General features: G+C 40.8%; 1 protein-coding gene across 3 annotated transcripts; it reads right to left on the bottom strand.

Annotated features, from left to right (window-relative positions):
- Window positions 1–9,955: 9,955 nt before the first annotated feature.
- Window positions 9,956–109,922, bottom strand: syt9b (synaptotagmin IXb). 3 transcript variants are annotated; one of them, XR_011963753.1, is made up of 7 exons: window positions 107,478–108,642; window positions 74,912–75,263; window positions 71,149–71,692; window positions 31,747–31,867; window positions 30,084–30,255; window positions 26,542–26,666; window positions 9,956–10,705 (listed from the first exon to the last, which is right to left on the bottom strand). XR_011963753.1 is itself a non-coding variant. In XM_072592547.1 (7 exons), exons 1-7 carry the CDS (start codon window positions 109,671–109,673, stop codon window positions 10,637–10,639), a joined length of 1,461 nt encoding a protein of 486 aa, XP_072448648.1. In that variant the 5' UTR covers window positions 109,674–109,922; the 3' UTR covers window positions 9,956–10,636. The 3 variants fall into 3 exon arrangements, 2 of the variants coding, with proteins under 2 accessions (XP_072448648.1, XP_072448647.1); XM_072592547.1 differs by lacking the exon at window positions 107,478–108,642 and adding an exon at window positions 109,601–109,922 and having other exon boundaries at window positions 26,542–26,671; XM_072592546.1 differs by having other exon boundaries at window positions 26,542–26,671.
- Window positions 109,923–144,179: the final 34,257 nt, after the last annotated feature.

Below are 144,179 nucleotides of genomic sequence, written 5' to 3' on the forward strand. Positions count from 1 at the left end.
TCAGTGAACTGTTCCCTAGATTTAGATTCGGTCTCCCCAAAGCAGAGAAGACCACATCGGGAGCACCTAATGCAGTAAACTAGTTTAGGAGAGAGGCAGGTGAACCTCTGTCTCACCTGGAAGGAATGTTTGTGGCCCTGGATGGAGGTGAGGGAGGTGGTGTACTGGCAGGTTTTGTATCTTTTCTGCTTGCAGGGAAAGCTACCTTGGGGTCGGGGGTTTGGTGGGGAGAGTGGTGCAAACCAAGGGCTGTTGAATGGAATGGTCCTTGGTAGAAGTCTTTAGACAGTTTCCAGATGGACGTTTACTACAAGCACACAGACTTTCCCAACTGCCTGGACTACACCTCCTCCCAGCCAGCATCCTGCAAGAACGGTGGCACAGTGGTTAGCACTGCAGCCTCACAGTGCCAGGGACCCAGGTTCAATTCCCACCTCGGGCAACTGTCTGTGTGGAGTTTGCACGTTCTCCCCGTGTCTGCATGGGTTTCCTTCGGGTGCTCCGGTTTCCTCCCACAATCCAAAGATGTGCAGGTTAGGTGAATTGGCCATGCTAAATTGCCTGTAGTGTTAGGTGCATTAGGCAGGGGTAAATATAGGGGAATGGTTCTGGGTGGGTTGGCCTTCGGAGGGTTGGTGTGGTCTTATTGGGCCGAAGGGCCTGTTTCCACACTGTATGTAATCTAAAAAAAAACCTCCATCCCATTGTCCCAATTCCTCTGCATCTGCTCGGACCGCACCAACTCCATTCCCCATTCCACTGCTCTAAATTCCGTCCCCAAATGCAATAAAGACAGAGTCCCTTTGTCCTCATCTACCACCCCACCAGTATCAGTATGCAACGTATCATCCTTAAACACTCCTGCCAACTCAACTAGACCCTACCACCAGGAACATCTTCCCCTCCCCACCCCTCTCTGCCTTCTGCAAGGACCATTCCCTTTGACAGTCCTTGGTTTGTGCCACTCTCCCCACCAACCCCCCTGAACCACCAGGTACCTTCCCCTGCAACCTGCTGGTATGCCACTCCCTTCACCTCCATCCAGAGGACCAACACAGTCCTTCGAGGTGAGACAGAGGTTCACCTGCCTCTCTTCCAACCTAGTTTACTGCATCAGGAGCTTCCGATATGGTCTTCTCTACATCAGGGAGACTAAATGTAAACTTAGAGAACAGTTCACTGAGGATCTCAGCTGGGCCCGCAGGAGCCGACCAGACCTCCCAGTCACTGCCCATTTTAATTCCCTTTCCCACTTCCTTTCCGACATGACCATCCTTGGCCTCCTCCATTGCCACAATGAACCAAACCACAAATTGGAGGAACAATAGACAATAGGTGCAGGAGTAGGCCATTCTGCCCTTCGAGCCTGCATCACCATTCAATATGATCATGGCTGATCATCCTTAATCAGTATCCTGTTCCTGCCTTATCTCCATAACCCTTGATTCCATAATCCTTGAGAGCTTTATCCAACTCTTTCTTAAAATGAATCCAGAGACTGGGCCTCCACTGCCCTCTGGAGCAGAGCATTCCACACAGCCACCACTCTCTGGGTGAAGAAGTTTCTCCTCATCTCTGTCCTAAATGGTCTACTCTGTAGTTTTAAGCTGTGTCCTCTGGTTCGGCACTCACCCATCAGTGGAAACATGTTTCCTGCTTCCAGACTGTCCAATCCTTTCATAATCTTATATGTCTCAATCAGATCCCCTCTCAGTCTTCTAAACTCAAGGGTATACAAGCCCAGTCACTCCAGTCTTTCAGTGTAAGGTAATTCTGCCATTCCAGGAATTGACCTTATGAACCTACGCTGTACTCCCTCAATAGCCAGAATGTCTTTCTTCAAATTTGGAGACCAGAACTGCACACAGTACTCAAGGTGTGGTCTCACCAGGGCCCTGTACAGCTGCAGAAGAACCTCTTTGCTTCTATACTCAATCCCTCTTGTTATGAAGGTCAGTATGCTATTCGCCTTCTTCACTACCTGCTGCACCTGCATGCTTACCTTCATTGAGTGGTGTACAAGAACACCCAGATCTCTTTGTACCGCCCCTTTACCTAAATTGATTCCATTTAAGTAGTAATCTGCCTTCCTGTTCTTGCCACCATAGTGGATAACCATACATTTATCCACATTAAACTGCATCTGCCATGCATCTGACCACTAACATAACTTGTCCAGGTCACCCTGTAATCTCCTAACATCCTTATCACATTTCACCCTGCCACCCAGCTTAGTATCATCAGCAAATTTGCTAATGTTATTGCTAATACCATCTTCTATATCATTAACATATATTGTAAAAAGCTGCGGTCCCAGTACTGATCCCTGTGGTACCCCACTGGTCACTGCCTGCCATTCCAAAATGGAGCCGTTTATCACTACTTTTTGTTTCCTATCAGCCAACCAACTTTCAATCCAAGTTAGTACTTTGCCCCCAGTACCATGTGCCCTAATTTTGCTCACTAACCTCCTATGTGGGACTTTATCAAAAACTTTCTGAAAGTCCAGGTACACTATATCTACTGGATCTCCCTCGTTCATCTTCAGAGTTACATCCTCAAAAAATTCCAAAAGATTAGTCAAGCATGATTTCCCCTTCATAAATCCATGCTGACTCTGTCCTATCCTGTTACTACTATCCAGATGTGTCCTAATTTCATCCTTTATAATAGACTCCAGCATCTTTCCCACCACTGAGGTCAGACTAACTGGTCTATAATTTCCTGCTTTCTCTCTCCCACCTTTCTTGAAAAGTGGTACAACATTAGCCACCCTCCAATCCACAGAAACTGATCCCAAATCTATCAAACTCTGGAAAATGATCATCAATGCATCCATGATTTCTCGAGCCACCTCCTTCAGTACCCTGGGATGTAGACCATCAGGCTTCGGGGACTTATCAACCTTCAGACCGAACAGTTTCTCCAACACCAAATCCTGGCAAATATAAATTACCTTAAGTTCAGGTCCTTCAGCCACTGTTACCTCAGGGAGATTGCTTGTGTCTTCCCCAGTGAACACAGATCTGAAGTACCAATTCAATTCTTCTGCCATTTCTTTGTTCCCTGTAATATATTCCCCTGTTTCTGTCTTCAAGGGCCCAATTTTAGTCTTACCCATTTTTTGCCTTTCACATCCCTAAAAAAGCTTTTACTATCCTCCTTTATATAATTGGCCAGTTTACCTTCGTACCTCATTTTCCCTCTGCGTATTTCCTTCTTAGTAATCCTCTGTTGTTCTTTAAAAGCTTCCCAGTCCTCCGTTTTCCCACTTATCTTTGCTATGTTATACTTTTTCTCTTTTAACTTTATATGTTTCTTAACTTCCCTCATCAGCCACGGCCACCCATGCCTCCTCCTAGGATCTTTCTTCCTTTTTGGAATGAACTGATCCTGCAAATTCTGCATTATACACAGAAATATCCGCCACTGTTCCTCCACTGTCATCCCTGCTAAGGTATTGCACCATTGAACTTTGGCCAGCTCCTCCCTCATAGCTCCGTAGTTCCCTTTATCCAACAGAAATATTGTCACTTCCGATTGTACCCTCCATCTCAAATTGCAGATTGAAGCTTATTGTATTATGATCACTACTTCCCAATGGCTCCCTCACTTCGAGGTCCCTGACCAATTCTGGTTCGTTGCACAATACCAGATCCAGAATTGCCTTCTCCCTGGTCAGCTCCAGCACCAGCTGTTCTAAGAATCCATCTCTGAGGCACTCCACAAAGTCTCTTTCTTGAGGTTCAATACCATCCTGATTCTCCCAGTCTACCTGAATGTTAAAATCCCCCATAACAACTGTAGTAACATCTTTGCAACAGGCCAATTTCAGCTCCTGATTTAACTTACATCCGACATCCAGACTACTGTTTGGGGACCTGTAGGTAACTCCCAAGAGAGTCTTTTTACCCTTAGAATTTCTCAGCTCTATCCGCACTGACTCTACATCCCCTGCTTCTAGGTCCCCCCGCGCAAGGGACAGCATATCATCTCTTACCAACATGGCCACCACACCCCCTCTGCCCGTCAGTCTGTCCTTACGATAGCACGTGTAGCCTTGAATATTCATTTCCCAGGCTTTGTTCACTTGAAGCCACGTCTTAGTTATCCCCACAATATTGTATCTGCCAATTTCCAAAAGAGCCTCAAGCTTAATTCTAATGCTTCGTGCATTCATGTGTAGTATTTTTAATTTGTTACTTTTTAAAAAAAATACTATACAACAACACTTCACTTTCCACTTGGGCAGTCTACAGCCCAGAGGACTCAATATTGAGTTCTCCAATTTCAAATAGCTTCTCTTCCCAGCCCCTTCCACTCCTCCAAACTGGATTCATTCCTCCCACTGACCAACAAGTTGTAACTTCTACCTGTTTTTGCCTATTCCCACTTCACTACCCTGTCACGATCTGCAGCTCTCCTTGCACCCACCCCAGTCCTGAAGAATGGTTACACCTGAAATGTCAACTTCTCCACTGCCTGATGTTGCCTGGTTTATTGTGTTCTTCCAGCCCTCTGCTCATCTACCTTGGATTGCAGCATCTGCATTTTTTTTTCGCTCACCAGGGTACTAGGGATAGTATTTCTGCTCTTCTTTGAAATAGTTTTGTGAAGGACAGGTCGTGCCTCACAAACCTTATTGAATTCTTTGAGAAGGTGACTAAGGAAGTGGACAAGGGTAAAGCAGTAGATGTGATGTATATGGATTTTAGCAAGGCGTTCGATAAGGTATCCCATGGTAGGCTACTGCAAAAATTACGGAGGTATGGCATTGAGGGTGCATTAGAGGTTTGGATTAGGAATTAGCTGGCTGGAAGGAGACAGAGGTTGGTAGTTGATGGTAAAGGTTCATCTTGGAGTGCAGTTACTAGCGGTGTTCCACAAGGATCTGTTTTGGGACCATTGCTGTTTTTCGTTTTTATAAATGACCTGGAGGAGGGGCTTGAAGGCTGGGTGAGCAAGTTTGCGGATGATATGAAAGTCGGTGGAGTGGTGGACAGCGAAGAAGGATGTGGCAGGTTACAGTGGGATATAGATAAGTTGCAGAGCTGGGCAGAAAGGTGGCAAGTGGAGTTCAATGTAGCTAAGTGTGAAGTCATTCACTTTGGTAGGAGTAACAAGAAGATGGATTACTGGGCTAATGGTAGGCTACTTGGTAGTGTGGATGAGCAGAGGGATCTTGGTGTCCATGTACACAGATCTCTGAAAGTTGCCACCCAGGTGAATAGTGCTGTGAAGAAGGCATATGGCGTACTGGGCTTTATTCGTAGAGGAATTGAGTTCCTGAGTCTTGAGGTCATGTTGCAGTTGTATGAGACTCTGGTGCAGCCTTATCTGGAGTATTGTGTACAGTTTTGGTCACCATACTATAGGAAGGATGTGGAGGCACTGGAACGGGTGCAGAGGAGGTTTACCAGGATGTTGCCTGGCATGGTAGGAAGATTGTATGAGGAAAGGCTGAGGCACTTGGGGCTGTTCTCATTGGAGAAAAGAAGGTTTAGGGGAGATTTGATAGAGGTTTACAAGATGATTAGGGGTTTAGATAGGGTTGACAGTGAGAACCTTTTTCCGTGTATGGAGTCAGCTGTAACTAGGGGACACAGCTTTAAATTAAGGGGAGGTTGGTATAGGACAGATGTTAGGGGTAGATTCTTTACTCAGCGGGTTGTGAGTTTATGGAATGCTCTGCCAGTATCAGTGGTGGACTCTCCCTCTTTATGGACATTCAAGCGGGCATTGGATAAGCATATGGAGGTTATTGGGCTAGTGTAGGTTAGGTAGGCTTCGGTCGGCACAACATCGAGGGCCGAAGGGCCTGTACTGCGCTGTATTTTTCTATGTTCTATGTTCTATTTTCTATGTAGTGCCAAGGCTTCTTCTATATCCACTTGAGAGGATAGACATGGTCACAGTTAACATTTCATCCCAGAGATTATAATCCCTACATTTTAGCTCTTTTGTAGTTGTATCCTGAAGTGCCAACCTTAATGTTTTTTTGCTCATGTCCTTGTATGAAACTTGAACCCAGAGAGTTGTGACTCAAGGGGAAGATACTGTGCACTGTGCCACAGCTGAATACATTGATTCATTGCCTGAAATTTACTGGCATCTAAAACAACACATTGATCTGTAAAATTTCCTGGAACTATAGTTACCTGGATCTGCCGAGTTAGAACAGTACAGGTTTCACTTAACATTGCAGACACCAATTCATCACACTGACAGTAACAACACCCAGTGTCAAAGACTATCCAATAGTACAGTTCAATCCCCAGAAATCCATCAATCTCACTTTGATGTTGATTTTTTTTCACTGGATTAGCAGTAATGGGCCATTAGCACTTCCTCCATTGAAAGCTCATACAGTTCAATGGATTATTGGCTGCATGCACATAAAACATTATCGCAAACCAGCTGATTGATCCTGGAATTCTGCATTGCTTAACTGATTTGATTGTCAACTCTTCCTGTTGATCAGTAATCATTCCTCGCTTGGTAAGAAAATTACATGATGATGCAGAAACAGATGATTGTTGTATTAAAGTTTAATTTCTTGAAACTTCTTTCCATGTGTACTGAGCCTTTTTTTTTCTTTAGTTTAGAAAAGCCCTGTTTATTCTGCTCACTGACAGCTGAATGTTCCTGACTTTTGAATCCTCTTGCTATATTGCACAGTGGGCTCTCTATCTTTTCATGCACCCACCAGAATAATCACATGGTGTCTCGAACATCATTTGCTGCTTTTATCTCGCCTAAATATATGAACATACAACCTTGCTTGTTTGGATAAAAACAGATGGTCCACTGTGATTGCACCTCACTATGATGGCTAAACCATTGTGCCTCAGTACTTGCCACCCTTCCATCATTCCACAGCTGTGGAATTATTCTAGGAATGGCAGAATATCAGAGAAAAACATTAATATGGGGAAATGTGCTCTGAAACTTTTTCTCCACCCTCCTCCCCACTCAGACAATTGAAACTAGCCCAGCATATCAGAAGGACCAAGTGTTATCTATAAAGACGCTTACCTTCAATATGATGTTATCACTTCCCCAGACAGGAAGAAGCTCTTTGGACTCTTGGAATGAGACAGAGAATCAGCACTCACCATCTATCTTTGAGCACATTCCAGAGGCTCATTACTCTCCTGGAGAAATGCACACATAGTAATGGGGAGATTGTCATGTAATGATAACAGCACTGGCCGAGCCAGCTAGAGACTCAAACTAATGCGCTGAGACACAGATTCCTATCCAAACATCGAAGCCAGTGGAAGTTAATTCAGTTAATCATTCTGGAGTATAAAATTTATATCAGTGATGGTAACTTTAACAAATATCAGTGATTGTTGCATAAACCCACCCGCATCATTAATGTCCTGCAGGCAATGAAATCTGCCGAACTGTGACTCCAGATCCACAGCAATGTGGTTGACTCTTAACTGAATCTCTGAAACCGTTCAATTTTGAGGGCAATTAGGAATGGGCACATCCTACAAAAGAATTTTTAAAAAAGCTTATTTGTAATGAGTGCGCTTTGTACAATTTCAGAACTGGGTAGTGTTTGGTTTAGTGCCAGTGAAGATGTTAGAATTTAAAGCAAAATTAAGCTGGATCAGTATTATCTCATAAGGTAGCCACGTGTGGGTAATTTGTGCGACATACTGTATTTCATCCAAAAAATACAGTACACCCAGAAGCCTTTCATCCTGTTGCATCACTATCATTTCTGATGGGCAAATAAGTGAATACTAGACATTGTGCTTGATCATATTTTCTCAAATACTCATTTGTATAGATTGCATTGGTTTATTTGTTGGTAAAATGGAAAGATAAAAAAACAGCATGGTGAGAGTTTTTTGATCGGTTTGATTTTTTACATATGTCCTGAATTTTGGGACATGTTACTTTAAGTAAACATGCAAAGCATCTCCTGCTAGATTTATTGCATGGGGTTAAGATGGTGTCACTGCAGGGTTTCTATTATCATACAGATATTTAAGATTGATCTGTGCTATTCACTTAAAGAGGCATCCAATTGGTTCTCCATTGCTCTGCTCTATTGTTATGTCCCTGCAAATGTTTCCCTTTGAAGCACTTATCTAATTCTCATGTAGATTGATACTATTGAACCACTTCCATCAATCTTTTAGTCAGAGCATCCTAGATCATAACTCCCAGCGTAAAAATTCTTTTCATCTACCTCTGGTCATTTTGCAAACTATTTTAATTTGTATCTTCTTGTTTTAGTCTTGCTGTCCATTTGTTATTTATTCATGGGAGGTAGGCATCCCTATTGCCCATTCCTAATTGCTATTGAGAAGATAATGGTGAGCTGATATCTCTAACAGCACATCCTTGGGGTGTGGAGACACGCGCTGTGCTACCAGGGAGGGAGTTCTTGGAATTTAACTCAGCAATAGTGAAGGAACGCTAAAATAATAGTCAGACTGGTGAGTGATGTGGAGCATAACTTGCAGCTGGTAGCTTCCCATGCATCTTTTGCCCTTGCTCTTCAAGGTGGCAGATGTTGCTTATTTAAAAGTTACAGGCAAAGGATCCTTGGTGATTTAATGTAATGCATCTTGGAGATGGTATACACTGCTGCCACTGTGCATCAGAGATAGAGGCAGTGAATGTTTAACCTGGTGAATGGGTCAATCACACAGGTTTCTTTGTCCTACATGGTGTTGACCTTTGTGGTGTTGAAGCTGCATTCAGCCAGACAAGTGGGGAGAATGCCATCACTCTCCTGACTTGCATCTTGTATTGCTTTGAGGAGACAGGAGATGAGTTATTCACCTCAGAGTTCCCAGAATCTGATTGGCTCATGTCATCAAAGTGAGCTGAAACTTACATCTCTTTGGTGAGATGTTGGTTTCGTTAAGTTTCAGCCGACAGCGGCAGCTCACTGGCACCTTCCCCTGGCATCCATGATGGCTAGCATTCCTCAACATCTCAGGGATGCTGTGTGGGCAGGAACAGCTTGCACCCTCCATCCATGAAAGTCAGCACTGCCACAACACCAGCCTTGCCAGCTCATTGTGGCCTGTCTCAGACTAACCTGTGTATAGTTCATAACTGCACTTTGGACCTCACTGGCACTTCATATTGCAGATTTGCTGCCAGGCTACTCGCCTTAGATCAGTCAGGGAATGCCACCACAATCAGTCAAGGGCATCATTCAATTTCAGTCCAGAGGTTGCATGGTAAGTGCAACCAGGCAGATGATTACTGGCAACAACTGGGAGCTGCCCAGAAGTCAGTCAGAGGCAGCATTCCACCTCAACTGTGCAGCTGCATGCATGTGTATAGCTGAATGTTCCTCCCTGTCGTGGTGCCATTCCATTTGTCTGCCTGGGTAGTGCTAACCTGTAGTGATGGGGCTACCAGTCCAACACTGCTGCTGGCCCTACGACTGGACCAGGGAACCTGCCTGCCATCACCAATAACTTAAGCAAGGAAATTCATTTGAAACTTCTTTATCAAGGAATTCATGAGAATGTGCAGATTGCTACAGCTGAGTTGTTGAGGTGAATGGTGTGGATGCATTTAAGGTTGAGCCAAAAAAATGCCAGGTGAAAGGACTGAAGGTCTTCTAATGAAAGGTCACAATTAAGTCTTTTTCTCTCTTTCTCAATTTGTCTCCATGCCGCCAATTTCCTGAATTTGCTGAATTTTCTGAGCGTTTTCCCTGTTCAGATCAGATTTTGATTACCCACCTCATATTGCTTTTGTACAATACATGCAAAACATATTGTAATGATGGGATGAAGCACAGAGAGAGCAGGCTGCTGTACAGCAAAAGCAACAACGTGGACCAGTTGAGCTGAATGGCCCGTTTCTGTGCTGTAAATAATTTGCAAGCGAATGAATAAAACTGAAGAACTTAGTACAACCACCTGTAAAGACGAGAAGCCAATTAAGTTTGTGTCAAAACTGTCTCTTTTATTAGGAACTGAGTTTCTTTTTACATATCGCATGTTTATAAAGAATAAATCACAGTACATTTAAATTGCCATTTGTGTTAATATTAAGAAAACAGAATCCCCCACCTCCCTAAAAATGAATATCACCAAAACCTGGATGAATGCAATAATGTGATGCCACATTTGTCTCAGGAGTAGAAATTGCACCTCTTGTTACTATAAATAAAACATGCATATCCTGTATTAAAATAATTTTGGCTTCATTTAATCAGACACGTGTTTGATGTCGCTATAATTAAGAGACAGACCAAATAATACAGTCACATATTAGGACCAATTAAATTAAAAACAGGTGTCAGAACTCATTCTGGTCATGGTGAACCTAGAACTTGTCAAAACCACAGGGCTCACAGATTGCTCAGGGAGTGATCTGGTGTCACACAAAATAATATATATATTCAATAAAATGAATGCCCAACCAGCATGCAACTGAATACAATGTCTCCATGCATGGAAAATTAAAACAGCAAGAGAGATAGAGAGCGAAAGAGAGAGAAACCAATTTTTAAATTAGGTATTTGTCACAGAACTCCCAGTTTTTCAAGTCTTTCCTGATTTCGAATCTTCAGGAATGGTTGTGATTGGGATCCTGTTAGGCTCCTCGGCATGTTGGGTTGGAGGCGTGGCAGTTTTCCTTCTTCTCAAGGAGATGGTGGTGCTTTTAGAGAGTGGTAGGATCCTTGGCTGCCAACACAAGCTTGTCTTTGCCACTGCATTATAAACACACATAGGCAAACAAAAACCTCACAAACATTAACATCAAATTAATTAAGAAAGAAAACATGCATCCAGATGCTGTGAATAGAAAATGTCAAGTTCTTCTAACTCTTCATTATTGTTTTCACCTTTAGCTCATTTGTGGTTACTGTTTCTAATAACATGGATATAAGTGGGCTAAAGATAGCAGTAACTTACATTTCTATAAAAATCATTGTGTCAATGCTTCTTAGAATCCTAAATTACAGAAAGAACCCATTCAGCCCATTTTCATCCCACTTCCCCCAGCTGTTTTCCCATAACCCTTTAATTTATCCAATTCCCTCTTGAAAGTTTCATTTGAATTTGCTTCAGTATTGTTTCAGATTGTAAGAGTTCACTGTGTCTCATGCAGTGCTCCCTAAGTACTGTATCGGGAGTATTAGCTTGGAATACATATCAGGTCTTTGGAGAGGGGCGTAAATCCAGTATATCCCCACTCAAAGACAAGAGTGTGCTCCTCATTGATACCTAGAGGTGAGATTGGAGGTCAAAGGTATGGAAGACAAACACCAGGACATAAACGGATGACTCTATTGTTTCCTCAGTACAATTTCTATGCTTATAATCTGACGTCTATAACAAGGACATAGTCATTTACCCCTGTCTCCAGAGAGGGTATTATACCATGATCAGATCCAGGTGGTATGAATTGACTCAATTCCTGTCCCCACTATCTGTATATTTTGTGAATGGTTGGTTGTGTATCGCAAATCAAAAACTTTCCAGGCAAACAGCAACAATTTGAGGGGCTAGCAGTGAGGTGAAATGTCTCAACTCTCTTTGCCAACTGACAGTCTGAGCCAAGGCCCATGCAGTGGAATTCTGTGCTAACGAAACTCAGTAAACAAACTACAATTAAGAATAATAGCTTAAGATTCAGATTACTTGCAGAAGACCACTAGGATGTAAAGCAGCATGGCACAGGCGATCGACTTAGTGCACTATTTATAAGGTCAGAATAGGGTACTGGAGATAAAGGATGGGTAGGAGTGACTAAAACCAGTGCAAAGTTGGCTTTTTAAAAACCTTCAGACCATGACAGTTATATACAATCTATAACCCTTCAAGCGTATTTGTATCTATTACAACAATGCATGACTCCCATAACGTGATATAAGGTCTTGCAAAGGCCAAAATTGAGTCTGTTTGAACTCAACACTGACTTCTAATGGCCCTGCTAAGTACAGATTACTCTCCTGTATGAATTATGTCCCTTCCTCTTCCTGCGGCTGGGGGAAATAAATAGTCTGCTTTAAATGTAAGTTGGTTTTTTCACACCTGGTCCTGCCTGCTAGTTTTAAAGGTTCATGGAGACGGAAAGACTTCTTAAGAATCCAGCCCTATGGCACTATTTATAAACCCCATAACACATATTTGCTGCATTATTAATTATCTTTGCCACCTTCAAAAATATGTGGAAAAATCCCCATTTCCTACACCTCCTTTAAAGTTAGACTGATAGACTCCTTACAGTACGGACAGAGGCCATTTATCCCATTCATTTAGCCTGCAATCTTTGGATTGTGAGAGGAAACCAGAGCATCTGTGCAGACCCATGCAGACACAGAATGTGCAAATTCCACACAGATAGTCACCCAAGACTGGAATGGAATCCAGATCCCTAGCATTGTGAGGCAACAGCGCTAACCACTGTGCCTCCCAATTAATTAATTTCATATTGCTGTTATTATTCTATATTACAGACTAGCTGTCCAGCCAACTGAGCTTACCAACTCCCAAAGTTGTACCGTTTGGCATGCATTGTTTCCTTTCATTTATCCTGCAAAAAAGATCATCTCACACTCTTGAATTGAGTTTCATCTGCTCCATAATTGTCCACTTTTTCTAGGCTGAATATGACCTCCTAAACTCAATAAATGCTTCCTTGCTGTCCATATTTCCAAAATTGTCATCTGCAAATTTAGAAATTATGCTCTGTATCCCCAAGTCCAAGACATTAATATCTACCAAAAACAGCCTGTGCTGTACTGTAGGGAATTTCCCTGGTTCCATCCATCCAGTCTGAAAAACATGCATGCAACACTCTCTAGTTTCTCTCTCTTAACAATTTTGTAGCCATGCTACTGTCATTCACGTTTTCTCATTTTCTTTTTCAATTTACAAGTTATATAAAAAGGAAATAAATGCTTGGTATTTCCGTAACATCTTTCAGAGCCACAGGAACTTAGAACTTTGCAGTTTACACTTCACCTTTATAAAGATTAGATTAGATTAGATTGCTTACAATGTGGAAACAGGGCCTTTGGCCCAACAAGTCCACATCGACCCGCCGAAGCGTATACCACCCAAACCCATACTCTTGCATTTACCCCTTCACCCAACACTATGGACAATTTAGTGTGGTCAATTCACCTAACCTGCACATTTTTGAATTGTGGGAGGAAACCGGAGCACCCAGAGGAAACCCACGCAGACACGGGGAGAATGTGCAAACTCCACACAGAGAGTCGCCTGAGGTGGGAATTGAACCCGGGTCTCTGGCGCTGTGAGGCAGCAGTGCTAACCACTGTGCCACCGTGCCGCCCACCAAAGTGGGAAACATGGCAGCTGATTTGTACACATGAGCTCCCACTAACAGCAGATAGTCAGCATCACAAAAACAGATAATTCAATATTCCAAAACATTACAATAGTCACTACATTTCAAAAGTTCTTCTTTGGTCAAGATGTCTCATAGTCATGAGCTGTTATACAAATGAATTTTTTTCTGTATTTTTAATGTGGTTAACATCACATTTGCCTACATTTGAAATTCATTTGCCACATTTTTGCCCATTCGCTTAGAGTCATAACGCTGTACAGCATGGAAACAGACCCTTTGGTCCAACTTGTCCATGCCAACCAGATATCCTAAATAAGTCTAACTGTATTTGCCAGCTTTTGGCCCATACCCCTTGAAACCCTTCCTACTCATTTACCCATCTAGATGCCCTTAACTGTTGTATTTATACCCGCCTCCACCTCCTCCTCTGACAGCTCATACTATACAGGCACAATCCTCTGTGTGAAATATTTGCTCCTCAGGACTTGATTAAATCTCCCCCCTTTCACCTTCAACATATGTCCTCTCATCCTGGACTTCCCTACCCTGGGAAAAAGATCTTGATTATTCATCCTATCCATGTTCCTCATGATTTTAGAAACCTTTATAAGTTCACCCTTCAGCCTCCGATGCTCTAGGGAAAACAACCCCAGTCTATTCAGCCTCTCACTGTAGCTCAAACCCTCCAACCCTCGCATCATCCTTATAAATATCTTCGGAACCCTTTCAGGTTTCACAATATTCTTCCTATAGCAGTTTAATCTATCAATTTCTCTGTATAATTTTACTTTACCATCTTCACTGCTTAGAATGCCACTTACCTTTGTGGCATGGGCAAATTTGTACATGTCTGAGTTGTTGATAAATATGTTGAATTATTGAGGTCCCTACTGGTAGAACAATACTATTCACATCACACCAATTAGTGTAGCTGCTCTTTATTGCTGCTCTCTGTTTTCTGCTGCTCAGCCAACTTTCTAACTGGATCAATACTTTGCCTTCAGTTATTTTGATTTCACTTTTAGAACAACATTCGCTTATGAGGGACTTTGCCAATATGTGTACCTCTGATCGATATCAATTAGAATGTCAATAAGAAACACAAATCCTTTAGACGTACAAAAGGCCTCTCACCTTGGGACTCTGGATCAGCCAGAGGTGTAAATACAGGTCAAATCAAATCCAGTGGAAACACATTACAAAAATTAAAGGGTTAATGGATGAATAATACCCTGACTGTTACCTATTGCTTTTAACACATCAGAACCCTGTGAAGTGGAAGCATGAAACTTCTGTCACCTAAGTCCCAATAGGACACTACATATTCACAGTGAAAACAACTGACGATGAGGAGGAGAAAAGAAGAAAAAAAAAGTGTCCCATTACTCATCTGCAGCATGTCAGTGGATGGAACATGGAAAAGAGAAGTTATGTAGAACTGAATAGAATCTAAAGCATAAAATCAAGCCTGTTTAAGCTGCTATTTATGTGCCATACGAACATCCTTGTGCACATAGCCAGTCCACCATCAGGAATACACTCATGTTTAAAAAAAAGTCAACATTTAGAAGCAAACATTGCTCATAGTGGATAATACTTAGAAATTGGCCAAACGTTGCCTCGCAGCATTCCACTGAACATATGAACCTTGATGTGCATGCATCAAGCAACGTCTTCAATACACAGACAATACAATAAGTACTTGTCTACAGACTAGAAATGCAAATATGCCTACAGAGTTGAGCCATTATGCCCCACGTTCCTTATGGATGTTAATTCCAGAGAACCCTATTTTTAATTTAAATAAAACTTCATATAGCCAAGATCTTCCTCTTTGAAACTCCTTTCATGTTTTAATGGACTATTCATGGAAGTTTTACTTGAGAAAGCACTAAAACCAGGATGAGATATTTTGTGAAAATCTTTGTCACCATGATGGTTGGGTTTTTATGAAATGCACTTTTCAGTTCAGAGCAGCAAAAATGAACAAGAAAGCAGGAGTTAACTGCACAGCAGAAGCTCGCTGGGAGTTGTTGGTGTGATAATTTAAGGAAAGGTGCTGGGTTCTGGCATTTGTCGTAAGTTCATTTAGAAGCATTGACTCAGCTTAAAAGGGAAGCAAGTTACCAATATTTGTAAATTTTCACATTAGAATAAACTATTAAAAATAAATAATTGAGCATTTGCCATTTTCTCCACCAACACAGGCTCAGGTCAAACCAAAGTTTAGAGATAGGTGAAATTTACAAACATAGAAATTGCTGGAGAAACCCAACAAGTCTGGCAGAATCTGTGGAGAGAGAAATAAAGTTAACATTCAAATTCAGTGACCTTTAATCAGAACTGACAATAGCTAGTAATTCTGCTGATGACAGGGTCAGAGTGGGGTGGGGAATGGTGATGGGAAGGTAGAATGGGTATTAAGTGACTAATGCACATGGAGATGGAGACAAGAGACAGAGAGAGAAAAGGGGATAGGCAAACAGCTGACTGATGATAAACCAAGAATGAAAGTTGGGTAGGGTGCTAATGAGAAGGGTGAATAGTTGAAAATGGGTTGGCTGTGCAGGGAGCAACCCTATAAGATAGGACCTAGTGAGTGAAGGGTAAGGTAGCCAAAGGGAGGAGGATGATCATGTTCTAAAACTGATAAATTCATATTAAGGGTATAGTATGCCTAGGTGGAAGATGAGGCTTTGTTCCTCCATCTTGCACTGATCCTCACTGGAGCACTGCAGCAGAAGTCTGAACAGAAATGTTGAAAGGGACACATGATGTTGTGTTGAAGTGGCAGGCAATTGAAAGCTTAAGGTCATTTTACAGATGATGTGTGACAAAGCAGTCACGTAGTCTGTATTTTGCCTCCCTAGTCTACAGGAAACCACATTGTGAGCAGTGAATACAGTAAACTAGATTGAATGAAGCGCAGGTGACTCACTACTTCATTTGGCAGATGTATCCAAGGCCTTGGATAGTGAGGAGAGACTTTGTTGCACCTTCCCCAGATTATAGCAGAAGTTGCCATGGGATGTGGGGACTTGTTGGGGGTGAAGGAGGAGTGGACAAGGGTATCCTGGATGGAACGATCCCTGTAAAGGGAGAGGGGACGAATATGTGTCCGATGATGTTATTTGTCTTAAAGCAATGGAAAGGGTGGCTTCTGATCCTTTAAATAGATACTGGTGGGGTTGAAAGTGAATGGAAGGACAGTGAGCACGGAAAGCAGGGAATTGTTCAGACATAGCTGAGGGCCATGTCAATCATGGCATTGGGAATCCTCAGCTGGGGAAAAAGGTGGCCATTTCTGAGGGAACCTGATGGAGGATGTTTAATCAGAACAGATGTGAGGGGGACAAGGAAACTGGGTGAAGCATAGTGCGAAGATATATAGTCAAGGTAACTGTGGGAGTCAATGGACTTGTAATGGATATCGGCGGCCACCTAACCCCGAAAATGGAAACAAGATGCTGAAGAAGGGAAGAGAGTTAGAGCACAGATGCTCCACACTTCATATCAGTCCTGATGAAGAATCATCTAGACTCAAAAGGTTAGCTTGTTCTCGCTCCATGGATGCTGCCTGAACCACTGTGATCTCCAGCATTTGTCGTTTTCAGATAAGAGAGAAGCCAGAGACAGATCAAGTGGAGGTGAGAGCAGGGTGGAAATTGGAAGCAAAATTCTTCTAATACAAGTTGAGAAGGACTGAAGAAAGAGCTATGGGAAGGAAGATTCCAAGTAGGACGATATGGACTTTAGCAAGGTGTTCAACAAGGTTCCGTATGGTATGCTTGTTAGCAAAGTTAGATCAGATGGAATGTAGGGGAGCTAGCCAATTGGATTCAAAATTGGCTTGAAGGTAGAAGACAGAGGGTGGTGGTAGAGCATTATTTTTCAGACTGGAAGCCTGTGACTAGCGGGATGCCACAGGGATCGGTGCTGCTTTTCATCATTTATATAAATGATTTGGATGTGAATATAGGAGGTACGGTTAGTAAGTTTTCAGATGACATTGAAATTGGTTGTGTTGTAGACAGTGAAGAAGGTTATCTCAGAGTACAATAGGACCTTGATCAGATGGGCCAATGGGTCGAGGAGTGGCAGATGGAGTTTCTTTACATAAATATGAGGTTTCGCTTTTGGTAAGGCAAATCAGGGCAGGACTTATATAGTTAATAGGCCCCAGGGAGTGTTACTGAACAAGGGTACTGAAAGGTGCAAGTGCATTGTTCCTTGACAGTGGAGTTGCAGGTAGACAGGGTGATGAAGAAGGTATGCTTGCTTTCATTGATCAGTGCATTGAGTATATGAGTTGGGACGCCATGTTGCAGCTGTACAGGACATTGGTGAGGTCACTTTTAGAATACTGCATTCAATTCCAGTTCACCTGCTATAGGAAAGATATTGTTAAACTTGAAAGAATTCAGCAAAAATTTTCAAGGATGTTGCTAAGGATGGAGGGTTTGAGCTACAGGGAGAGGCTGAATAGGCTGGGGCTAATTTTTACCTGGAGCATCAGAGGTTGAGGGGTGACCTTATAGAGGTCTATAAAACCATGAGGGTCATGGATAGGGTAAAGAGACAAGATCTTTTTCCCAGGGGAGTCCAGAATGAGAGGGCATAGGTTTCAGGTGGAAGGCAAAAAGATTTAAAAGACACCCGAGGGGCAACCTTTTCACACAGGGTGATGCCTGCATAAAACAAGCTACCAGAGGAAGGGTGGAGGCTGGTACAATTTAAAACACATCTGGATGGGTAAATGAATAGGAATGGTTTAGAGGGGTATGTGCCAAATGCTGGCAAATGGGACTCGATCAGTTTAGAATATCAGGTTGGCATGGATGAGTTGGTTCGTAGGGTCTTTTTCCATGCAGTGTAAATCTATGACTCTATGACTGGAACAAGGAACGTTCCATATAAGCCACAAAGAGACAGGCTTAAGTAGGTCCAATCGTACCCATGGCCACATCTTTGGCCTGAAGAGAGTGAGAGGAATTGAAGGTGAAGTATGGACAAGATTGAATGGGGGAGGAGCGTGATGGATGGGAACGGTTCAGGCCTTCTCTCAAGGAAGAAGCAGAAAGTCCTCAGACCATCTTGATTGAGGATGGATGTGTTGAGGGACTGCTTATTCCTGGTGAAGGGCAGGCACTGGTGCCCACAAACTGGACATTTTGATAATGATGTAACACCTAAGATGAATCGCGGACATAAGGAGCTGGACAAGGGAAGAGAAAAAAATCTAGCTACCTATTTAAAACTGAGGTCAGTATCAATTTGTTGATTCAGGCAGTGCCATATCTTTCCCTTGAAAAGGGTAATGAATGTTCAGTCAATTCAAAACTGAGATTGATAGATCTCTGTGCATTAAAGGAGTCAAGTGATATGGGTATAAGGAAGGGGAACATTGAGTTGATGTCAAAGTTCAGCCTTGATCATATTGATTGGGGGAGCAAGGTTAGAATTGAATATTTACTCCTACTCCCATTTCTTATGTTCTTGCATAACAAGTTATATTTTCTGAATGGCCTGGGGCCAGATTGTCTAATTAGTGCAGATTCTGTAGACACTGAGCAGATTTAGCGAAGCCAAAGATCTGTGAGGCATCTAATTGAACCATTACACATTCGAACCTTTGCAGTCACCAATATATTCATGCCATCTGGGTTGGAACTGACCCCATAATTCATTAACTTTATTGTGGAAACCAATCAGCCTCATGACGCTTACAGAAAATCACTTGGTTTGCAATCATTCTCAAATGCTTGAAAATATGTATATTTTATGATTTGCATCAGTGAATAATATTCAAGCTTTACAGTATTCAAGTTTTCATTGGTAGCTGCATGAGTAATCAAAGGGACACAGAATAATGTAATTAACAAAAGAACCAAAGACAATTTGAAGAGAGTTTTTTGACATAAAAGTTATGATGATGTAGAATGCACGACCTGAAAGAGTGGTGGAAGCAAAATCATTACAAGATGATTAGTGTACAAGATGATTAGGGGTTTAGATAGGGTTGACAGTGAGAACCTTTTTCCGCGTATGGAGTCAGCTGTTACTAGGGGACACAGCTTTAAATTAAGGGGAGGTTGGTATAGGACAGATGTTAGGGGTAGATTCTTTACTCAGTGGGTTGTGAGTTCATGGAATGCTCTGCCAGTATCAGTGGTGGACTTTCCTCTTTATGGTCATTCAAGCAGGCATTGGATAAGCATATAGAGGTTATTGGGCTAGTGTAGGTTAGGTAGGCTTCGGTCGGTGCAACATTGAGGGCCGAAGGGCCTGTATTGCGCTGTATTTTTCTATGTTCTATGTTCTATTAATAGTGTTCAAAAGAGACAGAAATATTTGGAAGAAAATAATCTGTATGAAGAAAAGGTAGGGCAGTGGGACTAATTGGATAGCACTTTAGTAAGAGGAATAGGCTGAATAGACTCCTTGTAGGAAATAAGATGTAACGAATTTAAGTTGGTTGCTTCATGGCACATTGCAATTTATGTAAAACATTATTTAGCTTCCATAAAGATGATCAAAGATGATCCTCTATTTCTTCAATCACTCAACAGGTTTGACAGGTTTGGGGGAGATGAGCCTCTGGTTAACAAATTATTTAGTTCAGTACTTGAATTTCTGCACAAGTAGACTGGCTTTATCCAGCTAAGGAGCATCTCTCTTTCTCTTCACAGACATTGCCAGACTTGTTGAGTTTATCCAGCATTCTCTGTGTTTGATTCAGATTTTTAGTATCTCCACTATTTTACCTTTGTTTGTTAAAACTAGGTGCAAAAAGTAGACGTACAAATTTTGAAACACACAGGGGGTTTCTAATGCATTATCAACACTCAACTCACATTCACATCTGTCATTTTAAAGCAATTGTTACATTGTTTATTGATATGGAGGTGCCGGTGTTGGACTGGGGTGGACAAGGTCAGAAATCACATGATACCAGGCTATAGGCCAACAGGTTTGTTTAAAATCACAAGCTTTCAGAACGCTGCTCCTTCATTATCTGACAAAGGAGCAGTGCTCCGAAAGCTTGTGATTTCAAATAAACCTGTTGGACTATAACCTGTTGTCATGTGACTTATAAAGTCATAGAGATGTAAAGCACAGAAACAGACTTGTCAGTCCAACTCGTCCATGCCAAACAGATATCCCAAGCCAATCTAGTCCCAGCTGCCAGCACTTGGCCCATATCCTTCTAAACTCTTCCTATTCATATACTCATCCAGATGCCTTTTAAATGTTGCAATTGTACTAGTCTCCACCACTTCCTCTGGCAGCCCATTCCATACATGTACCACCCTCTGAGTGAAAAGGTTGCCCCTTAGGTCTCTTTCATATCTTTCCCCTCTCACCCTAAACCTCTGCCCTCTAGTTCTAGACTCCCCCACCCCAGGGAAAAGATTTTGTCTATTTATCCTATCCAAGCCCCTCATGATTTTATAAACTTCTATAAGGTCACCCCTCAGCCTCCGATGCTCCAGGGAAAACAGCCTGAGCCTGTTCAACCTCTCCTGATAGCTCAAATCCTTCAACCCTGGCAACATTCTTGTAAATCTTTTCTGAATCTTTTCAGGTTTCGCAACAACTTTCCGATAGGAAGGAGACCAGAATTCTGGCATTATTTGTTGATTAATGGCTCCATTAACAAAGGAGGAGTCATGGACACTATAAACCCTGAAGGAGGCCGTTCTGTTCATGAGCCCTGTACTGCTGCTAATTCCTCAGATTGCGTTATCTTGTCTAATCTCATTTACCAGTCCTTTCCCGGTGACCTTTTGTATTGTTTTTCATGTATTACCCAATTCCCTGTAAATTCATTTGAATAACACAAAATTTGTTGTTTTGAGGAATTGTATAGTGTACCTAGATATTAAGACTTTTCCCCTCGAATGACAGCTCAAAATTCTTTTGCTGTCTCATATTGGAAATGGGAGCTGATAACCTTGACGCAAGAACAGCAGAACGTTTGGGAACTCTCAACAACAGGACTAACAGCTTTTCCCGTTAATAAATGAGGAATGGCAGAAAAGGAACTGATTGTGTTAGAGTCATCAACCCAAAATGAAAAATAAAATGCAATGGGACAAGAGAATTAATTAAGACAGAAAAAAACAGGGACACAAGGAAAAAAAGTAAGAAAATAATTTAATAAATGTGAATTATAAATTTTAAAAATCTCTAACAATTTTTTACCTATGGGAATGAAACATCATATATTACATCATTTCATTGTTAGGTTGAAGAATACAAACTCCTCATTCACACTGTGGAAAAACCACCTTAACATACTGTGATGAGTTAAATGGCATTGAATTTGTAAATGGATCAATATCTTGAAATGCAGAGGGAGTTTGAGAGTGGGTTAGTGGCAGAGCAAGACAAGTCCCCTGACTTGTTATAAATCAGAATGCATAGCTTATTTAATCCTCACTATAAGTTGTTGGGCAATTCATCCATTAGTAATAGTGAACACCTTTAGAGTTCCTTATTTTTTCAGCTAATTCAGATCTGTCGTCTGTCTCTTACTGGACACTGATGGTAAAGCATTCCATGTCTATGTGAAAGAAAGAAATATTCTAAGTTTCCTCCATGGTATTGGTAAGTTTAAATCTCTGATACTTCATGGTTTTTAACAAAAAGTCATTGTTAGAATTTGAGCGTCATTGGCAAAGTCAGAATCTATTGTCCATTCCTAATTGCCCTTCAGAACAAGACAGTGAACTGCTTCCTTGAACTGCTACAGTTCATGCATATTCATAGTACTGAGGGAAGGAGTTCCAGTATTTTGACCTACAAACAGTGAAAGAAAGAATCCCTGCAGTATTGAAAGAGGCCACTTAGCTCAACAATTCCAAACCAACCCTTCGAACAGCATCAGACCAAATCCTACCTCATTCCCAAAACCCTATCTTTGCCATAGCTAACCTACCTAGCCTGGTCACTATGGAATAATTTAACATGGGCTAATCCACCTAACCTAGTTAAAAATCACACAACACCAGGTTATAGTCCAACAGGTTTAATTGGAAACCTGTTGGACTATAACCCGGTGTTGTGTGATTTTTAAATTTGTACACCCCAGTCCAACACTGGCATCTCCAAATCATGGCCACCTAACCTACACATCTTTGGACTGTGAGAGGAAACTACAGCATCCAGTGGAAACCTATGCAGACTCTGAGTGAACGTGCCAATTCCACACAGACAGCCACCCTCAAGGTTGGGATTAAACCTGGCTGCAGTGAGGCAGTGCTAACCACTAAGTTATTGTGCTCCCCAAAGAACGGCAATACATTTCAAACTCAGAATGATGCGTGACTGGGAGGGGAACTTGCAGGTGGTGACATTCTCATATGTCTACTCTCTTTTCTCTTCTAGTCGGCAGAGAACAGAACGTACCACTGATGGACTCTTAGTAAGTTGTTGCGGAATTCCTGCAGATGGTACTTATTGTTACAAATCCACTCACTAATGAGATGAATAATTCACCAGTTATCTTCTCAAAACTTTCATAATTTTGAATCTTCCATTAAAAGCAAAACAAAGCCAAGATGTGCATTTCAATAGCAATTGTAGTAACTACCAGACATTTCAAAGAATTTTGTAGTAGCTAATTATGCATAGTTACTGCTGGAATATAAGAAAATGGCATCCAATGTGCACACAACAAACTCTGACAAACGGTTGTGTGATTATATGAGATAATATGTTGTAGCGATGTTGATCCAAGAATCAGTATTGAGCAGGGCAACCTGGATAAGACAACTGCCCTATTTAAAATAATCTTTTACACTCATTTAAGAAGGTGTGCGCTGCCTGAGCTGATTTCCTAAACAGCGCGTCTGTTAGTTTAGTGCTTTCTCAATTCGGTAGTGAAGTGTTAGAGTTGATGTTTTTGACAGTCTTGGAGTGGCACTTGAATCCAGAATCTTGTGACTTAGAAGCAAGAGTGCTACTGATCAAGTCACAGCAGTGACATTAGAGCCCTGCTGAAGAAAGCCCCAATATTGATTTGTCACCTACAAGTTACTGTTGACTTCTCACAGTCCCCTAACCATGGCTCAAATCAGGTGCCCAGAGTCATTCATATTACTCTAACTGTCATCAATAGTAAGAAGCTACAGAGAGGCATTAACACAACCCACTCCGTCACGCAAACCAGCCTTTCATCCTTTGACTCCATCTCTACTTCCTACTGCCTCAGGAAAGCACCAACATAATGAATGATATAAAGGTTTTAAAATTCTGGTTGAAAGTTTTGAAACTTTGCAAGTTTTAAAAGTATGAATTGATTCAAGAACAGTTCTTCTTTCCGCTATTATCAGATTTTTTAACATGCCTCTCAAATGTTAATTCTGATCTCTCTCTCTCTCTATCCCTCTGCTCTCTCTCTCCACCTTCTCTGTGGCTATAACACTGTATTCCCCACTCTGTTCTGTTACCCTGACGCACTTTGTATGGTACAATCTGTCTGTATAGCATGCGAAACAACACTTTACACTGTATCTTGGTACACGTGACAATAATAAATAATCATTTTCTTGTTTCAAGTATTATGTTAAAGCCTCAGAATTCTCTTTGCCCTTCTCTTGCTCTCTTGTACAGATCAAAGGCAAATCTTTCAATATCTGGAAAATCGATAGAACACATTAGGTGTTTGTTCCTGTTACCCACAATAATTTAGTTGGTGTTTATCTTAAAGAAAACACAGAAAGTAATTATAGAATTTAGCAACCTTTATTAGTCAGAGTATTGAGTACAGGAGTTGGGAGGTGATGTTGTGGCTGTATAGAACATTGGATAGGCCACTTCTGGAATATTGCGTGCAATTCTGGTCTCCTTCCTATTGGAAGGATGTTGTGAAACTTGAAAGGGTTCAGAAAAGATTTACACGGATGTTGCCAGGGTTGGAGGATTTGAGCTACAGGGAGAGGCTAAAAAGGCTGGGGCTGTTTTCCCTGGAGTGTCGGAGGCTGAGGGGTGACCTTGTAGAGGTTTATAAAATCATGAGGGACTTGGATAGGATAAATAGACAAAGTCTTTTCTCTGGGGTGGGGGAGTCCAGAACTAGAGGGCATAGGTTTAGGATGAGAGGGGAAAGTTATGAAAGAGACCTAAGGGGCAACTTTTTCACACAGAGGGTAGTTCGTGTATGGAATGGGCTGCCAGAGGAACTGGTGGAGGCTAATACAATTGCAATATTTAAAAGGCATCTGGATGGGTTTATGATTAGGAAGGGCTTGAAGGGATTTGGGCTGGGTGCTGGCAGGTGGGACTAGATTGGGTTGAGATATTTGTTTGGCATGGACGAGTTGGACCGAAGCGTCTGTATCCGTGCTGTGCATCTCTAAGTCTCTATGAGTCTAATTCAGTCCATAATGCAAAATTGTACAGCTGAAAATCAGACCATTTAGGTCAAACAATCCATTGAGGTGTTTATATTCCCCATAGGCCTTCTTCCACTAGTCTGCATTTCATCACATGAACCAAATCATCTATTTCTTTTCCCCTTCCCCATGCCCTTATCCAGCCTTATCTTTAATGTATCAATGTTATTTACCACAAGTGCTTCATGTGATGATGAGTTCCACATTCTCACCTCTTCTTTGGTAAAAGAATTCCTCCTAAATTCTCTCTTGGATCCTCGTGACTCCTTGTTTTGGTCATCAAATAGAAACATCTTTACAGTTACCTTGTCAAACCTTTCCACAACTTTCTGTCAAATCATCCTCCAGTCTTCTCTTTACAAGCCAATACAGTCCCAACCTGCTGAATATTTCCTAATAGATTTAACATCTAAGTTCTGCTTTCTTTCTTGGAAATCTTTTTTGTGCTTTCTCTTATCCTTTCATATTCTTTCTGCAGTAAGGAGATCACAACTGTGCACTAGAAGTTTTTTTTAGTTATTTGCATATCATTATAACAAGTTAAGTACTATAAACAGTTGAATGTTCAAGATGAATTGTCAATTATTGAACTGCACATGGTGCTGAAGGATAGAGGGAACTTAGAACAAATTAAAACCACTTCAGATGTGCTTGTTGCACTGAAAATCTAGAAAATATAAAAGCTCTGTGAGAAGTACTGTCATTTGAAACAGATTGCTTGAGGATATTCAATCTCAGTAACTTGCTCATTTCCATCCAGTAAAGACCTTATTCAATGTTACTGAACCTTTTATTATGTATCACATCTTTCAATAATACATGGGATTTGATCATCTAGGATAAAATTAATTTACCTCAACATGGTTCCATTATTGCTGCATTAGATGTTGTCTGGCAGATGCTCTTTTTTACAGAGCAAAAGGCTATTTTAATATAGGTGTGAATACTGCATTACTTTGGCTTAAAAAGATTCCACATCAGTAGATTTAAATTCAAAATAAAATATCATTGAAAAGCACATTGCACATCACTCTGAATATTGAGGTGGAAAGTCTTAGTCTTTCATGTATCAAAAGTTTCGCAACTACAGCATTGTAAAGATGCCAAACATGGATCATGAAGCGAGTGTGAGGGCTGAAATTAATCCAGGAATGGAACACCACAAGTGCACAGCAAGACCATCATGCCGGACGCGGTCCTATTCCTCTTTATTCTGATTTCAGTTATCTCCTGATTCTAGATTGCAAGGCTGCGATTGTAATTGCAACGTGAGCAGGAAGTGGAGAAATTAAGTGACTGCCACAGAGGCATAAATGAAGGAAAGGCCAGCCACATAATACAAAGCAGAAGTCTAAAACTCATGTATAATTAATTGCATTGAATTGTTATACACAAAAGAAAAATTTCATGTAGGAGGTTGAAGTGAGCAAAGAAAATCTGAAATGTTCCTGTAACTTTTACAAAGGGTGTTGGGGAGAGTTACCATAATTGTGCTAAGGATGAGGAACATCACCTATATGGCGTGACTTGAGGAGGTGGGATTGTTCTTCTTACAGCAGAAAAGGTTAAGAGGAAATTTAATACGGACACTTTCTGATAGTGGTCATTTTTGTTCTTAGATATTTATCAGGTATGGTTAGTGTGCAGGATGGAATAGCCCATTTTATATCCAAAAAGTTGTTTTAAGGTTCAATTTCTATCTAAATCATATCACCTCTAGTGTCGCAATCCACTGTATTTCACATTACAAATAATGGCCTCAGATATTTCTTTCACATCACTATAAATCTTTTGCAACTTGGTGCATACATCATCAGTTACTTACCTCTGCCAGTTGATGCCAATGTGCTATCGGTTTGCGAGGGTAGGTGAGCATCTCATTCCAATGATCACGTCCCAGTCTCTCCGCATCATTCCCCACATGGCACACACCGATGACCTCGTTGTGACCTACACTGTGAAAAATTTGCCATAATAATTTTCCTTAAAAAGTTAAAACGGTAACCACTTCTTGAATGACAAGCTCAGAAAGATGTTGAGTGTGGCATGAGGTTTAAGAACTGGAGAACTTGCTCGGGTCACATTTACACACCAGTATTTAAAATGTTTTCGCAGTTGCATCAACTGGCAAGTTGCGAGCACTTTCTCCCCCTTTTGGTTTGTGACTTGAGGATGATGTAGCACTGTTGGTCCTCACTGGGATACCCCAGGTTATTGAGGCTCCAGTTACTGAGCTTGAGACTAGAGTCAGATATGAGCCAGGTGTAATAGCATTTGCATATTCCAATCACTGAAATATTTGCTTTATTGTATTAAAATAACTACAATTTAGCAGGATTACCTGCTAGTACCAACTGCCAAATTGTCAACCTTATTGAATATAATTTCACAAGAATCCTCAGTGGGTTTTGATCCTTTGACCTTGGACCTGCTTGCCCAATAACAAGAATGGATATGCTACCCTACTTATTAGATTTAGAGTCAAGGCTTTCACTGATTCCAGAGTGAAACATGAAGTTTCATTCCTTTTTCAATCATTCCCACTGACTCTGGGACTTAGGGTCTCTTAATGGTTATTTATCATTAACTAATGTCCTGGGTAGATATTTGCACTCTAAGTGTATATATCAGGATTCGGCCATTGTAATCATTGGATGTTGTATGATTGCCTACCCAACATTAATAGCAAATTTTTTAGTTCATGCATTCTAGATATGTGCTCTCACTCAGTGAGATTTTACAACTAAAAGGGCAAATTCTTAACTTTAGCAAAAATGCGTAATGTGAGATAATTTTGCACCAACTCAAAGATTGTCATGTAAAATGCTTCAAACACCTGATTTTAACCTTTGCAATATCAAATCACATGCAGACAGCTAAAATATGACCTTAAAAGAGGTGCAAGAGCTTTGGACATCAGACTTACTTCCATCTGCACTGGGGTTTTCTCTAGAAGACAAGCAATTTTCCAGACAAGGGCAAGTTATTGGGGGCGATGGGGAATAATGGGGAGATGTGGTAAGGGGAATCGCATGATGGCTCTGGTTTAGGGATTCCCAATAGGACAATCATTTGCTGCTTGAACAGCAAGAGCTAAATCATTAGCCATATTTGCCATATTCTTCATCCACTGACTGGAATCACACCTTCTTTGGACTTAGTAAGTTGTTGCTCTTTATCTAAACTGATTTTCTTGCTTTTCAATCCGGACGAGTGAATAAAACAAAAAAACTTTGATTCAAATCTCTTTTGAGCGATGTTTAATATGAGACAAAGGTGGCTTCAAAATGAGTAACCAGATGACTTGTTACAAAATAACCTATTTTGTCTACAGTGTGTTAGTTTTCATTTTCCCCCTAGTATTTGAGGACTTAAACTCCATCCTCTTAAAACTAACAATTTTGGGACTGTGTTTTAATCAATCATTTGTATTTTATTGTTGGTGTGCCTTCCAGATTTCTTGGAAGCAAACCAATGGAAGGGGATTTGACATGAGGGGTTAATGGACCATTATCTGGCACCATTTGTGGGATTCAATATGGGGAAGTTTCAGGATGGCAGATACCCGTGAAGCTTGGCTAGATTGCCAGAGTTGCCCTGGACGGTAATGTATCACACATTCTTTGAAAAATGTTGGTTGTGCCATATGCAGCCAATGAGATGATGAGTTTTATTTTAAAACTAGCACACAGAACTTTGCAGAAGTTGCAAAAGATTGGAAAACGTCCAAATTCTCTTTACTAGGACAGTTCTAGGTTCAATATCATTGGGAAAATTGGAAAGATTTAGCATAAATGTAACTGATTTCAAAGCCCTGGTGAAGGACATCAAGCTTGTTTCAGAATCAGCTTAGCTCTTGGCTCATTAAATGCTGGAAACCAGCTTTCTATGCATCTAATTTCACAGGAGACATCACTTAAAATATACATACACATCGAAGTGTTATAGTTATTCTATGGAATATTTTAGATAATTTATAACTCAGAAGCTTGAAAATGTTTCCAGGCTTTCATAGAAGAAGACAGAAAGTAGTAAACAGGTCCTATACTTTGTACTCAAACCATTCTTCGGTCAACCAACAGATTTGTTACCTATAGGTGGGTACAGTACCTGCCTGAATGCATGTTAAGTGCTTGTCCTCAGTCAAGCTTTTAGTCTTGGGCACTGGAGAGGGAGATCATAACAATATGGGAATCAAGAATAGAAGAAAGTCATACAGTTCCTTGAATCCCTTTCTCTATTCAGTAAGATCATAGTCAATCATCTGCCTCAAATCTAACCTTCTTGCATAATTATCATATATCCTGATTTCTTTAAGAGTCCAAATAGCTACTGGTCTCATTTTTTAAAAAAAGCCACTTTCAGAGTCAGCTGGAGGAGAGAATTCCAAAGATTCACAACTCTCTGTGTTAAGGAACTTCTCTTCATTTAAGTCATATATGGCTGACCTTTTATTTAGGATTTCAGTTGGATAGGAAGATTGGAAATGGATTATTTAGGAGAAATTCCAACAAAAAGGAGCTGTACCCAGAATGGACCAGCTGTAATTGTAATTAATTGTCTGTTCAATCAAAAATGGGTTTTCTCCTTTGCAAGACAAGGCTAAAATGTAAATTTGTGTTGTTCCATTATAAAATTATATCCATAATTAATTGTAATTAAAAAACAATAAAGTATGTTGGAAATACATGACCAATGTATTGACACCAACAATGGGAAAACAGCAAGGACTATCGGAAGGATGTTGTGAAAACTGAAAGGGTTCAGAAAGGATTTACAAGGATTTTGCCAGGGTTGGAGGATTTGAGCTATAGGGAGAGGCTAAGTAGGCTGGGATTGTTTTCCCTGGGGTGTTGGGGACTGAGTGGTGACTTTAAGAGTTTATAAAATCATGAGGGGCATGGATAGGATAAATAGACAAAAGTCTTTTCCCTGGGGTGGGGGAGTCCAAAATTAGAGGGCATAGGTTTAGGGTGAGAGGGGAAAGATATAAAAGGGACATAAGGGGAAGTAGTGGAGGCTGCTACATTTGCAATATTTAAAAGGCATCTGGATGGGTTTAGAGGGATATGGGCTAAGTGCTGGCAAATGGGACTAGATTAGGTTAGGATATCTGGTCGGCATGGATGAGTTGGACCAAAGGGTCTGTTTCTGTGCTGTACATCTCTATGACTCTATGACTCTTCATCAGAGGAAGAACTGAAAAACAAAGCATCATTTTTCGTACAATTTTTGATTTTCACTTTTGAACGGTTTGTTTTCTCTTTTTGAAGTTAACTGCCATGTTGTGCATATTCAGTTTGGTAGGTTTGTTTTATTGATGTATTAAGCAGCAATTGATACTATATTTTTAAAAAGGTATCTCACCGATCATAATCCATGACGGCTATTAACAAGCTCACTTGGTCGATATTTTCAGGGGGAACATCAAAGACTATGGCTTCATTGTACACAGGGTTTAATGTGTTTCGCTTTGTTGATGTTTTCCTCTTTTTCAACCTCCTTCCATCACACATCAGAGAAATCTTCACATATGGATCTGTCGGTGCAGCACAATAGTCAAGAAAACCATCTGCTCTCATGCATCTCTATAACATTATCCTTTTCTGCCTGCTTTAGCTCATCTGTTGCTGAAACATCATTTACTACTTGATTACCTCTGCACTTAACTATTCCAATATATTCCTGCCTAGCCTCCCATCTTCAAATTTCTATAAACTTGAGCCTATCCAACACTCTATTGTCAGTCTCTGAACTGACACCAAGGTCCATTTTCCTTCATCCAACTGACTTTGGCTCATGCTTTCTATTCCCTTCATGGATCCACCTCTCCCTTTGTCTGTAATCTGTTCCAGCTCTGCAATCCCTTGTGATCTTTATGCTCATAAAATTCTTGCCTCCTCAGCATTCCCAATTTTAATTGACCCACCATTGGTACCTGGATCCTAAGTGCTGAAATTCTCTCCATAAAGCTCTCCACTTCTGCCTCTGAATCGTTAAAAATATATATCTTTTATTACCTTAACATTGCCTTGTTATAACAGAATCCCTACAGTGTGGAAACAGGTCCTTTGCCCAACAAGTCCACACTGACCCTCCAAAGAGTAACCCACCCAAACCCACTCCCCCATCCTATATTTACCCCTGACTAATGCATCTTACCTACACACCCCTGAACACTATGGGCAATTTAGCACAGCCAATTCATTTAACCTGCATATCTTTGGACTGTGAGAGGAAACTGGAGCACCTGGTGGAAGTCCACACAGACACTGGGAGAATGTGCAACATCCACATAGACAGTTGCCTGAGGCTGGAATCGAACCCAGATCCCTGGTGCTGCGAGGCAGCAGTGCTAACCTCTGAGCCACCATGCCGCCCATAACATATTAGTTTATAATTGTCCTTGAATTGCCTTGGGTCAATTCAATATTTTACCAGTTATTAGGACAAGAGCATATGTGATTGGGAACACTTCCACCTGCAAATTCCCTTCCAAGCTACTCACTACCCTGACTTGGAAATATGATTAGATTAGATTAGATTAGATTAGATTACTTACAGTGTGGAAACAGGCCCTTCGGCCCAACAAGCCCACACCGCCCCGCCGAAGCGTAACCCACCCATACCCCTACATCTACATCTACATCTACCCCTTACCTAACACTACAGGCAATTTAGCATAGCCAATTCACCTGACCTGCACATTTTTGGACTGTGGGAGGAAACCGGAGCACCCGGAGGAAACCCACGCAGACACGGGGAGAATGTGCAAACTCCACACAGCCTGAGGCGGGATATGTTGCAGTTCCCTCAGTGTCACTAGGTAAAAATCCTGGAACTCTCTCCTGAATTGCAGCTCTACCTACAGCAAATGGACTGCAGTGATTCAAGAAGATAGCTCATCACCACCTTTTCAAGGCCAATTAGAGGTGGGCAATAACTACTGGCCCAGTCAACAACACCCATATCCCGTGACAAAACAGATAAAAATCCTGCATTCAGTGTTTTCTGAGGGTTATCTTCTCACCTGAAGCTCCCGTTATATCCATGGCTTTAAGATTACGAGCCTTGATGACAGTGACAGTAAGCCGGCCAGCAGTGGGGAGATAGCACAGTGAAAACATCAAGTCTCCAAGATCGACATTTTCCTAAAGTATTAAAAACAAAATAGTACAGAGCTTAATTGCATTTAATGGATAATTAGAGAGCACATTCAACTCCATCTCTCAAATTATATGAAGTGTTCAATTTCAGCTTCATAAAAGAGTCATCACACATTCCTATCTGATCTTGGAAATCGCATCTTCATGTATTTACATGCATTTTCATTGGTCTTTATGTAATTATTGACAGAAGGCTATATAAATGGGCTACATAAATCTCATCAATCACATTTCAGTGGAAGCAATGAGCTATGATTTGGCAAGTAGAGAATTGAGACACTCAATCTAATTCATGCAATTATCTACCCAGAAGCTCTGAAGGAAACAATTTCACCTCATTTGAGTTATTTGGAAATGATGCTGTGACAACTGATGTTATTTCACTCCAATTAGCCATATTTCGAGCAATTTGAATTTTATCTTTGATTCAGGAAATTCACAAGCATTCTTGGTCCATTATGCATTACATTGTTATCTTTTATTTCATATAATATTGATAGCATTTTAGCTACCGACAGAAAGTAGTAGGAAGTTACAAACATCCAGCTGCAATTTGACTAATTACAGTATTTACTCATGCTTCCCAATAAACACTGAAATTAGAATAATATTTTATTGCAAAGGACAAACATTTCCTGCCAGTTACAGACAAGAAAAGCAGGCGGTGGGTGAAACTAGCTTAGATTTACTATTATTCATGTTGCATCACTGTTCAAGGTGGAGGAGGTTCCGCCTCTCAGATAAGACATTGACTTGACATTAACTCCATTCCTGATGAAGGGCTTTTGCCTGAAACATTGATTTCCCTGCTTCGCCAAAGCTGCCTGACCTGCTGTGCTTTTCCAGCATCACACTCTTGATTCTGATCTCCAGCATCTGCAGTCCTCACTTTCACCTAGACACGCCATCTGTCCTCTCAATGGGTATGAAAACACTATTTCCAAGAAGACCCGATCCCCTAGCTGCATTTATCCCTCAAGCAACAAAAAATGATTACTTGGGCCTTTGGCTCAACGTAGTTTGTGCAACCTTGTTTTGCACAAATTAGCTGTTGTATTTCCTTTCATTACAGCAAAACAAATTTCATATTAGCAATAACATAGTTATATATCACCATTATCATTAGAAAATATCCCAAGGTATTTCCCATAAGCATCATATATTACACTGAGCCACCATAAGCATACACTAAGTTAAGTGCCCATTCTTAGTTCAAGGATGTATATTGTAAGCAACTTCTATAAGTGGGAAGACAAGGTAGAGAGACAGGAAATTCCAGAGTTTAGAACATGGACAACTGAATGCATGGGTCTTAATAGTAGTGTGATGAAAGTCAGGAATACTCAAGAGGCCAGAATTCAAACCTTACAGCAGAATTAGTGGGTTAAGATACCAGAGGTTATTAAAGACATAGAAAGGCTTGAGGCGTAGAGGAATTTAGAAACAAGAATGTGAATTTTAAACTTGGCTGAAGGCCAATGCAGTGAGCATAGGGGAAGTGGACAAGACTTGGTGTGAGTTAGAATATGGGAAACACAGTTTTGAATATATTTGGGAATGGGGTGGGGGAATGAAAGGGTTAGGGTTAACCCTAGCTTGCAATAGTAAAGTCAAGATCAAGGAAAAACATCAGCTCAAAATGCTATTGGGAATATGAAGGATACAGTAGAACTATAAATTCTTTCATTAACATCTTTTAAAAACAAGATACTAGCCATTTAGGATGGCTCACATACATGCAATTTATCTCAACAGTTTTCTTCATAGATGGCACTGAAGTAAGAAACATATTTAGGAAAGTAAATAGTGAGATTGACAATTCAACTTAATAGATTTCTATAAATAAAGGTTGTTCATTCATTTTTGATTTAACAATGTTGGTAGGGCTAGCAATTCCTGCCTATTTGTAATTGCACAGGACAAGGTGTTGCTAAGTCACGGTCTCGAGCAACTGCAATACAGTGCTGACAGGGAGAACGTTCCAGAATTTTCACCCAGCAACAAAGAAGGAATGACAATTTATTTCCAAGCTGGCATTGAGTAGGTCACAGATTTCAGTATTCCAATATGTATAAGATTTACTCATTCCTGGCTAATCTGTGAAAGCACATGAATGTAGTGCTATTATTGACTAATCTTTGAGTAAAGAAGCTGTGAAAGATTCTCATAACTCAGTCATTTCAACACCTCTGCCCTGTTTAGCAAATCGACTCTATTCACTTATACTCTCATGATTGCATCTTACCTAAATCAATCTAATTATGTGTAACATCTGGTTTGATACTTTTTCATTACCTATTTTGATGGAACACAGATTATATTAATAAAATGAATTTATTTAGGCCAAGGTGATACTAGTATACAAACCTACAAACAGGCTTCATGACATGAAAGCAAAGATGTCATATAATTAGACTGGCGTAGAATTAGAAAGAATATATGGATCATGAACATGGTCTCTGCACAACTATAAATGACCCACCTGTCACAAACTTTTTTTATTATTCATTCAAGTCAAGGGAGGTGATTGGCTTGGAAAAGAAAATGCAGATGCTGCTATTGCAGGTGTTCCCATGTATCTGCTGCCCTTGTTCTTCTAGGTGGTAGAGATTGTGAGCCTGAAAGGTGCTGTTGGAGAATTTATGGTATTTTGTAGCTGATGCACACTGCTACCATTGTGTGTCAGTGGTGCAGGGAGTGAACTTTCACGATGTTACATGGGCTGCCAATCAAGTAGGCTGCTTATCCTGGATAGTATTGAGATTTTTAAAGGTTGTCGGTCTTGCACTCATTAGGGCAAATGCACAGTATTTCGTCACACTCTTTACTTCTGCTTTATAGATGGTGGATAGGTCTTTGATCAGGAGGTGAGTCATTCATCACAAAATTCCTTGACTCTGACATGTTTATGGAGCCACAGTAGTTATATGGCTTGTCCAGTTTGGTTTCAGATTAGATTCTCTACAGCATGGAAACAGGCCCTTCAGCCCAACCAATCCAAGCCAACCCTCCGAAGAGTAACCCACCCAGATTCAATTCCCTCTGACTAACACACCTAATACTATGGGCAATTTAGCATGGCCAATTCACCTGACTTGCACATCTTGGCTTGTGGGAGGAAACCCATGCAGACATTGGGAGAATGTGCAAACTCCACATAGACAGTCACCCGAGGCTAGGATTGAATCTGGGACCCTAGTGCTGTGAGTCAGCAGTGCTAACCGCTGAGCCACGGTTATTCGTAACTCTCAGAATGTTAATAAGGGAGCATTCAGTGTTGATAATGTCACTGAATGTCAAGAGATCATGATTAGATTCTTTATTTTTAGTGATGATCATTACCTGATACCCTTGTGCAGTGAATGTTACTTGTCACATATCAACCCAAACTTGAATGTTGTCCAGGTCTTGCTCTATATTGACATAGACAATATCTCAGGAGTCACAAATAGCACCAAATGTTGTGCAATTATCAACAAATATTCCATCTCTGCCTTTATGCTGAAGGGAAGGTCATTGATGAAGTAGCCAAAGATGGTTGGGCTTAGGACACTACCTGAGAACACCTGCAGAGATGTTCTGTGCTTAAAATAATTTGTCTCCAATAGCTACAACCTCTTTCCTTTAAGCCAGATAGGATTCCAACTACAGAGAGTTTCCCCCTTGATTCTCACTGAATCCGGTTTTGCTAGCATTCCTTCCTAGCAGACTCTACTGAATGCAATTTTAATTTCAGGGGCAGTTACCCTCTTGAGTTCAGCTCTTTTGTCCCTGTTTAGACCCAACTATAATGACGTTAGCAGCCAATGAGCCTGACTCAAACTGAACATCAGTGAAAAGATCATTGTTGAGTAAGTGCTGCTTGATAGCACTATTGACGACACATTCTATCACTTTGCTGATGATTGAGAGTAGACTGATGGGGTGTTAATCACAAGCAGTGCAGCAGTGTGTACTAGCTACAAGATGCACTGCAGAAATTCACGCATCCTCCTTAGATAGCACCTCCCAAACCCAGTCACTAGCATCTAGACAAAAGCAGCAATACATGGGAATAACACCACCTACTCTTTAACTTCGAGCTACACATCATTCTACTTGGATATATATCACTGTTACTTCACTGTTACACAGACAAAGTCCTAGAACTCTCTCTTCAGTCCTTCCTAACAGGTCTGTGGGTGTACCTACACCAAAGAACTGCAGCTCTCAATCACCTTTCAAGGACATTTAGAGACAGACAATAAATACTGAGTCAGCCAGCCAAGTCCATATCCTCTGATCCTAGAAAAAACTTTTCTAGGATTCATACAGGATGCGCATGTGAATACGAAGTGTTTAGAGGGATATGGGCCATGTGCTGGCAAATGAGATTAGATTATTTTAGAATATCTGGTCAGCATGGACAGGTTGGACCGAAGGGTCTTTTTCCATGCTGTACATCAGTATGACTCTAGGCGGAAAGGAAAGTGAGAGAAAGAACAACTGAATAAGTTTGGGAAAGAAAGAAAGGGAGAGAAAGCAAAAAATAAAAGAAAAAGGAGGGAAAGAAAGAGATGGCAAGAAAGACAGAAATGAGTGGGAGGAAAGGAGAAAACAAGAAGGTAAGAATAGAGGAGAGAAATAGAGATGGGAGACTGAGGCAGAGAAAAAACATTTGAGTGAATTGAGGGAGAAGTTGATGGACCAATGTGATGGAAACGTCACCGATCTGCTGCCAGAATCTTTTTTTGTATCTTGCCTAGACGTTTGATGGAGGTGGCAGGAGAATCTGCCCAATTTTGGAAACAATATTCAAGTCTTAGATGAAGCTGGGACTTCATAGTGCATTGTATTTGATGAGACGCAAAAGAAATGGTTGACATATAATAATTCCTGGCACAATTCTCATATTGAATAAATAATTGCTGGGAATGTTGGAGCAGATGGTGAACAGAATATACAGGAATGTCTACATTTATTAAAAAGGCAAATGGAGGTGACCATGTTTGTAAGAACATGGGATTTCAAGTGGATTTAAGTGTCTATGGGAATAGGACTTAGTGAAGTGAAATGGGTACATTTTCAAAGGACATGTCAGTGCTAAGAAACCTTTTTTAACATCTTTGTGGGTCAGACAGATGCAGGAAGTGTGCTTATGACTTCCCAATACTCACTGGTCATGGGTGAAGCATCTCACCATCAATGTGTTCTGTGAGCATTTAGGGCCATGCCAAACTGTATGTATTTAATGAGTGAAATGAGTTTGTGCAGAAGATGAAAGTCTACAGCAAAGAGGATCAGTTGAAACTTTAATGAAGAGAAAGGGTTAAAATGGCCAAGGAGACTCATGACTTCTGTGAATGTGTTCCTCTCCCATCCACCCCACTTCCAACTCCAACACTTAGCAGGCTTGAGGAATTGGAGCATCAATTACTTTAGGGGCTGGATTTATGTCTCACATCTTGATGGCATCTCATCTGTGGGACATACCACCTCTGAGGGTGAAGCACTCTTTCTGTCAGCTATTTGCAAGAGTTGGAACATGCAAAACAAGACCCTGGCTCCTTAGCCTCTGATTCATGGGGAGTCCAAGCATTTCATATTCTACTCCAGGCCACACTCCCCACCTTCCTGCATGCCCACCCCCCACCGATTCTAATCTAGTGGTAAAAGTATTCCACAATAGTTTGATCATCTGGTAGCTGCTGTAGACACAAACAGAAATGTCAGGATTGGAAGTGTAACTTGAGTAACAGGAAGTCACTAGGGATTGGGTTAAGTAGGGCAGCATTGAATGAAGACTGAGCTTTGATAATAGAAACAACTTTTGCATATTTCAGTAAAGAAGAAAAAGAGAAAAGACAGATTTGCATATATATAATATCTTGCACAACCTCAGGATGTCCCAAAGCAATCTATAGACAATAACATACTTTTGCAGTGAGGTCACCATTATAATGCAGGAAATGGGAGAGCTCATTTCATGATTGTTGTTAAACATTTATTGGTAAAATAGCTATTGAAATAATCTTTAAAAATCTTTGATAGCATAGAATCATAGAATCCCTAGAGTGTAGAACCAGGCCATTTGGCCCAACAGGTCCACACCGACCCTCCGAAGAGTATCCCATCCAGACCCATTCCCTGACCCTACTCCCCTTCATTTATCCCTGATTAATGCGCCTGAACTACACATCCCTGAACACGATGGGCAATTTAGCCTGGCCAATTCACCTAATGCACATCATTGGGTTGTGGGAGGAAACTGGAGCACCTGGAGGAAACCCACTCAGACACCAGGAGAACGTACAAGCTCCACACATTCAACCAAGGCTGGAATCGAACCTAGGTCCCTGGCACTGTGAGGCAGCAGTGTTAACCACTGACACCCCATGCTGGCCCCAAATGGAGGAATCATATGAAAAATAATTTTATAATATTGCTTGGATGCAAAACTCTCTTGCACATCTCAAAGACCTGGTACATAGAAACATGAATAATGAATGAAAAGATTCAAGACTTTGATTTATATTCGGCTCTCTTTCTAAGAGAGTAGACAGCATTAAACCAAGTCAGCACTGGGTAAGGATGATGCATAAACAAGTATCCACTGTTTCACTAGTGGAAGAAAAGGGGTGGCCGAAAGAGTGTTTGAACTCATAAGTCTGCATTAGGCTTAATACTTAGCACTATTGTCTCACAGCGCCAAGCAACCCAATTCGATTACATCCTTGAACGATTGTGTGGTGTCTGCACATTCTCCCTGTGTCTGTGTGGGTTTCCCCCAGGTGCTTTGGTTTCCTCCCACAGTCTAAAGATGTTTAGGTTAGGTGGATTTACCATGCAAAATTGCCCCATAGTGTCCAAGGATGTGGATTAGCGATGGGGAATGCAGGGTTACAGGGATGGGGGGGGTGGGGTGGTAGTGGGTCTGGGTGGGATGCTGTTTGGAGGGTTGGTGTGACTTGATGGGCTGGATAGCCTGCTTCCAAACTGTAAGGATTCTATGATTCTAAGTGCCTGATCATGGAACATGGCATTTTAAGCTCCTCTGCAAGTTGTGGGAGGCACCTTATTTCTGCACTCCACATCACAGAAAGACAGAATGAATTGTGAAAATAAAAAAATCTCATTCTCAAATTTGCTGTCATATGGCAGAAACACCTATGAAGAAAGAAAAATAAACTTGTATTTATATAGAATGAACCCAGGATCCTGCAAAGTAGGTATTTAAGTACTGTCGTCCCTATTGTAAAATAGAAATTGCAGCAAACAATTTGCATACAACATGCCCTCACAATAGCAATGAAATTGATTAGTAACCTATTTGTTAGTGATGTTGGCTAAGGGGTAAATATTAAGCTAGATAACAAGGAGTATTTCCTAGCTGTTGTCAAAACAGTGCCATGGAATCTTTTGTATCCAACTGAGAGGATAGATTGGGTGTTCGGTTAGAATTTCATTCCCCCCACCCCTGCCCTGAATTTTAACAGCTGATGAACTAGTTCCAAAAATGGCCTGTGTCTTTCAAGAGTCAATAAACAGTAACTCCCGATTAGATCAATGGAGAGAAACCAACTGTTGTGGCATGTTTGGAAAAAGAGATAAAATTCAGTTGGGAAGCTACACATTGGTATCTCTCACCAGCGTCATTTGCAAATTGTTTGAACAGATTATTCATTCTCATGTCAAGAAGCACTCTGTGCACTGGTAGATTGCATGATTTTTCAGGATAAAAGATGCATTGAAACACAGCTTTTACAGACTGTTGATGACCTAGCATTGAGACTTGAAAGAGATGGAACTACTTTTGTGGAAATACCAGATTTCTGGAAAAATATTTGACAGAGCTCTTCATGGAAGGCTCTTGTCCAAACTTCACTATAATGGAATCGAGGGGACACTGTTAAATTGGAGCTGGCACCTGCTTACCCATAGGTACATGCATTGAGGAATCATTCAGGATCGGTGCCGGGCCCTCTACTTTTTGTCATTTACATCAATGATTTGGATGCGAGCATAAGAGGTACAGTTAGTAAGTTTGCAGATGACACCAAAATTGGAGGTGTAGTGGACAACGAAGAGGGTTACCTCAGATTACAACAGGATCTTGACCAGATGGGCCAATGGGCTGATAAGTAGCAGATGGAGTTTAATTCAGATAAATGTGAGGTGCTGCATTTTGGGAAAGCAAATCTGAGCAGGACTTATACACTTAATGGTAAGGTTCTAGGGAGTGTTGCTGAACAAAGAAACCTTGAAGTGCAGGTTCATAGCTCCTTGAAAGTGGAGTCGCAGGTAGATAGGATAGTGAAAAAGGCGTTTGGTATGCTTTCCTTTATTGGTCAGAGTATTGAGTACAGGGGTTGGGAGGTCATGTTGCAGCTGTACAGGACATTGGTTAGGCTACTGTTGGAATATTGCAATAAATAATGTCAGAATTCTGGTCTCCTTCCTACCGGAAAGATGTTGTGAAACTTGAAAGGGTTCACAAAAGATTTACAAGGATGTTGCCAGGGTTGGAGGATTTGAGCTACAGGAAGAGGCTGAACAGGCTGGGACTGTTTTCCCTGGACTGTCGGAGCTGAGGGGTGACCTTATAGAGGTTTACAAAATTATGAGGGGCATGGATAGGGTAAATAGGCAAAGTCTTTTCCCTGGGGTCGGGGAGTCCAGAACTAGAGGACATAGGTTTAGGGTGAGAGGGGAAAAATATAAAAGAGACCTAAGGGACAACTTTTTCACACAGACGGTGGTACGTGTTTGGAATGAGCTGCCAGAGGATGTGGTGGAGGCTGGTACAATTGCAACATTTAAGAGGCATTTAGATGGGTATATGAATTGGAAGGGTTTGGAGGGATATGAGCTGGGTGCTGGCAGGTGGGACTAGATTGGGTTGCGATAACTAGTCGGCATGGACGGGTTGGACTGAATGGTCTGTTTCCATGCTGTAGATCTCCATGACTCTATGACTCTATGTCCTCTCCAGAGTGCCCCAGGGATCAGTGTTGGAACCTTTACAGTTCTTCAACTCTATAAATGCCCTTTTCAAAACTCAATAAACAGGGTGCAGCTATTTGCTGATGACTGTATTGATGATGCAGATATTAGTTTATGAATCAGGAAAAACTCAAGATCACATCAATTCTCTGCAAGATGATTTTCTGGAATTGCAAAAATGGTAAGACCAATGGAAAATACCATTCAATGTCTCAAATACTATCATACACAACCCCAACAAGAAAAAATACAGCAACAGGTACATATTAAGTTCTGTAATCAAACTCTCTCAGAATGCAGATATTCGACAATTCTTGGAGGAGCTTTCCACAGTGATCTGATACAACCAAAACAACTTGGGTTTTTGGATGTCTGAGGAGGTATCTTTGACATTGCAGCAAATATATAAAAGACATAGCTTACAAACTTTTGCCCATCCATTGCAAGTCTTATGTGAAATCCTTACACAGCAAAAGATACAAACAGGATTGGAACACTTTAAGGATGTACTGATTCTGCATGCATCAATATGGGAAATACACAGGGTGTCAAATCCTGACCACGATTTGAAATTGGAATCAACGCAGCCATGGAGGGAAAAAAATTAGATTGATCATGTTGTATAACATATGGAATAGAGTGGTGAAACAAGTAGCTGCTGCCCTCTGGTAATGACAAACACAGGGTAGTCATGTACACAGACTTAAAGACCATTTATTTCCAAGAAAATGCATCAGCAGTCTTTCATCTCAAGGACAAACTCACAATGGAACAAGTTGCCAAAGGAAATCATCACAACCCATCAATTGGAGATCTTCAAGTTTCATCTTTAGATTATTTTCATTAAAGGTCTTCTTTATAAGGAGTACCATTTCAACAGGCCAGAGCTGTTCATATAAATATTGCCAGAATACACATATTATCTGTGACATGACTAAAACAGAAACAGAAAGATAGCTGTCTGAAATGTCAGCATTCCCTCAGTGCTGCGTTGAGAGCAAAAAACTGGGTTACATGCTTGAATATTTGGAGTGGGACTGAGGTGTTGTAAATCGTTGGGACTCTGTGCCATGTGTCTACAGTGTTCTGTACTTCGTGGGTTATGGAGACAGACTGAAGTAACTCAGATTGTTTTTTCTACTGATATGAAAAGGAAAACAAATCAGTTCAGAGAATTTTGATTTTTCAGAAATGTCATAATTGTGGCAGAAGAAGACCTATTTTCTCAATGGGGCAATCGGATGGTTAGATCACATGGAGTGGGAAATAGTACAAGCAACAGCCCTGTCAAAACTGGAGAAGAGGCGAGACATTTTTGTGGACCATGTGAAGACCTGAGTAGAGGGTAAAGTCATCATAGTCTTAGCAAACATAGGGCTACTTTCCCCTTAGAGAAAAGTGACTGGTGGTCGTTCAATATGTGGGTCAATATGCCTCAGACAAAGGAAGACCCTGAGAAGGAGAGTACTTCATAGTAACCGCAATGGGTGCAGGAATTGAACCCACACTGTTGGTGTTAAGTTGCATTGTTAACCAGCCATTCAAGCAAACCGATACCTGTTGTAGAATCTTATCGGAGTCTGAGTGACACAGGCTGTGCCAAAATTTGTGGCAGATCCAGATAAGAAGCCCAGAGATGCTTATCTCAATACCAGGAAAATCTTAATGTCAGGAATATCCACTGCTTCTTTGATACTTTTGCCAAGTGGTGAGGTGATTTCTCATGAGCTAGTGGCCAATTGCCAATGAAAGGGCTTGTTACTCACCTCATTAATGCTGCAACTCACTGAAATAATATTCAGCATCTTGTCTTCCCAAACTCACCAGACAAGTGGACAGTGAGAATTCTTGACATGGAAATCAGAGCAAGTATCTGATAATTTCAGCTCTGACATGTCCCAGCCTCTGAGAACCCTTGTGGTACACCTCTGATCCACCTACAGTGTGGTTCTGTGCTTCAGGGCTGCACAGTTACTATCACTGTAATGCTGCTGAAAGGACATTGTGTGCTCAGGGATACAGACTTGACTCATGGACTAGACCAGGCTGCATCCAGATGTGTTTATGTGCTGTCAGAAAGCACAGCCCACGTGGATACTTATAACAATTCTACCTTATATTGACTAGTCCTGTAAGTTTTGTGCTATGCCCCCTCAGCCAGAAATACCAGGCACACAGTCCTGCTGAGTTGCTGTACAGTTTAGTACAGACACAAAAGCCAAGAAACATGTCATGGATGTCAAAAGGCCTCAGATAAGGCCTCACAATTGCCTAACAACATCTTCCCTCACGCATTCTCACCACCCCAATTCCGACAGCATTAAGCGTGCATGCCCTCTGTGGTATCTACTCACTTGCCAGGGAGACCTTCCCAACTGCACTAACAACTTCTGCAACACCATCTTTCACTTCCCAGCATACCTGCCTGTTTCTCATTCCAGAGGAAAGCACCTTCAGGGATCCCAGCACAGGAGGTGAAGGGTAGTCTCCGATATCAGTCCAGGGGCTTGGACATTATCAGTTAGCTGCTTGGACAGTTAGAGTCAGAATGTTCTCCACACAAGGGGTGAGCAGCCAAATATCAGGCAGCCTACCACCCGTCTTGACTCTCTGTCCAACTGAAGGTGCTTTCCTCTGGAATGAGAAACAGGCAGGTATGCTGGGAAGTGAAAGATGGTGTTGCAGAAGTTGTTAGTGCAGTTGGGAAGGTCTCCCTGGCAAGTGAGTAGATACCACAGAGGGCATGCACGCTTAGTGCTGTCGGAATTGGGGTGGTGAGAATGCGTGAGGGAAGATGTTGTTAGGCAATTGTGAGAATGGTAGAGCATGAGCCTTGGTGGACTGTGGGTACAATAGGAGATGAGTGATGTCAGGGGGGAATGGTGGCACCTACACTGGCAGAGGGGATAAGGACATCGATCTTCTTCTGACAGTGCTGTGCGTTCCTCCAGACGACTGGGACTGGACTGATCTGGCTGGCAAACTCAGACAAGGTTGGCATGGTCTGGTGTCAGTTCTCAACCAATTCTCAAACTTTATATGGGTAAGTAGGCCAACTTGTTGGTTTGGAGCTTGGTGCGGAATGTTTTTGGTAAGCAGAACTAAATGCCGCGGGATGAACTGACTGCCAGTCCTGGGGGAAAGCGTTGTCTTGCTTGTGCATCACCCCACCCAGCTGGAACACCAGGATCAAGTCCACAAAATGGCATTCAGTCATGTCTGGGGCAAGTATCAGGAACTATGTAAGGCAGCTGACAGTGCTCATTTGGTGCATGATGGCCCTTTAAAGATGGGTCCTCCCCAGGGATGCCAGTCAATTCTGGGATATCCCATCAGAGGTAAATTGTACCAGACAGTGCGTGAATTAGATGATTAAAGAGGCAAAGCTTGGTAAGATTTGGCTAGCAAGCACTACAGTGTGGAAACAGGCCCTTCAACCCCTTAAGTCCACATTGACACTCCAAAGAGTAACCCACACAGACCTATTCCTCTACCCTTTTATCCCATATTTACCCCTGACTAATGCATCTAACCTATATAGCACTGAACACTTTGGGCAATTTAGCATGGCCAATTCACTAACCTGCATACCTTTGGACTGTGGGAGGAAACCCACGCAGACACGGGGAGAATGTGCAAAGTCCACACAGACAGCTGCCCGAGGCTGGAATCGAACCCAGGTCCCGAGCACAGTGAGGCAGCAGTGCTAACCACTGAGCCACTGTGCTGTCCCAGTAGATCTCATGATGAAAGACACCCAAAAAATCTTACACAACTCACACTTAGCCAAAAAAAGTCATAAAATTCAGATCCCTTTAAATTAATAGGCCAAACATGGTGCACAGAAAATTTTAACACAGAGAAGGAAATTTAAAAGGCACAGAAGAAACTATTCAAACAAGATTGACTCCAAACAAAATAAAAAAAAATTCAAGGTGACTCAAAGTGCTTTACCACCAACAAAGCACTTCTAAAATGCTGTTAGCTTCGTAATATCAGAGTCACAGTGATTAATGGTACAAAAATTCTTATAAATGGTAGTGACAGATTGATCAGACCATTTTTTTGTAGTGATGCTAGTTGAAGTAGACGTTCTGACCATGACACCAGGGCTGTTCCTCTGCTGTTCTTCAAGATGGCAGATAGTTTACATTCAGCTGAGAGAGCAGATGGAGTAGTTAAAAAAAATCTTGTCACCTTCACCAATACAGCACTCTCTCAGCGCAGCACTTGAGTGTTAATCTAAAATTTGTGCTCAGGTTTCTTGATCCCATGACCTTCTGACTCAGAGGTGAGAGCATCACCCACTGAGTTACAGCTGACACAGTAAACCCTATGTTAATAAACAGCACAGAAAACTGGAATCCTTTCAATTTCATTTATCCTAAAAGCAGCTAGTATCTGAAACATACAGCAATCTGTCAGAATTTGAAAGAGTGAAAAGTGGTTAATGTTTCGGGGTAAAGCTTGAATTGACTTGAATCGAATTGAATTTATTGTCATGTGTACCAAGGCACAGTGGAAAGCTTTGTCTTGTGAGCAATACAGGCAGATCACATAGTTAAATAGCATAAATTAGTAAATAATAGGTAAACATCAGCAAAAACAAAAACACATTTACTGGTGAAAGTTAAGAATTTGTGAGTCCATTCAGTATTCAAATAACAATAAGGTAGAAACTGTTACAAAACTGGCTGGTGTGTGTGTTCAGGCTTCTGTACCTTCTCCCATATGGTAGAGGTTGGAGAAAAACATTGCGTGGGTGGGATGGATCTTTAAAAATGCTGGCGGCCTTTCCTTGACAGTGGGCCTGGTAGATGGATTTTATAGGTGGGAGGTTGGTCCTTGTGATTGTCCGGGCTGAGTTCACCACTCTCTGTAACCGTCTCCGATCTTGAATGGTACAGTTGCCATACCAGGTAGTGATACATCCAGACAGAATGCTCTCAATTGCGCACCTATAAAAGTTGACAAGGGTATTCGCTGGCATGCCAAATTTCTTCAGCTGCCTGAGGAAGAAGAGAGGTTGTTGGGCCTTTGTAACCAGTACATCCACATGAAGAGTCCAAGAGAGCTTGTTGTGGATGACCACTCCCAGGAGCTTGACACTCTCCACTTGTTGCACCTCTGTGCTGTATATGTGTGTGGGGGGGGTGTGAGTAACATCCTGCCGAAAGTCAATAATGAGTTCATCTGTTTTACTAGAATTGAGATCTAGGTTGTTCTCAGTACACCATTTTTCCAGGTCTTCCACCTCCTATCTGAGATTTGACCAACTATGGTGGTGTCATCAGCAAACTTGTAAATGCCGTTAGTCTGGTATTTAGCAACATAGTCATGGGTATACAGTGAGTACAGTGGGGGCGGAGTATGCACCCCTGAGGGGCTCCAGGGTTAAGTGTTAGTGAGGATGAAATATTGTCCCCAATCTTCACTGATTGTGGCCTTGGGTCATGAAACTGACTATCCAGTTGCAGGGAGTGGGGCTTAGTTCGAGATCACTAATTTTAGTACTCAGTCTTGACGGGATAATAGTATTGAAGGCTGAGCTGTAGTCAATGAGTAGGATTCATACATAGATACTCTTGATGTCAAGATGTTCTAGGGAGTAGTGAAGGCCAAATGATATGGTATCTGATGTGGATCTGTTGGTCTGATAGGCAAATTGGAGTGGGTCAAGAGTAGTGGGGAGGCTGGAGTTGATTAATGCCATGACCAACCTTTCAAAGCACTTCATTATCACCAAAGATAGGGCCACTGGGCTGTAGTCATTGAGACATGCTGCATGAGCCTTCTTAGGCACAGGGATGATGTTGGCCCTCTTGAAACAGGCTGGGACAGTGGTCTGCTGCAGGGATAGGTTGAAGATGTCTGAGAAGGCCTCTGCCAGTTGATCTGCACATGCTCTGAGTGCACGGCCCATTGTGTACTCCATCTAGTCCCATTGCTTTCCTTGGATTCACATGAAGGAAAACTGATCTGACCTATGATGCCGTGACTGTTAGGATAGGTTTGTCAGGACTTGTCGTAATAGGTGTTACCTCTCCGCCAAAATTCTGCTCAAAGTGAGCATAGAAGGCATTGAGATGATCCGAGAAGGATGTGTCATTGTCTGCTATCTTGCACTGTGTCTTTTTAGAACATGTGATGTCATTCAGTCCTTGTCATAGTCGCCGGGTGTCTGTCTGGGTCTCTAGTTTGAATCAGTATTGGTCCCTGGCTATCTTAATGGCTCTGTGAAGGTTAAACTTGGATTCCTTATATTTGAGTGGGTCTCCTGATCTGAAGGCCTCAAGCCTAGTTTTTAGCAGGTTCTCTATGTCCTGATTCATCCAGGATTTCCTGTTGGGGAACACTTGCTGATAAAGTCTGTGATGGGGTTGGCGTACTTATATAAGGTATCTGTGGACTGTTTGAACATGGCCCAATCAGCCGATTCCAGACACCACCAGACTTGATCCTCTGACTCCTCCAACCAGCACCGGACCTGTATCCACGAGGGGGTCTCCTGCTTGAGCTTTTGCCTGTAAGCCGGGAGAACAAACATGGCATTGTGGGTGGAGTTCCCAAAATGAGGGCGGGGGATGGCGAGGTAGGCATCTTTTACAGTGGTGTAGCAGTGGTCTAAAATGTTCAGGCCCCTGGTGGGGCAGGTAATGTTCAGGTGGTACTTGGGCAACACCTTCCTTAGATTGGCTTGATTGAAGTAGGCAGTTACAATAAACAGGGCCTTGGGGTGTTCTGTCTCCAGGGTGTTGTGGTGGAGTATAGCACATCCAGAGCTTCCTCAACCTTTGCTTGTGGCGGTATGAACACAGCAGTTAGTACAGCAGCGGTAAATTCCCGTAGTAGATAGAAGGGGCGGCATTGATGGTGAGGAATTCAAGGTTGGGAGCAATGGCTGCCCAGGGTTGCAATGTCTGTGCACCACAAGTTGTTGATTAACAAGCAAACCCCCCCACCCTTGTGTTAGAGGTGGCTGATTCTATACCAGAAACATGAACCTGTCCTTTTTCTTTACAGTTTGAAGTTTTGTGTAATTTTAGAGATTTTTGTTTCCAAGACTTTCTGCTTTTACTACTTTTATATTAATCAGCTGTTGACAAAGACAATCCCCTCAATCGTGCAGAGATTATTCAGATGTAACTGGAGAATTATGGCCTGAACTTTCATACGCAGAACCCAAATTTGGGACAATACTTGGCTCCGCATAGTGGACCGTGAGAAAGAGCTCCTTTTTGGATTTAATTTGGGATAGTGGGAGGTTAGAGTTTTATGGAGCTGTGCCAGCTTTGTGCAAAATGAATGCGGAGGATGCCAAGTGTATTGGGGGGGCAGGATTAAAGACCTGCATTGCTACTCCAGCAGTATTAACCTATTCAGACTTTTTCAGTCCCATATACAACAAGCTGGTCTTTGGGAGAGTGCAGAGATCGGTCCTCCAAGCATGTCACCTCTGTGCTCATTGACCTACATCAGATTCCCATTTCGCAAAATCTCAAAGCCAAATTCTCCTTATTTCCAAATCACCCCATGCCTTTCTCCTTCCCTGAACTCTTCCAGTCCAGAGCCCTCCAAGACCTCCAAATTCCTCTAACTTGAGATCCCTGATTTTAATTGCTCTACCGACAGTGGTAATACCTTTAGTAGGTCCTGACCCATGGAATTTCCTCCCTAGCTCTGTATGCTTTTCCACTTTTTTTTTGAAATGTTATTTAGGTAAGATAGGAATCAGAATATTAATAAGGCAAGCTGTGCTGTTGACAAAGTGTTTGGCAAGCTCCCCCTTAATTGTCAATTCACCACTGTCTAGTGAGAAACTGACCACAGTTCTTGTCAAAAGCATAAACAATTCAGTGAGGTGCTCCTAATAATAAGATAAGCCTTATTGTGGCTCTGCCACAAATCTTGCCTGAACATACATACTCAGATCGCTAAAGATTCTGCCCTTTGTCTCAGTTTACCTTTATAAGGTTTCATCAGCTTCCTAGCAGCAGCAATTCATAGATTACCTGCCTCTCGGTCCAAAACACACATCTCCTCTTCAGGTTTATTTGAAGTTGATAAATGCTCTTGGAGTTCCCAGTGTGGTACAAATCTCCAAATGCACATTCATCAAAAAAGCGCTCACTGGTGCCAAATGGGACCACCATTGACTTCATGGCTTTATAGTTGCGGGTCAGCATAAGACTGAGTGGAAGGCATACAATGGAAGTTGGAGAAGGTGCTGGGGGTGGAGATGATTTTTAAGTGCTCCCAATTGAAAATGGGTTAAAGTTCCCCCATTAAAATGTGTTTGTGATCATCACTATCTTTATCCTGAAATGTCTGCCTCAACCATTTTCTCCTAAAAGTATTTGTTGTGAGATTGGAGAGTCAACTTTAGATTATGCCAAAATTCTGGAATTAACAATCTACTGATGACTATGAAACCATTGTTGATTGTCACAAAAAAAACCCATCTGGCTCACTAATGTCCTCCGAGAAAGAAATCGGTCATCGTCACCTGGTCCAACTACATGTGACTCCAGATCCATAGTAAAGTGACTCACAACTGCCTCTGAAATGGCCTAGCAAACCATTCAATTCAAGGGCAGTTAGGAATGGGCAAAAATGCTGACCAGCCAATGAGTACAAAAGAAAGTGTTACTGGTAGAGAATATACTAGCAGTGGGACTGGCTTCACAGGAGTGACACCTGATCAATGTCATGATGTTGGCATCTGCTTTGTACCAATTGTATGATTAGAATGTAACATGTACATGAGCCAATATCTAATCATTGTATTACATTGGTATCATGGTATATGAGTGATCCTAACATTCATGTGGCACAAGGGTGGTCTGACAGCCTTTGGTGTAGAAGATCCAGGTTTGTAGAGCCACCTGCCCCAGTGTTACATCATAATGTGTCTGAACAGGTTTATTAAAAATGCCAAATATGTGCCCTGAGTTTTCAGGGGCTCTTGCCATGTAGTGGTTGTGTCCCACCTCTAGGATAGAAGGCCTGGGTTCAAGTCTCATATAACCTCACAAATTGATTAAAAGTAAGCAGAAGAGAGAACATCCAAAATGACACTTTTTAGACAAGATAAAAAAAATGGATCGGAACAGGAATAGAGTATTTCAGATTTTTAAACCTGTTTCATAATTAAATTATGACTGATAGATGTCTTAACTCCATCTATCCAGTTTGGTTCTGTAACCCTTCATACACTTGACTTATCTGTTGCACCCAGTGCGGTCTCCTCTACACTGGGAGAAAGCACACCTACTCTCAGAGCGCTTCAGAGCTCCGTCACCACTCCCCAATGACCTGCTGCCTCATCTTCCACATTGGGACCCTCCAACCCCATGGCATCAATGTGGATTTCACCAGTTTCCCAGATCCAACCTTCCAACTTAGCACCATCCTCATGACCTGTCCTACCTGACCATCTTCATTCTCAGCTATCTGCTCTCCCCCCCAACCTATCACCATTACCCCCACATCCATCCACCGATCGCACACTCAGCTACCTTCCCCCACCTGTCTCCCCACAACCCCCTCCCACTTATCTCTATATGTCCTAGGGTCCCAGCCTCATTCCTGGTAAAGGACTTTTGCTCGAAACATCGATTTTCCTGCTCCTTGGATGCTGCCTGACCTGCTGTGCTTTTCCAGCACCACACTCTTGATTCTAATCTCTAGCATCTGCAAGCCTCACTTTTGCCTGATAGAAGTATCTATTTTAAAATTTTCCTTTGATTTTGCAACGGTCAACAGGTTTTTGAAGAAGAAAGTTTCAGATTTCCATCAAACTTTGTATGAAACAGTGTTTCCAGGCATCACACAGAATGACCCAGGTTCCAGTTTAAATGTTATTCCCCCTTGTCCCCAATTCAATGAAGAAGCAAAGTTAGATGGGAGAATGCTAAATATTCAACCAAAACAAGCCAGATAAAAAGTTAAGCAAAAATTAGTTGCTGAAGTGAGAAATTGTGAATTGAGTCATTATTCCATCAGAGGCATGCCATTCTGCCCATCATATTTGTGCCTTCTCTTTCAAAAGAGCTATCTGATTACTTTCTCTCCATTGCATGTTGCCATCGCATTGTCATCTTTCTCCTTTCGAGTTCTTGTTCAATTCTCTTTATTGTTGAATCTTTATCCACTACCCTTTCAGCATATTTCAGATCACAGCAACACAATGAGTTAAAGGTATTTCTCACCTTTACCCTTTGTCCATTTACTAATTATTAATTGCCTTAAAAAGTATATATTTTTTACTAACTCCTGCTATTAGAAATAGCATCTCCTTATTTACTCTCTCAAAACCACTTAAATTTGAACTCAGTACTTGAGTGTATACTTTTGCGAAACTAAGATATGGAATTACATTTTGACTGAGTAATTACTCACTTCAAATGAATCTGGTTATCATCTTATTGCTGTTTTCAAATTGGCTGCTACATGTCTCATGTTAAAACAGTAACTACACTTCAAAAATATTCAATTAACTCTAAAACACTTCATGAAATCCTGAGAACATAAAAGAATAAGAATTTCTATAGAACTATAGAAATGCAACTCTTTCAGCTGACAGGATAGTGGAAAGATTGAAGTCCAGTTACATTCCAAATTAATATGCTTGATTGCTGTAGTTGTGGATTGCGCTCACTGGGGAAAAGTGGCTGAAAATATTCTTCAGCATTTGGAAAAGGGCAACTATGAAATATTATGTAGTTTCACACTGTGCATTAATTAAGAATCAGAGAAGCACTGTAACTACATTAAATGTTGCTTAAAATGTTAATTAAATGTTAGATAAAATGTGGGATAAACTTTCATAAGTTTATGAAAAGTAGGAAATACTCATTGGAGCAGACAGTACCTTTGAAGCAAAGGAAAAAGAATAAAAGAATAATTAAATGTTAAATTGACTTTTATTCCTCAGCTGTTGGCTAAATTGCTTTTTAACTTATTTATTCACAGGATATGGGAATTGCTGGCTAGGCCAGTATTTATTGTCCTTGCCTTGAAACAATGAGCTGCCTTCTTAGAGAATCAAATCTGCCTTATTACATATCACGAAATCTAGAATTGCCCATTCCCTACTGGGCTCTACAACAAGCTACTCCTGCTCCTTGGATGCTGCCTGACCTGCTGTGTTTTTCCACAAATTCCTTTCCTTGAGATCTGCTACTAACCTGATTTGCTCAATCCGCCTGCATAGTGCAGCCACCCCCCGTAATTACTGTAATAGAAAAGGTATATAAGAAAGGTTTTATTTCCTTATTTATTTTCTGCCCCACATCCTGACCACTGTTAGGAGGCCTGTACAAAACTCCCATCAGGGTCTTTTTTCCTTTGCAGTTCATCAACTCTAGTCACAGAGATTCTACTCCTTCCAACTCTACATCACTTTACAAGATTAATTTAATTTAATTTCTTACTAATAAGACAATTGATGGGATGTATATCCTTTAATATTTAGCTCCCAGCCTGGAATTCCTTGCAGCAAAGTCTCTGTGACACCCATAGCATTGTACTTGCCAATTTCAACCTGTGCTACAAGTTCATTCACCTTGTTTTGAACACTGTGTGCATTTAAGTACAACACTCTCAGTCCTGCATTGACCAACACCATTGTCATAGTTGTCCCCTTATCTGCTGTGCCTCAAGTCGGATTCTCATCAATTCAGGATGCAACCCACCAAGGCCTGGTGATCTCTCTTCTTGGAGTGCTGCCAGCCTCTTCAGCAACACTTCGTTATCTTTCACTATACTGCTCAGTTGCTCAAAACCCATATTTTCAATTGGTCCACTGTCACCATCTGCTATGTTGATAAAGACAGAAACAAAGTATTCATTTAGTATCTCTTCCATACCTTTGCTTCACTGAACAGTTTAACCTGCTTGCTCCTTAGGGGCTCCACTCTATCTTTTGCTTATCTTTTAATATTAATAAGCTTGAAGAATATTGTACTATTTGTTTAAGCACAGCCTGCCATCCTTTCCTCATGCTTCCCCTTAGCCTTCCTTACTCCAGCCTTCGCCTCTCCCCTGCATTTGAAATTCTCTTCCTGATTTCTGTAGCTATTATTATTCTAAATGCCTTCCTTTTCTTCCCTATTTTCTCATCAATATCCTTCTTGAATCGCTGTCAGCTATTTGATGTAGGTACATCTACATTGCTGTTTGGGAAGGAGTTCTGGGAATTTGCCTCAATAACACTGAGAGAATGACGGGAATTTCAAAGAAGGGATGGTGAATGTCTTGGAGGGGAACTTGCAGATGGTGGTATTCTCATGGATCTGCTGCCCATGTCCTTCCAGGTGACAGTGGTTTTGGCCTTGAAAGGTGTTGGCGAAGGAACCTTGATGAATTTCTACAGTGTATCTTTTAGATGGAACTGCTTCTACTGAGTGTTGGTGATAGAGTGTGTGGACGTTTGTGGTTATGCTACCAATTAAGTGGGCTGGATTGGTACAGAATGGTGTCAAGCCTCTTTTATTCTTGGATCCAGGCAAGTGGATCACTGTTTTGACTTCTGCATTGTAAACGATGGACAGGTTTGAGGATTCAGGAGGTGCGATACTTACTGCAAGATACCCAGCCTCTGACCTGCTCTTTGAGCAGAGCATTTACATGACTAGTCAAGTTCAGTTTCTACTCAATGGTAATCTCCTACATGCTGCTATTGGAGAATTTAACAATGGAAATGGCAGTTAGTGTATTTTAAACTCTCTTGTTAGAGATGATCATTTCTTGGTACTTGTGTAGTATGAAATTGATTTACCACTTGTCTGCTCAAACCTGGATATTGTCTACATTTTGCTGCATTTGGACATTCAGTGTCTGAAGAGTTGTGAATGGAACTGAACATTGTACAAAAATCAGCAAACATCCACACTTCTGACCTTATGATGAAAGGAAGTTTATGGATGAAGCAACTGAAGGTGTGGGATACTACACTGAGGAACTCCTGCACAAATGTCCTGGAACTGAGATAACCAATAACCACAAACCCTTTCTTTAGGGCAATGTGTAACTCCAACCAGCAGTAAGTTTTCTCCCTGATTTCCATTGACTCCCGCTTTTCTGGGGCTCCTTGATGCCACACTCAAATGAATTGTCCCTTCGATGTCAAAAGCAGTCATCCCACCTCACCTTCAGTTCAGTTCAGTTCTTTTGTCCATACATTGATGCAAGGATGCAATAGGGTCAGCAGATGAATGGTCCTGGAGGAGCCTAAACTGGGCATCACTGAGCAGGTTATTGCTGAACAGGTGCTGCTTGGTAGCATTATTGCAAACACTTTCCATCACTTTATTGATGTTTGACAGTAGACTGACAGGGTGGCAATTGGCGAAGTTGGATTTATCCTGCTTTTTATGCAATGGATATACCTGACTAATCTGTGAAATACTGAGTAGAAGATCGATCTTGAACCCCCTTCAGAGATGCCCAACCTCACAGATGCCAGTCTTCAGCCAGTTCCATTGACTCGACATGATATCAAGAAACAATTGGAGGTACTCGATATCGTTAAGGCTATGGGTCTGATGTCACCCCAGCATTAGTGCTGAAAACTTATGATCCAGAACTTGCCGCACCCCTAGCCAAGCATTTTCCAGTAGTTCTCAATACTGGCATCCTCCTGACAACATCAGAAATTGCTCAAGTATTTCCAGTACATGACAAACAGGAGAAATCTAACCCAGGCAAAAATGAGTACTGCAGATGCTGGAGATCAGAGCCAAGATTAGAGTGGTGCTGGAAAAGCACAGCAGGTCAGGCAGCATCAGTGGAAATCGAGGGGAAAACTCTCCTCTTTTTGGAGTCAGACTTGGCACAAATAAAGATAGCTGTGATTGTTGAAGCTCAGTCATCTCAGCTTCAGGATATCTCTACAGGAGTTCCTCAGGGAAGTATCATGCGCCGGACCACCTTCAGTTGCTTCATCTTGACCTTCCCTCTATTGTAAGGTCAGAAATGGGATATTCACTGACGATTGCACAATATTCAGCACTACTCACGACTACTCAGATACTGAAGCAATCTGTGTTCAAATATAGCAAGATCTGGACAATTACCAGGCTTGGACTGAAAAATGGCAAGTAATATTGGTGGCACACAAATGCCAGGCAATGACCATCTCCAGTGGAGACCATCTAACCATCATCCTTTGACATTCAATGGCATTAACAGAACTGAATCCCCAACTAGCAACATCGTGATGACTACCATTGACCAGAAACTGAACTGGATAAGCAATGTAAATCGACTGGCTACTAGGACAGGTCTCTGGAGGAAGTCCAGTTAGACAACACTCTTCTTTTCTACAAGTCCAGCGGCAGATGAACACATGGCTAAGACTTGGTCTCCAGGCAGTTACACCATGATGGTGAACCCAGATAATTCTCAGTCATGGGCTGAGATCAAGAGATCTCAGGTGAATGTTAAATGGGGTGGCAGGGTGAACTTGCAAGGAAGCCCTCAATGAGGTCAGGATTCATCCTGCTTGAAATCTGTCCCTGCAGCTAAGACTGCAGGACTTACAGCATGTTGACAGCCTCCCATCAACGTGCAAAATACTGGAGGCAGTGAGGCAAGTATGTGAAGTGGCCATGCATTGGTCAATTAAAGGGCTAAATCAGCCCAGGTAGAAACAGGTAATTGTGCATCTCTCCTGATACCCATAAAAAAGTTAGGAAAGTCAGAGTTGGCTGGAAAAGCAGTGCAACATTGGATTTTATGAACCATCCCATCTTCAAACCTGCCGGAGGGTAAAATCCAATCCATATTCCGGCTTTGTGTCCAATAAATAATCCCTCTGAATCCAGGTCATTCCTCAGAGGTCATTTGGTGCTTTTCAAAGAAACTGAGCTTGCATGACACGTACAGTGTTCAGTTGGCTAGTCTTCTGGATAGGAAATCTAGAGCATGAAGCATGACATCACAGTCTCATAGTAAGGGATTAATAGGATCGAAATGTGAAGAAATATCTTTACTTTGAGCATTGTAAATCTTTGGCACTCTCTTTCTTCTTGAGGTTTTTGATGTTCTCCTATTAAATATATTCAAGGCTGGGATCGATATATATTCATTTCTCAGGGAGTGAAGAGGTATGCAGAGTGGGAATGTGGATTTAAGGCATATGATTAGCCATCATCTTATTTCATAGCAGAATATGTCGACTCCCATTCCTAGTCCTTATGGTTTAGCTGCGAGAAGGTTGTTTGAGTGTGATTACGATCACTTATTGATAAATAGATGCCAATTCTGGGCAAAGTAAAAGTTAAAATAATAGCATCAGTTCCACGATAATTTCCAGCTATTTCAATATTACATGAATAAGAACCAACCTGATATGAAGTAATATATAGAAATTACAGTTGGCAACATTGTTTACTGTGTTCCTAAGGCATTCTTCTCTCTTTTGTTTTAACGAAGATGTCAAACATATAATGTTAAATGAGTTAACACCTACACTGAAGTAAGGACACTCATACAATTCATCATTATCATTGGCAACTTCAATCCTTGTTCATTGATTTCTATTCAAGATAAATTATGTTGAGCTTCTCTAAAGGGACTACGTAACAGCTCTATTACTGATTGAATCTAAATAATTTATCAGTTCCTCAAGAAGGAACAAATGCATCCCCTTTTGTCTTTCAAGTGCTTCTCCGGGACCCAGAAAGTGCACTCACTTTGCTGGGATATTCCACTCTGAACCACTACCCACTGGAGCACCCTTACCCTCCCAAACACTTTCCTCTTTTTCGGAGACCAATCTTAGAGGTTTTTGACTTAGTGAAAGTTGGATGGGATTGAGGGCTGCTTGTAGAGTTTGGATGGAGTTTAATTATGAAGAATAGCCTACAGCATAATCTGGGATCTCTCTAAACATTGTTTCCCTTTTCCTATGTAACTAGTTGGGTTCTTTCTTTGGCCCCAGTGCAGTAGCACTGATAGAGAAAGAATATAGTGAGTGTTGTAAGTATAGAAATAGGCCCTTTGACCCATATTTCTGATAAAACTGCATACAAAACCTAAACATTCAATTGGCTTTTGTGATCAAACAGGTGCTGAAATCAGAGTTTTTGCAAGTTAATAAATGTCTAGTTTATTTCCTGTCCAACATCTTGAGTGTCACGTTTGCCTTTGGTGAGGAGCAGTGGGTGGAATTTTAAGGACTACCTTCAGGTGGGAAAGCAAAAAGGTAAACCCATAAATTAAGATACCATGCCATCAGGCCACTACATTTTTACAAGGGGTAGAGAAGTCAGTCACATTGCCTGGTCCTTGGTCTAAGTGAGGTGTATGGAAAATTAATGGCTAATTAAGGATCTTATCAATGGCTGTTTTAATTTAACAAGTGGTGAAATAAGCCTGCACTCCATGTGCAGAAAGGCATTTGTTCTGATCAGTTAAAGTGTATCAGCTGCATATATTCTCCAATGCTAACCAGATGAAGATCCAAACAACTCTGCATCCCCATGTCTGCCCTCCCTTCCTTGCTCTGTCAAAGATGTCCTCCCTTCCTCAATGACATTGAGTTTGCCTGCCAGTGAGATCTCAGACATTCCTGAAAGTTTTGGACCATCACTGAATGTCACCTTCTTGGTCTATTCACACAAATGGCAGTGGCCACCCACTGCTCCCATTTGGCATGCTGGCATGCAGCACTAACCATCTCTGCTTGGCCAGCAACTCTACGAAAAACAGAGTAGATTTGGAGATGTTCAAAAGTCCCACCTCATTGCTACTTAAATGACTGCCATCTTCAAAATTAAAGCAGGCAGAGGCAGTTAAACAGAGGCATGCTTGTCCTTGATAACTACATCAGGTGCTGGGAGAATATGTTCAGTATATAATCCATCTCAGAATTGCTGACTGTCTCCTGAGTGAGGTAGCTGGCAGCATTGTAAATTTGTTACTTTTACAATGCGTGTCAGAGCTATAAAAACAGGTAAAAACAATGACTACAGATGCTGGAAACCAGATTCTGGATTAGTGGTGCTGGAAAAGCACAGCAGTTCAGGCAGCATCCGAGGAGCAGTAAAATCGACGTTTTGGGCAAAAGCCCTTCATCAGGAATGCAGGGCAAAAGCCCTTCGTCAGGAATACCGTATTCCTGATGAAGGGCTTTTGCCCGAAACATCGATTTTACTGCTCGTCGGATGCTGCCTGAACTGCTGTGCTCTTCCAGCGCCACTAATCCCGTGTCAGAGCTATATCCCACTGTAGATGGGCATTCTATAGCCTCACATTTTACATGAAACAAACAGATAAAGATCCACAACTAAATGTGTCAGTCCTCTTAGCAAAAATACAGCTTCGTTTGAGGCAACAAAAGAGCAAGCTTACATAAAGCATTTTCAAAATCCATAATCTAGTGCATTACAACATTGAAAATGGATTTTTGCATTTGAGGAGAAGCTGAGTAGCTTGGGCCTATAATCATTGGAATTTAGAAGAATAAGAGGCAGAAGTTGATAAAAATGTATTTTTGTAAAGATAATGCAGCACAATAAGTCCAGTAGAAATAATAAAGACAGCAATATCATAGTCAATAATTGCTCCCTATTTACATTAATATTTTTGACAATAGCAATATAATTGTTATTTCTTTAAGAAAGGTTTTTAGCCTCATTTCACATGAGCTAATTTAGATGATAATTGAAATAGGCAACTACTGTTTGACCCATTATCCTGGTGTATGTTTTGAACGTTAATTGATGTCAGTTGACATGAAACTATGAGAAATATATTACAGACCACTGAAACAATATTGCCTGCCACCCAAACAGAAAATAAATTCTTTAGGACTATTAGATATTTAGAGAGGTTAATTGCTCATGGTATCAAATTTTGAGAACCTTGATTAAGTGTATTGTGGTTAGTTCGGATGTCCATGGAATGGAAAGGATATAAAAGTACTGGAAAAGGTGCAAAATCATTGACACTAATGATACTAGAAATAACAGCTGTCCAAAAGTTAAGAGGCTGGATCTTTTGTCTTTAGGAAGAAGAGATTAAGAAATGATCTGAAAGGTTCCTTTAAAGTTTTTAAAGGAATAAATAGACACAAAGAAGATGTTTCTATTGTATGATGGATCTTCGCCATAGTCTACTATGGCACTAGATAGAATCCTTACAGTGTGGAAACAAGCCATTTGGCCGAACAAGTCCACACCGACCCTCCGAAGAGCATTCCACCCACACCCTTTTCCCTACCCTATGGCTTTACATTTCCCCTAATTAATGCATCTAACCTACATATTCCTGAACACTATGGGAGATTTAGTATGGCCAATTCACCTAAGCTGCACATCTTTGGACAACTAGATCCAGCTGTTAGATTGACTGCCTCTTCTCTGCAGAGATCTATTTGGCAAGGAAAATCATTTGATGTTGTTTAAAACGAGAACCTCTTGTTCTGAACAATGGATGGTCTATTGCACGAAAGCACACATTATTTTAGTATAATATATATTTAGTCATGTGGAAATACAGAACTTGAATCATGTTGTTAAAAGACCCATTTTCTTAAAGTTTTTGCCTTGCACACATCAAGGCAATTTGCAAGAATATCAAGATAATGGGAGCCAACACCTTTGCCCTTTATGAGAAGAATGACCTGTTTGATTGACAAGTTGACTCTGATTGATCGAGGTATTGTCAAGGAAAATGCACTAGCTTGATGAGACTGACAGCTAAGTGCCAAGGTTTGTATAAATTTAAGTGTGGCAGGTTGACTCTGATTGAAGTGTTGCCCTGAGCAATAAACCTGAGAATGACTGTCATCTATTTTGTTCCACTGAAACAGGTGCAGGACATGTAGATCTTCTTTCTGTGTAAAATACACAGGGCTCTTGTATTAAATTAAGCAGCTTCACTAGGTTGATCCTATGTATGGAAGTACGAGTAATTGAAGTCGTTGCCGAGAAGACCTACCAGGAAGATCCCTGGGCTGGAGAGATATAGTTATGAAAAGAGATTAGATAGATAGGGGTTACTTACCTTGGAGCAAAGGAGACTGAGGGAGGACATGATTGGGCTGTATAACATTGGGAGGCGTCAGTCAGATCACAGCTGGAATACTGTAAACAGTTTCAGATTTGATTCCCTACTGTATGGAAACTGACCCTTTGGCCCAACACGTCCACAACAACTCTCCGAAGAGTAACCTACCCAGACCCATTCCCCTACCCTATATTTACTCCTGATACTATAGGCAATTTAGCATGGCTAATTCACCTGACCTGCACCTCGTTGGATTGTGGGAGGAAACCAGAGCACCTGGAGGAAACCTATGCAGACACGGGGAGAATGTGCAAACTCCACACACACAGTCACCTGAGGTGGGAATCGAACCCAGGTCTCCGGTGCTGTGAGGTAACAGTGATAATCACTGAGCCACTGAGTCACCATGCCACCCCATTTTAGATGCCTTTTTTTACTGAAAGATACACTGGTATTAGAGGCAGTCCAGGGAAGGTTCACTTGTTTGATAGGATTTGGAGGGACTGTCTTATGAGGAAAAGTTGAGTAGTTTGGGCCTGTAATCATTGGAATTTAGAAGAATGAGTGGCAGGGTCAATAAAATATGGAGCTGGTAAAAAGACAGCAGGTTAAGCAGCATCAGAATCATCAATTCTCCTGCTCCTCTGATACTGCTTGTCCTGCTGTGTTTTTTCCAGCTCCATATTTCATTGACCAAGAATGAGAGGCAACCTTTTTGAAACATATGAGAGTCTTAAGGGACTTGACAGGGTAAATATGGAAAAGTTGTTTTCCCCTGGTGGGAGAAGGCATTTTTAAGACAGAAATGAGGAGAAATTTCTTCTCTCAGAGGGCAGTGAATCTATGGAGCTCCTTTATTGAGTGGACAGTCAATACTGGTTATTAAGATTACTCAAGGCAGAGACAGATTTTTAGAAAGAAAAACAGAAATTGCTAGAAAATCTCAGTGGGTCTAGCAGTATCTGTGGAGAGAAAGAAGAGTTAGTGTTTTGGGTCCCATGACCTTTCTTCAAGAATTTCCAAAAATGTCTGTTTTGTTTCTTATTTCCAGCATCCACAGTTCTATTTTTTGTTTGTGTAGACGGCTTTTTAATTTGTAAAAGAGTCATGGGTTATAGGGAAAAGGCAGGAAATTGTAGTTGGGGATTAACAGGGCAGCCATGATCTCATTGAATAGTGGAGCAGACTTGATGGTACAAATAACCGACTACTGTTTCTAGATCTTTTGGTCTTATTTTCACAGGACGAGTGGTTAGGGTTGGAGTGCATTAACTGAAAATGTGATGGAGTCTGGTCTAATTAAAAAATCCGAAAGGAAATTGGATGGCAATTTAAAAGGGAAGGATGTGCGGGCTATGAGCGATGGCAGGAGAATGTGAGATGGTTATTGAGAGATCCTGGTTGAAAGGCTTCCCTCTGTACTGTAACAATACCACGATCCTGTGATTGATTATTTGATTGCTGTGCACAAATGTACTGCTGGTTTTCCTACATTACTCTAAAAGTGTTTAATTAGCCATAAAATGCTTTGTATTTGTGGAAGATGCTACAGAAATGCAAATGTTTCTACTTCTCTTTAACCTTCCAAGCTTTCACCAAGTGATGCAGTGGGAACACTGGGGCACAATTTTCATAATTACTTCACTATAGTCATAATTCCCAATCCTGATTTCCATGCATGCTCAATGCCCTCAGGTCATCCTGGCTTTCAAAGAGTATCCTTCAGAACACAGGAGTATGTAGAACTGCAGGAGTAGGAATAAGGCATCCATCAGTATTTTCAGCAGCTCCAAAGCTCATAGAACTGACTCAAATAGATGGAGAAAAGTGTGAGGAGGCTCACAAAGTTCAGTGACACATCAAAGATGGTCACTAAATAAATAAGGATTTGTTTTCTGACAATCTACAGCAGTGATGTCTATTATATAACATTAAGAAAATACCCTGCTCTTAATGCAAAAAAAACCCCATTGGAAATACACCTCAACAAGAACTTGTATTTTTAGGGCACTTTTACTATAGTAAAACATTGTAAGGCACTGTCCAGGAGCAATTGTCAAACAACTTTTGAAAGGAAGTCACATACAAAGATAATTTGGAGGTGCCAGAGTTGGACTGGGGTGGACAAAATTAAAAATCACACAATGCCAGGTTATAGTCCAACAGGTTTATTTGGAGTGCCTTCAAAAAAATACCTGATGGTCTATAACCTGGTGTTGTGTGATTTTTAACATAACAAGATGTTAGATTAGATGACCACCGCTTGGTCAACAGGCCGGTTTTAAGGTGTGACCTACAGCAGGAGGCAGAAGAAGAGAGGTAAGGAGGTTTAGGAAGGATATTTGAGAGCTGAGGGTCAAGGCAGCTGAAGCCATATGGAAATTGGGTTGCAAGACAGGCCAAAATTGGAATAGAACAGATCTCAGGGGATTGTAGAGTAGGAGAGTACAGCAAGACAGAACAAAAAAGCTGTTCAGAGCTGATGGTGTACTGAACAGTGTGCAGCTCAGAATGCTGCAGCTGCTCCTTAAGGCAAGCTGACCCCATTTTTAAAAGGAAGATGCTTTTTGCAGAGGCAGGTGTGATGAGCTCGCAGCTGGATTTGTCTTTATTCTCCCTGAAGCCACGGAGTGAAAAATCTGGCAGGACCAGCAATATTAATGGAGTGAAAAACAGATTTCAAATGTTTTTCTGGTTTCCAAATTAAAGTAATACTACGAAGCAATTTAATAGAAGAAACAAAGATCTCTTACCACATTGTCAATGATATTGAAAAGCAAATATTCTAAATGATGCAGGGCTGTGACAGCAAGGCAACCAGACTTACATTTATATAGCATCTTTATGGACTAAAGATATCCTAAAGCACTTTATAGTAAGTCAGTTTTTTAATAATATATAATCCTGTCCACAATGCAAAAGGGTTGAGAATATGGTGCTGGAAAAGCATAGCAGGTCAGGCAGCATTCCAGGAGCAGGAAAATCAAAATTTTGAGCTTAAGCGCTTAATCAGGAGTGAGGCTAGTCGCACAAAGGGGCTGAGAGGTAAATGGGATGGGGTGAGCCTAAGGGGATGGTAGCTGGGAATGCTATAGGGAGATGAAAGTCGGGGAGAAGGTGCTAGGTCAAAGAGGAGGATGGAGTGGATAGATGGGAAGGAAGATGGACAGGTCAAGAGGGCAGAGCTGAGTTAGAGGCGTGGGACTGGAATAAGGTGGGGGGAGGGGAAATGAGGAAACTGGTGAAATTCACATTAATCCTGTGTGGTTGCAGGGTCCAAGGTGAAAGATGAATGTTATTCCTCCAAGCATCGGGTGGTTAGGATTTGGCGACGGAGGAGGCCCAGGACCTGAATGTCCTTGACAGAGTGGGAGGGAGAGCTGAAGTGTTCAGCTACAGGGTGGTAGGGTTGGTTGTTGCGGGTGTCCCAGAGATGTTGTCTGAAATGACCCACAAATTGGTGTCCTGTCTCCCTGATGTAGAGGAGACCACAACGGGTGCAAAGGATAGAGTAGATGACATCTGTGGAAGTATAGGTAAATTTCTGTCGGATGTGGAAGGATCATTTGGGGGCCTTGGACGAAGGTGTGGGGGCAGGTGTGGGTGCAGGTTTTGCACTTCTTGCAGTGGCAAGGGAAGGTGCTGGGAGTGGGGTGTGAATCTGACAAGGGAGTTGCGGAGGGAATGGTCTCTCCGAAATGCTGATAGTGATAGGGAGGGAAATATATTCCTAGTGGTGGGGTCTGTTTGTAGGTGGTGGAAGTGGCGGAGGATGATGTGATGTATGCAGCGGTTGGTGGGGTGGAAGGTGAGGATGGGGGGGGTGGGGGGGAGTTCTGTCCTTGTTGTGTTGGGAGGGTGAGGTTCAAGGGCAATGGTGCAGGAAATGGAGGAGATGCGCTGGAGGGCATCGTTGACCATGTGAGAAGGGAAATTGCAGTCTTGGAAGAAGGAGGGCATCTGGGATGTTTTATGGTGGAATTGGTCCCCTTGGGAATAGATGCGGTGGAGGCGGAGGAATTGCAAAAGGGATGGCGTTTTTAAAGGAGGCAGGGTGGGAGGAGGTGAAAGAGGTGCAGTTTTAGATAAATCAGCTTTTTTATTGATGTTGATCGAAGAATAAATACTGGGATTCTGGACAATAGGCGAGATCTCTGTTCAAAATAGTGCAATGGAGTATTTTCCACCCATCTGAGAAGGCAGATGAGGTCTTGGTTTAACATTTTGTCTGAAAGATGGTGTCTCTGATGGTGCAGCACTCATTGTAACCTGCACTGGGAGAGTCAGTCTAGACTGTAACTTACAATATTGTCAAAGTTTGATCTGCTTACTTAGAGGTGACTGCTGCTGATTTCTGTAAGCAATGCCACAATCAATTAATTGCTTTTAAAGTGAAGTTGCCAGTGTTAATGCAGTCTGAAATATTAAGTCCTTCTGGCTGCATTTTCAGTATTCACCTGTAACAGGAAGGCATCAATGTCAATGTCTCAGCCAATACCAAACCCTCTGACAATGTAGCCCTTGGTCTTGTGGCTGCAGAATCACACTGAATTAAATATTCAAGTTTTGGTGTAGGGTTTGAAATCAGTATATTCTGCTCAAAAGGTAGCAGAACTACCACCCTAACCAGTCATAAAATTGCATTCAGTTTAGGTACAACATTTCAGGATGGAAACTGATATGCAAGCTAAATAGCTTTTCAGATACAGTTACTGAACCAGGCTGACAGGAAATGCATCATTTCCACGAAAGCTCATTGATTTAATAGTATGCTTTTTTGAAGGCAACAATCTTTCACAATTGCAACTTCACAAACATACTCCAGATTCTGCACACAAGCGGTGGTTGAGTGCTAGTAATTGGGCTACATAAACCAAGGGATAAAAAGGAAGAGTCTACAAAATGGGTCAGGCTTATACTGATGGGATCTTAGTTCCAGTTTCACATGCTTCAACACTGACATCTGCAAGGTCTGAACATCTGACATCAAGCTAACAGACGAAAGCTCAAAATTCTATTTTTAAGTGCTGTTTATTTTTAAGTGGGTTAACAGTTCTCAGAAAGAATGTAGTACAGGTGCATGATGCAGTTGTACAGAGCCTCAATGAACCAAGTTGTCATTCTGGTTAGATTCCAGCTTTGTCTTTTGTCCATTCTCAGGATGTGGTTGTTGCTTCTGAGACTGGCACTGACCATGTGATCCGAGGTGCTCAGATGAAGATGGTTGGGGCTTTATTCAATAGTAATTAGAATGTACTGTTTTGATAGCCCGCTTTAGAGAAACTACAATTATGAATTTGTAAAGCAAGGGAAATAGGAAAATTTGGTAATTACCAAAACTAAGACTCCCTTAAATTCTAAACCTCTCAAAATGAAATCAGATCATTTGCTTTTCTTTATGATCCTGCTAACCTGTGGTGAATCTTTTATTGGTTGGTGTATTTGTACTCCAAAACCCCTTCGTTCTTCTACCTACCTAGACTTGTACCTTACATCCTAGATTTCTGAGGGAGGTGGCTGAAGAAATAGTGGAGGCATTGGTTGTAATCTTTCAAAAATCACTGAAGTCAGGGAAAGTCCCAGATGATTGGAAAATTGCTGTTGTCATCCCCTTGTTCAAGAAAGGATCAAGACAAAAGATGGAAAATTATAGGCCGATTAGCCTAACCTCTAGAATTCTAGAATCCGTTATTAAGGATGAGATTTCTAAATTCTTGAAAGTGCAGGGTCAGATTAGAACAAGTCAGCATGGATTTAATAAAGGGAGGTCATGCCTGACAAACCTGTTAGAATTCTTTGAAGAGGTAACAAGTAGGTTAGACCAGGGAAACCCAGTGGATATTATCTATCTAGACTTCCAAAAGGCCTTTGATAAGGTGCGTCACAGGAGGCTGCTGAGTAAAGTGAGGGCCTCTGGTGTTCAAGGTGAACTACCGGCATGGATTGAAGATTGGCTGTCTGACAGAAGGCAGAGAGTTGGAATAAAAGGTTCTTTTTTGGAATGGCAGCTAATGACAAGTGGTGTCCCACAGAGTTCAGTGTTATGGCCGCAGCTGTTCACTTTATATATTAATGATCTGGGTGGAGAGACTAGGGGCATTCTGGCGAAGTTCGCCGATGATACGGAGTTAGGTGGACAGGCAGGTAGTTCTGAGGAGGTGGGGAGGCTGCAGAAAGATTTAAACAGTTTAGGAGAGAGGTCCAAGAAATGCCTGATGAAATTCAATGCGAGCAAATGTGAGGTCTCGCACTTTGGAAAAAAGAATATAGGCATGGACTATTTTCTAAACAGTGAGAAAATTCATAAAGCCAAAGAAGAAAGGGATCTAGGAGTGTTAGTCCAGGATTCTCTAAAGGTTGACTTGCAGCTTGCATCCATGGTTGAGAAAGCAAATGTAATGTTGTTATTTATCTCAAGAGAGTTGGAATGTAAAAGCAGCGATATGTTTCTGAGACTTTATAAAGCTCTGGTTAGGCCCCATTTAGAATACTGCGTCCAATTTTGGGCCCACAGCTCAGGAAGGACATACTGGCACTGGAGTATGTCCAGCGGAGATTCACACGAATGATCCCTGGAATGGTAGGTCTAACACTCGATGAACAGCAGAGGATCCTGGGATTGTATTCAATGGAGTTTAGAAGGTTGAGGGTAGATCTAATAGAAACTTACAAGATAATGCATGGCTTAGAAAGGGTAGAATTTGGACATTTCCTGGGAATTTGTTTCCGTTAGGCTGGGAGACTAGGAACCATGGGCACAGCCTTAGAATTAGAGGGGATAAATTTAGAATGGAAATGAAGAAACATTTCTTCAGCCAGACAGTGGTGGGCCTGTGGAATTCATTACCATGGAGCACAATGGAGGCTGCGACATTAAGTGTCTTCAAGGCAGAGATTGATAAATTCTTAACCTTGCAAGAAATTAAGTGATATGGGGAGAGTGTGGGTAAGTGGCATTGAAATGCCCATCAGCCATGATTGAATGCTGGAGTGGACTCGATGTGCCAAATGGCCTTACTTCCACTCCTATGTCTTATGGTCTTATGGTGACTTGCAAATAAAGTGAGTCTTCCTTTTTTTCCTAACAAAATGTGCCATCTCACATTTATCTATGTTGAACTTTACAAATCAATCATTTCCCCATTTTTAGTCTATTAATATTGTCCCGTAAATTGGCACAGCACTCCTCAATATTAACTGTTCATTACCATTTGGTTTAAGGCCATATGCAAATTTAGAAATTTTTTTTATTATTTCAAAGCCCAAATTATTTGTATAAATTGTGAACAACAGTGGGCATAGTTATGATTCTTGTCCAACAACACATCCCACATTGTGCCACTCTGAATAACTACCCTATAGCCCCATTCAAACTTAGTGCCGACTTATGACCTCTCATTCATCCATATGCCCTGCAATGGCTTATGTGCTATCTCAACTCATACTCCCACTTTCTGCCTACAAACTTGAAGTTAACCAGCAACCCATTCTGTCACTTATCTCTTGACTCTGCTCTCCCTGATCTTGTTAATTAGCCAATAATGAGTACTCTTTGAATATTTTTGAAAATATAAGTAAAATGCATCCACTACATTACCATTCCATAATTTTTTCATTACCTTCTCAAAACATTCAGTAAGATTGCTCAATTTGGTTGTAGCTTCATGGTGCACTTTGTCAGCTGTGAATCATAGCAGCAGGAAATATGGTTGCAAATGTCTGCTGGTGAGAAGGTCCATCTTACACTTGGAAATAACAATAATTATCCCAATATTGTTTAAAGGCCCCCAATACCTCACATCTCATAACCTACTTCACCACCTCCCCCCACCCCGGTCCACTCTGCCACCCCATACCCACCTCCATTCACCCCATGTATCCTACTGATATAGTCCCACTGGGACAAGCCTGAGATCAATGCAGTATGAATGGAAAATATTTCATATTCCTTAGGAAAAAATGCAAACCTTTAATCATCTAACAATAGCCTCCACAAGCACATTATTATGGATATTGAAAAAAAAACACATTCAGTTGCATAAAAATAGCTTATAGTATACTTAATCCTAATGGCTTATTTCAACAAACCAAAAACTAAATCAACAGTACAAACTTCATTCATTTTCAACTGAATGAAACACCCATAGTGGTGAATCCAATTCATACTAAAACCCAACCAAGTATTCAGAATAGCCACAGCTGTCCAAACAATGGAGAACTGTCTGAGTGGGAAAGAATACAAGGTGCCTATTTCAATTTCAAAGTAAAATGTCAATCAATGGATGGATATAGATGGTTCTTTTTCTTCCAAGTATCAACAGCAGATTTCTTCTCATCAGCTATACCTGTCACATCATTTAAATTACAGTTCAAAACATGATGATACAGGTTGGCAAGACATTTTCTTCCATTTTTCACTGCTGCGTGGCAGTTTCTCCATTGAAAAGTTATGTAACGAGGGCCAATATATCTTCAAAAGTCAAGCCCATAAATCACTGCCTGAACTACATCTATATTGTAATATCGCATCTCAATGCGAATTTTAAGGTACGGAAACAGTTTACACTCACCTTACAAAATGTTCCAGATTCTTCAGCATCGTTTTCATTTTCTTCACAAATTCTTAGACGTTACTTTAATGGGCATCCAAAACCACACATCACCAGATGAAAATAGTGTGCAGGAGGAAATGTGATTTTTACACACCATTTAAAATGGAGAGCCTGACCTCAGAAGGGATAGGTATTCCTGACCCACAACAAAGGCTGGAGGAAAATGGAGTATAAAGGAAAATTGAATTTCCTCAAATAAAGCTGTGGATATTCATGCTTTGAAATGCACCCAAGCTTCAGACTATATGCATCCCAAGGGAAGTTAGGGACCTGTGCCTGGATGTTTGCTCCTGGGTGGAGTGTGCAGAAATGAAAGCCTTCCCCAGGTCCATGAACCTGGCCTTTGAAAATGGCTGCCTGGGTGTCAGCTTTTTAGTCTGTGGGATTGAGCTTTGTTGGAAGTTGAAGCAGGACACCTTGGAAGAACTGAGGATGTTTCCAGCTGCAGAGGTGGGCTGGATCAAAGGCCAGCCTCAGGGTTCCAACACTGCATCCAAACTTCAAAAAAATTAAAAATAAAGCAGGGAACTTCCATCAGTTCTCATCCATCATCATTCGCCTATGCCTGCACACATTCCCAATGATGCCAACCAATGGCAATGACAGTCAGTGGTACTCCACCCAACCCACAAAACCACTCAGACACTGTATGCCAAATGTAACCCCAAGGTCTTCATTTACTCATGCTAGCTTTTGCACCTTCACCCATGCCCATGGTCCATTTTGTCATACTTCTGTTAATGTGCAATGATGTGTCGAGCGATGACCATAAAGCCTATTCCACCACTCAGCAGCCTTTGCTGTTACAACTACCATGTCAATTCATCCAAACCTTGCATTGAGCCAAAGCCCAGGCCCCATCTAGAGCTGAGATAAAGATAATTTTCTCTAAATTAATATTGCAATTGCTAATTTTCATTCTAGCTTTACAGAGTTTTTAGGCAAAATCTTCTCTACTGTTGAACAATCCCAAATTATATCTGACCCCTTTTATGGATATCAGACATCTCAAAAACATGATCCTTACCACTGCACCCCCACATCCCAAAGTGTTTCATGATATCGTGATATCTTACCTTTCCAAGGGGGTACCCCAAATACTCAATCAAACTCACAAAGTTCAGACATGCTCTTAGCAGGTCTAACGTGTATATTTGGCTTCTATGCTACAATGATGCCAAAACCTCACTTCATTGGAGGTATCACATAATTTAAATGCCCATCTGTAAAACTTAAATCTATAAAAGCCACCCTTCCTCCAATCTGTCTCATGTGAAAATGGGAAGTGTCATTTTGGAGCCAGGACTTGAGATTTCAATCCATTTCCAGCAAATTTTTCATAATACAGAGCCTCTCTCTCATGGCAAATAATTGGCTTAATTGTCTGTTGTAGAAGTGAGTTTGGAGAAGACTTGTGTCTGTTGTCTTCACAACATTGATAAAGTGATGAATAATAAAATCTCACTTTTACATTCATTCAACTAAATAAGAGCCAACATTTCATTCGTTTTGAAAGGTTTGTTTTGGTATTGAAGAATAATCCCAGAGGAGCTTCAGCATTAATTGCTGAGCTATGGATTTGGTCAGGTATGTGAATAGGCAAGATATAGAGGGATATGGCCCAAACACAGGCAAATGGGACAATGGTATTTTGGGAAATCTGATCAGCATGGACAAACTGGTTTAGGGGGTGTGTTTCTGTGTTGTACGACTCTATGACTAAGTGCACAATCCCTGTGAAATAGCAGGCATCCTACTGGGTGATTCTGAAATCAGCCATGCAGTCCTAATCAACTAATCTCCAGTTTATGTCAATAGTTTAAAATAGCAAGCAATCTCTTTCTTTAACATTACAAACAAAGATTTAAAGGACAGGACATTTAAATGTGTTGACAGATAGACAGCTCCATTTTCTTATCACTTCTGACAGTGCCTTTTGACAAGTCCCCTTGTCTTCTTGACAACTCCCTTTAACAGGTTCTCTTGACAATTCCCTTTAATATGCCCAATGACAGGTCCTTTGACAAATTCTCTTTATGCACTTGACAGGTATCCGACGGTTAATTTTGACTGGTCTTTTGTAAGTTCCAATGCACTTGATAGAATTGAGATTATGCACTTTTTATGCACATTTGTGACTATTTTCAATGATCCCAGATGGCACCTGACCTGCTGCAAAGGGTGCCTTTCGTCTCCCAAATGTATCTGGGGACTAGATCCAAAGAACTAACCTGTATCTTGAAAAGGTTACATTGACTATTCAAATAAATCAGTAACGTTCAGATGTGCTCTTTAACAGCTCCAGTCTGCTCACTTTGGGGTCACACTCGAAGTCTACTAAAATCCAACTTTTTTGTGCAGGTAGCTGAAGATTTACATGGCTAACTGCATGCTCTAACCCCATCCTCTTTCCCACAAAACTGGGAAGTACAGTGTACAATGATGGTGCTCATGATTTTTGGACCACTTCTGGCATTATTACCATAATGTGGAGATTGTTGGCAATGCAAAAATATGGTCTTAAAGACAGTCATGCCATTGATCTCCACATCCTTGAAGCAATGCGCTTGTTTAAATATATGTTTGAAAGATGCATAACTTAGGTAATCGGGTCTAGACTTTTAGCACCAAATTCAAGAGTTTGGTTACACTTACCGAAGTGACATGTAGAATATCCCTCCACAGCATGGTCTCTCGAGGAAACTCAGACAAGTCGAGGAAATTGTCAACAGCCACTTGGCCAATCACGTCATGGCGGGAAAACCTGTCAAAGTCATAGACACTGAAGTGAAGCTTCCGATTGGCCAGCTCGTTGTAGGGCACAGAAAAGAGGAAGGCTTCATCGAAGACAGGGTTGAGAGTTTTGCGGTGGACTTTAGTCTGGTGTTTGGTTTTACGGTCTGGCAGCAAGTATATCTTCACGTAAGGATCGGATGTTCCCGAGAAGTCCTTGGCAGGCAGGTTGACAGCCTTGTGGATTTTGACAATCAGCTGCTCCAAGTCGCAGTCATACTTCAGCACAAAGTTAAGTTTGCCACATGTACGATTGTTCCTCCGTCCATCATCAGTGTCCACTGACCTCTGTTTGTACAACTCAGGTTTAATCCGTCCAATGTCCATTGGCTTTTCCTGCCTTTGGTACTGTTGGATGTCAAAGTCTGGATTGGAAAGATTTAACTGTCTTCTTATGGAATTGTGTCTGCAACCAAAGATTATTATTATTATTCAGTGAAAAATTACATATTTTACGTAGTCACAGAATCATAATGGCACATGAGAAGACCATTCAGCCCATCAATATCATAGATATCCCATGACAGTTTGAATGGCATATTTATGCTTTCATGTCCATAACAGTATTTTTTATTTCACATTACTTTCATTCTGATCGGAAATGCTCTCTTGGTTAATTAACTCTCTTGGATAGAATCTTAGAGGAGAGATGAACATTCCACCCATCAAGATTAGAGTGGTGCTGGAAAAGCACAGCAGGTCAGGCAGCATCCAAGGAGCAGGAAAATTGACATTTCGGGCCGAAGCCCTTCTTCAGGAATGAGATGATGAAGGGCTCCTGCCCGAAACATCGATTTTCCTGCTTCTCAGATGCTGCCTGACCTGCTGTGCTTTTCCAGCACCACTCTAATCTTCTCTCTGATCTCCAGCATTTGCAGTCCTCACTTTCACCTATTCCACCCATCAAGTCTGTGCCAGCTCTTTCAAAATGCTACCCATTATTGTCTCCCAATCCCACACATGCACCAAATGCATAGCTCTGAAAATGTCTTCAGGTATTTATCCCTTTTTCGTACAAGGTCAAAATATGCAACACCAATTTTATCAGCTGCGGCCGAGGAAAGAGTAATGCCCTGCTTTTTTAAGTGGTTTCGGTATTTTTAAAAAACATAAAATCACTGAGGGTACGGGCATTGCAGGCAAGAACAGTATTTGTCAACCACGCTTCATTGCCCTGAAAAGTGACGGTGCACCTTCCTTTTATGCTACTGAGGGATTTTGATGTAATCAAGTGGCTTGCTAGGCCATTTCAAAGGTTAATCAAAGGTCAAACGCATTGATTTAGAAACAAACTATCACCAGGGGACTCCCTGCTTTTATTCAAAGAGTGTCTTGTGATCTTTAAAGTTCTCCAAAGTAGTAACATGGGGCTCTCAGAAAACTGCAGTCTACCTCAGGACAGCAGAGGCTTCTGATCATTATAAATGTAACTTCCATCATTTAATTAGTGTCCCTTGAATGCTTTTCCATGACTCTTCCAACTACCATATGCCCATGTCACAACCTTTTTCTCTCCCCATTCATTTGTAGAATGTGATCTTTGCTGGCAAGGTCCTGCATTTATTATCCACATCTAATTGCCCTTGAGAAAAATCTGCAGCATAGTTGCCATTGAACAACAACAATTTGCATTTATATAACACGCATAATGTTGTAAAGCATCCCAAAGTGCATCGCAGGATCGTCAAACAAATTTTGACCCCAAGTGATAGGATAAGATATTAGTGACGATGACAGAAGTCGATCTTAAAGAGGGTCTCAAGCAAGGGAAGAGAGGTCATGAAAACAATCTCAACACACATGAGACCAGAATAAGGGAAGTGCAGATATCTGAGATGTTTGTGGGGATGGAAGAGAATGCAGAGGGAGGAAAGGAGGGGCAATACCCTTGAGCCATTTGACAATAACAACAAGAATTTAAAATTAAGGTGCTGCTTAACAGGGAGCCACTATAGGGTAAAAACAATGACTGCAGATGCTGGAAACCAGATTCTGGATTAGTGGTGCTGGAAGAGCACAGCAGTTCAGGCAGCATCCAAGTAGCTTCGAAATCAACGTTTCGGGCAAAAGCCCTTAATCAGGAATAAAGGAAGTGAGCCTGAAGCGTGGAGAGTGAATACAGGTGTAATAGGACTTGGTGCGAATTAGGACACAGGTAGAATTTGTGATGATCTCAGGTTTATAGAGTGTGGCCACTACCAGCACAATCCCTTTTACCCCACCCACCCCCCATCCACAAATGGAACATAAAATATCCAACCTTTCACCAGGGATTTGTCTAAGTTCAGTCAATGAAAATGTTGATGACCAGATTTCTTTGTTGTCTGAACTTACAACTATTCGATTTGATTTTAAATATTTATATATGCTAGTGTTTAAGTTTAAAACTTTAAAAAATCTTCTAGGTGTCCTTTAGACCGCTCCCATTCATCTGCATGGTGAACCAATGCTACCAGATTTGATTGGACATATCCAATGAAGGCTTTATTGTATCACTTCCTGCTTTGAACCATCCTGCCTCAACATTATTGCCTTTGATGAGCCAATGTCCATTCTCAGTCAATGAAGAAAACTGTAAATAGTTTCTTTCTTGATCCATTCAATGTTTCTAGACCGAATCAAATGGTGAAAAATTATGGGCATGGGGGTAAGAGTGTGGATGTCTCAATTGCTGCAAGAAAGGTTGGTAGCCTGCCAACTAGACATTCAAAAGCACCATGAGCAGACTTAATAAGGCATTAGTAGGATTTCTGACTCTCAGCGGGAGGAAGGACCACTCTCTGGAATTACCAGGCCACTTGATTCACCAGCAGCTCCAACAGTACCAGCAACACCAAAGAACAGGGTATGCTGATGAGGCTGAAGGTAGGCCTCATATCTTCAGGGTCCATGGATCTGGCTTCCATGGAACTGAAGTCCAGTGGAATTTGGCTTGGGCTTATTGATAATTCACAGAAGGGGGTGGATCCTAAAGAACTTGCAAGTAGGAGGAAGATGGGATACTATCTTCCCCGGATGCTTCCCCCCAAGGTCAAAATACATTCTCAAGACATAACACACCCCTTTATTGCTGCCATTTTCTGCACTTTCAAACAAAATTGCAAACCTCATTCTTGCCCAATAATATGCCAACCATATTATTATATGGGCAGTGCAATGGTGGGGTTAATTGGGTTCTTAACAAGGTAAATTGGCCCTGAATGATTTATTTGTATATGGCTGCTGTTTCATGGGGCTGGAAGCAGGATGGATGTGAACTGTGCTTCCTCTTTATATTTCATGATCGATCTGCACAAAATAGCAGAGAGAGTCTTGTCCCCCCTACTGAACCCCATAGTCAACATTTTCAAGATAAATCTGCAAAGCAACTATTAAAAATCTTTGTGGTGTTGCCCACTATAATCTTACTTCTTGAATGTAATTTGCATATGTGTTCTGGAGATTAATTAATCCTAAGAAATTTGAAAGGTTACCTCAGCAGTCGATAATAACAACTGGAACCTGATTTCTAAATTACAAATTGTTGGGACTTTGACAAATCACTAACTTCCACAATCTTAGAATCCAAACACAGTGAGTGACTCTGTTTTGCATATGTCTCTCTCCCACCTCAAGAACCACTGACCTGGAAGATGACGTGGGCTCCGTTACTTGCCGATGCATCCGCATATTATGAGCACAATTCTCCTTGTTCTTGGACTGGACATCCACAGGAATATCAGGGGACGTGTGGCTGATCTTCATCGCTGACTCTGGGTAGGAGGCAGGTTCAGTCATAAAGTCCTCACTGTACTCATGCCCATCTATCTCGTTGTCTGTGTAGTGCTGCTGATCCTGTTGACTGTCCTTGTGGTTGGATGACTCACTGCGTTCTCGCCACGGGATCCAACACAATTTCCAGGAAACAAACAGTGAGACTCCAAAAAGGGCCAGGCCACAGGCAGTCACCACCAGTGACAATAGACTAATGGAAATATCTGAGAAAACAAGAAACAAGTCATAACTGGAGCATTCTTTTCATTAGAATCATATTTTTATTTGTTCTTGGGATATGAGCCATTTAATGCCTACCACAAATTCCCTTGAGTAGGCAATACTGAGCCACTTCCTTGAACTCTTGAAGTCTGCATGTAGTGTAGATACATTTACAAATCTGTTAGGAAGAAAGATCCATGCTTTTGTTCTTGCATTTTTGCTGTTATCAGTGATATGGGCCAAAGTCAGGATGGTGTGTGACTTGGAGGAGAACTTGGAGTTGTGGTCTTTCCACATATCTGCTGTCTTTGTTCTCCTAGGTGATGGTGGTTATAAGATTTGCAAGGTCCTGTCAAAGGACCTTTGATGAATTTCTGCAGTGCATATTGCAGATGGTACACACTGCTGTCATTGTCCACAGTGGAGGACGGGGCAAATACTTAAGATTGCCAGATGTGTCTAAAGTTCTGGATAGAATACAATCTTGAGTGCTGTTGGTGCAGGCAGGTGAAGTATGTTCCACTACATGCTTGACTTATGGTTTGTAGATCATAGAATCCCTACAAGTGGAGAAAAAGGCTATTTGGCTGATCCAGTCTGCAGTAACACTCTGAAAGGCATCCCAACCAGAGATGGTCCCACATCCTATCTCCATAACTCTGCATTTCCCATGGTTACTCCAATCCACCTAACTTGCACACTACAGGCCAATTTAGCATGGCCAATCCACCTAACCTGCACAACATTGGAGAGTGTGAGGAAACCGGAGTGCCCAGAGGAAACCTATGTAGGCCAGGGGAGAATGTGCAAACTCCACACAGTCACCCAGAGCTGGAACTGAACTTAATCCCTCGTGCTGTAAGGCAGCACTGCTAATACATGTTGGGGACTTGAGAAAGGAGTTACTCTGCACAAAGTTCTCAATCTCTGACTTCCTCTTGTAGCCACAGCATTTAGCAAATTGATCCAGTTAATTTCCTAATTAGAATCTGGTCTGACTGCAGTGTAGAATGTTGTTTGATAAGTTGTGTTGGCAGCAGGTAGCCACTTCATCCTAACTACCTGGACTCATTTTCCACATTGTCCTGAAAATACTTTTCCTTCAAACCTATTTTGCTGAAAAAGAAGTGACCAAATGGCGATTTGGCCAATTTCCTGAAATTGGCCCAAATTCTCTCAAAAGCAAAACACACCATCCAAGACTGATTTTCATCATATACCCTAATGCACACTACAGCTACTGAAAAGTTGTATGTGGTTTTCTAAAACCATTTTCATTTACTTAAAAATCAGGCTACCCCCAGATAGTGAACATGAATATTATTTTTGCTTAGATTTGGTGGTGACCCCATTTTCAGCTGAAAACTGAAACATGTTACAACTCATGAATGCATTAAGCAATAGTGTATGGTGAATACACGGTTATCTTCCTAAGTCTTGTCTGATCGTGCTGGCTTCAGGAGATTTTGTATTTGGAAATATGCAAATGATTTTGAACAGAAACTTTACTTTGGAAAAGTGGTATAATTTTGAATTTATTGTCCAAGGATGATCAATTGCAGCTGAAGCTACCACACTAATATATGCAATCCTGCTTTGAAACTACTATTGAATCTCCTTCCACCATCGTGTCAAGCAGCATATTGCAGATCACAACTCACCCACATAATTACAAAAATTCTCATCACCTACTCTGGTTTATTCACCAATTATTTTATATCTGTGGCCTCTGGCTACCAACACTCCTGTCAATAGTAACAGTTTATCAATTAAATTCTCCTAGTGATTCCAAACTTTATTGTACATCTCAAAATACACGAGGAAGACAAAAGGAAAATAATTCTGAGAAATACAGATTTAAGTTTACTATTGAACTAAACCGAGTCCATCGCCCAGAAATTATTGCTGCTGATATTCGTGACTGAGCACACAATTAAATTTCTCTGACATTCTCCTTCTATTTTAGCACAGGGCTTTTAATGATTTATTTTAAATTCAACAGTGTCGCCATATAAATAGTAACATAAAACAATGACAGCTGTTTGGAACTCTTATAAAGTGTTTTATATGTAGCAGAACACCCCAAGGTGCTTCGCAAAATCAGTATCTGATAAAAGTTGACACTGAGATAAATGCTGAGATAATGAAGCAGATCACAAATGCTTAGTCACTGAGCAATTTATAGCACAGAAGGAGGCCATTTGGACCCTCGAGTACGTGCTGGCTTGCAAGAAGAATCAGACCGTCTGTGATCTATATTACATAGGCTAACACAGAAACCAGAAACTGCATCATTGCCCTATAAGTTTATTTCTTACAAATATTCTTACAATTTCCTTTTAAACTCATTGCTAGTTTGCTTCTACCACCTTTGTGGATAACAAGTTCTAGTTGATTGCCAATCACCAGGTAAAAATATTCTTCCCCACATTCCCCTGAACGTCTTGCTGAAAATCTTAGAATGTGTGTTCCCTTGTCCTCATACCATCAGCTGATGTGAACAAATGTCATACATATCTATCAAATCTCCTCTCAATCTCCTTTGCTTAAAGGAGAACAACCCCAAGCTTTTCCACCGCAAACTGAGAGCTAAATTCCTGAACCCATGGAACCATTCTGTTGAATTTCTTTTGCATCAAGGGCCATTATATTATTTCTAATGTGAAATGATTAGAACTGGATACAATACTCCATTTGGCCTAACCCGCCGTAACATTTAAAAAATAATTATAACTTCCCTTCTTTCTATAAATAACAAAGTCTTTTATGAAATTCAGATCCCAAATACTTTACTAACCAGTCTTTCAATATGTTCTGCCATCTTTTTCAAAGACTCAAGCATGTGCATTGAATGCTCCCTCTATTCCTGTACACTGTTTTGAATTCTGCCATTGAGTCCATGTTGCCTCTCTCTGTCCCTTCAGCCAAATGCATCACCTCCCAGTTCTTTGTAATAAATTCTATCTCTCACTTCTCTCTCCATTCTGTTGAATCAATCTGCGTTGTTATAGTTGGGTTAATATCATCCTCATTGCCCTTCCAGATTTGATTTCATAGACAAATTTTGAAATTTTACTCTCTATTCCAATATCCAAGTAACTCACATGTTTGGTGAGAGTTAGGTTTTGAGCTACACTTGCAAATTTTCATCCTGGTTTTCAATTTCCTGCATGGCTTCACTTCTCCTCAAACCTGTAATCCCCTCTAAACCCACAACACTGCAAGATCATTGCAGTCTTCTACTTCTGGCCCATTCTCTTAGCCCCTGTTTAGTTACATCATTACTATGGCTGCTTTTATAATTGAGCCCTAAGATTTGAAAATTCCTCCCTAAACCTCTCCAGCTGCTTTAATTTTCACTCCTTTAAACATACAATGAAAACTTGTTACAGAAGTATGTAATTTCATCTCCTTATGCTTAGTGCCTAATGTTGTTTGACATTGTGCCACACATTAAAAAGGGCACAATATAAATATAGCTGATAGCAAAGGGAATGAGAATGGGAGAGCTTTACAGAGGAAATTCTACAATTAGATGGCTGCAGAGACTACTACCATTGTTGTAGCAAAGGAAGTGGTGACAAGAAACCAGAGTTGTAATATTTTCAGAGGACTCTATAAACACATCTTCAAAGTTTGAAAATATAGTAAGGGACATTTGATTCCAGAAATTAATATTTTATACCTCGTGGACTGGACTATCTAGTGCATTCTTGGCTTGCCTCCATATCCAATCTCTGTAAAATTATGAGATCATCCCAAACGCTACTACCTGTGTTTTTACACTGAGTTTGGTTCAGTTATCACCTCTATGTTTGCTGACCTAACTGGATTCTCTACTTTAAAAACTTACAAGCTTCCAAGTTGTCTGAGTTATTCTAGTTATCAATGCTCCTGCCATTGGCAACAATTTCTCAATGAAACGATTCATTTGAAAATGATTCAACTAATCATTTGAAATGTTGTTATATATCTTTGAAGTCACATTGAAACAAAGCGTATATTTGAGCACACAAATTCTGACTTCTTAAACCACCCCCTATTTTAATTACTCCAGCATTAACAATTATTCCTTGAACTAATTAGGGCTCTATGTCTGGAAAACCTTCCATGGAACTCTCTGTACCTTCTTTACCTCCTTTGGTTCACTCCTTAAAACATACTGGACAGAATTTGGTCATCTGCCGTAATGTGTTTCGATGAGGCTCAGTGTCAAATTGCATTCTGAAGTGCCTTAAGGATGTTTTGTTAAAGGTGCTATATAGATGCAAGTTTTTGATGAATTGAAACAAGAAACAATTTTCACTGAACTTCAAGCAGTATAGTATTCTGTCAATAGGAGAATTTAGCTGACAATCTTTGGCTGTTTTCTCCTTTTAGAGTGATTTGATTTTTGGTTTCTTATCATCCTCTAAGAAGCAAGCGTCAAATGAAATTTTGTACAAATACATATTAACTTTAGAGGTGTCTTAAAACTTCACCCTTCCCAGTGGACTTTGCCATTTTATGTTTCCACATGCATCTCAATTTGCTTTGAGTCAATGTGCACAAGACATTGTGCAACTTGCACCTTAAACCCATCCCTGTAGGACAAAGGAGGGATATGCCTATTATTGTATGTGGTACATAGGCTAGACTGAAAAAAATCACCTGAGAACTCCAGTTTGCATGAGGGTGTAAATGATCACAATAGATTAATTGTGGAACTGAAGCTCTAATAAGATGATTTATAAAGTTATTAATTGCTAAGCTTTTTCAGGGGCAGTACCAATAATCTCACGGCACTGACTCCTTCCATCCATTTATTGTCTGCCACTTTGGCAAAAATACATATTTTATAGTGCCTTGTCAAAATTAACTAGTATTGCAATGTTGAACGCTGTAAAACTACCATTATGCGATGAGTTTAACAGAAAGATAAATCCAATTGGATTGGAAAGTGAAATGAACAAGTCTAGATTTTGCAATGTTAAAGTGATTGGTTGTCATCATTATTGTGGAATAAAACAATGTTAGGCACCTGGTATTTTTATTATATACATGTATATGCAAGTTAAAACACAGTTCCAGAAACCACTAATGTGTTTGCCATATTTCTTCATACATTGGTACCTCACTAATAGAGACAGCATTCAAACACATGAAGTAGCATGAATCTGGGGCTCTTACAAGCTAAACATGCCAGAAAAAAGATGAGTTGAGACATTTTTAAATGACATGCTAAATCTAAATTATTTCCAAACAACCTGTCAGCCGGCACAGGTAGTTTGGAGTGGCATGGTGGCTCAGTGGTTAGCACTACTGCCTCACAGAGCCAGGAATCTGGGTTTGATTCCCACCTTGGGCAACTGTCAGGGTGGAGTTTGCACATTCTCCCTGTGTCTGTGTGGGTTTCTTCTGGGTGCGCTGGTTTCCTCCCACTATCCAAAGATGTGCAGGTTAGGTGAATTGGCCATGATAAAGTATCCATAGTGTTAGCTACATTAGTCAGGGGAAAATATAGGGTAGGGGAATGAGTTTGGGTGGGTTACTCTTCGGAGGGTTGATGTGGATTTGTTAGGCTGAAGGGCCTGTTTCCATACTGTAGGGAATCTAATCAACCACGAAAATTCAATTTTATCAGTGTTGTAAAATATTACATATTTTAAAACTACAATTTTCTGTTTATTTTATCTCAATTTCATTTTTGCTAATCCTATCTTAATTCTGCTTTCTCTATATGATCTTGAGATGAATCATGAAATAATAGGCTTAAACATTGATTGGTTAAAGAGGTATGTTGTTTCTCAAATAATAGGTATCCTGTAGATGCTAGAATGCTATATCATAATCCTGATGATGACAAGTTGCCAGTCAAGTATCCATACAAAGCCTCTGGGTTACTAAAAGCAAGAGGAATGACTATTCCTTCAATGGTGAATGTAAAATCTGGGCTATCAAACACAACTGAGTTCAAATCTCACCACAACAGTTCAAAGCAAATAGTACAGATGTGTGTTTTGTTTTCAGACATGAGCACTGTGATCACTGGGGGTCAATCTGGAAGCACAGAAGTTGCAGCCTTGTGGTGACATTTTGAGATCATTATTCCAGAGATTACAAGTTCACATCCCACGCTGTTGTATGATACATTATTTGTGTTTTGATAGCATTATAATTAGAATTTTATTGGATTGCTTTACATGATGCATATTAAAATGGCCTATGTTTAAATATTGATGCTGAATGAGTTTTCACAAAGCGAAATAATTTGTTTCAGCATTTATAAAATAATACGTCTTTATTTTAAGTGATGGTTGTGTTCTTTAAAATTGCAACTTTAAGAGAAACAATTTTAAGTGAATCATAGATTTCCCTATTAATCAATGTTAAAGTTAAAATTAAGTTTCAGACACATTTTTCGAGAAAAAAAATCAGTATACAAGTTGAAACCCTGACTGTTCATATGCTACAACACCCATTCTAAATGAAGATAATTTTTATTATTAAATACAAAATACATACAATATGTAATATTTTTAAAAATTACAATTGTGCATAAGTTTAATTTTGATCATCCCTCCAAAAGTGAATGGAGATTGTATCATTACAGATCAATCCATATAGTCTTCTATTTGAAAGAATGTAAAGTTAATGATGCATTGATGCAGAAAGTGTCAGGTTAAAAGTACCCATGAACAGCTGGGAAACAAGGCCAATAGAATGTGTTAAGGCATGTTACATTTCATGAATGAGTTGCTGGTGTTGCATTCTGCAGTTACAGAACCACACCAACAGGATTATACACTTAAAGCATTCAGATCTGCTTGAAAGAAGAGAGCATGAAAAGATGTTGATAAAAGAAATTTAAAGAGTTTAGATTGAATTTATTACTTGTCAGTGTGACTGTTCTGATATTTTCCTGGTTGGCCTTCCACCCTTAAAGTTGACCGCACCAAATTCTGCTGCTTGAGCCAACTTGCACCATGTCCCACTTATGCATCTCAACTGTACTCACAGCCTTATATTGACTTGTGGGTCAGCAACATCCTGTTTTAAAAATTCTCATTCTTGTTTTCAAATTTTGTACAAAACTCAGATACAGCTGCACTTCGAGTATTGTGTAGTTCTGGTCACCCCATAATAGGAATGACGTGGAAACTTTGGAAAGGGTTCAGAGGAGATTTTCTTGGATGTTGCCTGGTATGGAAGGAAGGTTTTATGAGGAAAAGCTGAGGGATATGAGGCTGTTTTCATTAGAGAGAAGAAGGTTGAGAGGTGACTTAATTGAGACATGCAAATTAATCAGAGGGTTAGATAGGGTGGACAGTGAGAGCCTTTTTCTTCAGATGGTGATGGCTAGCACGAGGGGTCATAGCTTTAAATTCAGGAGTGATAGATATGGGACAGATGTCAGAGGTAGTTTCTTTACTCAGAGAGTTTTAGGAGCATGGAATGTCACTGCCTACAACAGTAGTAGACTTGCCAACTTTAAGGGCATTTAAATAGTCATTGGATAAACATATGGATGAAAATGGAATAGTGTAGGATAGAAGTTTCAGATTGTTTTCACAAGTCGAGGGCTGAATGGTTTGTACTGCACTGTATTGTTCTATGTTTTATATTCTATCCCTTCATTCCCTCGTGTGCTTATCCAAATCTGGCCTCTGAGAGCCTGCGATTTTAGTCACATCACCTTTGGTAGCTATATCTCCAACTGCTGTGCCCTAAAGCTTTGGGAATTCCTGCCTTAAACCTCTGCACATCTCTACCTCTAACTTCATTTAAAAAGGTGCTTGAACCTGCCTTTTTGACCAAAGATTTGCTCATTTTTCCTATTGTTTACTTATGTGGCCCATGTTTCATAACTCTCCTGTGAAGTCCCTTGAAGCTTTCTATTGGTCTTGTTTCAGTATTTTTAATCCTGATATCTTTTCCTATCAATGCTGAGCACCTCATGCATGATTAACTTTATATTCTTTCAAAATAATTTGATTTGATTTGATTTATTATTGCCACATGCACCTAAGTACACTGAAAGGCTTTATTTTGCATGCAGTGCAGGGACATCGCATGATACAAAGATCATATGGTGATTGAACAGACTGAGGGATATAAAGTTACAGTTGCAAAGAAGGTGCACAAAAAGCAGGATCAACATTTGATTTGAAATTTGAGAAGTTTATTCAAGAGTCTAATAACAGCAGGGAAGAAGCTGTTCTTGAACCTGTTGGTACATGTGTTTGTATCTTCTGCCTGACAGAAGAGATAGGAAGAGATTATAACTGGGGTGGGAGGGCTCTTTGATGGTGTTGGCTGCCTTTCCGAGGTAGTGAGAAGTGTAGTTGGAATCAATGGATGGGAGTTGGCTTGTATGGGCTGTGCTCACAGCTGTCTGTAGTTTCTTACAGTTCTGCAGAGCAGTTGCCATACCAAGGTGCGATACATCCAGGTAGAATGTCTTCTATGGTGCTTCTATAAAAATGGTGAGAGTTCTTATGGCCATGCTGAATTTCCTTAGCCTCCTGGGGAAGAAGGGGTATTGTTGTGCCTATCTTGACCGTCACATTAGCATGGGTGGTCCAGGACAGATTGTTGGTGATCATCACTCCTAGGAACCTGACGTTCTCAAACATCTCTGCCTCATCACTATTGATGCAGACAGGGGTGAACCCTCCTCCTTGCTTCCTGAAGTCGATGCTCAGCTCTTTAGTTTTGCTGATGTTGAGGGAGAGATTGTTATCTTTACATCAACTAGAAGAGTATGTGGTTTAATTGGTAATTTTACAATCTCCATTTAAATGTATTCACTTTCATAGGATTATCAAAATTAAACTGTATATACAATTATAATTTTAAAAATATTATGTATTATATGTCTTTTGTATTCAATGCACATGTCAAAAAAGTGTGGTGCTGGAAAAGCACAGCAGGTCAGGCAGCATCCAAGGAGCAGGAGAGTCAGTGTTTTGTGCATAAGCCCTTTATCAGTCCTCACTTTCTCTCACGTTGTTGCATATGAACAGTACAGGGTTTCAACTTGTAAATTGCGTAAATGTCCCTTGGTGTTTGGTGTTATTGTTGTCCAAGCTGTGCCTTTCACCACTTCAGTATCTCTCTGAATGAGTCACCCATTTATGACAGAAGTAAGGAGCATTTTTCTTTCTCCTCACATAGAGTAATGCATCTTTGGAACTTCCTCAAATAGATGCTGGAAGCAAAATTCTTTGAGACAGAGGCTGGTAGAGTTTTGATAAATAACAGAGTGAAAGGTTATTGGCAGGATTGAGGAATGATCAGATCAACTGTGAGCTTAGTGAATGGCAAAGTAGGCTTGAGAACCTGAGAGACATACTCCTGCTCTTAATTCATATGTTTGCATGTTCATATCTCCCAAAATGCTTGATAGCCAGTGAAGTACTTTTGAATTGTAGTCACTATTGTAATGTAAGAGCAGCAGCCGATTTTTACATAATTATCACCCAGAAACAATAATGTTGTAACACATAATTAGGGAAAAGAACTCTGTAGCACAAAAGAAGATTGCATCAATATGGAGAACAAAGTTACAAAAAGATTTAAACTTCGCAATGACAAATATAAATTTGATGGATCAGGAATCAATGTAGATCAACAATGGTGCAAGATGAGTCACACTGAATGAAGTGTTTTGGCACATTTGATGAAGGTAAAGGCGCTATAGAAAAGCAACGTGTTGTTGTTGCTGGAGCTAGGGTATGGGTGAAAGAGTTTCGAACGAGCAAACTCTCATCAACACTGGTTTGGTTGTGGTTCTTCTCAAGGGCAGTTAAGAATGGGCAACATGTGTTGGCTTTGACAAAAGGCCCATATACCACAAATGAAGCAGCCATTATTGAATTTATTGCAGGTACATAAGGATAGAGGCGATGGAGTAACAAAAGCTCCTGAATTACAACCCAAAATTGCCAAGAAAATAATTGAGCTAAAGTGATATATCAGCTACTTAGACACAGTGACACAATACCTGAGGAGACTGAAGCTCAGCATGGTGGTTACCACTCTGCAATTGTTAACCACGTCTGCAATTTGGTACCAATTAGGTACTCTACATGTTATGGACATCCACATTCAATCATTTGTCTACACATCACTGCAGTGAGATGCAGCTGAAGTTTAATGTACAGAATGAAGGAAAAATTCAACCACTGCCAACAGGAAACATATTTTTATTGACCAGTGAAATCTATTATAGTTTACTGAGCATGGCTTCCTAGTCCAAACACTAAGGTTGGTGCAAGGATTGGAAAACAAGACAGGAGGCTGGAATTGCTAATGATTTCCTTAAAAGTGTTTGTAAAGACATGAAACACTTCAGAATCTGAGAAAAGTCTTCATTTTCACTTTTAAACATTTTGTCAATCACTGACCTGCTGACTGCTCTCTGTAAGTATTTGTTGCATATTATATATTTTTTTTCTTTGCCTTTGGACAACTAACACTGATCTTTATCAAACATATGCAAGAGTACAGTAAATTCAGCTCATTGTTGCTGGAGCACACTTTGCAACATTTGCTTTTTGCGGCCTCTCAATGTTGATTTTTAGATATATGCTTCTCGGCAATATTCCTCTTAGTTAAGCAAAGAGCTTGGTGTGTAACCAAGTTAGAGCCTCTTCATTAAGACCAATGTGCATTAATATAGTGTCTTTAAGATATTAAAATATCCAAAGTTGCCTCAAAGGAGTGTAATCAGACAACCTTGGAAGGCACGGTAAATGATGGCTCAGTTAGCAATGCCCACATCCTCTGAATGACTAAAACAAATTGACACTGGTGTACATAAAGAGATGTTAGGAGCATCTTAGAGAAGAAACAAGGTAGGGAGCTGGAAAGGTTTAGAAAGAGAATGTCAGAACGTAAAATCCAGGCAACTAAAGGCATGGCCATCAATGATGAAGCAATTAAAGTCAGGGATGCTCAGGGGACCATAACTTAAGGTGCTTAGAGATCTAAGAGGATCATAGAGCTGGAGGAAATCACAGAGAGAGGAAGGGTCTAGAGAAAGGGTTTGAAAACTTGAAAAAAATTTCAACTGGTGGCTTTTAAGGCATAGCACGTGGTATTATTGCACATCTCAAAAAGACACTACACCTTTAAGGCAGCTAGATGACATCATGACATGTGATGGACTAGTGTATAAGGTCTCCATCTTACTTTGTTAGTTGAACAGCAGCAATCAGTTAAACAGTCCAGTGCCTTACAGTTAAATTTAGTGTAGTCAGTTTTGTATATAATGCAATAGTAATGAATAAATCCAGACCACATTGAGTCCGGGTATCTTATTGGTACATGTAGTTTGTGTTGTTAATAAATGTCAAGACATCTGTCTCAAGAAGAAACCAATATTGCACAGTTTAATTTTTGTGGCAAAACTTATAGAAAATACTTATACTGTATCATTAGCAATAACGGAGCTTTGCCCTAAGGCAACCACAACGCTTATACTTGGTTCTACCACTAAATGTTTGGCCACCTGTTCCTATGTCTTCTTCTTTGGAGAGTTTTAAATACCTGGATGAGAATTTTGAATTTGAGGCATTGCTGGCTTGGAGCCAGTATATATCAGGTTGCACATGGGTTGTGGATGATCAGGAATCGAAAGTTAGGATGAGTGGAGCAGAGTTTTGGATGAACTCAATTATGCAGAAGTGGGAAGACAGAGAATGAAAGCTGCCAATGGAAACATTGGAATAGCAAAGTCTGGAAGTAACAAAAAGACATGGATGAGTTCAAGATCTACCTCTAACAAAAACAACCAGATATTTTTGGTCAACTGCTTTTTAAAAAAATATTATCATGTGCTTGACTCCATGACTGTACAGAATTTCTACTATTGGGATGTGCCAGCTGTTTGTGGCTTTGGTGCTTAACACATTCCAGTATTGGAAGTGTTCTTTGCAAATCTGCATTAAAAACAATTGCTGTAGCCTACTGTGTGAGCTCGAGACAAAAAAAAAACTGAAGATGCTGGAATCCAAGGTAGATAAGTAGGAGGCTGGAAGAACATAGGCAGAATCAGGAGGTGGATAAGTCAACATTTCGGGTGTAACCCCTTCTTTAGGACTGGTGAGTTTAGCATTCTCCCACCAAAGCCAGGCCTAAACAAGTTCATCTGGTCCTCTTTGCACCTTGGACACCAAAGGCTGTATTTAAGCAGTAGGAAGCGTTAAAGAAAGATGATTCCATTATACCTGCATGGGCATGGGCCCTTGCTAATTCCATTGCCAGTGCTAAGTGCTCATAATACACAGTGAATAGGCCAGTGTGAAATTATGGATTTTATAATCAATTGTAAATGAAAGAATAAAGCTCAGGTAGGTCAAATGTCTAGTTTTTAAAATCTTTCAAAATTTGCTTTGGAACCTTATCACATGCCTCCAGATCCAGGGGGTATTTTTAAAATTGCGCCCCTTGCTAGGTCACTTCAGAATGTATCAAAGCCACAGACTCTGTGACTAGAGTTACATTAGAGAGATGAATTTCACTCCCCAAAAGAACATTAGCATCCAGTTGATTTTTTTCATGAAATTTTGACACTTTTAATAGGATGACAGATTTCCATTTCAACAGTCTTGTCACCTCCTTGAGGAAGAAGAACTGAATCATTTTTTAAGAAGTGCAGTCAACATTGTGTACACGATACAAGAGCCATTTTATATTCAGCAAGATCCAACTGATCAGATGAATCAGCAGCCAACTATTTTTCCTTTAGTCAGATTAGATGAGGGGAATTGATACGAAACAAGAATTACTTTTGCTGTGAATAATCTGATTTCTGCCAGGTAGCTGATCAGAACAGCCCTTCAATTGAAATCTGAAGGACAAACCCCTTCATAATGCAGCACACACTTAAGATTGCATGAAATAGTCAGGCAGGATCATGATATGTAAGACTTGTAAGACTAATTTATAGCATTAAAGGATGAGCTCTGAGACTATTGAAGAAATACATTCATTTTCAGTGTTGAAAAGAGACTTTGAAACTGTTTCTGTAGAGCTATGCAGGCTGGCTTGATTTATAGAAATGCCAAGTCTGAAGTTGCTCCAAATCATATCAGAAACATAGGAAAAAGAAAGTCAAATTTCAGACTGGTAAAATTCCCTTCTAATGTTGACTACTTTCATAAGAGCATTAGAAGGAGAAATCTTGGAATCACATCACAAGAATGCAAGGATGGATGAACAAAGATGGAACAAATATTTTCTTTATTAATATTTATCTTATGACCTTGAACTAAAACCAAACTTTTGTTAAAACAAGTGCAGGACTGATATGAAGCATTTTTAACAAAGTTTTAATCGATCTGTGATGAAATAACACTAACACTTGAATCTGGACCTTCTGGTCCAGAGATAGAGACACTAGTATTCCACAAAAAGACCCCAACTCTTTGGCTCTACTTTAAAAACTAACCATTAATAATTAAATAATTTATCACACTGAATCTCAACATCACAGTCTGACAATGCATAGATGCATATTATACAATAGGGTGAAATAGACAAAATCCTAAGTGTTGAGACAACATTAAGTGCGTAAATGCTTAATACTAATTTGGCTGAATAGAATTGTACAACAGGATTTTTTACAACCACCTGAAAGAGCAGATACTGCCATGGTTTCATCCAAAAGACATCTTCTCAAAATTGTAAGGGATTGTGTTTCTCGTCCATATTTAGGTTGAGTTACTCTTTAATTTCAATCCATGTAACATTAATCATTTATTGTGATGCAGTATTAAAATGAAAACCCCTTGAGACATGTTCAGATTTTGAAGTGGCTCAAGCAAATATTACATCATGCTGTACAAAAGACAGAAAAAATCATGAAAGAGCAAAAGGAAGGAATCAAAGTCTCGATTGTGACCTCTGGATGTGTCAACATATTTCACAGTCAATTAACTACTTTTGAAGTGTAGTCACTGTCCTCATATAAGAGGTGTGACTGGCGATTATGCAGAGCAAACTCCCACAACCAACTGTGTGATAATGGTCAGATAATCTATTTCAGTCATGGTGGGCCAGGGTAACAGGGAAACTCTTCTGCTCTTACTCAAAATAAAGCTGAGGTCTTTAATGTGCTCCTGAGAAGACAGATGAGGCCTTTGTTTAATGTCTCATCTGAATGATGACATGTCCAACAGTGTGAGATTGGGAATGTCAGAACAGATTATATGAGCAAGTGTCTGGAGTGAAACTTGAACCCATGGATCTCCGACTCTGAGCCAAGGGATGGGATTTTATGGGATCTGAAGGAATCAACAGGGACAGGGCAGAGGGAGCTGATAAATTAGGAGGGAGGCTGATGAAGAGGAAGTTGATCACATGCCCATTGCCTTCCCAAGGAGTTTTGCTGACAGTAGAAATGGTGATAGGTGAATATCCCATCCAAAGATTTAGAGGCCAATTAATGGTTTATTCCTACTGCTGTTGGCATTTTATAAAGTGGAAGGCATCCATCTGCCACATGAGGACAGTTCCTGGTAAACCCTGGCAGCTGTCCTGTAGGTTCAATGAGGAGGCCCAAGTGGTTGGGCACTCTGCCCACAGTGGCTGACCCTGCGGCAACAGGTTCCTGCTGAAGTTTGCTTGACTGTTTCTGACAAACTCCAAACACTTATTTTGGTTTGATGGCAAATCAATGCTGCTTCTTTGGGCTGGGTACAGTCCCAGCAGTGAGCACCACAACTAATGGCACTGCTGGAACTGAAAAGCTGCTAGCCATCTGGCAGCACCTGAAGGTGGGATCTGAGCTCATAAGGCAGCTCATTAGCTGCATGACAATAGGTTTGAAAAATAGCTGAGACATTGTCATCCTAAACTTTACAGCCAATGGACAGGGCATTGCTGCACCAACAGAATGATGTGTTTACTAAACATTTGAGTCAAGACGAGTCAAAACATATGGCATTGGAGAGTGCTGATGAAGGCCTTATGTCCCAAAAGTCAACTCTCCTGCTCCTCAGATGCTGCCTGACTTATTGTGCTTTTCCAGCACCACACCTTTTTGACTCTGACCCTCCAGCATCTGCAGTCCTCACTTTCTCCTAGTTACTAAACATCTGTGTTGATCTAACCTTGCAATTTAGACTGATTACTGACACTTTCTTTCAAGTTACATCAGCTGAATACTAGAAAAGTAGACAGTGAATTTAATGCACCTTCAGTCTTTTTGCCTCAAAATTCCCATTGATATATTCCCAATCCTAAACTTGCTGATACTTCAACTAATCGATATGTTTTAAATTTGTGATGAATATGTACTGTTCCCCAATAAAACCCTTGTATTACTTCTCAAGAACTGGCATGCAAGTGTGGAGATGGCCACTGCCCTTCTACTGTGGCAACAGAAATATTACTCAAGAAGAACATCCTCTGATGTATATTAAATGATTAAAGAATTTTGTTTTTAACCTTGAGATCTGAGCAACATCAGCAAGACCAGTAATTCTTGCCAATTGCTAGGAAAAGTCTATAAACTTTCTGATTTTATTATCAATTTGGGAACTAGAATTTCAAAATAGAGGCTGATGGGTGTTGATTACTTCTGTGAAAATACTTATTTAACAAAAAGTCAGACAGTACTTCCAGAACTGTGAATTAAATACAGTATAGGTCCAAAAACAGATGACAACACACTCTTGCAAGCTCTCATGTTTATATTGTTGAGTTTGTGACAGGTAGAGTCAACTTTGAGGACAATAGGTTTGTTTTTAGTTCAGAAGAATCTAGAACTGGCTAACATTTCTAATTAAATTCAGAAGATACTAGGGTAGAATTCAGAGGCAAGGTTAGTTTCTGTCGTAGATGGGGTTCAGGAAACCAGTCACCTCAGCAATTCAGTTTAATAATGTATCCTCCAAACCATGAGAGTTTGGTTAGGAATCTGCAGTTATCAAGACAGAAGATTTAGATTTTAGATTTGGGAAATGTTCATGTCTGTAGTCTTCAAAATGATTCATTGAATTGTCTCCACACTCCACATTGGCTGTAAGGGATTCAGTTATTTAGAACTCTGAAGAATTGAGATACAGATGTGATTTCTTTGGACCCAAGTCTCTTTACAATAGTGTCAGGAAACAGGTTAAAATTATTTGGCTGCATATTTTAAAAAAAAAACATTCTACCTGTTTTGTGTATTTTCTTTTAATTTGAGGCAATAAATTGCTGCACTGTTGCTGCAGAGAATCTTGTGAATATGTTTCAATGACTAACCACCATATTAAATAACTAAACAAAAGGGAAAAAAACACATGATCTATCAAGACGGGTTTCATTCTGGCATATGAAACTAGCAGTATCATCAGCTGGGATCGGAACATAATAATTAAATGCTCTTGAGATGATTAGTAGAGAAAGAGATACCGTCATCAGTGGAGCAATCCAGAACAAGGGGATATAATTGCAAAATTAGAATCGTGCATTCAGTGGTGAAAAATCTATTGATATCTTGAAAGCTCTAATCTTACAACCTGCACGGCCAGTTTTTGGGGCAAGACGTTCAGATGTCTAAAACCATTTGGATGGTATGTTCTTCCTCCTAGACACCTTATTCGGTCATTTCCCCTCTTTGTTGATTCTCCTCTCATCAGGAGAAATGGTTTTCCCAAGGTTAAACTATTAATCGTGAGTCCTTATTGATTTATAAAAATCAGAACTTGTTTAACAATGTGTTAAGTAGTCTGCAAAGATTAATTTGTTTCTTTATTGAAAGTTCAGTTACATGTTTTTAATTGCATATACGTTCTTGCTTCATAACATGCATTCATCTGGGTGTTATCTTTGACCTTCATCTGATTGGAGTAAACCAAGCCGCAGAAACTCTCATTCATCTACTTTGACATTTTGCTTGTGCATTTCAGCTGATTCAGAGTCAGTTTCTTGCTTACTGACAGATGAAGATGTTAATCTATCTTCATCCAGCAGAGGCAATGCAGTAATATGATCCTGTCAAACCACTCATCCAACACAGGGATGTTCACAATGAAATGCAATTTTTAAATGTTGGAAGAATGGAATTTAGTAAACAATTAAATATGCAGTAGATTTCAATGCTTCTCATGGTCAATTTTACAAGTCAGTCCATTTTCTCAATGATCAGATTATCGCAAACAGATGCTGAAACCTTATTGCCTCTGATATTGATGGGCAAAGTTTAACATGTTCACATAATACTTGCCTATCAGCTGTTTTATTGCTGGTCACAAATGGTTTGCAAATGGATTAATATGCCCACTCAAACAGTAGAAAAGGAATGTCATTTTAATGTCTTCCTTTGGTGATATTAACAACATTGATTTATACTGGATTCATATCTAGCTCGGAGATTATTTAGAGTGGCATTCGGATAAGAAAGTAACACTTGGGAATATGTATCAGCTGATTCTTCAGCGTGCTATGTTAACTCTTATATGGTATCCTTGGTCTTTGAGGGAGAGTGCTAAGATTGGGAGGGTAACTTCCCAGAGAAACCATCACTCTCAACATATTCCAACACAAAAAAAATTATTGAGTGAGATGCATCCAGGAGACTCTCAAACTTCAAAACCTAGCTCTCAAACTGATGAAAATGGGGTTATTTCCTGCAGATGTGGCCATCTGGACTGCCAAGAGTATCTAGGATTTTTCACATGTTTAAGCAGCCTGCCATATCTTTAGTTTAAAAATCTCTCATTGTAATTTATGCCAAGTAGAAAATAAATTAAGTTTTCTTTCAAAAAGGAAGTGAGAACCCTTACCTTGCCTTAATGTGGTTTTAAATGGGACAAAAACAATTCACCTACTTTCTACTGATCAGCTCACTGCCTTGCACGCATGTCACTTTCAACAGGTGTTGAATTCCAGTGGGGTTCCTATGGAGTTTAGCTGCTGCTCCAGCTGAACTTGACATTGGGATTGCCCCTCAGACTTTTATTGGGAAGTCCTACCACCATTGTTAACCCCTAGATTCTCTACACTCCACTACCACTATGACCGATTCCTCTTTAAGTCAATGTAGATGATAGACAAGAAAAATCTTATCCTTATTCATGTCCTGAATCCCACTCAGGTCTGCTCTCCCAGGCTGCTACACAGTGATGTCGACTTGCTGCACACTCATCCCAGTCCAACTACAGGATTAACAAAATGTACTCTAACTGATGTCATACAGTCTGCAAGCCCCAAAAATTGTTGGACAGCCATTTGTTTTGGAAAGTGCTGCAGTGCATAATGCAAGTATGACTTGCATTAGGCAGCATGGTGGCTCAGTGGTTAGCACTGCTGCCTCACAGCACCAGGGATCTGGGTTCAATTCCAGCCTCAGGTGAACTGTCTGTGTGGAGTTTGCATATTCTCCCCATGTCTGTGCTGGTTTCCTCCAGGTGCTCCAGTTTCCTCCCACAATCCAAAGATGTGCAGGTCAGTTGAATTGGTCATGCTAAATTGCCCATAGTGTTAGGTGGATTAGTCAGAGGGAAATGGGTGTGTTACTGTCTGGAGTGTCAGTGTGGACTGGTTGGGCTGAAGGGCCTGTTTCCACACTGTAGGGAATCTAATCTAATCATGACTATTCTAAAGAGGAATTCAGAGATGCTAATTTAGTTAGTGATAACATGTTTCATTGGTTGAGAAGTTATGAAAAATCTTCCGGACAAGAAAGAATGATGCATTACTTGAGGATTTTACACATTGTTAACTTCACATACCATGTCAATGGTATAAGGTGATCAGAAGTTTTTAGAACCATTAACCAATATGTCCTAAAAAGGCAGGGTGACATAATCTGAAAGCTAAAGTCAAAGGCTGGTGCTAACATGCAACAATAAACAAAAACAGAAATTGCTGGAAAAGCTCATCTGGTCATTCAGAACACCTCTGAAGAAGGCACACTGGATCCAAAACTTTAACTCTGATATGTCTCCATAGATGCTGGAGTAGTTAATTTTTTTTTGTTTTTGTTTTTGATTTTCTGAATTTTGGAATTTCTGTTTTTGTTTCCAGCATCTTCAGTTCTTTTGGTTTTTGCTGGTGCCAACGTTTTCCTACTACCCATCAGAAATGCATATACCTCAGCAAGTGACATTTGATGGTATAACCTACAAGAGACTATTTCACAGTGTATAACAGATCACAAATTCAATTAAGTGGCAGGGTCACACTGCAGTGCCAATATGCAAGCTCATCTAGGCTTCCTGAAATCTTCTACCCTCAGGTACCAATGGTCCAGCAGTGACAGGACTTGAAGTATGTACAAATTTCGCATTACAGCCCATTTAGTAAAGTAGTTTGATTCTCATGCCCAACTACTCATGGGATTGCCACAAACATTAATGATCAATTCAAAGCAGACAAAGTCAATGATTTACATGTCTGTTTGAATGAAATTAACAGAAAACATCGATCAGATTCCTGTACCGAACAAGAAATACTCCTTATTGTAAAGAAGTAAACAGCTTGCGACTATCAACATGTTGCCCTACCAATTAAAACTTTCATCCCCTTTTAAAACCCTAAGGCAAAGACAAACAAAAAAAAATGGTTTTATAAGTTGAGAGAAAAATTACTGAGAAACAGTCCAATAGCTGACTCCACAGGGATCATTTTAGCAGGACATTTTGTTCTCTGATTGCTTTTCTCTAGACTCCTTCACTTTTTCAATGAAGGCATGGGGTGATTAATACACTAACTGCAAATTTTCTTACTTACTGGTTAAGGGTAATAGCTTACAGCAATTGGTGGAAGAAATAATTGACTGCCTTCAGACTTTATGTACAATAGGAAGCTGCATATTAATGGTGTTTATGAGAGTGATAATGAATGATAATCTTTGTTAATAGGCCTTTTACCATTCTCTGGCAAGAAATGCATCTCAACATTTGGAAATCTGGTGGAAAACACAGCTACCTGCTCCCTATAATTGTAATTTACAAGTATTGGAAAAGGCCTCACTCAATTTCTCACGTGGTTCTCCTAGATTATTCACCATACCCTAAGTTGTTCAGGACCTGATTCCACCCATTATCTTCTCAAGTATTTACTCAACTTTCATTGAATGCTATGAGTGGATCTGCCATTCTGACAGGGAATGCATTCCAGATAAATGAGCTTGTTAGGTAAAGCCAATTCTCTCATCTTTGGTTCTTTTGCCAATTATTTTAAATCAGTATCCTGTAATTACTGACCCTCTTATTATTACAAATTTTCTTAATTAAGTCTATTGAGCCCTCTCAATTTGCAACTGGTCTTATAAATCTTTCTTTAAATTTGTCTTGAGGGCAATCTCAGTTTCTTTAGTTGACTGAAATCAACTTAAGCCCTTCCACTCCTGCATCCCCAGAATCAGTATACTTTCTGCAACAAGCCATACTAAAAAACAGATTCATTGGGTACATTTACCATACAGAAACATGCCATTCATACAAATACTTGTCTATTCCAAGTTTTATATGTCATGTGAGCTTCCTCCTACCATAAGTACATTTTGTAACAGTGGGTTTCACATTCCGTACACAAATATGTTTCTCATGAATTCTCTACTGAGTTGATGAGTGATAATATTCATAGAGCCTTGTTCTAGTCTTGCCCGCATCTTCTCTACTCTACATCTACCCTTCATAACTGTAAAGAGTTAGCTTATCTCTCAGTTTTATTTTCTCAATACAGCACTTCAGCCTATTCAATATTTTTAAATAGTTGTAGCCCATGGGACATAATTTTGTTAGAACTTGCTATACACAAATACATTGTTTCATAAGAGAATGGCTGCACTTCAAAAGTAATCCATTGGTTGTGAAAAAACTGGAGACAATCCTTGACCTATTCAATTTCTTTCTTCTTGATAATCCTTCTTTCTGCAAAAAAAAACAGCTGACAATTGGTTGGAAATGCAGTCCATGGGGAATTCTGGTTATAGTGAACAATCCATGGAGAATGAGTTATTTGGATCATGAGGACGTGTTCAACAACCAATATCCAAACCATCTTTTCTGAAAAGAAATAATTTGTTAAGTACCATAATTAGATGTGCACTGGTGTAGGTCAACTAGCTGAAACATATAAAAGATGTCCACAAATATGAAAGGCTGGTGATACATCTAAGGCTCATGACAAAACTGACATCCGTGGTTACCCTGGTTAGGTGATCAAAGGATCTCTTCCAATTCTTACCAATGATTTACATTAACCTAGAAACCCTGTAAAGAATAAAACGTACCTAAATACTTCATACATATTCAAAGACATAAAGTAAGATGAATAGAAAAGCAGCACATTATTTAAGTGAAAAGAAATTGCAGAACGGATGTACAGAGAACTCTTGGTGTCCAGGTACATGAAAGGTTACAGGTACAGCAAGTGGTTAGAAAGACAAATGGAATGTTGTCATTTATTGCAAGGGGAATCAAATATAAAAATTGGGATATTTTGCTCATGTTATACAGGGCATTGGTGAGGCCACATTTGTAGAGTTGCGAGGGTTTTGTTTCCTTATTTAAGAAAGGATATAAATGCAAGAGAAGCAATTCAAAGAAAGTTCACCCATCTGATACCTGGGTTGTGGTTTGGGCTGAACACAGGGTTATTTTATGGGGAAGTGTTACATAGTCTGGACTTGTGTCCAGTGGAGTTCAGAAGAATGAGAGATTTTTGTGTTGAACAGCAGAGAAAACTAGAGAGATTGAATGGCCTACTCTGGCTTCTAATTTGTATGTAGGTAGATTTTAGGTAGCATCTCCAAGGATGAGCTTATAGTGGGGAGGTTGAGGAATCTTGGAGCAGACATCCAAATCTAGACAGCTTTTATCATTACTTATGATGAATTAGCTGTCAATGCCTTAATTATGGTGAAGGATGGGGTGCTGAACAAGGTGTTAACAATCTATGTGGCATTACCATCACTGAATTTCACAATGAACAAGATCCTGGAGTCACCACTGGCCAGATATATAGCAAGCTATGTAAACTGATAATCTACAGTAAGCAATTCATCTAACTCCCTGAAACTTAGAAATGTAGAAAGATTTACTGCACAGCATGTGACCATTTGTTCCAATATATCTGCCCACTGAAGAAGAGCTATCCTGCCTAATCCCAACTTCCAGCTGTGGCTCCACTGTACGAGCCATTTAAAGTACATATCCAGATTGTGATGAAATTTGGCACCATTCCAAGCAGTGAGTTGCAGAATGCCATCACTCTCCAGATGAGGAAACAAAAATCTACCACAACAATTTCTAATCCCTACAGAACTATTTTAGATTTATGCTCCTATTGTAGACTTTTCTGCTTAGGGAAATAGGTCATGTCAATCCACTCTAAAAAAGTTCTGCCAACATTCATGTTAACTACAACAAACATGCCTCACCCTCCTTGTTAGCTCATCAAAAAGCAATAAAACACAAACTACCTTCAAAATAATCGGTACTGATTATCCATGATGAATCTTTGCCTTTCTAAATGATAATATATTCTGTCAGAACTTCTCCAAGTAACTGAGGTTAAGCAGATAGGTTTGAAAATACTCAGACCGCATCCTTCCCTCTTTTTAGATATTGTCTAATTAACCTGTTTAGAGATGTTATTACAAACCTCTGGAGCAGGTCTAACGAGAATGCAGGCCTCCTGGTCCAGATATAGGTATACTACTATTGCATGACAAGAGCCTCTCCTGCCTTTTTAAAAAAAACAGTGTAGTGTTAACAAACTTCTGATCCTTTGTGATCATCGCTGTAGTCAGAGTGGAATGGAAAATCATGGTCAGTGCTTCCATAATTTCTTCCTTTCGCTGGCTGTGATAAATTTCATCCATATCTGGTGACTCACCAACTTACAAGGGTGCTAATTACCTTAATATTCCTCCTTCACTCTATCCCAAATTTTTCCACCAACTATAAAGTGAAAGTCAAGAGTGTGATGGAATATGCTGCACTTTCTTGGATGATTGCAGCATTGACAACAGTCGAGATACGTGACATCACCTAGGACTGAGCAGTTTGTTTGACTGGCATCCCATCTATCAGCTTAAGTATTTATTTCCAAAGATGGAATTCAATAACTCACCAAAGCAACTTTCTAAACCTGCAACGTTTATTAGGTGGACGATCAAAACCAACTGATGGACGGGAACAGCACTGCCGGATGTTCGCCTCCGAGTCTAACATCATCCTAATAGGGGCCTGTATTTATTGTTTTTTCACCAATATTGAATTAGAATCCTAGAGCACATTCCTGAACAGTACTCTGGGTGTACCCACATCATGTGGATTGCAGCTGCTCAAGAAAGTAGTTTGACACCATAGGGACCACAAAACAAGAAGATGTAGCAGCAGAAGTAAGCTAATCGGCCCATCTAGTCTGCTCTACCACTCAATGAAATCATGGCTGATCTGATAATCTTCAATTCCACTACCTGCCTGTTCACCAGAACCCTTAATAACTTTACTGATTGAAAACCCATCTATAATAGCCTTATATACACTTAACTTCCTCCTCTCTGTCTAATATGTTTGATCACATTATCTGGTCTTATACACTTTCACAAGGGGAATGCTCTCTGTCTACTATATGAACCCCTCTGGGGCACAGTGATTTAGTGGTTGGTACTGCTGCCTCACAGTGCCAGGGACCCAGGTTTGATTCCAACCTTGGGCGACTGTGTGGAGTTTGCACCTTCTCCCTGTGTCTTCGTGGGTTTCCTCTGGGTGCTCTGGTTTCCTCGAACAGTCCAAAGATGTGCAGGTCAGGGGAATTGGCTATGCTAAATTGCCGACAGTGTTCAGGGAAGTGTAGGATAGGTGCATTAGTCATGGGAAATGTAAAGTAATAGGGTAGGGGAATGGGTCTGGGTGGGATACTTCTTGGAGGGTTGGTGTGGATTTGTTGAACCTAATGGCCTGTTTCCACACTGTAGGGATTCTATAAATAAATAAATAAATAAATATTATATATATATATGTTTCCTCTTTTTTTAACCTCTAATTTGCAAAATTCAAACTACTCAAATTCCCCCCCAGAAAATCTCTCCATAACTGAGGTCAACGTATTGAATCTTCGCTGGACTATCTCCAAAGCCTTAGAGAGTAACTTAGAGAGTAACCTAGCATTTATGGCAAGATTTGTTCTGAACACCTGTTTGACCATTCAGTAATTGAGAAGTCTGCAGTTGAATTGGAGCTGAAGTGTACAGATATATCTAGACAGCAAAATCCTTATTTGCATTCCCTATTACCAGTTGAACTTCATTCTAGTATTTAGTAATTTATTCATAAGCACCACCCTAAATACTGTGCTGCAGATTTCTCTCAGACTCTCTGCATTATCATCACCACTGAACTTCCTTCCTGTTTTTGTATCAACTGCAATAGTAGATTAGGCTATAGTACACTCACTTCCTTCGTCCAAGTATCAATGTACATTATAAATATTTGCGGTCTAGCACTCATCCCTGTAGTATTCCACTAGTTACAGGTTGCCATTCTGAAAATATACTCCTTATCTCAATTCTCTCACTTTAAATAACAGATATTCAGCTAACTGCTCTATACAAACATGTTTTATCTCCTACTGTACTTGAAGAAGGGTGCTTCAATGGCAATTTTCTAATCATCTGGGACTTTTTTAGAGCATAAGGAGTTATTTGAAGATTACTACTGGTGAAGACAGTATCTCTGTAGCTACTTCCTTTAATAACCTAGTTTGCATCCCATCAGGTACAGGCTATGTATTGTCTTTTAGTCCCATCAATTTCCCTAATATTGTTTTTGAAGTGATAGTAATTGCATCTACTTTTCTCCCCCAGTTTTTCCTTTGATTATTTATGATGTTTGGAATGCTATTAGGCTCTTCAATCATGAAGACTGATTGCGACGACTCATTGGATTTCCGCAGGCAGTGGAAATCAAATGTCACTCCTTCTGGAGTATCACAAAAATCAAACTTCCCAATTTACTGAAGTTACAGATTCAGGATGATAGAAAGCACGGGCCAGCTTTCTGTACATACCAAGAATTACAATTCATTATAATTACATGGACTCTAGTTACAGGTAAACAGTTATAAACTATTGACATATAGCACCACTAATTAAACTCTCATCCCTTAAAAATTCCTTACATGCATAAACAGTCAGACAAACAGATACTGAGAAAGATAGGATATGGGTAGAGGAATATTGGAAGGGAATTCAGAGGTTCCCTATTCATGATTGGCTGAGATGATCCTTATAATATCTCTGCTGTTCAGAAATTTGCTTCTCAGTTGTCTTTGGATGCTTTCACTAATTTGCAAGGAACATAAAATGGTTCATTTGTTTATAGAGGAGTTCTTAGTCACATCTTACAATAACTGCTAAAGGAAAAAATGAATTTGGTTTGTTCAGATTTAAAATGGTTTTGACTGCAGAGAACAGGGAGACTGCTTCTGCACTGATGGTGAACAATCCATTGTCATTAAACTGTTCCCAATCCAAGCTGCTCAGTTAACTGAAAACCAATCTCACAGTTGCTGGCAGGCAAAAGGCTTTTGTCCTTGAAAGTTGGTCATTAACCCATAGACAATTGAGCTTCTTATTGCTGTCTAGATGCATCTGTACATTTCAGCTCCAATTCAGCTACAGACTTCTCAATTACTGATTGGTCAAACAGTTGTGTATAACAATGCTTGCTAGGTTTCTTGCTTTTCAAAACATGACAAAATCCTTTAAAATGTTACTTTTAAAATAGTTGTTCTGCATTTCCATCCATGATTTTCAAAAGCACAAAAATAAAAAGACACAGTATTTATCTAATGCAAAATATTCATTCAGCTTGTCTGCTTTTCTGCTTCCCTATTAGTATTTCCTGAGTTTTATCCTCTAAGGGACTTATGTTCACTTTGGCCTCTTTATTTCATTTGGTATAGCTAAGAATCTCTTGCTATCCATCTTGATGTTACTGGCAAGCTTATCCTCAAAATTTATATTTGCCCTTTTTTTTGATCATTTTCTGTTCATTTTTAAACTTTCCAATCTTCTGGATGACCACTAATGTTTGCCACATTGTGTATTTTCCTTCTTTGTGAGCCATGTACTATTTTCTTAAATCTCTAGCTCAACTGTCTTTGCTGCTCAACTCCTTTCCTTGTCCACTCAAGTAACTCTTTCCCCCATTCCCTTATTTAAGATTAGCAGAGATGTTTCTGACCCAACTTTCTCAATCTCAAATTGAACTAACATTGTTATGCTCACTGTTTTCAAGGTTCAATTTTATTTAATCTACCTCATTACACATTACCAGTTTCAAAACTGCCTGATCCCTGGTTGGATCTGCAAAGCATCATTCTAAGAAACTGGTCCTGAATAGACAATAAATATTTTCTTGTGATTATCCCGGCCAACCTGATTTTCCCAGTCTACATGAATGTAAAGTCATGATTAATGTAACCTTTTTTGCATGTCCTCATTTTTTCCTAATTTCTCCTGTCAAATCAGTATAGCTACTGTTGGGGCTTATAGACTTCTCCCACCAGTGTCTTCTTCTCCTTTTTATTTCTTAATGCCACCCATATGCATTCTACACATTCCATCAAACATAAATTATTGCTATTGTATTCCAAGTTCTACTTCAGCCCTGAGGAGATGTCCTTAACCCAGGTACTGGGTATAATCATAACCTTAGGACTTACACTCATGACTACAGAGAATAGAATATATCCCCCTAATTATGCTGTTTCCTACCATGACTATGTTTCTATTTCCTCTTTCAATTTGAATGGTTCCCTCTATCATGGTCAGTTAATCTCCACCGTCCCCACTTTCAACCACACTGCTTGTAAGAACCTTGTGACAGTTGGGCAATTGCAGGGGTCAAGACTCTGTGAATACATCAGCTTGAGTCCTCATATCTGCCTCGTCCACAACCCATTCTCCTGTTCCTGATCACAGACCAAATTTCAATTGGTCTGTGTGTTTGTCTCTTGTAGCAAAGTGTCTAGGTAACTGACACCCTCCCTGATATGGCTCACGTCTGCAGGTTAGATTCCAGCTCCTCAACTCAAGTACATAGTTCTTTGAGCTACAAATCCTTAATGTGGATGGTTTTTCTCTGAATAATCTTAGAGTCAATCAGCTTCCACATGTTGCAGCAGCAACACATCACCTTTCAAGCCATGGCTATCATGTTGGATTTAACTTAAAAATTAATTACTTCATTCTCCCTGATCTTTACAGTTTATTCTTATTTTTAATCTGGAGATGTTATCAATCTTACTCTTAATAAGACACTTTTAAGAAAAGAGGGAAGAAAAAGATTAGAGACCAAACATAAACCTAAGACCTTAATTTTACATTAAAGACTAGAAATGTTCATCAATCATATTTACTAACAGCAGCTTACCCTGCACTTACATCACAAGTGTGGTCTGTGATGTTATCCTCCTTATCTAAAACACCTCTATCCCTCTCTGTACCAAATTCCCATTTTGACCTAAATTCCCAGCAACACTGACCTGGTTTTTGTTTATCTCATTTCCTATGAGTGAATGTTAACTACCACTGTCATGCAACTTTAAAACTGAAGTTGAAAAGGATTGGCCCAAATTTCTATTGAAGATCACATTTAAGAACAGGTAATGTTAGTTCTGCCAAAGATTTGGCTCCACGATGTCTTTTTGTCCATCTTTATTGTAATTTTCGGTCACTTCCCAATCAATATAAGCAAAATGAACAGCTTAATGTCAGGAACTCACCTAACTGGAACAGTAAAACTTGACTCAGTGCTGACCACATCCAGTCATTGTAAGGCAGCAATCAATACAATAAAAATCGTTCGGAGTGATATTGTCAAATCAGTGCATGATAACATGGAATCACCTCATCATGCTATTAAGTGGTTTTGTGGGCCCTGCTTACAATGTGAGTTACTCACCTCTGATAATGCAGAACAGCTTCTGAATTCATTTTCAGTATGTTATGGGTGGGATTTTCAGGAAACATACAGAATATTAAGTAGAATTTTAAAATTTAGCTTTTCTTGATAAGATAATCCTTTATCCCAGGAATCCACCCTGCAAATCTCCTCCAATACTACCTCCAATATCAGAATATAATTTTTTAAAATACTGGATACAGGACTGTACATGGTACTCCAGGTATGGCCTCATCAACACCCTGCACAGTTGCAGCAAATCTCCCCTATTTTTAAACTACAATCCCCTGGCAATAAAGGCCAAAATTCCATTTGACTTCTTAATTACTGCACTTGCAAACTAATATAGGTCTCCTTCATTACCTTACTAGCAATATCTATTCTATAAATGTAACACGTATCTGCTTGCTTTCATGCAATAAACAACAGCACCTTCAGGGTAGACCGTCAAGTAGTTTTCCTCTACCACATTAGAGCAAGGCCATCCTTTGTATGCCAATCTTAAAGGCAGCTAGTGGTAGAAAGTGGGCTGGGCATATCTTTCACAAAAGAATGGTGGCAACCAGCCATCATGTGACACAGTGAGCTATGACATAATTTCCAATGCTCCCCAGAGAAATCTTCAGATGTAGCTTTACGAAGGCTCCTTGAGCTGAATGTCAACAGCTGGGTAACCTGAGCATTCAAAAACTTGAAGAAGAATGACTGATGGAAAAATTCAGCAAGAAAGTATCTACAGGCAATTGGCAACGAGCAGTTCAAGCCTGGTAACAGACACACAGACACAAGTGTGAGCTAGAAGCTACATGGAGCTGGAAGGCTAGTCACACTTGGCAGTTACAGATTGCAGTGCATGCTGCTAAACTGTAGTTATACTGATTAAGATTTCAGCACAGACATTGAAGGCTTTGTGAGTAACATTTGAATCCCTGGTGGTCAAAGGGAGAAACTTAAATAAAACAGCACAGATACAGGCTGAGAATGTTGGGAAGTAAGTGAAACATGCACAGCTCAGAGCGCACAATGCCCTGCACCACAAAGCATTACGGTAGAAGAAACCAATGGCTATAAATATAAATATAATTTTACATTTATAAATATATAAATATAATTTTCAAAAAGGTCACATCATTGGGACTGTTGCAAAGCCATTATTTTGACTGCATCAATGTGGAAACATCTCCTATAACAGCAGCATTCATTGCCAGTATTGCTTATTGCACAATTGGAATCCATTAAAGTAAGCAGATGTAGCAGTATCAAAATAATTAGAATTAGAAGCCTTCAAATAAGGAAAAATAAAAGAACAATTTGGAAGACATGGCAGCATAAATCATATTGCTAGTCAAGTTTCATTTCAGAGATGGGCCAAGTAAAACACAGAATTGGACATCTTAAGGTAAACAGTTCTTAAGGTACAGATTTCAAACCAGATACCAAACAGAAACATAACAAGTAAATATACTTTAGTATTAAACTGGAACTATAGTTAATTACTTTATACTTCACCAAGCACAAAAGAAACAATGGACATGTTTGATGAAGTTCTGTAAGTTTTTGACCATTACTTCAATCTTAGAAGAAATATAATTCTTGAAGAAGCAGGATATAGCAGAAGAGTTTAGGGAATGCCATAATATATTTCCTGAGGTCTCCAGATCTAGAGAAAAAAAATGACTTTGGAGCTTTGAATTCAGAACTCAATAGAGACAGTTATTGGAATTGCTGATGAATTTGATTTATTACTGCCAAAAGATTATTTGACTTGATAGAAAACCATGCAGATGTTGAAAGGAACAAAAGTCCAAAAGTGATACTGATTAAGTACAATGAGGATAAAATTAACTTTATCATAAGAGATCAGCAAAATCCTTTCAGTTCTTAAGGCACAAAATCTCAAAGACACATGTGAGAAGCTACCAAAAAGAATAAGCCAGATAGCAGGATAAAAGAACCAGTGTCAATGCTGCTGAGCAAGGAAACTTCTCAGACATGATCAGTGCCCAGCTTTAAAAAGAAAATACGTAATCTATAAAACTGCAGATCACTTAGTGAAGGTGTATAAAAGTAGGGCACAGTTATATAGTAACAAAAAACCCAAATAGCTACTCACACAAAGTAGTTCATGATGTAGACCAGCTACATTAGAAGGGAGCTAAAAGATATTCCTAATGGAAATAGGGAATTCAAAGCAAGCATTTTTGCAAGAAGAAGTTTATGTTAATGGAGATTTCATTAATTTTAAGTCTGATTTACAGAGGTGTATACCATTATTATCAGATAGGAGACCAGTACTGAAGAAATAGTTTTTACAGACTACTAGTTTTTATCTCACTACCCTTCTTTAATGCATTATTTAAAACCTAACACTTTGGCATAGCTTTTTATCATCTGACTTCATAGCTCCTTATGTGATTCAGTGTCAGTAATTGTGTGTATTGCTCCTGTAATTACATTGTGGGACATTTTGTGACACTAAGGTGCTATGTAAATATAAATTGTTATTGTAGCTTGCATTTACTTTTTAAACTAGCCATAGAATCTGCTTCAAATGCTTTTGCAGGCAGTGTTCAAGATCATCAAAGTATCACTGAAAACCTTATACATTATGAGCATTAAAAAAAACCCTACTCCATCAATGATTCTTTTATTTTATTTCATGAGGCAGCTATCCTTATCACCTCCTGGTGTATTCCTGATAAATTAATGCCAATGGATCCTGACTCAAGTAATTAAGTGATTTTCACCAGCACCAACCAGGATCTGGATTACCAATGACACAGATTAAGTTCATGTAAGATTCTGAGCAAGATTGAAAGCTGGATGCCAGGAGTGAAAGTATGAAAAAAGCTCTTACTATCCAATTTCTCTACCCAAAGCTGATGAATTTACTGCCACTATAATGATGCATTTACTGTGTACAATTTACTAAAAAGAAAATGATTTTTTTAAAAAGATGACAACTATACTCAAAAAAACAAAGTATTTAATTTCAAGGGACAGTTAATTATACTTGCAGAACGTATTTTGCATACTCCATGTCAATACAATTCTATATACAGCATAAAGAATTACATGCCTCAGATCCCACTGCACCAACCCCTCTTTCCAAAGAAAGTGCTATTTAATGCATAAATTGGTTGATCATATAAAGCCATATGAATGACAAATCAAGATCATTATTATCAAAAACATTTTTTTCTGTGATATGCAAGTTAGTAGAATCAAATTATAACAGGGCGTGGTGACCATACATAAAGCTATAACTAAATTAATACTAAGTCTCGTGTTCAACAGTGCCGAATAAATCAAGACTGGTTTATCATTGACTGCAGCTGTAAAACGCTAATGAATGCACACACTGAATAGTTTTGGCTCCAACTTTGAAACTGAAATTTATTACATTTCCCGCAGTTGACTGTCCCTCTTGTCTGGGCAAAAATCCAGCCACTCTTCTAGTTTGTAAAACAAGCGCAACATGCCTAGTGGAATTTTATTTAAACCGCTCGGCTATCGATTACGTCTGAAGACTCGACAGCGGCCTGTGAGTCTGGCGTAGGATGTTTGATTAAAAAAAAACATCCAGAAACAGCAAGTATGGCTAAGCCCGTTTAATATGGTCGCAGTTAAACAGGGTTAATGTTAGCAGCAGTGCATCATTATCATGCCATTCCATCCGAAAGCACAACCAATTTAAAATACACAAATTCTTCCTTCTCATTCCCAGCCTGGACGGGATGGGGCAAATTTAAAACGATTAGTGATTGGAGTGGTGAGTCAGTGAATGACCTATATTTTTGCACCATTCCTACAGAGTTTCAAGTGTTACTTTTTTTCCCCAGTGAATTTGGACACTAGTTTTGTTTTATTGTTTAATTGTGTTTATTTCATGCCGCGATGAAAAGCAACTTCAGATAATTATGCCAAATTTCATCTAAACTATCAGCCTCCGATAATAGTCCTCTCGTTCACTGCCGTATGAAGTTTATGAAGCAACACTTGGTAGTCACTCGGTTAAGTCTGCTGCTTAACTAGAGATGGGAACTGCAATTCCAGTCTTTGGAGACTGCGGTTCGAAATGTCGAGATTCAGTGAACTAAATCATCATCTAAATGACAATCGCCTGTCATTCGCTCTTCTTATCTCAGAGGGAATTCATGGGGTGGGGGTGGCTGTGTACGTGGGAACTCCAAAGAGTTGAATACATTCGAAAAATCAAGGGTTCGCGCAATCAAGGGTTCACACGTGCAGCAAGAAAGACAAGAATTTGCCCCACTTTCACTTCCAGCCTAAGGCAAATACGAAACAACATTGTACCTGAGTCTGAGTGGCGTGGTCGGCCTCGATCCCGGAGATAGTAAGAAAAATCCAGACAGCTTTCGTGTTCCACCAGCCCTTTAAAGCAGAGTTCGGTCACTATATTGAGCGCTTTCTGACAAAGCTCGTCCTCTCTGTCTCCAGTCATTTCCCATCAACATCCTTCTGAATGGGGCTCAACGGCCGCTCCACAGGACGTAGGAAGAGGAGCTCCTTCTCATTCTCGACTGTACACCCAGCGCCAAAGCTTCAGCACCGTGGACAGCGGCATGAATTCAGCTCCCCCCCCCCTCTCTTCTCGGCAAGCTGAGCGCTTCTAACCGCACCCCTGCCAAGCTGGGAATGTGTGTCTGTGTGTGTCTCTGTGTGTGTGTGTGTGTGTGTGTGTGTGCGCTTCTTTCAAACCTGGTCCCCACCCCACCAACCAAACGTCTCCCCTGGCCGCCGGAGGCAGTGATTGTGTTGATACGATCAGTGCGGCAAGGGAGGTCCAACCCGGCCCATGTCTGAATCCTACTCAGTGGCCCCTGTCCATCAGCGCCGGGTGTGAGCTGCTCACGTACATTGGAGATAAATGGCTTCCACCGCTCGGCTGCGAGCTATCACTTAGCAGATGTGATCACTGGGGATTTGCAAAGCTTCCGCCTTAAAACGCCGTGCTAATTACTCGGCGCGGTTTATCTGCAGTTCCCTCCTCCGCAGATCCCAGAGGAATTTTGGCCCTTCGAAATAAAGTTTACTCAGATGCCAAGGAAGTGGCGAGAAAAGGGTGGGGCTGAATATATTCCTTATTTAGTCGACCATACTCTCAATAGTTATTTCAATGGACTTTTCTCCTGTTCAAGCGTCTCTTCAACTAAAAAGAGAATGGTCCCGTTCCTATACCACCCTCCTCAGTCGTCATGTGATGTAAAGGATCCAGGTTTAAGTGGGGCTGCAATGTCTAACAAGGGTTTTATTTGATAGTATTTAATAGGCGCAAGTTGGTCATTCATAGATAAGCAAAGCGATCCAGTGGAAATTCAGGGTTTCACAAAAGTCAATTACTGTAAAAGGTAACCCTCTCGGAAGGGTCGCTAAATGTATTACGGGGAAATAGGAGTCGGTAAAATTGAGAAAGGAATACAATTCACAAGGATAATGTACCTGTTGCCAAGTGCTGGAACACAAAATGTATTTAAAGCATATTGAAGATTAGAATATATTAGAATAGTCATGTGGTTGTTTCTGATCGCCGCGGGCACGAGGGGCCGAAGGGTATTTTTCTGAAGAGTACATGACTCTACGAAGGTGTTCACTGCAAGGTGTGGTTAGTGATGAGAAAAATGGAGATACGCCGCGTCTCCGTCTCCTGTTCGTCTCCAGTGCTAATCTCAGAATGAGCACTTCAGAATTGTTTCTGACTGAAATCGAAACCGTTAACACAACTCATTTTCTCCGCACATCCTGCCTGAATTGCCGAGGATTCTCACCCTCTCCTGTTTATGTTTCGAATTCCGAACACCTGCGGTATCTTGGCTTTTGGGTCAGGCTCGGTGTGGTTCAGCACTATCTCTCTGGACAGCGACCCGCAGCCTGTCACTAAGTTGTACGGAGCGAGGTGGCTCTCTCAAGTCAGCGAGGAGACGGAATTTTAAATTGTTATCTTTTTTTTATGCGTATGCACACAGTCGTCGAGAAATTGCAGCCAGTACGAAACCTCTCCTACTGACTGAATCTGACCTTCTCGCGAAGAGAAATGTTTGCCCAGCAACAGTCATGTTTGACGTAATGACCCTATTATTTTCTAATTGAGACAGGCGTTTAAAAAGCACGCAGTCGTGAACCAAGCAATGATGCCTGCTAGTTTACTTGGAACGACCTTAAAAAAAAGTGAAACTGCTAGGAAGGACTGGAAGAGAAGGCTGGGACTCCATTTCAGAGGGACAGGGGGGCATGTGTGCTGCAACTTGAGCACTCTGCTCCGTTCCCTTGTTTAGGGCTGTCTCCCTAAACTACCTCAATTTGAGATACCTGTCAATCTAACTGAAAGCACAACTTCGGCGAGAGGATCAAAAAAGTGTGGAAAGTTGACCATTATATTACGAATCAAGTAAACTGTAAAAGTTAGTGAGCCAGCTTACCAGAAGAGCTTTGTTCCATAGATCGGGCTGGTAACGTTGTGCCGGCTAAAAGGCAGGTCGCTTCTCGCAACATTTCGAAGTTTCCCCCCGCTTTTCTCCTCCTACTCGGCCAGGGGAGCTCACTTTCATGAAATGCAACTTTAAATTTATTTTCTTACAAAACTGGCAGTCCGCGTGTTCGCCCCCTCACGCTTGAAGTTGAAAGCATCGTGTCAGAATCAGAGCCCCTTCACAAAGCTCCCACAAACGGGCAAGGTATTTTTCCTCCCCATTTAGCACAGTTTCAAAAGAAACAGGGCCTCAAAATAAATCATCGCACGCTCTAAAAAAAAGAAAATAAAACGAGTTCGGCCAATAAAGAGCTCATTACGGCCAAGTGTATACTGCTTCAGATCTCAACCTCCTCTGAACTTTGAAATGAGGCTAACCTCTCTTTTTATTGTCATCACTCAACTAATCTTTTACCGCACGGCCGTGTATGAATAATTTAGAATCTACCTTGGCTAAAGCAACAGGCGACTCCTACAATAACAACTAAATGGAACTCTGCACACATCATGTAACTAACATTTGGACAGAAAACTAGTGATGGATGTTTTAATAAAAAAAACTAAGCCACAGAAGGATATAATGAACTCCCCGAACTGCCCCGTTAAGTTACTGGCAGTAACAATACAATAGATTGCAGTTTGGTTTCAATCTATTTCATGAAGCGGAATTATTAGGCAGTGGGACACGTTCATTAGGCAACACTGTGAGAATACTCGCCGTGTGCAATTGTTCAGTTTCATTGAGATAACTGCTGGCTTGGAAATAGCAAGTGAAGTCTGGCGAGGCACGTTCCGTGTTAATGCTGGACCGTCCCTAGTGGGATGACAATCGGTAAGGCAAAGGGAGGACAGAGAGGAAAGAAACACTCCTGATCGCTTTGGACCGGGCAAGATCAAATAATGCGATGATTCGGGTCTACACCGCAAACCACGAGAGGATTATTCACCAGAAACTTCCCCGCAACCAACCTCGACGCTAATTGACAGATTTTTGGGATTTGTGAGCAATTAGACATGATGAACGGATTCAAAATATTCTTATGTGTGTGCTGTTCATATACGGTAACAGGAATAAATGAACAATAGGCCTTTCAGCCCCTGGAGTCTGCTGTGCCCTGCAATAAGATCTTGGCTCAATTTTTTTTTGGAACCTCAAATCTTCATTTCTGTCTATCTCTTGGACTCCTTGCTTCACAACAATCCAACTACTTCTGCCTTCAAAATATTCAAGTATTCTGCTTCCATCACCTTTTCAGGAAGACATTTTTGAAGACTCAGGGACAAACCAAACCACCCAGTCTCTGTTTTAAATGGAAGATCACTGCTTTTTAAACAGTGACCCCTATTTCTAGATTCTCCCACAATGCAAAACATTACATCTACCCTGACAAGACTCCTTATGATCTTATACGTTTCAAGCAAATTACTTATAATTCTAAACTCCAGCAGGCACAAACTAACCAGCTTTTCCTCATGAGACAATCCTCCTTTGCCAGGTGTCAATCTAGAAAACCTTCTCTGAACTGTCTCCAATTAATTTCTTAAATATGATAACTTATCTACCCCAGATGTGGTTTCACCAGTGCCCTGAATAACCTCCCTATTTTCCTATTCAATTATCCTCATGACAAAAAAGTAACACTAATTTAGTTTTTCCTGTACCTGAATACTAATCTTTTGTGATTCATAGCTACATCTCAGTGGGATATTCTCTTGGTGGTATGGCTTGGGCTGGTGTAGCCTGAAGTGGGACACTTCCATGGTGGGATGGCATGAGCTGGAATGCCTGGAGTGGGACACTCTCTGCAGCATAGCGAGGCCGGGACACCCAGAGTGGGATACTCTCTGAAGCATGGTGAGGCCGGGACACCCAGAGTGGGATACTCTCTGAAGCATGGTGAGGCTGGGAAAGCCAGAGTAGGACACTCTCTGCTGCATGGTGAGACCAGGAAATCCAGAGGGGGACACTCTCTGCAGCCTGGCGAGGCCTGGAAGACAAGAGTCTGACACTCTCTGCAGCATGGTGAGGCTGGAAAACCCAGAGGGGGACACTATTTGCGGCATGGCGAGGCCGGGAAACCAAGAATCTGACACTCTCTGCTGCATGGTGAGACTGGGAAGCCCAGAGTCTGACACTCTCTGCAGCATGATGAGACTGGGAAACCCAGAGGCTGACACACTCTGCTGCATCGTGAGACTGGGCAGCCCAGAGGGGGACATTCTCTGCAGCATGGTGAGGCCAGCAAGCCCAGATGGGGATGCTCTCTGTAGCATGGTGTGACTGGGAAGCCCAGAGCGGGACACTCTCTGCAGCATGGCAAGGCCGGGAAGCCCAGAGACTGACATCTCTGCAGCCTGGTGAGACTGGAAAGCCCAGAATGGGATACTCTGTGCAGCATGGTGAGACTGAGAAGCCCAGAGGGGGATAGTCTCTGCTGCAAGGTGTGACTGGGAAGCCCAGAGTCTGACACTCTCTGCAGCCTGGCGAGGCCAGGAAGCCCAGAGTGGGACAGTCTCTGCAGCATGGCAACGCCTGGAAGCCCAGAATCTGAAACTCTCTACTGCATGGTGAGGCTGGGAAGCCCAGAGGGGGATACTCTCTGCAGCATGGCGAGGCCAGGAGGCCCAGAGACTGACATCTCTGCAGCATGGTGAGACTGGAAATCCCAGAATGGGATACTCTCTGCAGCATGGTGAGACTGAGAAACCCAGAGTGGGACACTCTCAGATGCATGGTGAGGCTGTGAAGACCAGAGTCTGACACTCTCTGCTGCATGGTGAGACTAGGAAACCCAGAGTAGGACATTCTCTGCAGCATGGTAAGACTGGGAAGCCCAGAGTCTGACAGTCTCTGCGGAATGGCAAGGCCGGGAAGCCGAGAGTCTGACAGTCTCTGCAGCATGGTGAGACTGGGAAGCCCAGAGCAGTACGCTCTCAGTGTATGGCGAGGCCATGAAGACAAGAGTGGGACATGGTGAGGCTAGGAAGCCGAGAGTCTGACACTCTCTGCTGCATGGTGAGACTTGGAAGCCCAGAGTCTGACAGTCTCTGTGGCATGGCGAGGCCAGGAAGCCCTGAGGGGGACACTCTCTGCAGCATGGTGAGTTCGGGAAACCCAGAGAGCAGCATGGTGGGGCTGGGAAGCCCAGATGTGGATGCTCTCTGGAGCATAGCAAGGCCAGGAAGCCCAGAGACTGACATCTCTGCAACATGGTGAGACTGGGAAACCCAGAGTGGGACATTCTCTGCAGCATGGCGAGGCCGGGAAGCCCAGAGTCTGACACTGTCTGCGGCATGGTGAGAGTGGAACACCAGAGTGGAAAACTCTCTGCTGCATGGTGAGACTTGGAAGCCCAGAGGGGGACACTTTCTGCAGCATAGCGAGGCCGGGAAACCCAGAGGGGGACATTCTCTGCTGCATGGTGAGACTGGGAAACCCAGATAGGAACGGTCTCTGTAGCATGGTGACACTGGGAAGCCCAGAGGGGGACACTCCCTGCAGCATGGTGACACTGGGAAACCCAGAGTGGGACATTCACTGCTGCATGGCAAGGCCTGGAAGCCCAGAGTCTGACACTCTGCTGCATGGTGACAATGGGAAACCCAGAGATGGACATTCTCTGCAGCATGGTGAGACTGGGAAACCCAGAGGGGGATGCACTCTGCAGCATGTGGAGGCCAGGTAGCACAGAGTCTGACACTCTCTGCATCATGATGCGGCCGGTACGCCCAGAGAGGGACATTCTCTGCAGCATGGTGGGGCTGGGAACCCCAGATGGGGACGCTCTCTGTAGCATGGTGAGACTGGGAAACCCAGAGTTGGACATTCTCTGCATCATGGTGAGACTAGGATACCCAGAGTGGGACACCCTTTGCAGCATGGCGAGACTTGGAAGGCCAGAGTGGGACATTCTCTGCTGCATTGTGAGACTGGAAAGCCCAGAGTGGGATACTCTCTGCAGCGTTGGGAGACCGGGAAGCCGAGAGTCTGACACCCTCTGTAGCATGGTGAGACTTGGAAGCCAGAGTGGGACACTCTCTGCAGCATGGTGAGACTGGGAAGCCCAGAGCAGGACACCCTCTGCAGCATGGTGAGACTGGTTCCTGAAGAAGGGCTCATGCCCGAAACATCGATTCTCCTGCTCCTTGGATGCTGCCTGACCTCCTGTGCTTTTCCAGCAACACACTTTCAACTCTCTGCAGCATGGTGAGACTGGGAAGCCCAGAGTGGGACACACTCTTCTGCACAGTGAGACTGGGAAGCCCAGAGGGGGACCCTCTTTGTAGCATGGTGAGGCTGGTAAGCCCAGAGTCTGACAATCTCTGCACCATGGGGACGCTGGGAAACCCAGAGTAGGACATTCTCTGCAGCATGGTGAGGCCTGGAAGCCCAGAGACTGACACTCTCTGTAGCATGGCATGGTCTGTGAAGCCTGGAACAGGACTTTGATGGTGGATTGCTATAGCAAAAGAGAAGGATGATTTGGATTCTCTTATAGTTATTTTTATTTTATTTTATTCTGTGAATGGTGCTTATGTATGAGTGATGGTGTACACTTTTCGCTGTATTTTATATTGAATGCACAATAAAGGATATTCTAATGTATTTATATACAAGGAAACCACCTTGCTCTGCTTCTCTGACCTCTGCAACCTTTCGGCATTTAAATAACATGATTTTTGCCTCGTTTTCCCACAAAGTGGTCAATTTCACATTTTCTCACATTATCTCTGTAATGGAAACAATTATTTTTTGTGGAGAGGTTGGGATGCATGTTGGATGTCAGGTGAAATGGACTGTTTCCCAGTCCTTAGTTTTTCCACTTGTTTCTCTTTTTACAAAATAAATTGAAGTCTGGAGAAGGTGAGACTGGGTAAGATGGTTGATTACATTCATCCATTATTGCATATTGGCTTTCCAATAGATTGATTATAAATGAAGGCTTGTTTATTATTGGTACTCTGTAACCACATTAGGGGACTTTTAGAACTGTCTTGGGTCTTACTTTCTGTATCAGAAGTTCATAGTCAGCAGCTTTAAAAAGGTGACCAGGGAATGTCTAATTCATCCTTGAAATTATATTTTAAATACAAATGGGCAGCATAGTGGCTCAGTGGTTAGCACTGCTGCCTCACAGTACTGGGGACCCAGGTTCAATTCCCCCCTCAGGCAACTGTCTGTGCGGGTTTCCTCTGGGTGTTCTGGTTTCCTCCCACTGTCCAAAAAACATGCAAGTTAGGTGAATTGGCCATGCTAAGTTGCCTGTAGTGTTCGGTGGAGGGCTAAATGTAGGGGAATGGGTCTGGATGGGTTGCTCTTTGGAGGGTCAGTGTGGCCCTGTCAGTGAGTTACCAATGACATGATGTAGGAAAGGGACTTGCAATGGACTCTAAATTTTAGCTGCACCAATACTCATGACTGAGCCAAAAGTTAATTGTTAGAAGTCCCATCCAGAGACTGAGCACCTCATCCAAAGTGATACTTTACTGCAGGAGTAATTCAGTGGCAGAAGTGTGCTATTTAGCATGTGAGGCTAAACTGAGGCAACAGAAGACCAACAGCACTGCTCAAAGAATTAGGGAGACCTTCCTTTGTCCTGGTCACTAGTTATCCTTTGCCCAACATCACTAAAACAGATAATCTGAGCACCTTCACAGTGTTCCTTCAGGCTCTTGCTGACTGTAGATTTGCTCATGGGATTCCTGCATTATAAACCTGACTGCATTTCAAAACATACCTAATTAGCTGGAAAACAATTTTGGGATGCCCGGAGATCCTGAAAAATACAATGTAAATACAAGTTTATCTTTCTTTACATGAGTATTTTTCAAAGATAATACATAGTTTAATATTTAAAATTGTCTCAACAGAGGGGGTCGGGCCTGGTCAGGCCTGGACACCTGCAAATTGTGTCTCCAGGAAGGATGTAGTGAAATTTGAAAGGGTTCAGAGAAGATTTGTATGGATGTTGCCAGGGTTGGAGGTTTTGACCAACTTGGAGAGGCTGAATAAGTTGCAAGTATTTTCCTTGGAGTGTTGGAGGTTGAGGGCTGATCTTGTGGAGGTTTGTGAAATCATGAGAGGGACACAGATCGGCTAGATAGTCAAACCTTTTTCCCTGGGGTGGGGTAGTCCAGAACTACAGGTTTACCATGAGTCAGTAAAGATTTAGAGGGAACCTGGGGGGGGGCAGCTTTTTCATGCAGGGGGTGGTGTGTATGTGGAGTGAGCTGTCAGAGGAAGTGTTGCAGGCTGGTACAAAAAGAAGGAAGTATATGTCAGGTATAAACATGACAGATCAAGTGAATCCTTAGAAGAGTACAAAGGCAGTCGGACTATACTTAAGAGGGAAATCAGGAGGGCAAAAAGGGGACATAAGATCGCTTTGGCAGATAGAGTAAAGGAGAATCCAAAGGTAAATTAAGGATAAAAGCGTAACTAGGGAGAGAATAGGGCCCCTCAAAGATCAGCAAGGTGGCCTTTGTGTGGAGCAGCAGGAAATGAGGGAGGTACTAAACAAGTATTTTACATCAGTATTTACTGTGGAAAAGGACATGGAAGATATAGAATGTAGGGAAATAGATGGTGACAGCTTGAAAAATGCCCGTATTACAGAGGAGGAAGTGCTGGATATCTTGAAATGGTTAAAAGCGGATAAATCCCCAGGACCTGGTCAGGTGTACCCGAGAACTCTGTGGGAAGCTTGGGAAGTGATTGCTGGGCCTCTTGCTGAGATATTTGTATCATCGATAGTCACAGGTGAGGTGCCGGAAGACTGGAGGTTGGCAAACATGGTGCCAGTATTCAAAAACGGTGGTAAGGACAAGCCGGGGAATAGACATCATGGTTGGGCAAGTTGTTGGAGGGAATCCTGAGGGACAGGACGTACATGGATTTGGAAAGGCAAGGACTGATTACGGATAGTCAACATGGCTTTGTGCATGGGAAATAATGTCTCACCAACTTGATTGAGTTGTTTGAAGAAATAACAAAGAGGATTGATGATGGCAGAGTGGTACAAGGATGTTGCCAGGGTTGGAGGGTTTGAGCTATAGGGAGAGGTTGAATAGGCTGTGGCTGTTGTCCCTGGAGCATTGGATGCTGAGGGGTGACCTTATAGAGGTTTACAATATCATGAGGGACATGGAGAGGATAAATAGGCAAAGTCTTTTCTCTGGGGTGGGCGAGTCCAGAACCAGAGGGGCAGGTTTAGGGTGAGAGGGGAAAGGTATAAAAGAGACCTGAGGGGCAGCTTTTTCATGCAAAGGGTGGTGGTGTGTATGGAATGAGCTGCCAGAGGAAGTGGTAGAGGCTAGTATGATTGCAACATTTACAAAGGCATCTGGATGTGTATACGAATAGGAAGGATTTGGAAGGATATCGGACGGGTGTTGGCAGGTGGGACTAGATTGAGTTGGTATATCTGGTAGGTATGTATGAGTTGGATCAAAGGGTCTTTTTCTGTGTTGTACATCTATTACTCTATGACTCTATGAGAATTGAGAGGCAGCAGCAAACTATAGCTTCAGTTGATCGGAGATGACCAAACATATCTTAAAAATGCATGCATTACTGAATTAGTGGAAGCTAGTTGAAGTAAGCAATTTATCCTTATGTTTCTGTTTAGAAAATAACAAATTGCTCCATATTAATCCATGCAAGAATTTCAAATATACATTGAAGATCACCCTTCAAAATGTAGAAGAGTGAAGGACTTAAATTCTAAATATCCTCTGGAACTCGGGAAAGCATAACAAATCACAGAAATTTGTTAACTCATAAAATAGACATCAAATGATTAGAAAGTAGCTGTTTTCCACCAACTATTGTTTCTGAATATTATGCTTGGTGATGTAGTTTTACCTTTGCATTCAACCTAATTTTTCTTTCCCCAAGGCTGCTGGGCATGTGGAACCTGATCTGCTTCATCAGTACTTTGTTCCCTTCCAATTGCACCTGTCCTCCAGCAAACTCTCAATCCAAGATGAAGGACGGGAAAAATTTCTGGCTGTAAGAGCTGCTCCTTTTTTTGAGGTATTTTAGGTGTTGGAGGTGATTTCCTCGAATTCCAGGAGCAGCAATTACTGTTTTATATGCTGTTGCATTGTTTTGGAACTTTGGGGAAAAAAAAGGCAAGACAACAGCAGTGTTAAAAGGGAGAAGAACAGACAAAGGAAGCACATGGTGAAGACAGTGCAGGAGACAGAGAGAGAGAGAGAGAGAGAGAGAGAGAACCTGCACAGTTTCCATCTTTGCTGTTTGATTTCGTGTATCGTTGGACATCAGAGTGCATCTGGGAAAATTAACAAACAGAGAAATTCACAACGAACCTTGGAGGAACTGTTGGGTGAAGTTCACAGCACAGAATCAGATAAGTTATTTGTTGTTTTAAGTCTGTCCAAGAGAGAGGCTGCAGTAGTGAGAATAGTGGATTCTTTCTTGATTATATGTTTTTGGAGATAAGTCTCTTGATTAAACGTAAAAAATAAGCCATAGCTATCAATTTAACCTGGGGCAGTGTTTGTAGAGGAATAAGACGGTGATATTTTCTGGGATTGTAGATTGTGAAGGAGCAAAAATGGCCTTTGCAGTGATATGTACTTCTTGTCAGGTGTGGGAGTTTAAAGAGACTTTAAGGGTTACTGCGGATTATATCTGCCATAAATGCTGTTGGGTGCAAATCGTATCAGATCGAGTGGATCGGTTAGAGAGACAGATAGAAGCGATGAGGAATTTGCAACAGCAACAGTATGTGATGGATGGCAGTTATAGGAAGGGGTAAAAGTCTCAGATACAGTCACATTGTTTGGGTTAACTCCAGGAAAGGTAAGAGAGGTAGGCACCTAGGGCAGGAGTCTTTTGTGGATATACCCATTTCAAACAGGTGTGCTGAATTGGAAAATGTAGGGGGTGATGGATTCTCAGGGGAACCTAGCACGAAATGCCAAGTTTCTGGTATTGAGACTGGCTCTAATGCAACGAAGGATATGCTGGTTTCCAAGAGATCAATTGTGTTAGGGGATTCTGTAGTCAGAGGTACAGACAGATGTTTCTGTGGCCAGCAGAGAAAAAGCAGAATGGTGTGTTGTTTCTTTGGTGCCAGGATCAAGGATGTCTCAGAGAGAATGTTCTCAAGGGGGAGAGGGGCCAGTAGTAGATCATTGTCGACATTGGAACCAATGATATAGGAAGGGAAAAGGTTGAGATTCTGAAAGGAGATTACAGAGTGTTAGGCAGAAATTTAAAAAGGAGGTCCTCAATAATAATATTTGGGTTACTCCCAGTGCTACAAGCTAGTGAGGGCAGGAATAGGAGGATAGAGCAGATGAATGCTTGGCTGAGGAGCTGGTGTATGGGAGAAGGATTCACATTTTTGGACCATTGGAATCACTTTTGGGGTAGAAGTGACCTGTACAAGAAGGATGGATTGCACCTAAATTGGAAGGGGATGACTATACTGGCAGGGAAATTTGCTAGAAATGCTTGGGAAGAAAGTGAGGGGGTGGGACCCAGGGAGATAGTGAGGAAAGAGATCAATCTGAGACGGGTACAGCTGAGAACAGAAGTGAGTCAAACAGTCAGGGCAGGCAGGGACAAGGTAGGACTAATAAATTAAACTGCATTTATTTCAATGCAAAGGGGCCTAACAGGGAAGGCAGATGAACTCAGGGCATGGTTAGGAACATGGGACTGGGATATCATAGCAATTACAGAAACATGGCTCAGGGATGGGCAGGACTGGCATCTTAATATTCCAGGATACAAATGCTACAGAAAGGATAGAAAGGGAGGCAAGAGAGGAGGGGGAGTGGTATTTTTTGATAAGGGATAGCATTACAGCTGTGCTGAGGGAGGATATTCCTGGAAATACATCAAGGGAAGTTATTTGTGTGGAACTGAGAAATAAGAAAGTGATGATCACCTTATTGGGATTGTATTATAGATCCCCAATAGTCAGAGGGAAATTGAGAAACAAACTTGGAAGAAGATCTCAGCTATCTGTAAGAATAATAGGGTGGTTATGGTAGGGGATTTTAACTTTTCAAATATCGACTGGGACTGCCATAGTGTTAAAGGTTTAGATGGAGAGGAATTTGTTAAGTGTGTACAAGACAATTTTCTGATTCAGTATGTGGATGTACCTACTAGATAAGGCGCAAAACTTGACCTACTCTTGGGAAATAAGGCAGGGCAGTGACTGAGGTGTCAGTGGGGGAGCACTTTGGGGCCAGCAAACATAATTCTATTCGTATATTCCTGTCAGGGTGAAAGGGAAGGCTGGTACGTATAGGGAATGCTGGATGACTAAAGAAATTGAGGAAGTGAGGACTGCAGAGCTGAAAAAATGTGTTGCTGGAAAAGCGCAGCAGGTCAGGCAACATCCAAGGAGCAGGAGAATCAATGTTTTGGGCATAAGCCCTTCTTCAGGAATGAGGAAGGTGTGCCAAGCAGGCTAAGATAAAAGGTAGGGAGGAGGGACTTGGGGGAGGGGCATTGGGAATGCGATAGGTAGAAGGAGGTTAAGGTGAGGGTGATAGGCTGGAGAGGGGGTGGGGGGCAGAAAGGTTGGGAAGAAGATTGCAGGTCAATAAGATGGTGCTGAGTCTGAGGGTTGGGACTGAGATAAGGTGGGGGGAGGGGAAATGAGGAAGCTGGAGAAATCTGCATTCATCCCTTGTGGCTGGAGGGTTCCTAGGTGGAAGATGAAGCGCTCTTCCTCCAGGTGTCGTGTTGCCATGGTGTGGCGATGGAGGAGGCCAAGGACCTGCATGTCCTTGGTGGAGTGGGAGGGCGAGTTAAAGTGTTCAGCCACGGTGGGGTTGGGTTGGTTGGTGTGGGTGTCCAAGAGGTGTTCTCTGAAACGTTCCGCAAGTAGGCGGCCTCTCTCCTTCCTCATTCCTGAAGAAGGGCTTATGCCCAAAACGTCGATTCTCCTGCTCCTTGGATGCTGCCTGACCTGCTGTGCTTTAAAGACATTGAGGGTTGGTTAAGACAAAGAAGGAAGCATATGTCATGTTTAGACAGGATAGATTGAGTGAATCCTTAGAAGAGTATAAAGAAAGTTGGAGTATACTTAAGAGGGAAATCAGGAGGGCAAAATGGGGACATGAGATAGCTTTGGCAAATAGAATTAAGGAGAATCCAAAGGGTTTTTACAAATATGTTAAGGACAAAAGGGTAACTAGGGAGAGAATAGGGCCCCTCAAAGATCTTGAGAAAGTGAGGACTGCAGCTGCTGGAGATCGGAGCTGAAAATGTGTTGCTGGAAAAGTGCAGCAGGTCAGGCAGCATCCAAGGAGCAGGAGACTTGATCTTTCGGGCATGAGCCCTTCTTCAGGAATCCTGAAGAGAAATCCAGATTCCTGAAGAGAAATCCAGATTCCTGAAGAAGGGCTCATGCCCGAAACATTGATTTTCCTGCTCCTTGGATGCTGTCTGACCTGCTGCGCTTTTCCAGCAACACATTTTCAGCCCCTCAAAGATCAGCAAGGCGGCCTTTGTGTCGAGCCACATAAAATGGGGGAGATATTAAATGAATATTTTGCATCAGTATTTACTGTGGAAAAGGATATGGAAGCTATAGACTGTAGGGAAATAGATGGTGACATCTTGCAAAATGTCCAGATTACAGAGGAGGATGTGCTGGATGTCTTGAAATGGTTAAAAGCGGATAAATCCCCAGGACCTGATCAGGTGTACCCGAGAACTCTGTGGGAAGCTTGGGAAGTGATTGCTGGGCCTCTTGCTGAGATATTTGTATCATCGATAGTCACAGGTGAGGTGCCGGAAGACTGGAGGTTGGCAAACGTGGTGCCACTGTTTAAGAAGGGTAGTAAAGACAAGCCAGGGAACTATAGACCGGTGAGCCTGACCTCGGTGGTGGGCAAGTTGTTGGAGGGAATCCTGAGGGACAGGATGTACATGTATTTGGAAACGCAAGGACTGATTCGGGATAGTCAACATAGCTTTGTGCATGGGAAATCATGTCTCACAAACTTGATTAAGTTTTCTTGAAGAAGTAACAAAGAAGATTGATGAGGGAAGAGCAGTAGATGTGATCTATATGGACTTTTATCTATAAGGCGTTTGACAAGGCTCCCCATGGGAGACTGATCAGCAATGTTAGATCTCATGGAATACAGGGAAAACTAGCCATTTAGATCCAGAACTGGCTCAAAGGTAGAAGACAGAGGGTGGTGGTGGAGGGTTGTTTTTTAGACTGGAGGCCTGTGACCAGTGGAGTGCCACAAGGATCGGTGCTGGGACCTCTACTTTTTGTCATTTACATGAATGATTTGGATGTGACCATAAGAGGTACAGTTAGTAAGCTTGCAGATGACACCAAAATTGGAGGTATAGTTGACAACGAAGAGGGTTACGTCAGATTACAACAGGTTCTTGACCAGATGGGCCAATGGGCTGAGAAGTGGCAGATGGAGTTTAATTCTGATACGTTTGAGGTGTTGCATTTTGGGAAAGCAAATCTTAGCAGGACTCATACACTTAATGGTAAGGTCCTAGGGAGTGTTGCTAAACAAAGAGACCTTGGAGTGCAGGTTCATAGCTCCTTGAAAGTGGAGTGGCAGATAGATAGGATAGCGAAGAAGGCGTTTGGTATGCTTTCCTTTGTTGGTCAGAGTATTGAGTACAGGAGTTGGGAGGTCATGTTGCAGCTGTACAGGACATTGGTCAGGCCACTGTTGGAATATTGCATGCAATTCTGGTCTCCTTCCTATTGGAAAGATGTTGTGAAACCTGAAAGGGTTCAGAAAAGATTTACAAGGATGTTGCCAGTCTTGGAGGATCTGAGCTACAGGGAAAAGCAGAACAGGCTGGGGCTGTTTTCCCTGGAGCATCGGAGGCTGAGGGGTGACCTTATAGAGGTTTACAAAATTATGAGGGGTATGGGTAGGATAAATAGACAAAGTCTTTTCCCTGGGATCGGGGAGTCCAGAACTAGAGGGCACAGGTTTAGGGTGAGAGGGGAAAGATATAAAAGAGACCTAAGGGGCAACCTTTTCACACAGAGGGTGGTACGTGTATGGAATGAGCTGCCAGAGGATGTGGTGGAGGCTGATACAATTGCAACATTTAAGAGGCATTGGATGGATATATGAATAGGAAGGGTTTGGAGGGATATGGGCCGGGTGCTGGCAGGTGGGACTAGTTTGGGTTGGGATATCTGGTCGGCATGGACGGGTTGGACCGAAGGGTCTGTTTCCATGCTGTACATCTCTATGACTCTATTTCCCACTTGCTCAGGGTTTTTGGTAGATTTTCTACCTCTCCTGCAAATCATCAATTTCTTCCACGATGTCGGTATCTTCTCAATCAACCATAATTTTAGCAACTTAATGAACTCAACTAAAGAGCTTTGCTGGAACAAGAACATTTTATGTTTATCCAGTTTCTTTAATAAAATAAACTATCCAAGATACTTCAAAACCGCCGAACCAGACAGTGATTGTCAGTGAGCCAAATAAAGGGACATCAGGTTAAGTGATCAAAAGTTTGGTTAAATAGATTTTAATTGAGAGAAAGTCTCACATTACTTCAGTATCTTTACTGATGCCAGGGCATCCCTAAAAACAAAAGTTAATAAAGCACTTTATGCTCATCAGTAGTGCAGGAAAGATTCTCACATAGAAATTTGCCAACCACCATAAAGAGCTAAGAATCACAAAGTTTTTTTGTGTTGTTGATAAAGATAAAAATACTGGCTAGGACACTGTAAATAATACACTTCTTCTGGAGGCAAGAAAATAAGAAAGAAGCAGTCGAAGGTCATTTGGCTCTTCGAGCTTGCTTAGCCATTCACTAAGGTGATGGCAAATCTGATTGTGTCCATAACTTCATTTTCCTGACTGCTTCACATATCCTTTAACTGTCTTGTAGATCAAAAAAGGTTGTCAACCTCACTGCTGAATATATTCAATAACCCAAACACCACTGCTTGCTAGAGTAAAAGACTCAGACATTAGTGATCTCTGAGAGAATAAATTTCTCCCAATCTCCCTTTTAAATGAGAAATCTCTTATGCTGAAACTGCCTCCTAATTGTATGTTCCCTGGAAAAATAATATTTTCAGCACCTTTTCTGTCAAGCCTCTATTTCAATAAGACTGAGTCTCATCATTCTAAATGTGCATTGGTGTGATCTGCTCAATTTTTCCTCATCAGCCAGCCTCTTCGTCCCAGAAATGAACTTGGTAAACTTTTTCTGACCTGCTTCCAATACAAGAATATCCCTCCTTAAACAATGAAACCAATATTATATGCATTACTTAAAGTGTGGTCTCATAACTACGTGTACAGTTCCACGAAGACTCCTGCTTTTAAATTACATTCTCCTTGAAATTCAGGCAACGATTCCACTTGCCTATCTTGTTAAATGCTGTACTGACACTAATCATTTGTGGCTCAGTACAAGAATGCTGTATTACTGTATTCTTCAATCTCTTTCCAATTAAACAATGTTTTGCTCTTTTATTTGTCCTGCCAAAGTGGATTATCTCACATTTTGGCACATGATGCTCCATCTGTCAAATGTTTGACCACTCACTTCATCTATTTGTGTCCCTATACAGTCTCTGCATCCTGCTCACAACTTGTTTTCATAGAATCATAGAATCCCTAAAATGTGGAAACAGGCCAGTTGGCCCAACAAGTCCACACTGACCCTCCGAAGAGCATCCCACACAGGCCCACTCCCCTACCCTATTACTTTACATTTCCCCTGACTAATGCAACTAATTCACACATTCCTGAACACAATGGGCAACTTAGCATGGCCAACTCACTTAACCTGCACATCTTTGGATTGCAGGAGGAAACCGGATCACCCAGAGGAAACTCACACAGACACGGGGAGAATGTACAAATTCCACACAGTCAGTCACCCAAAGTTGGAATTGAGCCTGGGTCCCTGGTACTGTGAGGCTGCAATGCTAAACACTGAGCCACCTTGCCTCCCATAATTCTGGACTATTATTTTCATATTATCTCTGTAATATCTCAAATTTAGCTGTAATACTGTTGGCCTCCTAATCCAAGTAATTAATATCGATTGTGAATTGTTGAGGCCCCAGCGTGAATCTTGCCAATTTCTCCCAGCTCTCAGTTTTCTGTTAGGTAGTCAACCCACTATCCAAATTCACGTGCGACACCCAACATCATGAGCTCTGACGTTCTGCAGTAGAAACCTTTTACAGTACATGGTTTTTATTGAAGGCTTTTTGGAATTCTAAATAAACTACAACCATTGGCTCCCCTTTTTTTCACCTTGCGTGTCACATTCTCTAAGAACACTCATAAATATGGCAACATAATTTCCTGTCCAAAACATCGTGTTGATTCTGTCAGAAATAATTATGATTTTTAAATGTTCTGGTGCTATTTACTCAATTATGAATTCTAACATTTTCCAAATGACTGACAATAGGCCAACTGGCTTTCTTGAGTAGAGGTCTTGCAATCCTATACAACCTGCTGTGTCTTTTTTGGAATCTAAAGAACTTTGGAAGATTATTCCCAAAGGATCCATTATTTCTGCAGTCACTTCTTTTAAGACCCTATGATGGAGGTCGTCAGGTCCAGGAAACCTTTTCAGCCTTTTGTCCCATTAGTTTCCTAAGTACTTCTCTGCTTTTAAATAGCCTGTTATGATCCAATATATGCAAACAGAGAGGGGAGAATGTGCAAATTCCAACATTTCATTAAAAAGATGGCACTTCCCACATTGCAGTACTTCTTCAAGAATGCAAGGGGAGAATCAGCATGATTTTATTGCTCATCTCCTGGAGTAGGACTTGGACCAACAAATTTCATTGTTCAGAGGAGAAAGAACAAAGCACTGAGCCATGGCTGTTTAAAGACCACAGAGTAGAAGAGAGGCACAGAGGCTTAACATAAATTGAACATGAATATTTAATTGATTCAAGTTTTAAAGACAGGTTTTTGTTATAGTATTTAAGTTTAGATTCTTCAGAAGTTCTTTCATCATGCATAGATCAATTATTTCATAGAGGTGGATATTAGTCAAGTGGGATTATATTGTTTCTTGCAACGGTGATTTTTATCTTGGTAAGTAAATTTGGCTTTACTGCAAAGATAAATAGGTTTGTTTCCTGAAGCCACACTCAATTGTCTTTTGTCTTGCTTCAGTGTATAACTAAAGTTAAACATTTGAAGTTCATCACTTCTATCCCTTTCTATTGAAGTGATTCTGAAAGTCCTTGATTGACAGTAAATTTAAAACGTGAACAAAGAGATGTGTTGAAATTATCGAAAAATGAGAAGCATTTTCTAGAGCAGAATATATTGAGTGTGGATAATGGAAGAATCAAGGTCAGAAGAAGAACTTGAATCTCTATAGCACTTTCTAATACAAAAGCAAGGAAACTACTGTGAATCTTTATAAAACATTAGATAGAATATTGAATTCAATTCATATTGAATTCAGTTCTGGTGGCCACACTTTAAAAAGGCTGTGAAGACCTTTGAGAGGGTACAGAAAAGCCTTATGAATATATTTCCAAGGATATAAGATTTCAGTTGTATGAATAGATTGACAAAGTTTGGTTGTTCTTTAAAGAACATAAAGTTGAGATGGAATTTGAGAAAGGTATTCAAGATCAGGTTGAATAGGCTAGGGTTATTTTCCTTAGACTGTCGAAGGCTAAGAGGTGACCTTATAGAAGTTTATAAAATCATGAAGGGCATGGATAGGATAAATAGACAACGTCTTTTCCCTGGGGTGGGGGAGTCCAGACCTAGAGGGCATAGGTTTAGGGTGAGAGGGGAAAGATATAAAAGACACCTCAGAGACAACTTTTTCCTCAGAGGGTGATACGTGTATGGAATGAGCTACCAGAAGAAGTGGTGGAGACTGGTATAATTGCAACATTTAAAAGGCACCTGAATGGGTATATGAATAGGAAGGATTTGGAGGGATATGGACCAGGTGCTGGCAGGTGGGACTAGATTGGGTTGGGATATCTGGTCAGCATAGACAAGTTGGATCAGAGGGTCTGTTTCCGTGCTGAACATCTCTGACTCTATTAGGGCTCTGGACAGATTAGAGAGAAACTGTTCATATTGGTTGAAGAGTTGAGAACCAGAAAACATTGATTCAAGGTGATTGACAAAAGAAGGAGTAGATGCATGAGCCCAAGTCTTATAATTCAGTACTTACTCTATAGCCCACTGCCTGAGAATCTGGGAGAGATAACGATCCAACAGTGGTCTTCAAGGGATTTGGATAATTATTCAAAATGATTTGCAGGGCTACATGGAAAGGTGATGACAAAGGAATTAGCATACTGACCCTGAGAGAGAGAGCAGATGTGAGCTGAATGGCCTCCTTCTGTGATACTGCCACTTGACAATTCCATGATATTTTTCACGTCAGGACATCCTGAAGCAACTCACAGATAGTGTACAGTACTCACTTTTGTGAAGTAGAGAAATGGGGCAACTAATCTATGAACAAGATGATCCAATAAACAACAAAGAGGTTATACTAGTAGGAAATCTGCTTCAGACGGTTTGATGAGGAGACAAATTACAGAATCACACAAATTCTTACAGGCCAGAAAGAGGCTATTTGGCCCATTGTGCATACATGGACAATGATTATAGTACCATCTGCCCATCTTCTTCCTGACACCTTGCATAGTCTTATTTTTAAAGATAACTGTTCTAATTCCCTTTTGAATGGTTCAGTTAAAATTGCTTCCAAACAATTTGCAAGGAGATGGTGGATTATGGTAACAGTAACTAGTCATCCACAACCCCAGGCTAATGTTGTGAAGACATGGGCTGAAACCCAATCATGATAGGTGAAGAAATTTGAATTCAATAAAAAAAAATCTGGAACAAAAAGGACGTCTAATGGTAATTATGAAGTAATCGCTGATTGTTGTATATCTCCAACTGGTGAACTAAAATCGATTGGGGAAGGAAATCTGCCATCTTGACCTAGTCTATCCTCCTTGTGACTCCAGAACCAGCTCAATGTGACTCACAGTTAAGTTCCCTTTAGTTAAGTAATGATGGGCAATAAGTTCTGGCCTAATTAGTGACACGTGGATCCCATGAATAAATATAAAACAAAGCTCTCAGGAATGCATTCTAGATCTTAATCATTTACTGTGTAAAAATAATGTTTTTTGCTCTCCTACCACATTTGATTCTTTTGCCAAATATTTAAAATCTGTGTCCTGTTCTCATTCCTTTCTCAACGGGGAACAGTTTTGATCTATCTATTCTGTCCAGGCATTCAGACGCCTCGTGATTTTAATACATCTGTCAAATCTCATCCTAGCCTTCTTTACTCTAAGGAAAACAACCTTAAATGGTCCAATCTATCTTCATAACTGAAACTGCTCATTCTTGAAGCTAATCTCGTGAATGATTATTTTTATTTTCGCCAATGTCTTCACATCCTTTTTAAAACATGATGCCTAGAACTGGACAAAATATTCCATTTGAGGCTGAAGTAGTGTCTTACACAAGTTCAATATAACCTGCTTGCTGTTGTACTCTGCACTTTATATTAACTGTAATTAATACCGTGTGCTTTATTAACCATTCTACTAACCTATTCCTCCACCAGCAGTAACTTATTCACATGTACACCCACATCCCTCTGCTCCTGCACCCCTTTTTTATATTTTATCTCTCCTTGTTCTTCATACAAAAATTAATTACCCAGATCACATAAAATCTCCCCACACTTAGGTTTGAACAGAACAGAGAAGCTACAAATGGAAATTAAAAAAAGAGCAAGACAAAACATAACAAATAAGATTTGAGAATTTGACAGCCACAACCATAAGTCACTGGGATGTTGTGTCTGAAACTTGCATTTAATTTTCAATTGCGGGTAATATTTGTTGAAGGACTTCCACAAAGTACCAATCGGGTTATTTAGTTCTGACATGAAAAACCTTGGTGATGGAAAAAAGTATTAATTGTTCCCAAAGGAGAGCATTATTACCTCTGAGTCACAAAGGTACTGGGTTCAAACACTTTCTTGGGCTTGAGCATGAAGATCTATAATGACACTCCAGTTCAGTACTGGGGGAGTGCTGCATCTTTCGGAATGCTGCCTTTTGGATGAAAGGTCAAAATCAGGCCCTATCTGCCTGCTCAGATTAATGCAAACAAAAAAAGTCCCATAGTACCATTCCAAAGAAGAGTATGAGAGTTATTTTTTGCATCCTGGTTGATATTTATCCCCCAATCAACATCATTAAAAAAAACCTTTTAATTATCACATTATTGTCTATGGGAGCTTGCTGTGCACAATTTGGCTGCTGTGCTTCTCACATCACAACAGTGACTACAGTCCAATTGCACTTCATTGGCTGTGAAGCACTTTCAAACATTTGGTGGTCATTTCTTGCAATTGCTGATTGGCAGGATAAATTCATCGACCTCTAAGTTCACTGTGGGCAGCATGGTGGCACTACTGCCTCACTGTGCCAGGTACCTGGGTTCAAATCCACCCTCTGGTGACTGTCCATGTGGAGTTTATATGCTCTCCCCATGTCTGCGTGGGTTTCCTCCCACAGTCCAGTGCAGGTTAGGTGGATTTGCCCTGCTAAATTGTTCATACTGTTCAGGGATGTGCAGGTAGGAGGATTAAGCTTGGGAAATGCAGGCTTACAGGGATAGAGTAGGGGGTGGGCCTGGGTGGGATGCTCTTCGGAGCGTTGATGTCAACTTGTTGTGCTGAATGGCCCGCTTCCACATTGTTGGAATTCTATAATTCTAAAGAGGTAAATGGACAAGAATATGTTTAAGAGTTATGAGGTTATTTGGGAAATGGAAAAGAATAGGTGTTAAAATTGGCAGAGAAAACTAAAATTTAAATAGGACACAGCTTTAAACTAACTATTAAAAAAAAAGGATGAAAATGAAGATATTTTTCACAGCAAATTATTATAAAACATAGCGTATTATCTGAAAGATGTAATGATGACTTTTTTTATAGAATTCTTTGAAAAGAAATATGAGAAAGACTGAGAGTGGAGGGGTTTGGCAGGATAAATTGGATAGCTCTTTCAAGAAGCAAGTACAGGCACAATGGGCCAAATGGTCTTTTTCAGTGTTGTAACATTCTAAAAACATTGTATTTATACGCAGTAAGAAAGTCAAATTAACGAGTGACTGATAAGGGATATTTTAACACTTGGTGAATGGTTACAGATTGTGCATAAACACATATTAACATTAAAAATCTTCAGAAAATAAAAAGTCCGATCGTTGCTCTGATGGGGATGTTCGAGGTTTGGAGCCGAGGTGCAGGTAGCAGATCACATACTCAAGGAAAATTACCAGAAAAATTCCAGAAATTACACTTCAGTCTCTTTAGAGAATTGAAACTTCCAAAGCAAAGATCAGAAGATGAAAACTCTGTAATGTAAAACTACATTATGAAAGCAATGAAAATCATGGGAATAGCAATGTGATTGGTGAGATGTGAAATTTACTGTCAAAAAGTTGTTAAGATGAACAACATAAACACATTTAAGTTAGAACTGACAAATATTCCAGGTTTTATTAGCAGTGTGGGAAAAGTCATATGTAGTGCAAAAGAAAACAAAATAACTGGTTGGTTGAATGGCCTAATTTTTGACTGTTAATTCCATACATAAGGGTAAGGTTATCTTGATTTTGGGTTCTGAAGAATAACTTGTTTTACCTGAAGGTAGCATAAAGTAACTGTGAGGACCAATGAATCAGATCTGGAGAAGCTGATGGAATCACAAGGTAGATGAAACATTAGCCCTTGGGGAGGAAGTGACCCTGTCATAGCAAACAGTCAATAATGGGTATGAAATAACTGAGATCAAATCTTGTGTGAAAAATTCACAGCAACTGACTAGTTACAATAGAGCTATCAATCTGACTACCAATCTGATTCTCGACAGCCAGAACTTCTCCTGATTAACCCATTTGGCTGTTGGCTGGCTTGAAATACTGTAAACATTTTTAGGAGAGAATTATGCATGAATTTGCGTAAATACTTGCAGACCCAGAGTCTTTGCTAATAATTCAATATTTACAGAGAGGGAGTGAGGGGTGGCCAGTTCCTTCTTTTTAATTTAAATTCTACTCTGATTTCCCTCATGAACAGTTCTGTGAATATCCTTATACCAATGGATTGAAGAGATCTGGAAAAATATCTCACAACCATTTTCTCAAGAGCAGTTTCAGATGGGCAATAAACGTTGGCCTTTTTGTAATGCTCAAGTCCTATGAATGTATATAAAAGTCAGTTGAATCAAACATAAGAAGAATTCAGAGCTTAGAACATCTCACCTATGATGTTTGGCTTATCCTTAACCATTATTAAATTGAGCATTCCCCCATGCCATTTAAGTAATTGGGTGGATCTAGGCAATGTACAGCACTTACCCATATCTCACTAGTCTCTCCTCTAAAGGACTACCATTAAGGCTGAAAAGTCCAGCACTACTGTTCCAACACTGCCTTCTTCAAGTGCAAGAGCTACATTGGTTCAAGAAGGCAGCTCACCATTGCTTTCCAAGGGTAACTATGGATGGAGATATGCTGGCCCAGAAAACAACACCCATGTTCCACAAGTGGATAAAAATAAACTATGACAATGTGTCTTTGACAAAATGGACTTCTGCAAGTCAATAGAGATACTAATCTATGGTGCTTTTGAGCTGTCACCCTTTTCCACTACAGCAAAATTGCACTGTCTGCTGATTTCATGCTAAGATGCTTGAGAGCTTCCATCAACGGTGCCAATATTGAATGTTGCTGGTTAAATCAGAGGTTTGCCAGACAAATACAAGCATTCTCCATGAAGCTATCAGCCCTGCTCCTCAAGAATCAACTATGATAGATGGCCATTGTTTCCAGATGCCCGAAAACTGCCTCAAGCTGCACATTCTCTTTTGTTAGCTTTCCTTTGGCCAACACCCAAATGATAGCCATAGGGATAACTATAAAGATATGGTTGCCTGAAAACAGAAAGGCATTGACACTGCTGACTGGGAAGAGAAAGCTGCTGACCATTCAAAAGGTCATGTGTTGGTCTATCGAGGCATGATACAGAATGAGGCTCACTGATTTGACTACATGGTGGAACGGTAGTGGTTGGGAAAGAAGAAGAGAGCCACTCCAAGCCTGCAAATGCCATTTCACCACTCAAAAATATCCCTCACTGTGGATCCAAGACTGGCATCCCCAATCTATGGCTCATGCAGCCTGACAGATGTCACCCTCTGTTCTGAGGGAGTACTGCTGTCAATAACAATGGAAGGCAAAGAAGAAACTGGGAGTAACTTGGAGGTCCAAAACAGAAGGAAAAACAATTCACAGAAATGCTGACTGGCATTACAAAAGTGGAACAGAGATGACATTCTGATATCATTGGGCCATGGAAGGGGTAGGGATAAGATCACTTCTTTAAGAATTACGTTTCAAAATGTTCCCAAAGCTGGACTTTGGCTCATCATTCCTAGAGCAACAATGAGCCACAAGTCACAGAGAGGCTGCCCCAATTCTACCAAAATTGTAGAGGCTTTGTGATGCTGAACCTGCAGTGGAGTTGTCCAGGTCAGAAATGCAGGAAGTGGGTTAACTTCCTGCATTCATTGCCCCATGTCAGTAAAAATTTATGGTACTGCAAATGGAGGTGAAATTGTCTGAATTGGGTTGCACCATCATTTTATATAGCTCTAGAATTTGCCTGATGCCACAAAAATCTGTCCTGAAGCCACACACTATTCTGACTTAAAAATAAATAGTACATTCTTTGATAGTCGCAGCATTGGACTATTGGATTATTCTCCCTTAAAGCACTGTGAGTTTACTTACCCCATACAGACTGCAAAAGTTCAAGAAGGAGTCAGTGTAACTGCAGTGTTAAAGTCAATTAAAGATGTAGAAAAAGAAAAGGAAGTCTTTCTTCATTAAAAGTTTAATCAAATATTAATTACTTGATCATTTAAGGTCAGTAGACCTGACTATGTAATTTTTAAATATCTAATTTGGTAACAAATCTATAATAAATGAATGTCATTTAATTCTGACACTTGCAATCAATGTTTTCAATTAACTTGCATGAACGAAAACAGAGGGCAATGGATTTTTTTTAATCAAGATAGACTTAATGCATAGTGTGACACCCGCCATTAGAGAGGGATGTAGGACTGAACATACTCAAGGCTTAAACTTTCATTGATTAATGTGTTCACCTTTGCTCTTTAATTCTCCCTGATTACGACTAAACACCAATAGCACTCATCCTGACTATGACCCATGTATGAAGCAGCCAATTCTCTCAACTTGTTTTTGGAAAAGTGATTAATATACACCAGATTCTTGGATCAATGGCTTCTCTTCATCTTCCCACACTGTCACCTCTGCTGGATCTAACTTGTGCTCCCTCCCCTCCATTTTCTTATTTATAATCTGCCGTTTGTCAATTCACCTGAAACCTATTGGCTTCTACATGTGCACTGATAACCTCTAGCTCTCCCTCACCATTACCCATCTCAACCTCGACCAAAAGTTGTCTCCAATTTATCAGACCATCGATTTGACAGAAAAAGAAGAAATTTCTTCCATCAGAATATTGACAATATTGAAGCCGTGGTCTTTGCCCCAACGACAAACCCAATCTCTCTCCCTGTGAACTGTCGGAGGCTGCAGCAGGCCATTCACAATCTCCGTATCATTTTTGATGAACATTCAAACTATGACCGGCTGATGAAGGGTGATTGGTCTCCACTCTTTTTAATCCCCTCGCAGTGGTTACAATAAATACTTTAATTTATTTTTACCAAGTAACTTTACACTTAATTAAAACATAGTATGAATCAAAGTTAAGAAGTCAATTACAAGGTTTTCTGAGAAAAAAAATATTAAGGTCCAACACCAAACACTCATGTTAAACATGCAATAAGTTTCAAAAAGGAGTTAGTGTCTGGTACCAACAAGAAGAGTAAAGGTTACCCAGGTTAAAAGTCCTTAGAAGCCTTAAGGTGCTAGATTATTAACCTGAGATCACTCTTATTTAATTAATGATTCAGCAAAGCAGTTCATACATATCTTTGAGTTCTCAATGAATGGTTTCCTTCTAGTTTTCTTCTAAGGTTGAGAGAAATGCAGAGAGGAGGAATTCTAGCTCTTATTTGTATAAATACTCTCTGCTCTGCTCCTTAAAACTAGCAACATCTGATCCACTGCTCCTTTATCTCACTGCTGCTTTATGGAACATTACTGTGAACAAAATGTCAGCTTCTACTGACCCACATAAGAATATAATTACATTCCAAAGTCATTTGCTGGAAGTGTCACAATTTGGGACATTAAGGTGCTACATAATTAAAGGAGCAACATTTATGTAACACCTACTTTGGTTCAACATATCTTAAAGAGTCCTACAGTTAACTTAGTACTTTTGAAGTATTGCCACAGTTGCAGCATAGGAAATATAGCAACCAATTTGCACATAACAAATTCATCAAGGGATAAATGGCCACTGGACAGATCTCCCATAACTTAGTTTGAATGGTGCCACCTTTATAATACAGCAAAAGACAGCAACTTTGTAAGTGCAGCATTTTCTCAGTCATGTACTGGGATGTCAGTCTACATTTTGTGCCCAAATCAAAGCCGGGGAGGGGGGTGGGGTGTCTTGAACCCATAATGTTTTCACAGAGAGGGTGGCATCAAAGGAGCCAGACTTATGCCTTCCATACTTAGAAAATCTAATTATTCTTGCAAGATCTATCTATTAATAAATTCAAGATTAAATTAATACAACCAAATTTGAAGATGCACATTTGGAGGATTCTTATTGACTGGAAGTGGATGTCTGGAAAGGAAAATCATAGAATAGTTATGAAACAGAAGGATTTAATTCAGCTGTTCATGTCCATGAGTGACTCAGTTTGTAAGACTCCACCACCCTTTCCCCATAGCCCTGCAATTTTTCCTTCTGGTGCTTATCAAACTCCCTTGTGAAACTATGGTTGGATCTACCTTAACCATGCATTTTCAGGCAGTGCATTTCAATACCGAAATACTAGCTGTATAAAAATAGCTTACTTCGTGTTGCATTTGGTTATTTTGCTGTTCACTCAAATGAGCATCCTCTGGTTCCCAGTTCTTCCACTAATAGGAATAATTTCTCTCTAACTTTTCTGTCCAGATATCTCATGGTTTTGAAGATCATGATCCTATATCCTCACAATTTTTCTTTCTTTAAAAATAGTTTCAGTCTGTCCAATCTACCAACCTGACAGAAGTCCCTCACCTTTAAAAGCGTGCTAATAACTCTTTTCTGCATTCTCATGCCAACATATCCTTCCAAAGCCTGGTGCCTAGAATTGATGCAACTCTCCAGTTGAGAACACACACATTCATTCTTTTTCTCTCTCTCTCTCTCTCTCTCACACACATATACATTCACTCACTTCACTGGAGAGAGTCATATCTGGCACGGAGAAAGATAGTCATGGTTGTCAGAGGTCAATTGTCTCAGCTCCATGGCATCTCTGCAAAAGCTCTTCAGGGTAATGTCCTAGGCACAATCATCTTCAGCGTCGTCATCAATGATCTTCCGTCCATCCTAAACTCAGTAGTGGGGATGTTCAACAATGATTGCACAATATTCAGGACTATTCATGACCCCTCTGATATTGAAACAGACCATGTTTAAATGCAACAAGATCTGGACAATATTCAGGCTTGGGTTGACAAGTGGCAAGTAACAGTTACACTACACAAATGCCAAGAGATGATCAAGTGCAATAAGAGATAATCTAACCAGCACCCCTTGACATTCAATTGTATTACCATCACTGAATCCCTCATTACCAACATCTATTGGACAGAAACTCAGCTGGACTCACCACATAAACACAATGGCTACAAGAGCAGTTCAGAGACTAGGAATGCTGCAGCGAGTAACTCCCACCCAGGCTCCCCAAAGCTGTCTGTTACCTACAAGGCACAAGTCAGGAGTGTGATGGAATACACCCCAATTGCCTGGATGGGTGAAACTCCAAGAACACTCAAGAAGCTTCACAGCATCCAGGACAAAGCAATCCACTTGGGTTGGCATCACATCTACAAACAGCCATTGACTTCACTACTGATGCTCAGTAACAACAGCATGTACTATTTTCAGGATGCACTGCAGAAATTCACCAAAGATCCTCAGACAGCTCCTTCCAAACCCACAAGGACAAAAGCAGCAGATACATAAGAACATCTCTAGCTATACGCTCCCCCCTGAGCTACTCACCATCCTGCCATGGAAATATATTGTTGTTCCTTCACTGCCTCTCGTCAAAATCCTGGAATTCCCTCCCTAATAGCATTGTGGGTAAACCTACAGTCAATGGACTGCTGTGGTTCAAGAAGGCAACTCACTACTACCTTCTCAAGAGCAAGTGAGGATGGGCAATAAATCCTGGTCAGCTAGTAATGCCTACATCCTGCAAATGATTAAAAAACACACAATGAGATAATCATTAGTTAATATAGTTAATTGGTTTCATAGAATTTCAAAAGAGTTCAAAGAGTGATGCAGGGGTCAGTGGGATGCTGATGAGATTGGAGACAGAGATATGTAACACTGCATTCTGCAAATAATGTAACTACAACTCGTGGATGCTGCAGCCCTTTTAGATGATTTAATATGCTTTCTTTATTTTTCCCACTAAAATGTGTCACTTTGCTGCATGAAGTTTTATTTGTTTTATGACTGTCCATTCTCTAATTAATCATTGAAGCTGGGTAGGTGATTGCAAAAGTGTGCAGCCTGTGCCAAGGCCCCCATTTGGAGCCTTTTAAGACTGGGAGGCTTTTACACTGCAGTTATCACACAGTTTTGGCTAATCAAGAAACTCTCCTGTTCTTTCTTAATGCATTTTAGAAAGACTTGTACATCAATAATCAACCTGTGTGGTCACCTTGTGAATATATCTTCACTGGCTATCTAGCCCTGGAGTGAAACATGAACCTGGTGTTTCTATCTCAGAGATATGGACACTACTGATTGAGCCACCAGACACCCACCACCTTGTTTACTTACTCACTGTAAAAAATTGAATCAAGTTAGCATAATTAGCTTTTACAAATCTGTGTCAATTTTCTTCAAAATCTGTCCAAGTGACAGATTTCATCCTAGATTATGATTTTGAAATGCTTTCCCATCAGTGAGGTTAAACTAACGAATCTGCTTGATTTTGCTTGCATCCTTTTTTTATGAAGTAACATTTGCAATTCTTCAGTTTTCGGGTACCACACCTTTATGTGAAGAGAATTTGAAGATTATGGCCAATATCTTGATAATTTCCATCCTTGCTGCTCTGAGTGTCCTTGGATTCATTGACCTAGTTCAGAAGATTATCAACTTTAACTACAGCTAGCTTTTCTAAAAGCTCCTCTTTCAATTTCTGCAGATCCATTCTCTTAGCTGCATCTTCTTTCACTGTGACACTGCCCCATCTTCTTTATTGGTAAAGACAAATACAAAGTACTCATTTAGCCTCTCAAACATAACCTCTATATTCACGTGCAAATCCATTATTGCTCAGTAATTGGTCCCACCTCTTCTGTCACCACCCTTTCATTATTTTTATGCCTGTAGAGGACTCCTGGATTCCCTTTTATATTAGCTCTCAGTCCCTTGGTAAATGCAGGAAGGATGTTCCTGATGCCTTCGGAGTGCAGAACCAGGTGTCACAGGCTAAGGATATGAGGTAGGCCACTTAGGACTGATATGAGGACAATTTCTTCACCTAGAGAGTCCTGGGCTTATGGAATTCTCTGCCACAGAAAACAGTAAAGTCTAAAATATTGAAGGAGTTGGATAAAGTTCTCAGGACTAAAGGGATCAAATGAATGATGTGGGAGCAGGGTACTGAGTAGCATGATCAGCCATGATTAAAGTCAATGATGGAGCAGGCTGAAAGAGCAAAATGACATACTCATGTTCCTATTTCCAACATTTCTTCTTATAATCTCTCTCTTCATTTTTTTAAATTTTCTTTCCACTTTCCTGCTGAACTTTCTATATCCAACCTGATTCTCTCTTATATCATAATCCCGACACCTATCTTTTGTACATATTTCTGTGACACCTTGCTTGCTACCAGGGAGCTCAGCATTTTCCCCGCCCTTTTGCCTTCATGGGAATACACATTGGCTAAACTCTGACTCAGTTGAAAGACAATCTGTTCAATTACAATTTGAATGATCATTTTTGATTTCAAAATTGCCTGGACTTGATCTGGGCCACCTCATACAAAAAAATAACAAAAGGTTTTCAAGCACAGAAGTGGGACCAGTTATTGTTTGAGTATTAAACTGATCCCTAAATAACCACAGCAACCCCAACTACACCTCCCCCAGATACCTAACACCCCAAAATGTGACATTTCATCCTCCCTTTCTCACCAAGATGCAACAGCCCCATCTTATCCCAGCATCTGACAACATCCTGTTCCCCCAGAAGCAGAAGCCTCCACTGCCTGGGACCAAGCACCCTTTCCATGCCCTCTCATCCCCACAAGCAATAACTCCCAATCATTCCCTTGGAATACAACAGCCACCTCCTACTTACCTACTGGGAACCCATCGCCCCCATCCACCTGATATCTTACCCATTGACACCCTACCCACTTGGCACCTTATCCACCTGGAACCTTAGCTTCATGTTTACTCAGGAGCTATCAAAGTGGTTATTTGTAATGATTAATATTTAAATCATGGAAGGACTGCTATTGAAAATGGGGCATGATTTGCCTTCCCCTGACTATCCTGAACTCTGAGGGACCTGTCAGGTTTAATGCTCCACATTTCTGAATGCGGCCTGATGGGAATCTTCTGTTAGAAATATTGAACTCTTCCCTCAGTTTCCTCAGAGGTTCAACACTCTAGATAAAGCATGTGCTAAGAGCACAAAAGTGAAAGTGTCCCCATAAGTTCAGATTTCAGAATATGTTAGCCCGTTTTTGGAACATGGAAGTCAGAGGAGGTCCCTTGATTCTATGCCCCCCTTCAAGTAGAATATTGATGACCTGTAATTCCATCAGCCTGTTCTGGCTCTGAAACCTATTGCACCTCAGTTAAACATCCATCGATCTCTTGGTCTCCAGCTTCAAGATCTTTTTCATGGGGCACAAGTTTCAGTTTCTACTACCCTTTGAATCAAAGGGTCGATTTGCTGCTTGATGCGGAACATTTAACAAAATTTTATTCTTCCCATGGCAGAGAATCAAATACATTGGTATCCTTGGCAACATGGAGAGGGAACTGACTCGCTGTAGCTGTTACTGGCACTCTGACAGGAAATGGCATCAGACATAGCAAAGGTTTTAAGGTGTGATTATGGACTGAAGTTTACACCTCTGCATCTGCCAGGAATAAAAACAAGAAGCTAAAATGCTAGAGGCCTGCAGAGAAAAGACGCACCAGTTGGGAGGCATTGTAAGCGGTGTAGCTGGTAGTAATGTAAAAACTAAGAGATACTGATAGATTAAGTGAGTGGGTAAGACTATATTGTAAGTAAATATGACATCATCTATGTTTCACTTAAAAAAGAACTAAACAGGTACATTTTAAATAGTTTAACAGGAGAAACTGTGGATGTTGTATAATAGGTAATTAAATGCCACGAACAGATGAAAGGAATATTCAAAATGACTGATGGAATATTACCTTTACAACTAGACAACTGGAATACAAGTAACTAGACGTATTGTCCAGGAGACCCAGATACAAGTGTCACCTACTCCAGTGTGTAATAACACCTTTGAACAGTGGATTCAGAAAAAAAAAGTCCTGGTTAAAAAATGCAAAGCCCTGACTGAGTTGGATTACTGTGAGAAGTTCTAGGTGACTACACTGTACGATGTATATATTGGCATTGGAGGAGTTACAGCATTGATTTACCAAAATGATACCTTTGCAAAGAGAAATTAACTAAACAAGGGTTGTTCTCCTGAAATTTAGAGAGCTAAGGAGAGACTTTATCAAAGTTTTCAAATTATTATGTGGAACAGAGAGGATAGATAGAGACAAACGATTTCCACAAGTTGGATAAAGTAGTCTAAAACTTAGACCCAGAACTTTTAGAAGTAAAAATAGAGAAAATATAATTGGTTGAGAATCCAAAAGGTTTATTTGAAAGCACAAGCTTTCAGAGCACTGCTCCTTCGTCAGATTTCAAATAAACCTGTTGGAATATAACCTAGTGTTGTGTGACTTCTGATCTTGTCCACCTTAGTCCAACACTGGCACCGCCATATCATGAAAATCCAATAGTTAGATTCTTCATGACAGGGTAAAGTTTTGCAATTAAGTTCACTCACTTTAAAAAACCAGTTGAATTTCCCTTCTGCTATGGAACAGAAGTTTATCTTCATGTATTAACATTTGTTTAAAATCATAATTTGCTGGAATTAAGTGGTTTCACCCAAACAATTTCTACCTCATCAAGAAATCCATCCATTCATGATACTCAGGCCTCATATTACAGTACCTACTGACCTGCATTTTTTCCTGGACTTCAGAATATTCACTGTTTTGTCACAGGGATCTGGTCGACCACGTCATTGTTCTAGTTTCAGGAAACTAATATCCATAGATGTGTTACCCAGCATACGGTCATGGAGCATATGTCCACAGTCATAGGGAAATGTTGATTCTTAGAGGGTGGGAATTGATAGGTCAGGGTTGGTGAACTTGCAGTTTTGTTGAGGTGTAACAACTTTCATGCTGGGAAGATAATCGATCAGGAAAGGCATTTGGAAAGGGATCATTGTGGGCTTGAAGGATGGGGAAAATGGGGAATTAACTAACAGATTGATGGAATTGGTGGAAACAGGGTACAGTTACATCCACCTGAATATTTAGTTCACAGCTTTGATCTCCTTATCTACCATATTTCTGTAATGGTCAGAAGGTCATCCTCATTAACCTTTATTTATGCCATTATTTCATTTATTTTTTTCTGAATCCTATGTGCATTTAAATTTAAGCATTAACTTTGCCCTTTTACTATTATTTTCCCCATTGACCCAATTTGCTGCTGTTTATTAATGTTTGTATGCTCTGTCCCTCCTGATCCACCCTGGGTATCATTAACCAAAGAGTAGCTTTACATTGCTGTCTTATCGTTTGCTTTGTAATTCCAAATGTTCCCTCTCCTACCACTTCCCACAGCCCACACCTTAATTAGTTTCAAGCACTCTCTACAACCTAATTGGTCCCAGCATAGTTCAAGTAAAGCCCATTCCCCCAGAACAGTTACCTTCTGGCCTCAGTACTGTTGGCAAGGTCCCAAGAACTGAAATTCATTCCTCCCACATTAAACTCTCAGCCATGTATTTAAGACCTTGACTTTATTTACCCAATGCCAATTTGCCCAAGACTTAGGTAATAATCCTAAGATTAATATCTTGGAGGTTCTGTTTTATAACTTTGCTGCTAAATTTTCAAATTCTTTCTTACCTTAACTATGAATGGAAGACATTTACTAGCTACAGACCATTTCCTTTACTTTCCCCACAATGTTGTCAAACTCTAGGGGTTCAAATGAAGAATCTATGACCTAAATGCCAACTGATCTCCATTCCCCCTGGTGACAGATTAGCCAAATGCTGCATCCAGGAAAATAGGAAATGGATCTGAAAAAACTAACATCAAGAGTAGATTCTTATGAGGACCTGATGCTGTGGGCCATGGCAAGATTTGTGGCAGAGTCACATCATTTTCGGGAGCCAATCTACTGTGTCTTTAATACATCTGCCAAGTGGTGAGCTACTCTCTAGGCAACACTGAATTACCAGTTAAGAAGGATTCTAGCTTGTTAATTGCCTTATTAATGTGTCCCAGTAACATTCAACTTTTCCAAAGGTGCCAAAGAAGCTAGATTCCAAGAATTCTCAACATGGATGTCAGAGTAGTTACCTGGCAACTTTAGCTTTGATTTCCATGTTGGACACTGGACACAAACATCTCAGGGCACTTTCCACGGGCAATGGCCATTTGCATCCCACACCCAAGAACTTTGGCAACAGTGTGTGCTGGCCTCTATGAACTTTCTTGGCATGACTCCAATCACTGTCAGTAAAACACCTGTAATTCAATGCTGCTCCAGCAATTACCAAACTACACTCTGCCCTGTTTGCTTGTTCTCAGAGTATTCACTCACTCTGTGCCTACTTGGGTGCTCACCACATCACTGTCTTCCTTTATCTTTTTATACTTTCCCCCCTCAGTCAGAGGCACCAGGGTCAAAGTAATGCTATATTGTCTTGCCATTTAATATATATACAAAGGCACGAGGCTTATCATGGCATCAGCAGTCCTTAGTCAATTCAAGGAAGATAGACTTTGATCAAGCATTCCCAGCACAGTACATCAAGGGGAGCCTCTGATACCAGTCCAGGGGCTTGGACACAATCTTTCAGCCACTCAGGGTGGTCAAAGTCAGGATCTTCTCCATTGAAGGGTGAGAAGCTGGAAGTCAGGCAGTCCACCACTGATATTGACTCTTTATGCCCTGTCGTGAGCAGTAAATGACAAAGTGGTAGCTACTAAGGGAAGTGAAAGTGGGTGGCACAGCTGTTACTTTTGGCGCAGGTGGTAAGGTGTCCCAAACAAGTGTACACTGCAGCACAGAGGTGCACGTGCAGTTAGTGGTATTAGGTGTTTGGATTGGGTGACAGGCGAGTGAGGGAAGATGTTACAAGCAATAGTGGGAATGGTGGAGCATTCTTTAGGAAGTGGGTGCAGTAGCAAAGATAAAATGTGAGCTATACATCTGACATTGTGTTGATTCAGCTGGCATCCTTGCACCAGACTGGCATGGTCTGGTGTTGTAGCTCTCTTTCTTGGTCCTAAGGAAGGAGGATGTCCCATAACAGGACTATACAGGTCTCTACCCACAAAATAGGGCATCAAACTTGCCTTGTCTGCGATGCATGTTAGAAACCATGTCGGACATCTCCAGACAGACAGTGCCTGTGCGGGATTTCTATAGACTTTTAAAGATGATGCTGGAACCAGGTCTGCCAGTCAATTCTGGGATTTATTGGCAGTAGTGACTTATTCCAAGATGGTAAGGTATGTCTGGATTGGAGAAAGAGGAATGCCAAGTTGATGGTGGCAGTAGTTAATGAGGTGGGTTTGGTAAGATACAGAAAAAAATGTTACTAGACTTTGCAGTGAAAAACCTTCCAAAAACCCCAATGCAATCGACAATTAGTTAGAACATAACATTCAGCTGGCTGGAGGATGCACCTGGAAAGATAAATGGAATATTCTTAGAACTAAAATGGAGGGTTAGGAATGGAAATTTACATTTGAAGCTAAAGTGATAAATGTGCTCAATATTGTATAACGTAGTAACCTAGATTTGCTCACAAATCCCTGGAGTGGCAGTGAACCCATAATTTTATCTCACAGAACCAAGAGTGCTATCTACAGAGCCATGGCTGATTTGTGAGACTCATGTAATTGATTGAAATTATCTAGTGACCTCTTTTCCTCAGAACCTATCATGAAAGGTCTCTGCAAATCTCATTCATTTAAAGTCACTTTGATGATGTGTAGGCAAGTCATATTCAGCAGCAGGAGAACTTACAGTTTATATCTTACAAAAGCTACAGAAGGGCAAGAGACTCTGGATTGGTCACCATAGAAATAATAGTGATGCATTCAGTGATGCTTTACACAGTATTTAAACTGCAATGCTATTCTTCTGTGGATAACAGTCAGTAGCCTCTTGAGACAGAAGGTTGTAAGTATGGTGCCATCCTGCAGTCTTAAGCCCAAGCTTAGGTTGGCATTTCCAGTCCAGTATTGAGGTCTGCTGCATTGCCAGAGTACCATCTTTCAAGTGAGACAATAAGTTGAGATCTGTGTCTGCCCGCTCAGATAAACCACTGCAATATTTTGAAGATAAATTAGAAAAATCTGCATGGCACCCTCGTCAGGAATCATTTCACAACTAATATTACTTAAAAACAGATTATTTAGTCACCATCACATTGCTTTTTTAGGAGCTTGCTGTTTGCTAATTAGATGTTAAACATTTCTTATGTTACAATGACCATGCCTGAAAAACATTTCATTGGTTACAATGCACATAAGACAGCTTGATGCCAGGAAAAGTGCTGTAGAAATGAAAGTTCTTCCTATATTTGAGAATACTAATCACTAGCTAAATGACTAGATCTAAGGTATCAAAGAAAAAAGCATGTTCTTGGAAGCCAGGTGCTGAGTGTTAAAGCAGTGGCCCTTTAAGGGGCCCACTCAAGCTCCTCAGAAAACAATCTTCTTTCAAAGTATTTTGTTGGAATTTTCTGCTCAATTGGAATTTGCTCAACTCTCAATTTGTTCACAGGGCCTCTGTCTCCCATTCTATTCTGGCTGGCAGGCTGTCTGGACACCCTTATTTGCCAAGTAAAAGGTCACTTCCGTCTTGGGAAGAAAATTGAAGCCTCACTTTTTACCCATTA

Source organism: Chiloscyllium punctatum, chromosome 22, assembly GCF_047496795.1.
Source record: "Chiloscyllium punctatum isolate Juve2018m chromosome 22, sChiPun1.3, whole genome shotgun sequence".
Lineage (NCBI taxonomy): Eukaryota > Metazoa > Chordata > Chondrichthyes > Orectolobiformes > Hemiscylliidae > Chiloscyllium > Chiloscyllium punctatum.

Excerpts from the sequence above, each read along its gene's own strand:
- syt9b (XM_072592546.1), bottom strand. The coding sequence starts at position 107,625 with ATGACTGGAGACAGAGAGGACGAGCTTTGTCAGAAAGCGCTCAATATA. Across the intron at positions 26,672-30,083 it reads GCCGTCATGGATTATGATCG|TGTAGGTCACAACGAGGTCA; the intron begins GTGAGATACCTT and ends AATTTTTCACAG. Across the intron at positions 10,706-26,541 it reads ATTGGCATCAACTGGCAGAG|TGGCAAAGACAAGCTTGTGT; the intron begins GTAAGTAACTGA and ends TTTATAATGCAG.